Source organism: Gastrolobium bilobum, unplaced genomic scaffold, assembly GCF_033153095.1.
Source record: "Gastrolobium bilobum isolate Gb01-03AN ecotype WA unplaced genomic scaffold, APGP_CSIRO_Gbil_v1 utg14708, whole genome shotgun sequence".
NCBI lineage: Eukaryota > Viridiplantae > Streptophyta > Magnoliopsida > Fabales > Fabaceae > Gastrolobium > Gastrolobium bilobum.
In genome coordinates this window covers 118,236-262,414 of record NW_026898255.1, presented here as the reverse complement: position 1 = coordinate 262,414, position 144,179 = coordinate 118,236, and the positions used below count along the sequence as shown (strand labels likewise).

The 144,179-nt window shown below is 36.8% G+C and overlaps 4 protein-coding genes and 1 pseudogene across 11 annotated transcripts; 2 read left to right on the top strand and 3 right to left on the bottom strand.

Annotated features, from left to right (window-relative positions):
- Positions 1–57,449: 57,449 nt before the first annotated feature.
- Positions 57,450–61,783, top strand: LOC133314235 (5-methyltetrahydropteroyltriglutamate--homocysteine methyltransferase-like). The gene is made up of 11 exons (XM_061515674.1): positions 57,450–57,799; positions 57,915–58,002; positions 58,212–58,339; positions 58,434–58,825; positions 58,936–59,099; positions 59,755–59,835; positions 59,947–60,113; positions 60,199–60,304; positions 60,536–60,786; positions 60,931–61,132; positions 61,415–61,783. The coding sequence occupies exons 1-11, from the start codon at positions 57,450–57,452 to the stop codon at positions 61,781–61,783; spliced, it is 2,298 nt and encodes a 765-aa protein (XP_061371658.1).
- Positions 61,784–68,000: 6,217 nt separating this feature from the next.
- On the top strand, positions 68,001–92,743 carry LOC133314259 (double-stranded RNA-binding protein 1-like). Of its 7 annotated transcripts, none has more exons than XM_061515705.1 (7): positions 68,001–68,556; positions 69,897–70,043; positions 70,860–71,095; positions 71,189–71,414; positions 75,763–75,858; positions 86,452–86,589; positions 92,224–92,743. In XM_061515705.1, the coding sequence occupies exons 1-7, from the start codon at positions 68,196–68,198 to the stop codon at positions 92,487–92,489; spliced, it is 1,470 nt and encodes a 489-aa protein (XP_061371689.1). In that variant the 5' UTR covers positions 68,001–68,195; the 3' UTR covers positions 92,490–92,743. The 7 variants fall into 7 exon arrangements, with proteins under 7 accessions (XP_061371689.1, XP_061371688.1, XP_061371687.1 ...); XM_061515704.1 differs by having other exon boundaries at positions 86,416–86,589; XM_061515703.1 differs by having other exon boundaries at positions 75,685–75,858.
- Positions 92,744–110,777: 18,034 nt separating this feature from the next.
- LOC133314250 (cysteine-rich receptor-like protein kinase 10) lies at positions 110,778–121,111 on the bottom strand. Of its 2 annotated transcripts, XM_061515687.1 has the most exons (8): positions 119,512–119,623; positions 113,420–113,480; positions 112,622–112,759; positions 112,410–112,531; positions 112,130–112,340; positions 111,741–111,978; positions 111,489–111,642; positions 110,788–111,357 (listed from the first exon to the last, which is right to left on the bottom strand). In XM_061515687.1, exons 2-8 carry the CDS (start codon positions 113,457–113,459, stop codon positions 111,025–111,027), a joined length of 1,236 nt encoding a protein of 411 aa, XP_061371671.1. In that variant the 5' UTR covers positions 113,460–113,480; positions 119,512–119,623; the 3' UTR covers positions 110,788–111,024. The 2 variants fall into 2 exon arrangements, with proteins under 2 accessions (XP_061371670.1, XP_061371671.1); XM_061515686.1 differs by lacking the exon at positions 113,420–113,480 and having other exon boundaries at positions 110,778–111,357; positions 119,512–121,111.
- Positions 121,112–122,033: 922 nt separating this feature from the next.
- Positions 122,034–122,681, bottom strand: LOC133314247 (annexin D2-like; annotated as a pseudogene).
- A 2,055-nt stretch (positions 122,682–124,736) lies between these two features.
- Positions 124,737–129,549, bottom strand: LOC133314246 (uncharacterized mitochondrial protein AtMg00810-like). Its single transcript, XM_061515683.1, has 2 exons — positions 129,478–129,549; positions 124,737–125,462 (listed from the first exon to the last, which is right to left on the bottom strand). Exons 1-2 carry the CDS (start codon positions 129,547–129,549, stop codon positions 124,737–124,739), a joined length of 798 nt encoding a protein of 265 aa, XP_061371667.1.
- Positions 129,550–144,179: the final 14,630 nt, after the last annotated feature.

Sequence of the window (144,179 nt, the reverse complement as noted above, 5' to 3'; positions counted from 1 at the left end):
AGCGATCTCTATAATTTCGGGATGAATAAATTTGAAAATCATGTGTATTTCACATGTAGGATACTGTTTAATTCTAGTTAGCATTAGGAATTGGATCTAAGTAATTCCTCATTTCGTGATTCGTGTTATCGATGACATGACATTTTGTTTGACATATCTTGCTTAATAAAAGTATTTGTTGCAAAATGTCTCGTTTTGAAAATGGAGAAAGTGTGTATCATTTTGAAGGATACAAAGTTATTCTCATTTTAAGTGAGAGAAAGAGATAAATCATGAGAGAGAGAATGGGTGGAAATTTTTTTAAAAGTGTGGGTTCTACCTCTTTCTGAGAGTGAAATGATATAAGATGTGTCATTTAAAATGACACACCTTTTTTCCTTTGAAAATAATAAATAAATGGTGTTATGTTATATTTCAGTTATGACGAAGCTCGTGGGGATACCGGAGGGAGCCAACTCATCTCAAAGAGATAATTAGGGTTGGGTAACTCCAAAAAAAGTTATGACGAAATAAAAGTAATAATATTGTCATAAAATATAAATATCAAAGATTGGAGATAATATTGGGAAGATAACAAGTCCTAATATTACCTTTGATTGCATTATTTAAGGAAAGGAATATGCAAATTTTCCCCCAAAATTTGGTTTCTAATGTAACATTTTGGGAAGATAAATGTTTGATATTTTTTTTTGAATTATTTTTATTAAATCATGATAATCTTTAAAGTTATATTCAGTTTTAAAATTTAAGAATTTTTCATATAACTAATTTTGGAAGACAGATTTGATTTTGTTTTTCAAAAGAAAAAAAGCTTTTCAAATCAATATAATTTTGAAAAAGGTATTTAGTGCTGAATTTCAGAGATTTCTCTATAACTGATTTTGAGGAAAAAAATTGATTTGTGGATCCTTTTTCTTCAGGAATTTAAAATAATGTGATAATTGATAGATTTATAGAATTAAAAAAAAAACTTATTAATTAGAAGTTTGTAAAGTATTCTTGAAACAGTTCTTTATGTTTTTGATTGAGTTTTTGGAATAGATAATAGAGGAGTGATAATTGTTTTATTGGAGCAATTGTCTAATTTAACAATCCTTTAATCTTTTGAATTGTTGGAGGAAGGGGGTTAGGGATATGTTTGTTTTCCTCTAGAGATGTAGTATGCTAACTATTCTGGTCGACCCTTTTAGGCCCAATAATAGTCCATTTCTACAATCTTCTAGAGGGTATTCTATGATGAGTCACAGAGCCTCATCACAGGGTATTCCCTTTATCCCTGCACAACTGCCCACTGTGTACTGAGAGTCGGGGCATTCTGTTCTGATCGACCTTTTTAGGCCCAATAAGTTGGGCCAAATATTAATAGCCCACATCTATAATCTTAAAAAGTGCACTCCATGATGAGACATAGAGCCTCATCATGGGGATTCCCTTTATCCCTGCACAACTGCCCATTGTGCATTGACAGTCACGATAGCATGCCTTGTCGTAGTGACAAGGCTTGGCATAGGTGATACAACTCTTGTCTCCCACATTCTCTCTCCCACGCTTGGAGAGTGGCATCTCCTATCTAAATGCCCCCTTCTCCTATTGAAAGGGCATCCTTTGTTCTATTCTTTCTCATGAGCTATTACTCTATTAAAATATAGAGCCACTATAGCTATTTACACACACTCTTCCTTTTTATATACAACACATGAGAAACTCATGTTGAGCCTTAGTCTTTACCATTGGTCAACATCCCCAGCTGATGTAGCAGTGTAGAGAAACCATCCACCATAGTCTGTACATATGAGAGAGTTATTCCTTTTTCCTATCTCACAGTCAAGCAGAAGATTCCTTGCAACCTTAGAACAACATTTGGCAACATCTTCAAACTGAGCCTCATCGTCTCACACAGCTCCAAGGCGATGATTTGTACGAAGTAAAGTGAGCTTAATGAGGAGGTTAGCATTAAGGAGAAGAAGCTCAATGACCAAATCATAGAGACCACCTAAGTAGCTCCTCGTCTCAATGTGGGCCCGCCAACTATCTCTTGGAGCATATATTCTGTCAGGAACAAAGTTCCAGAAGAAAAGAGAAACCAAAAAAATTGAAACCAATCCAATATTTTCCAATGTCACACTACAACCCACTATGGACAATACAAAAAGGATAAAAATATCACCTAATAGAATCCTTACAATGCGCAGCAAGTGCCACGTCCCTTATTACACGTCTAACAGAAAGATTAATAGTAGCCTCAAGTGTCTTCTCTTGACTACACATAACCCTTCATCCAAGTAGGTGCCCTTTTGATACGGTTGGGCCTGGTTATCTCATTGTTGGCTATCTCCTCATTGGGCTTGGCTATCTCCTCATTGGGCTTTGTTTGGTTCACACCCATAACATCCGTTCCCCCTTAAAAGAGGACCTTGTCCTCAAGGTTCAGATTAGGATAAGCCAACTTTAGTGCATTCTCATATTCCCATGTGACATCTTCAGGAAAAGCATTTGACCATTGAACCAGAAATTGGCGTTGAGAAGCTCCACGAACTCGTATCTCTCGAGTCATAAGAACAGATAGAGGAGATTAGACTAAACAATTATCTACAACTTCTGTTGGCAGAGGAACAACTTGCTGATTTGAACCATGGAAAGGTTTAAAGATTGAAACATGGAAGGTGGGATAAATGCGAACACCCTCTGGTAATTGATGTGCCTCTGGCATGTGATATTTTCCAAGCCAAAAATAATAATAATTTAGTCATAGGAGAGCATTTTTTGTATATTAATTTCTTTTATTATTTAGTTTTTTCATTCAGTTTATTTCTCACACTTTTATAATTTTACAGGTTAAAATATGAAGAAATAGGAAATTGAGGAAAAGAAGAAAAAGAGAATCGCGCTACCCGCGCGGAAGTTGGTGCTACCCACGCGGATATGCCTTGCCATATAGATTCCAGAGAGTTGGCACGGTTGCAATGCCAACTCATTGCGACCCGCACGAACTACAGCGGGGAGTCAATTTCTGAACGTTTAAAAGACGTTGCGAGGGAAGGAAAATGAGTTTTACGTCAGAAGGCACAGGTGTTCCAATAGGAGGAGAATTTCAAGGGAGCAGATCATTGTTCGTATTTATCATCGTAATTTTTCTTTTCTTTTCTCTTTTATAATTGTATGTCAGCTATGTCTATGGCTGGCTAAATTTCCTTTATTGTAGTTAGGGTCACAAACCCTATGTGAACCCTTTTCACGATGGATTGATTTATTTTTGTTTGTTTATTTTAATATATTTTATTTTTACCCTGCGCATATTGTTTATTATTTCTGTTAGACTTGATCAACCTAATAGGAGATAATAATTTGGGAATTAGGGCTCGCAATAGGAATATTGAGATTTTGATTCTGAAAGGGGGTAAAGTAACAATTTATGCATGCTCTAGGGATAGACTTGTGTGAATTGCAGTCATTTAATTTATCGTGGTTAATGCTTAATTTCATGCGGGATTGCTAAGGAATTAGGGTTCCAATTGGATTAAAGAGTTAGATTACCAAGGGATTAGGATTTAACTAATTATGTTTAGATGATAATTTGTCTGAGTTATTAAAATGAATGAGCATTGTTAATCAATCCAAAGTTCAAAGCGGGGATCATATGGTGCGTGTACCTTAGCTGCAATGTCTTTTATTATTCTCTCAAAATTCCAAACTTTACCATTGCTTATTAAATTGAAAATTATATTTTTAAACTTTCTGTCTTTATTTTACCATCAATTCACAATTTTCCAAAAACAACCGGATTTTCCAACTTAAGGGGACAAGTTATTGTGGTACTTGGTTTACAATCCCAATGGAGACGATACTTTACTTACTTAGTATATTACTTGTGCGATCGGTACACTTTCCAGTGAGCATCAAGTTTTTGGCGCCGTTGCCGGGGATTGTTAATTCCAATATTATAAATAACCGTTGATCTTTGAGATTGGATTTTTATTTTTATTTTTATTTTATCTTGTTCTATCTTGTTCTGTGTTTTGCAGGTGCTACTAACCATTTTTTCTGAGTTTTATGCGAGGTAGATCTGCTCCTAAAGACTTTGTGATTGATCTTGAAATTGCTAGGACTGAGGAAAGTTGCCAAGTAGATAATTTGGGAAGAATTCAATAGTGTACCTGTACAACCAATACAAGAGATGGCAGATAATAAAAATTCTGGTGGCAGAGGCCACAATACAAATAACCCACCTCCAAGATTGTTGGACACCATTCTGATTTCGGTGTTCAATAGGCCAAATTCAAGTATACTCAGGCCGGCGGTGGAGGCAAACAATTTTGAGCTGAAGCCAGCTCTAATTACTTTGGTGTAGAGGGCTCAGTTTTCTGGTGTTGAGGATGAAAACCCTCATGAGTTCATAGATCGATTTCTGATGATCTGTGACACTACTAAGCACAATGGAGTGTCTGCTGATGCTATCAGGCTCCGATTATTTCCTTTTGCTGTTAAGGGAAAGGCTCTTAGATGGGTGGAAAGGAAGCTAGCTAACAGTATCATGACATGGGAAGATTTGTCAACCAAATTCTTAACCGAGTTCTTTTCTATGGAGAGGTACAACCAGCTGGTGAATGAGATCACCAACTTCTGCTAGCTTGAAGGAGAATCGTTGTGTCCAACCTGGAATAGATTCTAGGAACTTATCAGAAAATGTCCGCACTATGAGGGAGACGATGATAGAAATGTGGCGATCTTCTTTAATGGCATCTCTCCTGAAACAAGGTTGGTACTGAATAGTGCAGCGGGAGGTTCTATTCGGCAGAGTATATCTGAGCAAGCTCTTGATTTAATAAAGAAATTGGCCAGAAATGAGAATGAGAGCTTACCGGTTCAAGCAAGAAGATGAGTGATAAAGTTGGAGAGCAATGATGCTATGCTTGTTGAACAAAAGCTGTTGTTTAAGAAGTTTGATAGCTTAAATGAAAAGTTTGAGAAACTGCAAGTGTCCAAGGTTCAATCAACTTCTGTGGTTTGTGAATATTGTAAAGAAGCTCATGAGTCTAATTAGTGCCATACTCTAATGGATGCTAATCCACAGCAGGTGCAAGTGAATGAGGTTTGGTATGAATAGAAGCCTCAACAATTTTTCAAAGAAATCAGAACTTTGCCTCTGAGCAATTTTCAGAGGAGAGGTCAAGGAGGTGGTCTTGACTATGGTTCCAACAACTATCTGCAACCTCCTCCTATTCCTCAAAAGGAGCCTTCTGAGCTAGAGAAAGCTATGATACACCTTTCTAAGACAACAAATGACCATATTCTGACAACAAATTCTTTTATCAACGAGGCTAGAGCACACAACAAGAATCATGATGCTTCTGTCAAGAACCTGGAGGTTCAAATTGTTCAATTGTCCAAGCAAGTTTCTGAGCGACTTCCAGTAATATTTTCTAGTGACACTATTGTGAATCCCAAGGAGCATTGCAAGGCTATAATGACCAGAAGTGGTAAAGTGCTTCCATCTCCCGAGGTTGAGGAAAAGCTTGATGAGGCAAGTGAGCCTGAAAAAGAAATTGAAAAACCTGCTCATATGGTGAAGCCAGTTGAAAAAGAAAAAGAAAAGGAAAAAGAACAGAATGTGACTGTTGAGAAGAAGCATGAGATGAGTCCTGGTTATGTGAGAGCTATGGCACCTTATCCTGAAAGATTCAAGCAAGATTCTCAGAAGCAGCAATATGCCAGGTTTCATGATATTTTCAAAAAAATGCACATTAATATCCCCTTTGCTGAGGCTCTGGCTAATATGCCCAATTATGCCAAGTTTATGAAAGACCTTTTATCAAGAAAACACAAGTTGCAAGAATGCCAAACTATGACACTCATTGAAGAGTGTAGTGCAATAATACAGAAGAAGTTTCCTCCTAAGCGTCATCATCCAAGGAGCTTCAATATTCCAATTGCTATTGGTAACACTAATGTTGGCAAAACTTTGTATGATCTTGGGGCGAGTATAAATTTGATGCCCTTGTCTGTGTGTAAATCTTTGGGGATCTCTGAGCTTAAGCCTACTATGGTTTCCTTGCAACTTGCTGACAGATCTTTGAGGAAACCTAATGGTATAATTGAAGATGTCCTTGTGGAAGTAGACAAGTTCATTTTTCTAGCTGATTTTGTGGTGTTGGACATGGAAGAGGAAACTGAAATGCCTCTTTTGTTGGGTAGACCTTTCTTGGCTACTGCTCGGGCTATGAATGTTGAACAAGAGAAGCTCGAGTTAAGGATGAATGATGAGACCATTACCATCAATGTCTTTTTTTTTTCTTTTTTTTTTGTAATAACCATCAATGTCTTTGATTCTATGAGAAAATCTTCTGACAAAGGTGATTGTTTCAGGCTTGATGTTTTAGAAGAAGTGGGGAAAGAAGAGAAATCTCCTAGTAAGGAGCTTGAGGAAGAACTTGAGGTGCGTGATATTGTTCCCTTTGAGGAAGAAAAGGGTGTTGTATTTGAGGTTCTTGAGAAGAAAGATTCTGACAAAGAAGATGGTACCCCAAAAGTAGAGTTAAAGGAGCTGCCTGAAACTCTTAAATACATCTTCGTGGGTGATAAGGAGACTTACCCTGTTATCATTAATAAGGGGTTGTCTTATGAGCAGGAAAGGAGGTTGATAGAATTGCTGAAGGAACACAAGACCGCCATAGGGTGGTCCATTTCTGATTTGAAGGGTATAAATCATTCTTTTTGTACTCACAAAATTCTCATGGAGGATGATGTCAACCCTGTGAGGCAACCTCAAAGGAGGCTTAATCCTACAATGAAGGAGGTGGTGAGAAAGGAAGTGGTGAAACTTCTTGATACTGGCATGATTTACCCAATTTCAGATACTTCTTGGGTAAGTCCAGTGCAAACTGTTCCGAAAAGGGAGGCATCACTGTGGTCCACAATGAAAAAAATGAACTAATTCCGACCAGAACTATTACTGGTTGGAGGATGTGTGTGGATTATCAGAGGTAGAATGTTGCCACAAGGAAGGACCATTTTCCACTTCCTTTTGTTGACCAGATGTTAGAAAGATTGGTTGGGCATACTTATTACTGTTTCCTGGATGGATATTCTGGGTACAATCAAATCCCAGTGGCACCGGAGGACCAGGAGAAAACAACCTTCACTTGCCCTTTTGGAGTATTTGCATATAGACGGATGCCGTTTGGTCTATGCAACATGATGGGACGTAAATTCGTACCCATCTAAGCCCATTTTGATGGCAAAATACCATTCGTTCCCTCATCTGATGAGCAACTTCAGCATGAAAATCACTTTTTTGCACATTTGTGACAAAAACACAGTGGGAGAACGGATGATGACGTATTCCTTTGAAAACATATTAAAAGGGGAACGGATTGAGAGCATTTATTACACCTGCTCCCTTCATTTAATGCTTCTATTCATTTTGCAGGAAACGTGGAAACAACGTCTTCTAAAAGCAAAGACGGTGCACCACTTAAGCACCAAGAAACGTGAACAATAGATAATCAAGAGTTCTCATTGGCTAAGAAGAAAGCAAGGCATGGGGGACTGCAAGAAAACGGCTAATCATCAACAAAAACTGTCCCATCAAGCAATTTGCAAGCTTCCAAACACTGTTGCCACCGCCCGGTTCCTTCAATCAAGAAACCAACTCCAAAGGATTTACAGGACTGCCACTCCCTCTTCTGACTATAAATAGGACATTCCAAACACAAAAACATCATCGAATTCTGGAAGGATTGAAGTCCTAAAAGAAGAGATCACCTAGTATTAGTTAGTAGTTTAATTTTGTATAGTTGTAACTGTAGTTAAGTGACAACCTTTCTCCCTTACTCTGTATCATCCATTAAGACTCCTCACGAGCATCAACCAACTTCTTCATTTTATATTTTGTTGTAATCTTTCTTGTTATCTCTGAACTGAATCTCAGGTCTATGGAATTTCAGTTTAGAATAATTATGTTTAAAATATCAGCCATGGGCTGAATTATTTGTGGGACGGATAAGCTGCAAAACTCTTAAAGAATTATTTCCAAAACTCTTGACTGAAGCTTTTTGTATTTCTTTGGCTAAGTAAGCTATATTCATTGTGTATCAATGGAAATTGGACACATACTGAGAAAGGAACTTCCTTAAGGAAGGGATTTCAGATAGCTTAGCCATTGGGAGAAGGTAGTGTTATGGCAAAAACACTATTGGTCACCTTAGGAATAAGGGGCCACTTCGTCCATTTTAAGGTTCTGTACTAAGTACCTATTGGAGTCAAGGGAGCCATAGGAATATAGAAACTCGTGAGCCATCTAGTCCATGAGCTGAGGAATCATAGTTGGCAGATAAGAAATTGGGACAAAGTCAAAAAGTGCTAAGTCTTGAGTAGAGGAAATAACTATTTAAGAATGGAGCAGTGAATCCGTTCCTTCTGTTAAACTATTTTTAAAACCATCCACCTTGTTGTCTCTTGATTATAGTTATTACTTATTTATTTTTACTTTGTTTAATCTTGTATCTATCAAACTCCAATGATTATTATCACACCTTCTTTTAGACAGGAAGGATCACATATATAACGCAGCGAGCAATTGTTTGCCATTATACTGAACTTACTGTTCCTGAGGAACGTTGTCAAGACAGTAGGGAACGTTTGACCATACAGTTCAATCACTAACTTTTCTTTTCATTTTCATTCTTTATAAAATAGTTTAAGACAATATTTAGAGTTCTATCCTCGTGGGAACGATAATATGGGCTTAATACACTCATTATTACTTCATGCGTGCACTTGCGTACTTGGGTTGGAAGTAAGGGAACAACTCTGTTTTCTGCTGCTAATTTAGAACAGAGGAACGTCCCCCATCAGAATATATATTTTTCCACCATCAGCAAACCACCCAACAAAAAGCACCTGCTACATTTCAGAGGTGCATGCTCTTCATATTTTCTGACATGGTGGAGAAAAATCTTGAGGTATTTATGGATGACTTTTCCGTTTTTGGCTCTTGTTTTGATATATGCTTGCATAATCTAACTAATGTTTTAAAAAGATGCCAAGAAACTAATCTTGTACTTAACTGGAAAAAATGTCATTTTATGGTACAAGAGGGGATTGTGTTAGGCCATAAAATATCTGGGAATGGGATTGAGGTTGATGAAGCAAAACTCATGTTGATTGAAAAACTTTCCCATCTTGTTAATGTGACTAGTGTTAGAAGTTTTCTAGGACATGCTGGATTTTATAGAAGATTTATCAAAGAATTTTCTAAGATAGCCAAACCATTAAGTCAACTCTTAGTAAAGGATTCTGAATTTAACTTTGATGATGCATGTCTAAATGCTTTTAATTTGTTGAAAGAAAAGCTCACTACAACTCCTATCCTTGTAGCTCCTTATTGGAGTTTACCTTTTGAGCTTATGTGTGATGCTAGTGCTTATGCCATTGGTGCAGTCCTTGGCCAACGTAAAGATAAATTGTTACATGTCATATACTATGCTAGCAAGATTTTAAATGAGGCACAAGTAAATTATGCCACGACCGAAAAAGAAATGCTAGCAGTAGTGTATGCACTGGACAAATTTAGGTCTTATTTTTTGGGTTCCAAGATAATTGTTTTTACTTACCATTCTGCTATCAAGTATTTGATGACTAAGCAGGATGCTAAGCCTCGTTTGCTAAGGTGGATGCTCTTGTTTCAAGAGTTCGACTTGGAGATCAGAGATAAGTCTGGTGTAGAAAACAAGGTGGTAGATCATTTGTCAAGAATTTAGGAGATGGAATTGCAAGATGGTCCTGAAAAAGACACAAATGACACCTTCTCTGATGAGAGGGAGATGGCTATTTTTGTGCCTCCTTGGTTTGCGGATATTGCCAATTACAAGGTGATAAAAGAGTTTCCTCCTAACCTTACTAGGCAACAATAGAAAAAGTTTCTGCGGGATGCAAGGACATTTCATTGGGATGACCCGTACTTATATTTCCAATGTGCTGATGGGATTATATGGAGGTGTGTGCCAGAGTTTGAAGTGCATAAGATCTTGTGGCATTGCCATGCATCAGATTATGGAGGTCACTTTGGAGGTAATAGAACTGCTCAAAAAGTTTTATAGAGTGGTTAATATTAGCCTACATTGTTTAAAGATGTCAGGGACTATGTTGAGAAGTGTGACAAGTGTCAAAGAGGTGGAAATATTTCCCGCAAGGATGAGATGCCTTTGAATAGCATATTGGAGGTGGAACTTTTCGATGTGTGGGGAATAGATTCTACGGGTCCATTTCCATCATCATATTCTAACCAATATATTCTGGTAGCTGTAGATTATGTGTCTAAATGGGTTGAGGTTGCTGCTCTTCCTACCAATGATGCTAAAGTGGTGGTGAACTTTCTGAGGAAGAACATCATCACTCGGTTTGGTGTTCCTAGAGCTATTATCAGTGATGGGGGGACACACTTTTGCAATAAGCAGCTTGACAATTTGCTTGCGAAGTATGGAGTGAATCATAGGGTGGCTACACCTTACCATCCTCAGACTAGTAGGCAGGTTGAAGTGTCAAATAGAAATTTGAAGCGAATCCTTGAGAAGACTGTTGGGAATTCCTTGAAGGATTGGGCAAGAAAGCTTGATGATGCGCTTTGGGTGTATAGAAAGTCTTGTCATTTTCCTGTGGAGTTAGAACATAAGGCTTTACGGGCTACCAAGTTCTTGAATTTGAACCAACAAAAGCTCTTCAGAAAAGATTGCTGCAACTGAATGAGCTGGATGAGTTTCGATTATCTGCATAAGAGAGTGCCCGAGTTTATAAAAAAAAGACTAAGAAGTGGCATGATAGAAAGATCAGTCCAAAGGAATTTGAGCCAGGCCAACAAGTGTTACTATACAATTCTCGTCTGAGACTGTTTCCAGGCAAGCTCAAGTCTAGGTGGGCTGGTCCGTTTATGGTGAAGAAAGTATTCCCTTATGGAGCAGTTGAGATATCTCCCTTAGATGATGATAGACCTTTCAAAGTTAATGGAGCTAGACTCAAGTTCTATCAACGAGGACTTGTGAGGAGAAACACTGAGGCTCTGTCTTTTAGAGAAAACAATACTTGAAAGAGGTAACCGTCAGGCTCGTGACGTTAAACAAGCGCTCATTGGAAGGCAACCCAATGTAGAGTTTATTATAAAAAAAATTGACTGGCGCGATTGCAGCGCCAAATTTTGTAAAAAAACAGAGAATTGGCGCGAACACCGCGCCATTATGGCGCGATTGCAGCGCCAGAATCTGGGAAAACCAGAGAATTGGCGCGGTTGCAGCGCCAGTGTGGCGCGACCCGCACCAAGGAAGCCAGAAAAAAGAGTCGCGCGACTCGCGCCAACCACCGTGCGAAAGTCGCGCCAGATATATAATGTCGCGTGGTGGTTCCTCTCATTTTGCACTTTTCTCTTTCATTTCTCCTATTTTTCTCTTTCTTTTTCCTCTCAACTTCCTTCAACTGTTAGTCTTCCTTTTTCTTCACATGGCATCACGGGTAAGTCTCCTTTATTTTTTTCTTAGTTATTTTTCTGGTTAGTTATTTGTTTAACTATTTTCTTATTTTATTTTCTAGTTAGTATTATTTTGTTTTGTTACCATTCCCTTGAACCTCTTGCTATGTTGACTATCTAGATTAAAATGCTGAGTTGTATGCTAAGATGCATTGACATCCTATTTTCTGAATTTGATTCCAACTGTTGCTTTGTTCTATTTTATTTTTGAGATAAAGTTGGAATAAAATCTGGGAATGATGGTTTGCTATGAACTTTCGATTTGATTACTTGTGATCTAATTGCTCTATTGTCCTACTCTGTGCATTGGGAAATTTTTCTGGTTTTCAGGGTTCACAAGCTTGAAAGTCTAAGAAAAAACTGGTGGTACCAAAAGGGCTAAGACTTATGCTTCTGCATCTTTTGATGATTTCCGGTTTGTTTCTGCGGAGGCCCAAGAAAGGTATTTTGACAAATATGAGGGAAAGAGATTCATTAGAGAAAGGAACATCATTTTGGGCATGCCTGAGGATAATCTTATGACGAGGACTATAAAAAGTAGGCAATGTGAAGTTTTGGTAACTTATGCTGAGTCTGCTTCCAGTGCCATTATTAAAGAATTTTGTGCTAATGCTAATCTGGAAGACTTGGATCAGACCAGGATGTCCCGAGTTAGAGGGATTGATGTGTCTTTTTCTACTGAGGTTATTGAGAGATTTCTGCAGACTAGTTATGACCATGTTGCTGGTCCTTGTGAATATGTTGACCTGTTCAATAGGATGATGCCTACAGCTGGGCGGCTATTGTATAGAGAGGAGATGCCTATGCTTGCTGACAAGATTAGGAAAGGGATCATCACTCCTTATTCTAAATGGAAGCTTAAGTCTGCTAATGTTCCTGACAAGCTACATATGAAAGAATTGACTGGTGAGTGTAGGTTTTGGCATCAGTTTGTGAACTCTAATGTCCTTCCCTCTTCTAATCTCACTGATGTTAATATGGAGCTGGCTCCACTCTTGTATATTATGACCGGGTTAGAGAGGTTGGATATATCAGCTATTTTATTTGATCGTATTTGCCATATGGTACAGGGTAGCAGGAAGGAGCAACTCCTGGCACATGCTTCTTTGATATCTCATTTGTGTGTCCAGGGGTTTGGAGATCCCTGAAGAGAAGGAGTTAGATGTTGCTCCTGATGCTCTTATGAACTTCATTACTTATTCCAATACTTGTGCTAAGTCTGACCATGAGCTAGTGGCCAAGACTGGCACTATAGGACTTCATGCTACTGCATCTCCTAGAGCACCCCGAGTACCTCTTCCACCCCGTGCTCCTTAGATTCCAGCAGCTGCTGCTTCCTCTGCATCATTTTCCAAAGTACCTATTCCACCACTTGAGCTAGTCTACGAGGACTCACCGAGTTACTTGCGCATGCAGGCGCAGATGGAGTTCATGTCTATTAATCATATTTACCAGACTCGCATCCTTGAGGGATTAGCTCAGGCTGGGGGTGTGGATTATGCATCATTCCAGCGGCAGTACCCGTTCGTGCCCCCAGCTCCGTATTACCCAGCACCGGACGCTGCTCGTGCACCCATGCATCCAGTACCACCAGTTCCTCCATTTGCTGAGTCATCCCATGCTGCTGAGGGAGATGACATGGCGGATTGATTACATCTCCTTGCTGCTGGAGATTGTTTTATTTTCATTATTTTAGTTTATCGTTTTAGTACTTTTTGCTGTTTTATTATGACCGTAGGATGATGTTAGGGTCATTTAGATGATGTGGGTTTGTATATGTCCCATACACTCTGATGTCTTTATTGTGCGGATTATAGTTTATTTTATATACTGCTGTTTGTTCTATGGAGCAGATATTTCGAAAATTCTTGGGTTTAAATATTGCTAGGGACAACAATTCTTTAAATCTTGGAATGGAAGGCATTGAGAAGCACTCTGGAACTGCAATTTTTTCTATCAGGAGAGATATTCTAAACTCTTTACATTTTATTTTTAGTTAGTTGTTAGTTTGTGTTGCTCTAAAAAAAATTGGAAATATATTTCTGAAGCAATTCTCAAGTTTAAATGTGCTTACCCAGTTAACTTGCTTGGTTGAATCTTAGGAAGTATGTTTGTATGACACTCTGGCATGACATTGCATAGGTATAATTGGACTACATGATTGCTCGTTTGTCTGAATTGATGTTGTGAAATTCTGATAATGTCTGAAGTTAATTTTCATGAGTCTATATTGATACCACAACTTGTGAGGTTTGAGCTTAAACACTAAATTTTCTTGTTGAGAGACTTCACTTTTGTAACGCTCTAAAACTTGATTTGTTTCTCTGTGATGCATGCATTGGTTGAGATGATTAAGGCATTTTGTTCTTGTTAGCCTATGGCCAAAATAGCCCACCTGTTTGAAATTTTTCCATTGCTAGCCCCTTGAGCCTGAGCATATGTTGTTGATAAATTACCTGTTGGCCTGATTAATAGTTTAGCTTATATCCATGTGACTTACCCTGATTGAGGTTGAATTACTGATGTGTTGAAAATAAATAAAGAAATTGAGGTAAGCTCCACAAAGGTTAAGTGATTAGGGGATGTATATTTTACTTGTACAAAAAAAAAATTTATTTATATATGCATAAAAGGTGGCTGAAAGGAATTAATTCCCGAAATTCTGTGGGATTGTTAGTGGAGCAAGACCATTGAGTTGAATGTGCTAAATTGTAAGAGTATCAGTTTTACAATCTCATTGTCGTTTTGAGCTACTAACCATATATTCCTACCCTTTAACCTGGCCAAGATATAACCTGTGAAGTCCTTTTGATCAATTGATGCATGTGTCTGATTCTTCATTTTTGAGAATCTTGAGAATATGATCAAGCTTATAGTAGTGTTATAGCTGTGTTGGATAGAGTGTTCATGATACCCTAAAACATTGAGTGTTGAGTGAATATTATTTATCTTTGTGAGGGGTAGTAAATGTAGACTTGTATCCTTAAGAAGCTGATGACATTGTTGAAAATTTGTGATGTTGGATCAGTCATGCTTAGTATATTGTGTCTGAGAGTGCCTGTGTATTGTTATGCTGGATTAATTGTTTGTTGCCTGGGTCGAGTCTTGTTCGTTGCTAGGGACAACAACGTTTAAATTTGGGAATGATTTGATGTGCCTCTGGCATGTGATATTTTCCAAGCCAAAAATAATAAGAATTTAGTCATAGGAGAGCATTTTTTGTATATTAATTGCTTTTATTATTTTGTTTTTCCATTCAATTTATTTCTCACATTTTTATAGTTTTACAGATTAAAATATGAAGAAATAGGAAATTGAGGAAAAGAAGAAAAAGAGAACTGCGCTACCCGCGCGGATATGCCTTGCCATATAGATTCCAGAGAGTTGGCGCGATTACAGCGCCAACTCCGCGCGACCCGCGCGAACTACAACAGGGCGACAATTTCTGAACGTTTAAAGGACATTGCGAGCGGAGGAAAAAGAGTTTTACGATAGAAGGCACAAGAGTTCCAATAGGAGGAGAATTTCAAGGGAGCAGATGATCGTTCGTAGTTATCGTCGTAATTTTATTTCTTTTCTCTTTTATAATTGTATGTAAGCTATGTCTATGACTGGCTAAATTTCCTTTATTGTAGTTAGGGTCACAAACCCTATATGAACCCTTTTCACGATGGATTGATTTATTTTCATTTGTTTATTTTAATATATTTTATTTTTACTCTACGCGTATTGTTTATTATTTCTGTTAGACTTGATCAACCTAATAGGAGATAATAATTTGGGAATTAGGGCTCGCAATAGGAATATTGAGGTTTTGATTCTGAAAGGGGGTAAAGTAACAATTTATGCATGCTCTAGGGATAGACTTGTGTGAATTGCAGTTGTTTAATTTATCATGGTTAATGCTTAATTTCATGCGAGATTGCTAAGGAATTAGGGTTCCAATTGGATTAAAGGGTTAGATTACCAAGGGATTGGGATTTAACTAATTATTTTTAGATGATAATTTGTCTGAGTTATTAAAATGAATGAGCATTGTTAATCAATCCAAAGTTCAAAGCGGGGATCATATGGTGCGTGTACCTTAGCTGCAATGTCTTTTATTATTCTCTCAAAAATCCAAACTTTACCATTGCTTAATAAATTGAAAATTATATTTTTAAACTTTCTGTCTTAAGGGGACATGTTATTGTGGTACTTGGTTTACAATTCCTGTGGAGACGATACTTTACTTACTATATTACTTGTGTGATCGGTACACTTGTCGGTGAGCATCAATAATGTAAGATGATAAAAAAAGAACTAATAACCCGTGCCACAGGAAATGGTCCAAAGTACCTTTTTGATAATTTGTGGTTGTTACATTTCACCACAGAAACTTGACGATAAGGTTGAAGACGCACCCAAACGAGGTCCCCAACTGCAAACGTACGATCGCGACAGTGTTTGTCAGCTTGCATCCTCATGCGATTCTGAGCATGTTGCAGGTTTTTCTTAAGATTTGCAGTGAGCTCATTACGCTGGCACAACAAAGAATCCAAAGACTCCACCTTCAAAGAACCTGGAGAGTAATGAGGAAGCATAGGAGGGGCACGACCATGTAATGCTTCAAAAGGGGACATGGAAATAGCTTAATGAAAGGCAGTGTTGTAATGTATTTTTCCCAACATAAGAACTTGGACCACATTTTATTTTGATCACTGCAAAAGGCCCTTAAATATTGTTCCCTTAAATATTGTTCCAAGTAGCGATTTGTCACTTCAAATAACCCATCGGTTCTGGGGTGATATGAAGAACTTGTGAGCAATTGTGTACCACTAAGCTTGAAAAGGTTACGCCAAAAACTACTGATGAATATAGGGTCCCTATCAGAAACTAATGTGCGAGGAAATCCATGGATTTTGACAACCATTTTGAAAAACAACTAAGCCACCACTGCAGATGTATACGAAGTTGGTAAAGAACCAAAGTGGGCAAACTTCGTTAGACGGTCAACCACAACTAAAATGCAAGTGAACTTATTGGAAGGAGGAAAACCCGTGATGAAATCTAATGAAAGGTCCTCAAAGACACCGTTGGGTATAGGAAGTGGTTGCAAAAGACCATTTGGTGCAGCGTGGACAGGCTTGACAGCTTGGCAGATTTGGCATTGTTCCACAAAAATGCGGACATCCGAACACATTTTCTGCTAATAAAACGAAGAAGATAATTGCAAAAGGGTACGAGTGACTCCAACATGCCCTCTAATTGGAGTACTATGAGCTTTTTACAAAAGCAAAGCTTAAAGTATTGAGGTAGGACCCAAGAGGTATCTAGCACGGTGAAATAATATGCCATCCTTACATGTAATGGCAGAATCCTTACAAGAACCTGAAGCAATAGCTTGATGAATGGTCAACAAGTAGGGATCAGATGCATCCTTCTCACGGATTCTTGAAACAATATCAAATGTTGGTTGAGAAAATAACACGTTAACATGCCCCACATTAGATGCAACCAGATTAATAACTTCTGCAATACTTCCTTCAAACTGACGAGAAATACTATCAACAACCACATTTGAATGCCCCGCATTATACTCAATAGGGAAAGAGTACCCCATAAATTTGCACACATATTTGTGCTGATCCGATGTCAAAACAGTTTGAGTGAATAACTCCTTAATTCTGTGGTGATCTGTGCGAATAATGAAGGACGAACTAAGGAGGTATTGCCTCAATTTCTTTACGGCTTCTATTATAGCAAATAATTCGCGCAAATATGTGGAAGCAGAGGCCATGTGTGAATTTAATTTCTTGCTAAAATAGGACAGCGGTTGACCATGTTGGAGTAAAACAGCCCCCACGCCAGTAATAGATGCATCAGTTTCCAAAACAAAAGGGGATGGGAAGTCTGGTAGTGCAAGAATAGGTGTAAGTCATGATGGTCTTCAACTATTGAAATGCTAACTCTATTGCAGGAGACCAATTAAATTTGCCACCACCCTTCAGAAAGTCTGTCATTGGAGCAGCAATCATAGCATATTGCGAACAAATCGACGATAATACCCTGTAAGGCCAAGAAAGCCACGTAGTTACTTCAGCGTCCCAGGTAGTGGCCAATTAATCAAGGCCTCAATTTTTCCAAGATCTGCACGCACTCCCTTTGCAGATACCAAATGCCCCAAATAATCAATCTCTTCTAAGGCAAAATCACACTTGGGAAACTTAACATAAAAAGCATACAATTAAAGGCACTCTAATACCAACCGAAGGTGACCTGCATGATCAGACAAAGTGGAACTGTAAACAAGTATGCAATCGAAGAATACAATGACGAACCTGCGGAGGAAAAGACGAAAAATATGATTCATGGATGCCTGAAACGTGGAAGGTGTGTTGGTCAAATCAAAGGGCATTACCAATAACTCATAGTGTCCTTCATGAGTACGAAAAGCTATTTTTGGTACATCAGCAGGTAAAACACGAATTTGATGGTAACCCGCACGTAAATCAAGTTTGGAGAAAATCACAGTACCACGCAATTCATCTAACAGTTCATCAATGGTAGGAATCAAAAATCTATCCTTCACGGTAATCCTATTAAGGGCTCGATAATCCACGCACATACGCCATGAACCATCATATTTTTTTACCAAAACAACCGGAGATGAAAATGGGCTCCTAGTAGGTTGGATGAACCCCGTAGCTAAGAGGCCTAAAACCTGTTCTTCGATCTCTGTTTTTTGGTGATGAGCATAGCGAAATGGTTTCGCATTAACCGAAGAAGTTCCCTCAACCAAATGGATTGAATGTTCCCTACCATGAAATGGAGGAAGTCCGTGAGGAATATCAAACACAAAATTAAACTCCACGAGAACAAGCCAAATTACCTTAGGTACCTTAGTTTGAAGCTTATCAAGATCAGTAGAAGGCGAAAGTGTGGGTGCAGAATTCATCCGAACACACAAATTCAGATTAGAAGGATTATAATCAGCTCTACCAATAGCGCTCATATTGCCTTGCAAACATATGCACTGTCCCTTCCACAAAAATTCCATGGAAAGTGTGTTGTAGTCATGGGGGACACGACCTAATTGACTCAACCACTGCATACCCAGAATGATGTTCAACCCAGAAAGATCCACCACATAAAGATCCACACAAAATCTGTGACCCTGTAACAATAGGCTAGTTTTAAGGCATATGCGGTCACAAACTAAGAAATTACCATCTCCTAGGAAAACACGCATTCATTTGCACCGAGATGACTGCAAGCCTAACTTGTTAACCAGTTGACGTTGCACGAAATTGTGTGTGCTACCAGAGTCCACCAAAACAGAAATAGAATGGTTTAGTAGATGAGCATCAAATGAAATGGCTCGAGGATTAAGTGAACCTGACAAGGAGTGTAAGGCAACATCATTCTTCTCAACAACATTGGTATCAATATGCCAAACAATCTCCTCCTCACCATCATCAGGAAAATCACTAGGATCATCATAAAGTAGCAATATAACACCTCACATTTCTAAAATATAATATTTAAAATATTAAATGAGAATTAAAGAGAAGGATTAGTGAAAATCCTGAGTATAAGGCTAAAATACAATGAAAGGGCAAAACGGTAATTAGCCAACACGCAATCCTAGGAAGATAAAAAATTGAGCAGAAGGTCTCCGATGATAAAAATAACCCTGGAAATGGATTCAGAACGAAAAATTGAGTGCACAGGCGAGTTTCAGAAAAATCAGTGAATAGTGTTTTTCGCGGGTAAAAATACCGCGGTACGATTGCGCCGTAAAACGTGCCGATTGAGTTTTGAGCTCTAGGTTTCAAATATGAGTTATAAATGATTTGTTGAGTTAGGAAATATGATTTTGATAAAATTTGATGGAATTAAGTCATTTTGGGAAAAAAAAATTGATGAATAGTGATTTCCGGTGTAAAAATACTGCGGTATAATTGTACCGATAAGCGTGAAAATTTTATCAGTATTTTTAGGAAACAAAAATATGACATGAACAAGAAAAATATGTAGGTCATGAATTTGTGGTTGAAATTAGATGATTGATTAAAGTTAAAACGCGTGTGGGACCCGCCTATGACTTAATGAGTCAAACTCACCTTTTCTTCACACTTTCTCTCTCCTCCCCTCCTTCTTCTTCACGCTGGAACAGCCCTTCACATGGTTATTTCTTCTTGATTTTCTTTTCTTCACAAATCACTCATTTCTCCACCAAATCCAACAAATATTATGTTGAAATTTGTTGGAAAAGACCTTCTAAACATATTGGTACAACTCTTAAGCCTTGAAATCGCCTCTTTGTGGAGCATTTGGCAAAAATCAGATCCAAAAATTTGAAGAAAATTGGATGTTCATGGAGCTTTTTGATCTTCCATTGCTTGGAGGAGTCTTGGGTTAGCTTCTAGCCTTTGTTGTGAGTATGTTTCCATCCCATTTACATGGTTTAATTGTGATTGAATTTTTGGAAACGTAAAGCTTGATTTGATGATGTGTTGTGTTAGGGAGCTCAATTGGAAAATGTCTATTAGATGATAATGCCTTAGAATGATGTATTAATGCTAGAAATGCAATGAAAATTTTAGGTGAAATGTGATGATTTTTAACTTAGTGAATTTGAGGTCATGATTTTGGGACTTTGAAATTTTGTGTTGAGGCATTGTTTGATGAATTGTTGTATGATTATATGATGATATAATGTGGTTGTGTGAGGTGTGCAGTGATTAAAAGTGAATGGAAATCCTAGAATTGCCATAGGTTGCAACTTGGCCTTTAAAGGAAAATTATTGAATTTATGTTGTTGGAAATTGTTTGAGTGATGAATTATGTGTTAAAAAGGTAATTAGATGGGTTGTGTAGTGGTTGGCAAGTGGAAGAATCAATGCAAAAATAATAAGTGGCTTAGTTGGCATAAAGAACCTAGAGTGAAATATTTCGCAAAACGATGCGTAAATGTCGTAAAACGGAAAAACGACGATTGAACTAGCCTCTAAGAAACCCAAGGATGGGTACTAAAATGAGAAAGAAAATTTAGAAAAATAAATCCTCAAATAACACATAGATGGCCGAACCTTCAAGGAGGAAAGGGGAATTTTGCGGTTTTCGCGTTCTGATGTAATTCGACGCGAAAATGATGAACCGGCACTTGAATTGGCCTCTTGACAACCTATTGAGGCGTAATAAAATGAAAAAGAAAATTTAGAAAAATAAAATTGAAAATAAGCCTAGGATGGCCGAACATACCAAGTGTGGGTGAGGTGATTTTGTGATTTTTAGCGTTTTGACGTTATTTGACGCGTACTGATGGTTGTACATCATTGTATAGGTTGTCGTACGTTGACTTGAATCCCGAAACTTGAATCTGGGAGTTGCCCTTGGTCCTGGACCAAGTGGATTGAGGTATGTAATTGGCTCAATGCATGTATAATTGTACATTAGCATGTATTGTTTGAATTATAAGAGATTGAGAATGTCCTCTGTGTAGGCATTCTGTTGTGTACCAAGTTGAGGGATAAGCTGCTGCGGAGCTTGTGAAAACAATATTTAAGGTAACCTCTTGGTACTGGGGCTTGTTCTCCTTTTGTGTTCCACCTTGCCACTTGATGGCAACGGTAGGAAGTGTGTATGAATAGTATAGAACACATGAGCATACATGCATTATTGCTATGGGTACTGCGGTACCGAGTCTCTAGCCAGTAGACAGTTTTATTAGCCTTCGGGGAGTTTCGGACTTCCGCTGGATAGGTCTCCAGGAGGGAGTTCCAGTTGACTGCGTGTCATGGTGTGTGATCCGGGTAAGAGCACACTAGGAATGTCTTTGGCGTTTTGGTTGGTTTGGGCATCATGGTTGTGGTTTCTGTGAACACACCTTGGATGTTACCCATAGGCTTATATATGCCCAGGGCGTACGTGGAATTTTGGGTTACCATCCCGTATCGTCGTAGTTTGTTTCTTTATATTCCCCATTTCTCTAAATCCCTTGCTATATCCCGTTTTCAAAGTGATTGTTTTATTCTATTGATATGCATCGAAGTGAACCATTGGGTGGAGTTTTCTCCAGAACCTCTTGGTTACTGAGATATATTCGTATATCTCACCCCGTCTCGGGGCATTTATTTCAGGAGGTAGCAGTGGAGCAGGAGCAGCGAGCAAGAGGCCCGCATAGTGAGCAGAGGAGTGCTTCATATTTTGCATTTTGTTGGCCGTGTGGCCTAGGCTAGACTTAGGGCATGAACATCTCATATGTATGTAGTATGAGCTTTATTAGCATATTTGTTCATGCCATTTTGCCTAAGTTTAGTAGTTATGTATTTGGTTATGTTGTCATTTGAATTTAAGTTGTAATATTGGAAGAATGTAAGTTGAAGTTTAAGTTTCAAGTTGTAAGTTGTAAAGCAATATTGTAATCGTATTGATGCATGACTATTTATGATGGAAGGGCATTAGGCCTATTTTAGGGTATGATTACATGTATGATGAAAATATGCATGAAAAAAGTGTTAGTGATTGCAACTACTTAAGGATGATTAATATGAATTATATGCCTAATGACTATAAACTGGATTGGGTTGTAAGTGCCCCAAGGCGTTGTTGGTCTTTGTGTGTGCCACCCATTGGATTATTACTGTATTATCATGTGTTTATTAGGTACATTTGAGGTTTAAATGATCGTTTACAATTTTGGGATTATTGGAAAAACAAAGGAAACTCTGACGAAATTTCTGTAGAATTGACAGATTTTAGGCGAACTTCGGCAGAGCATATCTCCCTCCATAGAGGTCCAATAGGGACGTGCCATACGAAATCTTGAAGGTTGAGATGTCCTCTATCTTGTGTCAAAATTTGAAGAAATTCTGGGTTGATCTTCGGCCTGAAAAAAATGGAGAAACACGGACTGCTCATGTGCCACTGCACCTGAGGCAGATTCTGGACCGGATTTGGGAAATTAATTCCCGCTTCGTTTCTCAGTCAAATTAAGCGTGTGATATATCAAAATAAATTTTGAGATGTCTATTTTGTAGGATATAAATTTGAGAGCAAATGGTTGAATGGATTGAGTGCAGTAATTCAAGTAATGTGAGTGGTTTGGAGTCATTTTTGGGGTTGGTTGGCTAATTGCTTATCCAACTTCAAACGGCGATAACCGGAGCTAATGAGCTCCGAATTGAGCTTATGATAGCTTGTTACAAAGGGAATTAAGTAAGACAAAGATTTAATCTGAGAAGAAGGTTTGGTTACGAGCGGTGTGGTCGCAGAAAAATTAAGAGTGAAACATGTCTGAATGGGTAAAAACGTAAAGTTTGGAAATTGGCTAAGTGAGTTTATGGGAACTCCTTAGTAACTTATAATAAGTAATGTCAGTCATAAAAATAGTTTAAATAAGTCTTCCGCAAGAGTTTACGGTTACAGTCACAATTTTTAATTATTACGCTTTTTTATGTTTTAAATACTCGCGTAATAATCGGAAAAAGTTTATTCGCATTTTTATAAATGAATTGCTGTGATTGTAACTGCGCTTAATATCATAATTAATGTTAACAATACCGGTGTACAACGGGCTGTTACATTTTATGGTATCAGAGCAGTTTTGTTAGGGAACTCTGATAATGTATAGTTGTGTTGTGTGTTGCATAGTTGTATGTAGATTCTTATCGATTACTGCATATGTGATTCCTTAGTGTGGGTCTGATCAACTCATTCCTTTGTGTTACATGCGTAGTCATCGTAAGAAGCCTGCGTGGCAACCTTGGAGCACCGAATGTAAGTCCTTAGCCTGATGTTATGGATGCAGTGTTGACTGCTCCATGGACAAGAGATGGCAGTAAGTAAAACATGAATATTATAGGACTTAAGGGAAACAGACTTAAATGTTTTGTCTGACCTTGTAGATGAAATTTATAAAGCTGGATTATAAGTGAAAGTTGTAAACAAATCTATGATATGTACGGTATTGCATGGGTGAACCCTGTAGTACTATGAATAATAAAGATATATAATTGAGATGAGTCCATATTATGGAAACGGTATTGGTGAAGCTTCCAAGTATGTGTGTAGTATAGTGTGTACAATGGACTTGGTGAATAGACTTCATCAAGGTGAGAGATTTAGAACCTGTTGGATTATTGAAAATGGTGAACAGGTATGCTTAAGTATGAGTTGGAATATTCTATGTCTGATTAGAAGTTATAAGTCCCTGATGGATGATGTACACTTAAACAAATTGAGATGGTTCATGCAGAGAAATAAATAGAATAATTGATGATTAATCCTATGAGATTTGACCACTTGAAATTATAATGCTGGACAATTGTTAAATTGAGATATATTGAAATATGGGATTTAAACCCATAAGGAGGTAGTGTTGATTAAACATAGGCGAGATGAATTAATTATGTATTATATGTATAAGGAAGAAGTTGAGAGAATCGCCATGGATGGCATTGAACAAGGTTCATTGAGAGTATGATTGTCCGTAGCGGAATAATGGTCTAGCTTGACCGATATGCCATGAAGGAAACAAATATGATTATATGTGTGCGTTAATGTGTGGAATTCTCCTTGGAAATGGCTACTATGTAGAGATTCAGGTGTTATGAAGCATAAGAGGATTGATCCATGATGGAGGTCTCTTGGAAATCTCAAAGAAGGAATATCGTAATTTAAAATGGCCTAATTACTTGTGGATGTTGTAATGCATTGTGAATAATACCTAATGGCTTGATGGCCAGTATACCTATTTTGATGAATAAACGGATGATAATCCAGTGATGGCCTAAGTGCCAGTATACATATATATGTATGTACACCTTGTGATGGCCTGAGCGCCTAATTACTCGTGTTGAGGTAAATTATTAATTTTTTTTGTAAAAGGACAATAAGGCCGAATGAAATCCCCGATGATGGGAAGCATCTGAAGAGATTGTATGATTAGAGAATGAGCTAATGTACAACCAGATGGGAAATCATGTGATTAGTGTATGAACTAAGTTACAATAAAGTGTGGAATTATGTGTTTAGCAAAAGAGCTAATGTGTAATGTCAAAACAAAAATGATAAGATTAGTTAATGAGTAGAGGTATAAGTGTTAGTGCAAGGATTGATATAATTTTCCAGTGCACGGATTGAGGTGAAATTAGTCCTCTGTGATAGGACGAATATGTTTAGAAGATCTCTGTGTGATGGGAAGTATATGTGAGATGTGTACAGAACTTTGAGAAAATTCTGGATTCACGGAATAGAGATTATGTTATGAACTATGCCAAGTGAATAGTCAAAGTAAAAGAGAAAACAATTTGTGAGAAGAATAAGCAAGGAAGAGATAATGGACTATGGATTTGAACAGTAACATGATAGAAGGAACTATTGAGAGTTAAGAAATGTGTACGAAATTACGAAGAGAATGTGAATTATTATAATAGTGACTTACCTGTATACTATCAGTGAGAAGAATGAAATGAGAGAGTAAAATGAATTGACTTATATATATAACAGGTGTATATTATACCACTATTACTATGGTTATGGGGATAGCCCCATGTGAATATACCAAAGATATTTTGTTGTTATATACAGAGGTGATACAGACACCAAATGGACTGGGTCCATGTGTGATCTGGAGTGTACGGAGTACCAGTTTTTCCGTTATATACAGATATGTTATAAGTATGAACTCCCCTGTGTAATGGGTACACGTTTGTTGTTGTATACAGATGTGATGTATATATGAACTCCTCTGTGCACTGGGTGCACGTTATGAGACTTGATATTGCCATCTCTATGCGGCCTATGTGCCCGGAGTGTGTAGCTATCTCCGTGCGGATTATGTTCTCGGAGACTATTATTATGTTATATGAGTAATATGAGATGAGGAAGTATCCCGCAGTGATGAGACTGCTATTATAGTTGCGTTGATCTATATAAGTGCACAAATAAGAAACGTTGGGAATACAAATAGAACACAATCAGCAGGTGGTAGGCTATCATAACTGCATGGATCATATGGGTGGATTCTCTAATCGGTGGGTCATTACATCTGGGGCCCTGAGGACAGCAAGAGCTCGAGCGGTTAAAACCTATGAATGTTGTTACCCACTGTATTGAGAGAGTTCTTCCATGTGATTAACGCAAAATATGAGGTCAGATGTTTGTAAATGAACAAAATATGTCCGATTTGGATATAAGAGATGAGGTATAGTGGGTAAAAAAAATTTAGTGTGATAGTGAAGCACTATTGTGGGCGTAAAGTAAGTTCGATGAAATAATATCGGCTCCAAGTGAGTTGGTAAGTTTGTTGGAATCCTCGCCTTATGATAAAAGAGATAATAGTGTGATTTAGTGTTGACAGATGGAGTAAGTGTCCTTCTAAGAAGGCTGGTGATGATCAAGAATTCATGTCAAAACAGTGAATTATAAGCCCTTATAAAAGGTAAATTGTGATGGAATCAAGCACGAATGTGTAAATATAGTTGGAAACTGGAACTGTAATTGGTTACCTAAAATTTGATAGCCTGACTTACGGGTGGAGTAGATGGAGGAGTGTTATATATAATCGCATATACCACTTATGGTGGAAAGTGTGTGGAAAATGCACAATGCTGACGTTGTTTTGGTTAGGTACTAATGATATAGGGTCGAGTGCTTGTGGTAACTTCGAATATTTCGAGAGACTGATATACCACCCAATGGTGAATTGTATAAGTAGTGACAATGATGGATTTAGTTTTATGTGACTTGATAATTAAGTTTCAAAGATTTCTATAGGATGAGACTTGCATGTGAGAGACATGGCATCTTAAGGGTCCATCAGTCAATAGTGAAATGGCTTGGTGTGGTTGATTGATTCGAACAACCAAGATGATTGGTGAAAGTTGGAAAAAACTATAAGGTGATATTGTTTTGAGTTTGACATCCAGGATTAAATGACGATGATTACGAAAAAGTAGTATAAATAAGTGGAACAAATAGTTAAGTTGCAACACCGGAGTGGAATGAAAGTTGAAAATAGTTAGTGGGAGAAAATATTAAACATGAGGCCTTGATGTGGAGGTCATTGATGAGTGTTGTGTTTAGACTGTGAGAGGTTCTAAGAATGGAGTTGAGCTGGTTGAGTTGGTAAAATTGAGATGGTTAAGTTAATAAAGAGTTTAACAATGAGAGAAAATTATGAACATGATTTTGTAGATGGAAAAGAAAATTCGGGAGTGTGTTTGTGGTTGAAGGGCCTTATAGGGCTAATCGAAAATATAAACTATGATGAGTATTGTTAGTTTCGTATCACAAAGAGAAAGATATAGTTGTGAGTACCTAAAAAGAGGTGAAGACACGTGACAAGGAAAAATAAAGTATATGAGTATAGAATTTAACATGAGTCGAAATTGTAGGACACGACAAAGTGCCTTTGAAACTAGAGAGTATGTGCTTGGGTGAAAGCCAAGAAAACAACAAAATGATAAGAGTAGTAACAATAATGGAAATAAATAGTTGTGGGGTATTGTTGTAACAGCACGGACAACGAAAATAGTCAAATACTAAAGAAAGTGGGAGCTGGAAATACTCCAGGAATAACTAGTTAGTATACATGAGAACGATTGGGGCCTGTTATGAAAACGATTAGATGCCTTTGAGAATGACCTTGGGTCAGAGAGATAGATAGAGATGAGAATGAGGTGAATTGATACCAATAAATCTGTAATATGGATATGTTATTACCTAAAAAATCAGCGGAAGTGAAACGGTAAACAAGAGAAAGTTTAAAGTATTGTGAATTAAAAGGTCACAGAACCATGAAAGACGAGTAATTGTGAAGGATCGAAGGATAATGATTATCACGAAAAGGAGAATATATCTATGATAAAAGTAAAATGGTAAAGATACACACTTGAGGATGCTACTTGGGAACGGAAGGATGATATTCTCCGACTATGTCCTGAGTTAGCGGATGAGTATGAGTTAATTTTGCGGACAAAATTCTAAAAGTTGGGGTGAGTATAACACCTCACATTTCTAAAATATAATATTTAAAATATTAAGTGAGAATTAAAGAGGAGGATTAGTGAAAATCCTGAGTATAATGCCAAAATACAAAGAAAGGGCAAAACGGTAATTAGCCAACACGCAACCCTAGGAAGATAAAAAATTGAGCAGAAGGTCTCCGATGATAAAAAACCCTGGAAATGGATTCAGAACGAAAAATTGAGTGCACAGGCAAGTTTCAGAAAAATCAGTGAATAATGTTTTTCGCGGGTAAAAATACCGCTGTACGATTGCAACGTAAAACGTGCCGATTGAGTTTTGAGCTCTAGGTTTCAAATATGAGTTATAAATGGTTTGTTGAGTTAGGAAATATGATTTTGATAAAATTTGATGGAATTAAGTCATTTTGGGAAAAAATTGATGAATAGTTTTCCGGTGTAAAAATACTGCGGTATAATTGTACCGATAAGCGTGAAAATTTTATCAGTATTTTTAGGAAACAAAAATATGACATGAACAAGAAAAATATGTAGGTCATGAATTTGTGGTTGAAATTAGATGATTGATTAAAGTTAAAACGCGTGTGGGACCCGCATATGACTTAAGTGAGTCAAACTCACCTTTTCTTCACACTTTCTCTCTCCTCCCCTCCTTCTTCTTCATGCTGGAACAGCCCTTCACATGGTCATTTCTTCTTGATTTTCTTTTCTTCACAAATCACTCATTTCTCCAGCAAATCCAACAAAATTTGTGTTGAAATTTCTTGGAAAAGACCTTCTAAACACATTGGTACCACTCTTTGTGGAGCATTTGGCAAAAATCAGATCCAAAAATTTGAAGAAAATTGGATATTCATGGAGCTTTTTGATCTTCCATTGCTTGGAGGAGTCTTGGGTTAGCTTCTAGCCTTTGTTGTGAGTATGTTTCCATCCCATTTACATGGTTTAATTGTGATTGAATTTTTGGAAACCTAAAGCTTGATTTGATGATGTGTTGTGTTAGGGAGCTCAATTGGAAAATGTCTATTAGATGATAATGCCTTAGAATGATGTATTAATGCTAGAAATGCAATGAAAATTTTAGGTGAAATGTGATGATTTTTAACATAGTGAATTTGAGGTTATGATTTTGGGACTTTGAAATTTTGTGTTGAGGCATTGTTTGATGAATTGTGGTATGATTATATGATGATATAATGTGGTTGTGTGAGGTGTGCAGTGATTAAAAGTGAACGGAAATCCTAGAATTGCCATAGGTTGCAACTTGGCCTTTAAAGGAAAATTATGGAATTTATGTTGTTGGAAATTGTTTGAGTGATGAATTATGTGTTAAAAAGGTAATTAGATGGGTTGTGTAGTGGTTGGCAAGTGGAAGAATCAATGCAAAAATAATAAGTGGCTTAGTTGGCATAAAGAACCTAGAGTGAAATATTTCGCAAAACGATGCGTAAATGTCGTAAAACGGAAAAACGACGATTGAACTAGCTTCTAAGCAACCCTAGGATGGGTACTAAAATGAGAAAGAAAATTTAGAAAAATAAATCCCCAAATAACACATAGATGGCCGAACCTTCAAGGAGGAAAGGGGGATTTTGCGGTTTTCGCGTTCTGATGTAATTCGACGCGAAAATGACGAACCGGCACTTGAATTGGCCTCTTGACAACCTATTGAGGCGTAATAAAATGAAAAAGAAAATTTAGAAAAATAAAATTGAAAATAAGCCTAGGATGGCCGAACCTACCAAGTGTGGGTAAGGTGATTTTGTGATATTTAGCGTTTTGACGTTATTTGACGCGTACTGATGGTTGTACATCATTGTATAGGTTGTCGTACGTTGACTTGAATCCCGAAACTTGAATCTGGGAGTTGCCCTTGGTCCTGGACCAAATGGATTGAGGTATGTAATTGGTTCAATGCATGTATAATTGTAAATTAGCATGTATTGTTTGAATTATAAGAGATTGGGAATGTCCTCTGTGTAGGCATTCTGCTGTGTACCAAGTTGAGGGATAAGCTGCTGCGGAGCTTGTGAAAATAATATTTAAGGTAACCTCTTGGTACTGGGGCTTGTTCCCCTTTTCTGTTCCACCTTGCCAGTTGATGGCAACGGTAGGAAGTGTGTATGAATAGTATAGAACACATGAGCATACATGCATTATTGCTATGGGTACTGCGGTACCGAGTCTCTGGCCAGTAGACAGTTTTATTAGCATTCGGGGAGTTTCGGACTTCCGCTGGATAGGTCTCTAGGAGGGAGTTCCAGTTGACTGCGTGTCTTGGTGTGTGATCCGGGTAGGAGCACACTAGGAATGTCTTTGGCGTTTTGGTTGGTTTGGGCATCATGGTTGTGGTTTCTGTGAACACACCTTGGATGATACCCATAGGCTTATATATGCCTAAGGCGTACGTGGAATTGGGGTTACCATCCCGTATCGTCGTAGTTTGTTTCTTTATATTCCCCATTTCTCTAAATCCCTTGCTATATCCCGTTTTCAAAGTGGTTGTTTTATTCTATTGATATGCATCGAAGTGAACCATTGGGTGGAGTTTTCTCCAGAACCTCTTGGTTACTGAGATATATTCGTATATCTCACCCCGTCTCGAGGCATTTATTTCAGGAGGTAGCAGTGGAGCAGGAGCAGCGGGCAAGAGGCCCGCAGAGTGAGCAGATGAGTGCTTCATATTTTGCATTTTGTTGGCCGTGTGGCCTAGGCTAGACTTAGGGCATGAACATCTCATATGTATGTAGTATGAGCTTCATTAGCATATTTGTTCATGCCATTTTGCCTAAGTCTAGTAGTTATGTATTTGTTTATGTTGTCATTTGAATTTAAGTTGTAATATTGGAAAAATGTAAGTTGAAGTTGAAGTTTCAAGTTGTAAGTTGTAAAGCAATATTGTAATCGTATTGATGCATGACTATTTATGATGGAAGGGCCTTAGGCCTATTTTAGGGTATAATTACATGTATGATGAAAATATGCATGAAAAAGGTGTTAGTGATTGCAACTACTTAAGGATGATTAATATGAATTATATGCCTAATGACTATAAACTAGATTGGGTTGTAAGTGTCACAAGGCATTGTTGGTCCTTGTGTGTGCCACCCATTGGATTATTTCTTTATTATCATGTGTTTATTAGGTACATTTGAGGTTTAAATGATCGTTTACAATTTTGGGATTATTGGAAAAACAAAGGAAACTCTGACGAAATTTCTGTAGAATTGACAGATTTTAGGCGAACTTCGGCAGAGCATATCTCCCTCCATAGAGGTCCAATAGGGACGTGCCATACGACATCTTGAAGGTTGAGATGTCCTCTATCTTGTGTCCAAATTTGAAGAAATTATGGGTTGATCTTCGGCCTGAAAAATATAGAGAAACACGGACTGCTCATGTGCCACTGCACCTGAGGCAGATTCTGGACCGGATTTGGGAAATTAATTCCCGCTTCATTTCTCAGTCGAATTAAGCGTGTGATATATCAAAATAAAGTTTGTGATGTCTAGTTTGTAGAATAAAAATTTGAGAGCAAATGGTTGAATAGATTGAGTGCAGTAATTCGAGTAATGTGAGTGGTTTGGAGTCATTTTTGGGGTTGGTTGGCTAATTGCTTATCCAACTTCAAACGGCGATAACCGGAGCTAATGAGCTCCGAATTGAGCTTATGATAGCTTGTTACAAAGGGAATTAAGTAAGACAAAGATGTATCTGAGAAGAAGGTTTGGTTGCGAGTGGTGTGGTCGCAGAAAAATTAAGAGTGAAACATGTCCGAATGGGTAAAAACGTAAAGTTTGGAAATTGGCTAAGTGAGTTTATGGGAACTCCTTAGTAACTTATAATAAGTAATGTCAGTCATTAAAATAGTTTAAATAAGTCTTCCGCAAGAGTTTACGGTTACGGTCACAGCTTTTAATTATTACGCTTTTTTATGTTTTAAATACTCGCGTAAAAATCGGAAAAAGTTTATTCGCATTTTTATAAATGAATTGCTGTAACTGCGCTTAATATCATAATTAATGTTAACAATACCAGTGTACAATGGGCTGTTACAAGCAACATCTTGGCCTTACACCGGTGACGAGAAGACCACTTTTCATCACATGTAAATCACAATCCTAGGTCACGTTTCCGCTGCATCTCATCAGAAGAAAGTCTCTTCATAGGTATAGAGGATGGTAAGGTCAGCAAGGGAGCGGTACCTGTTACAGCACTTTGCTCAGGTACCTGGGACAAGGGAGAGGCCGAAGAAAATAGTGGAGAATTGGAAGAGTTGTGTTACTTCTTAGAGGAAGAAGTAAATGAAGAACGCAACTCTGAATGATGGGCATAATAAGCAGTAGCAAGCTGCATTGCTTGGTGAAAAGAAGAAGGCCAATGTAATTGAATAGCATAACGCAGTCCAGAGATAAAAAAACTCATAAGCTGATCATCTGAGAACTCTGTGACCTGATTAATAAGGCTTTCAAATTCAAGGACGTAATCAGATAAGGAACCTTGCTGGGATAATTTCGAAAATAAACCCTTCAAATCGCAATAATCGAAGGCATCAAACCGCTCCTTCATTGCAAGGGCAAACTTTGGCCAAGAATTCACACGGTTGCCAAGAAAATCCACTAGTACCATTCTGAAGCAGCCCCCTCCATCCGCAACCCCACCAAAGAGATCTTGCAATGTTCAGGCACCTGTTGGAGGCGAAAATACATTTTCGCTTTAAATAGCTAATTATGAGGATTAGAACCATTGAATGTAGGTATCTCCATTTTTACCCCTTTCAAGAGGTGATGATACTCTGTATTTTCATGCCGGGACGAGGAATAACGACCATTCCCAGCTGGAGAGTGATTCAGTGGTGTTGGAATTGCTGAGAGTTCACGCAAACGAAGATCGATTGCAATCATGCTCTCCGTCAGGTGATCCAAGCGTTGGTTTAAGTCCGATCGCGTGTTGTGAAACACATTGACAAGTTCTTGGACCTTCATCACCACCGGTGAATTTTTTTGTGAGTCCAGAATGAAAGCACCAATTTGCTAGGAACAAAGTTCCAGAAGAAAAGAGAAACCAAAATAATTGAAACCAATCTAGTATTTTCCAATGTCACACTACAACCCACTATGGGCAATATAAAAAGGAAACAGATATTACGTAACAGAATCCCTACAATGCGCAGCAAGTGCCACGTCCTTATTACACGTCTAACAAAAAGATCAACAGTAGCCTCAAGTGTCTTCTCTTGACTACACGTAACCCTTCATCCAGGTAGGTGCCCTTTTATACGGTTGGTCCTGGTTATCTCATTGTTAGCTATCTCCTCATTGGGCTTGGCTATCTCCTCATTGGGCTTTGTTTGGTTCACACCCGTAACATACTCCATCATTGATTTTTGGAAAAAATGCTTTTGTCCCACTGCTACAACTGAACACTGATTAAGGAAAAGCCTTTGATGGGAAGTTGTTGGGATTATAATCCCGTGTGACCAATATACCTCATAAGCTACACCCTTTGATATGCTGCTCGATTTGCTATTACCAATATATACCTGATGAATAATTCTTAACTGGTCATTCTTATCAATTCTGGGCAGCACAAAGGCAGCCTTTGTCTCCACATTCATCCGCCCGACAACCTCTCATCAAGATCTATGCAACTTGCCCGATAGTGGAACATTGCTTCGACATTTGCTCAGCATAATTAAGAATCATCACAAAATCCAAGTGTCGAGCGGTAGTTCGTAATTTTATCATCATAAATACTGGCATACTCTCTTATTTATATTTAATGTTTCCTTTCCCATTTAAATTTTGGTCGTCGAGATGCAAACGTCGGTCTTCATGAATTGTGAAGGAGAGGCAAAGGCGTCTTGCGCTTATGACATATATAAACTGCCATCTTCATCCCAATATGATTGAATATATTTAGCCATTATACTATTTGACATGCATGTTTTTTTTAAAAACATGTGTTCATTGCTTTTGGTAAGGAAGGAAAAACTAGTAGGACTTGCTAGAATTTTATTATTTTAAGTTATATATACTAATGCCACCTACTAAGTTGTTGGATTAATGTTTTTCTGCCTTGTAGATGTATAGTATACAATTCGCTACCAAATACGAAAGACCTATTATATTTGTTGATTTTGCCAATAAAATAATATTGGAACAAAGAATTTACGTATACCTTTAATAGTATCAATTATCTTGTTGAATTTATTGTTGGGTTTGTGCTCTGTTACTAAAGTCCAAATGGGCTAAGAGTATGAGAAGAGCCCAAGAAATCTAGAGCCCAACGAGCTTAGGGCTAGGGTTTTTTGAAATCCTTATAAATACTACCACTTAAGTCATCAGCCTCCTAGGTCATTTTGAACAAAGAGGTAGGCTCAGATCTGAAAAGTGCCCACACACTTCCCCTTCTTCCTCGAGAGATAGTTTGGAAGGTTTACCAGAACAGTAGAGATATGTTCGTGTTGTGACGCAAATGATTCAAGCGTATGGAACATTATCTCAGATTTGCACTAACAAGAGGTAATTGTAAACAATGATGATCCATTACTTCCAAACCGCAATGGTCTAAACACTTTTGCATGATCCAATAACTCCTACAATTGGTATCAGAGCCAAATCGTGAGTTTGGATGTGGATCTAATTTTGATTTACAATTTTCATGTAATTAGTTTTGCTTTATGAAATATGGCACCTAGGGTTTCCATGTTTGATGGTACGAATTTTGCATGAGTATCTTATAAATCTTTTCATTAAAAATCAATTCATTATTTGTTTATGCTTTAATCCATCGTAGATATTTCTTTGTATTTTCTTGGGTTGTAACAAGGAGGCTAATCCCATATGATTAGGTTTCCTCCTTGATTTTTATTTCAATTTTTGTATATTTTCCATGTATTTCAAATAAAATTGTAATAAAAGAAGATCAAGAAGATACAAAAAGAAGGATGTTCATCATTGTTTGGACGTGTTCGTGACTTTTCGGTGGTCAATATGAGAAACCAACCATGTGGAGTGAAAGAGGACAGAAATCCGAGCAAGAAGGAAACCGATTCCAGCCGAGAGGAGGCCGGATGCGCCCTCATGCGCCGCCAAAAGTGGCTGCGCGTGGGCACAACTCGCTCGCAAGGATTAGGCGCGTGTGAGGGCGTGGCAGCTCCGATCGGGCTAGTTCCGGTGGCGGCGACTTCGCCTCTTCAAGGTGGTCCTTCTCTTGGAGTTTCGTGCTGAGATGAATTCGGGTGACAGCGCTGTGGACATGATGGCTAGGGTTCCTAAAAGTTGACCTAGGATTTCTCGTCAAATTTTGCTATTTTGGGCCTTTAGGCCCATGATTACCATAAAGGGGCTTGAAACAGAACCTATGGACCATAAATAAGGAGCAAAACATCTGCAAAGTTTCCTATTTGTTTATTTTGTAATTTTATTTTTTTAGGAAACCATGAATTAAAGTTTTTAATAATTAATTGCTTTATTTGTATGAATGGATGAATTCTATGATTGATAACATATTTTATGTGATAACATGCCATATAGAATAGATGGTGCCATATTGTTGCATAACTTTTAAAATTACATGAGCATAGTAGCTATTATGTCTTCAGCGACTAGTGATATGCCTCCAGCATATATATGATTTTAAGCCAAAAATAGAAAGAATCTTGATCAATCTTGGATAAAAAAAGCTAAAATTGTTATTAAATTGATAAATCTTAATCATATATCTTGTCATTGATTTTCTATAAATTTTGTAGGAAAACGGACCAAAAAGAAGCCCAAATTGGAAGCACAAGTCTGAAGCCCCGCGCTATTAGTGCGGGTGTGGCGCTAGTAGCGCCAGAAGAACTTTTCAATGCAGAGACTCCCACGCTACTACCGTGGCACTGGTGCTAGTAGCTCCAGACAATTTTGCCAACCGCGCTATCAGGCCAACCTGCAGTATGCTGAATAAAACTCCCACGCTATTAGCGCCAAACTGACGCTAGTAGCGCGAGAGGTACGGGAAAAGTTTATTCTATCTCAGACTGAATCAAAGGAAGATTGGACCAAGATACACAATGAAGATTCGATCAAGATTTCTAAGCAAGGTATAAACTCTGTAAATAGAGATTCAGACCTCAGAGACAAGAGATCTTTGGATGGAGAGAATTGAGGGAGCTCTTGGAAACTCACGCTGGAGATCAGGATTCCGGAGAAGCTAAAGACTGAAGACCATTGATCCTTCATCTTCTTCTTCTTCTTCTTCTTCTTCTTTTCTTTTCTTTTTCTTTCATGAACATTTTCTATTTTAATTTGTTTAAGCCAGCTATGTCTGGCTAGTTTCTTTATGTAGTTAGGATCACAGACCCGATGTTAATCCTTTATATTTTCTTTATTTTTTTATAATTTAATTAGTTAGTTTATTTTATTCTACCTGTGTTAATTTTTCCATATCCTGTTTAGAACTGATCACTCTAAATTATAGGGCTTTGAGGATTAGAGCTCACAATAGACATATTGGGGTTTTAATCTGGACAAGGGTAGAATAACAATTTGTGCATGACCTGGACATAGGCTTACATAGATTGCAGACTTTTAATTCATTTGCGTAATGCTTAATTCAAGAGGGATTACTAGGACACTAGGATTCTAATTGGGTTAAAGGGTTGAAATCACTAAAACATTAGGGTTCAACTATTTTACAGGGAAATAATGAATTGTCTGAGCAAACCAATTAGTTAATTATAAAATACAATATAGGAATATAAGGGAGGATCAGAGATGAAGTGCATCCTGGCTACAGTTCTTTTACAATTTTTCATAACTTATATTTTCTTTGTATTCTTGATTAATTCTTGCATGCTTTTTCATATTCTTGTTTTTAAAATTCTATGTTAAAATTCCAACACTCAATTACTTTCACAAATCAAACAAATTTTCTTTTCCAACTTAAAGGGAATAGTTAAATTAGTACTTGGTGCATTAATCCTGGAGGGAACGATATCTTACTTATCACTTTTATTACTTGAAACAAACGGTATACTTGCTGATTTCGCAACAAGTTTTTGGCGCCGTTACCGGGGTTTAATTACGCTAATATTAGTTTTAGCTTTCGATCTTTGAGATTGGAATTTTTTTTTATTTTGTTATTAATTTAACTTCTCTTTTTTATGTGAGGTAAAGCTAACAACAAACCTTTACAGTTTGATCCAGAAATCGAGAAGACTGCAAAGAAGAACCGGAAGCTAACCAAACTATAAAAGTAAGAGGAATCCTCGAGTTCAGAGCCAAAAGCAGAACCCGAGATGGCCGCTCATAATCAACCACCACCAGAGGAGGAATTGATGGAGTCAATCTTGGCTCCACTGTTCACAAGGACAAATTCTAGCATCATCAGACCACCAATCAACGCCAATAATTTTGATATCCAACCAGCATTGATATCTTTAGTGGAGAAAAATCCATTTGGCGGGGAAGATTATGAAGACCCCATGATTTCATAGACAGATTTCTGAGAATCTGTGACACTACCAAGCATAACGGGATGTCAGATGATGCAATTAGACTCCGACTGTTCCCTTTTGCTGTAACAGGGAAAGCTCTCAGATGGTTGGATAGACAAGCTCCCAACAGCATCAGAACGTAGGATGAGCTGGCAGCTAAATTCTTCGCAGAGCACTTCTCCAGGGAGAAATACAACAAGTTGGTGAATGAAATCACTAACTTCACTCAACAACCAGGAGAAACTCTATGTGCAGCTTAGACCAGATTCCAAGAACTGATCAGAAGGTGCCCCGCGTATGATCTGCCAAACGGAAAGAAGGTCAGAGTCTTCTATAATGGAATGACACCAGACTCCAGAATGGTTGTCAATGGTGTAGCCGGTGGGACCATAGCAAAGAAGACAACAGCTCAAACTTTAGAGCTGATCGACTTCATGGCGAGGACTGAGAATGCATCAATGGCAGTTCAACCAGTTCAACCATGAAGGGGAATTCTGCAATTGGGAAATAATGATGCATCGCTAGCAGAACAAAAGATCTTATCTCAACAAATAGCCAGTTTGAATGCTAAGTTGGACAAGATGCAACTTTCTACAGCTCAAGTTAACTCGTTTAACTGTGAGTATTGCAAAGGAGAGCACGGGACCAACGAATGCCCAACACTTGTAGGAGTTGATTCCTTCCAAGTTAATGGAGTCTGGTATGATCCAAGACCACAGCAGAATTTCCAGAGAAACCAGAACAATGCTCCAGGAAACAACTTCTAAAGGAGAATTCAAGGGGAAGGTTTGGATTACAAATCCAATAATTATTTACAATCTCCTCCTATTCCACATAAGGAGCATCTGAATTGGAGAAACTGGTAGAGACCATAGCTTCAACCACCAATGCTTTCATTCAAGAGACAAGATTAAATTTCAAGACTCAAGAAGCATCGATCAAGAATCAGGAGGCTTCAATCCGAAACCTTGAAACTCAGATTGGACAGTTGGCCAAACAATTGAATGAGAGAGCTCCAGGAACATTCCTCAGTGACACCATAATCAACCCAAGGGAGCACTGTAATGCCATCACTACTAAAAGCGAGGATCTAGAAAAAGATGAAGTGGAAGCTCCTACAAGGAAGAATGAGCACACTCAAGAAGACAAGGAAAAAGCAAAGGAGAAACCTCCTGTAGTTCAAAAGAAGCAATGAGATTTCTCACGTTTTGAGAAACCTCCATATCCCATGGGGAACCAACAACATGAGCAAAGGAAGCAAATGTCTAAATGTTTAGATATTTTTAAGAAATTACAAATTAACATTCCTTTTGCAGAAGCTCTGGAAAAAATGCCTTCGTATGCAAAGTTCCTGAAGAAGACATTGTCTAAGAAGAGGAAGCTCACAGAGGACGAACCTGTCACGCTAACAAAGGAGTGCAGTGCAATCCTACAGAAAAACTTGCCTCCGAAGTTGAAGGATCCAGGGAGCTTCAGTATTCCATGCACCATCGGCAAGACGACTATAGAGAAAGTTTTATGCGATCTTAGTGCCAGCATAAATGTGATGCCCCGTACCCTTATGAAAAAGCTAAGAATTAATGAAGTGAAGCCAACGAGGATGAAGGTTCAACTAGCCGACCGCTCAACAAAGCAGGCATATGGTATTGTGGAAAATGTGCTCGTCAAGGTAAACAAATTTCTAATTTCTGTTGATTTTGTTATTCTTGACATTGATGAAGATGCCAGTGTGCCTATGGGAGACCATTCCTAGCAACATCAAGAATGCTGATAGATGTACCTAAGGGTGAGTTGATAATGCGCGTGGATAGAGAACAAGCAACATTCAAGATACTTACAAATGAAACTCCATTGTCTGCATCTCAACCTAAACATCAAGTTAATTACATTGCTGAGAAAAAGGTTGAGAAAGGGAACAAGAAGGAAGTCCATCAGCGGCATAAAGAAAGCAAGCCAAAGGTTAAGATGGAAAAACCCAAGAGCAAGGAAAAACATGTGAAAACTAAGTTTAAAGTTCTTGAGAAACCTCCTCCTCATCCACGTGCATAAAATCATGGAAGGACACAATACTGGATTAAGAAGACTGGGTCATCAATGGTAACATGCTTCCAACCACCATAATCACAAGGAGTACGTTAGGCTCGTGACGTTAAACAAGCGCTAATTGGGAGGCAACCCAATAGTAAAATTTTCTTATTTAATTATTTTATTTGCTTAGGTTAGTTTAATTTTAATAAGTCAAGTAAGTGGTGAATTAGTGACCATATGAAAAAGTTTAAATCTGGGAATTGGCGTTATCAGCGCCAACATGCATGTTAGATACGTTAATCAATTCATAGACAGATTTCTGAGAATCTGTGACACTACCAAGCATAACGGGATGTCAGATGATGCAATTAGACTCCGACTGTTCCCTTTTGCTGTAACAGGGAAAGCTCTCAGATGGTTGGATAGACAAGCTCCCAACAGCATCAGAACGTAGGATGAGCTGGCAGCTAAATTCTTCGCAGAGCACTTCTCCAGGGAGAAATACAACAAGTTGGTGAATGAAATCACTAACTTCACTCAACAACCAGGAGAAACTCTATGTGCAGCTTAGACCAGATTCCAAGAACTGATCAGAAGGTGCCCCGCGTATGATCTGCCAAACGGAAAGAAGGTCAGAGTCTTCTATAATGGAATGACACCAGACTTCAGAATGGTTGTCAATGGTGTAGCCGGTGGGACCATAGCAAAGAAGACAACAGCTCAAACTTTAGAGCTGATCGACTTCATGGCGAGGACTGAGAATGCATCAATGGCAGTTCAACCAGTTCAACCATGAAGGGGAATTCTGCAATTGGGAAATAATGATGCATCGCTAGCAGAACAAAAGATCTTATCTCAACAAATAGCCAGTTTGAATGCTAAGTTGGACAAGATGCAACTTTCTACAGCTCAAGTTAACTCGTTTAACTGTGAGTATTGCAAAGGAGAGCACGGGACCAACGAATGCCCAACACTTGTAGGAGTTGATTCCTTCCAAGTTAATGGAGTCTGGTATGATCCAAGACCACAGCAGAATTTCCAGAGAAACCAGAACAATGCTCCAGGAAACAACTTCTAAAGGAGAATTCAAGGGGAAGGTTTGGATTACAAATCCAATAATTATTTACAATCTCCTCCTATTCCACATAAGGAGCATCTGAATTGGAGAAACTGGTAGAGACCATAGCTTCAACCACCAATGCTTTCATTCAAGAGACAAGATTAAATTTCAAGACTCAAGAAGCATCGATCAAGAATCAGGAGGCTTCAATCCGAAACCTTGAAACTCAGATTAGACAGTTGGCCAAACAATTGAATGAGAGAGCTCCAGGAACATTCCTCAGTGACACCATAATCAACCCAAGGGAGCACTGTAATGCCATCACTACTAAAAGCGAGGATCTAGAAAAAGATGAAGTGGAAGCTCCTACAAGGAAGAATGAGCACACTCAAGAAGACAAGGAAAAAGCAAAGGAGAAACCTCCTGTAGTTCAAAAGAAGCAATGAGATTTCTCACGTTTTGAGAAACCTCCATATCCCATGGGGAACCAACAACATGAGCAAAGGAAGCAAATGTCTAAATGTTTAGATATTGTTAAGAAATTACAAATTAACATTCCTTTTGCAGAAGCTCTGGAAAAAATGCCTTCGTATGCAAAGTTCCTGAAGAAGACATTGTCTAAGAAGAGGAAGCTCACAGAGGACGAACCTGTCACGCTAACAAAGGAGTGTAGTGCAATCCTACAGAAAAACTTGCCTCCGAAGTTGAAGGATCCAGGGAGCTTCAGTATTCCATGCACCATCGGCAAGACGACTATAGAGAAAGTCTTATGCGATCTTAGTGCCAGCATAAATGTGATGCCCCGTACCCTTATGAAAAAGCTAAGAATTAATGAAGTGAAGCCAACGAGGATGAAGGTTCAACTAGCCGACCGCTCAACAAAGCAGGCATATGGTATTGTGGAAAATGTGCTCGTCAAGGTAAACAAATTTCTAATTTCTGTTGATTTTGTTATTCTTGACATTGATGAAGATGTCAGTGTGCCTATGGGAGACCATTCCTAGCAACATCAAGAATGCTGATAGTTGTACCTAAGGGTGAGTTGATAATGCGCGTGGATAGAGAACAAGCAACATTCAAGATACTTACAAATGAAACTCCATTGTCTGCATCTCAACCTAAACATCAAGTTAATTACATTGCTGAGAAAAAGGTTGAGAAAGGGAACAAGAAGGAAGTCCATCAGCGGCATAAAGAAAGCAAGCCAAAGGTTAAGATGGAAAAACCCAAGAGCAAGGAAAAACATGTGAAAACTAAGTTTAAAGTTCTTGAGAAACCTCCTCCTCATCCACGTGCATAAAATCATGGAAGGACACAATACTGGATTAAGAAGACTGGGTCATCAATGGTAACATGCTTCCAACCACCATAATCACAAGGAGTACGTTAGGCTCGTGACGTTAAACAAGCGCTAATTGGGAGGCAACCCAATAGTAAAATTTTCTTATTTAATTATTTTATTTGCTTAGGTTAGTTTAATTTTAATAAGTCAAGTAAGTGGTGAATTAGTGACCATATGAAAAAGTTTAAATCTGGGAATTGGCGTTATCAGCGCCAACATGGCGCTAGTAGTGCCAGCAAATGAAAAAGAGATAGAAGCTCCGTGCTCACAGCATGGAGTTGGCGCTATAAGCGCCATAAATTATGAATAAATCGCGCTAACAACGCGATATCAGCGCTTCCAGTGCCACTGGTCCAAAAATTTCCAGTGAGTTCCGCGCTCAAAGCGTGAACTCCACGCTGTCAGCGCCAGTGTTCTCACCATTTACCTTGACTTTAGTGTTTTCTTTTTGTTGTTTTTAGATTATGGTTTAATTATATCTCCTTTTACATGTTGAGTTATGATTATTCTGTTTAATGTTTAACAAGTGTGTGTGTGTTCCACCTGCGCAAAATTAGCTTCACTCGACTAGTTTAGTTTATTGCTGAGGACAGCAAAATTCTAAATCTGAGAATTGGGCGCATACCATAAGCGATACCTGCTAACTGCAGAATTGCACAACGGAGACGTCTAACAGAAAAATTTTCTTAAAAAGGGGAGATACTTTAACCTTTCTTTTTCTTATTTTCAGCTATTTTTAATTCAATTTTTTTAGAAAAAAAAAAACCAAAAAAACCAAAAAAAGAGTGAATTCCGGAACAAGCAATCCTAGATTTTGCAAAAGCTTACTCAGTAATTAATTAGATTCAATCATAAGAAGCATGATATCTGTGGAGCATTAAATTTTTAGACAATCTGAGAGTGATGATTGCTCGTTTGTATAACTGATTTGGTGAATTATTTTTAGATAATGCTTGATGTGAATTTTGAAATTAGATTCTAGCTTGAATTATATCTGTGAGGATTGAGCTTAAACATAATTTTTTTCATAGAGGCCTCACTGTAGTAGTCTTCTAGAACTTGATCTGTTTCTCTAGCTTGCATGCATTACTGACATGATAAAGACATGTTTATTCTTGTTAACTTAGAGCCAAATAGCCTACCTAAAAGAATTTTCCATCGTTAGCCCTTTTGAGCCTTAGACCAATTTATTCAAAAACCTGATGAAAATTACTTAACCATTTCTCCTTTGACACACCTTGAAAGAGATTGAAATGCTGATCAAAGGAAAAAGTCAAGGTACTTCTCAAAAGAAAAGTTAAGTAAGTTGAAAACGGAAACAGAAGAATGGTCTGCAAAATACTGCAAAAATGCAGCTCAAAAGAGAAAAGAAAGAAAACATCTGCAAATAAGGAAAGAAAAGAAAAAGGTAGTGAAAAAGGGAAAAAAATTCCAAATTGATGAAAAGTGGCAGAATTAAAAGAATGAGAAGAAAGTATTGTCAAAAATCTCAGTATTTCAGTCTCTCAAATTAATCAACCTCTATCCAAAAGATTCTTATCCCCAAGCCAAGCCAATTTATAACCTATCAAAAACCTTTTGATCAGTTTTTGCATCTCAAATGAGTTCCTCAATTTTAGGAAGTTGAGAATATGATCAAGCCTATGGAATCATTAGTACACTGATGGAATGAGTGTCAAACCTTCAAACACTAGAATGATGAGAATTGCATATTTATCCAGTGAGGAACATTCAAGTTACGATCTTAATTTCTTGATAAAACTGAAAAGCACTGTTTAGAGTTTTTCGACAATGAAGTTATACATGCATAGTAGTCTGATCTCTTAAGATATTTGTGTTCCATGTTTTCCCTCCACAGAATTCATCCTTGCTTATATCTTTGATCTAGTACATTGCTGAGGACAACAAAGTTCAAATCTGGGAATTGTTTGATATGCCTCCAGCATATATATGATTTTAAGCCAAAAAGAGAAAGAATCTTGATAAATCTTGGATAAAAAGGGCTAAAATTATTATTAAATTGATAAATCTTAATCAGATATCTTGTCATTGATTTTCTACTAAATTTGTAGGAAAACAGACCAGAAAGAAGCCCAAGTTGGAAGCACAAGTCTGAAGTCCCGCGCTATTAGTGCGGAAGAACTTTTCAATACAGAGACTCCCACGCTACTAGCGTGGCACTGGCGCTAGTAGTGCCAGACAATTTTGCCAACCGCGCTATCAGCGCGGGAACCACGCTAGTAGCGCCAACCTGCAGTATGCTGAATAAAACTCCCACGCTATTAGCGCCAAACTGGCGTTAGTAGCGCGAGAGGTACGAGAAATTTTATTCTATCTTAGACTGAATCAAATGAAGATTGGACCAAGATACACAATGAAGATTCAATCAAGATTCTAAGCAATGCATAAACTCTATAAATATAGACTCAGACCTCAGAGATAAGAAATCTTTGGCTGAAGATAATTGAGGGAGCTCTTGGAGACTCACGCTGGAGATCAGGATTCCGGAGTTGCTGAAGACTGAAGACCATTGATCCTTCTTCTTCTTCTTCTTCTTCTTCTTTTCTTTTTTCTTTCATGAACAATTTCTATATTAATTTGTTTAAGCCAGCTATGTCTGGCTAGTTTCTTTATGTAGTTGGGATCACAGACCCGATATGAATTCTTTATATTTTCTATATTGTTTTCATAATTTAATTAGTTAGTTTATTTTATTCTACCTGTGTTAATTTTTCCATATCATGTTTAGAACTGATCACTCTAAATTATAGGGCTTTGAGGGTTAGAGCTCACAATAGACATATTGGAGTTTTAATCTGGACAAGGGAAGAATAACAATTTGTGCATGACCTGGACATAGGCTTACATAGATTGCAGACTCTTAATTCATTTGCTTAATGCTTAATTCAAGAGGGATTACTAGGACACTAGGATTTTAATTGGGTTAAAGGGTTGAAATCACTAAGACATTAGGGTTCAACTATTTTACAGTAAAATAATGAATTGTCTGAGCAAACCAATTAGTTAATTATAAAATACAATATAGGAATATAAGGGAGGATCGGAGGTGAAGTGCATCCTGGCTACAGTTCTTTTACAATTTTTCATAACTTATATTTTCTTTCCATTCTTGATTAATTCTTGCATGCTTTTTAATATTCTTGTTTTTAAAATTCTATTTTAAAATTCCAACACCCAATTTCTTTCACAAATCAAACAAATTTTCTTTTCCAACTTAAAGGGAATAGTTAAATTAGTACTTGATGCATTAATCCTCGAGGGAACGATATCTTACTTATCATTTTTATTACTTGAAACGAATGGTATACTTGCCAATTTCGCAACAACTAGTATGATAATTGTTATGGGATTATTTTGATTTTATGTTATCATAAAAAAGTAATTAATAATTATTATGATTTTTGTTAAAATCGAGATTAATAATTGAATTAATTAATTATGGATGATTAAAATCAAGATTGCGTATTTTGACCATTTAACCGAAATATTTAAGTTAATCGATTAAAGAGGGGCAGGTTGGTTGATAATTTTGGTAAGGGAAAATGGTTATTAATTAATTAATGAGGGACAAAAGGATAAAAAAACCCATCATAACATCACATCAATTTTTATTTTCAAAGGTTGGATCAATTAAGCCATTAAGATTGATTTATGGGTGAGGAATTGTGATAATCTATTTGAAATATAGGTTCAAACTTTCGCATCATTATTGTATAAAAAAGAAGAAGGTTGGATAAAAAGAAATAGTAAAATGTCGACTTCACCATTCTTAGTAAATTAATAGAAACACGGTTCTGCTAGGGTTTCCACCGTCCATGGCGTCTACGGACAATATTTCGCCGTCAATGGAAGAGACAGACAATCTTCAGCGGTCAACTCGGAAGAAAAAGCGAGGGGAAGGAGAATTCAGTCATGAAGAAACTATGAAAACAAGAGACGAGGACTGGATGCATGAAAACATGTCGTTTAAAGATATGCTTATGCGAAGCAATGGAGAATGGCCACCAGCGGAGGATGTGGACTAAGCAGATGAGGAGAATGACAAAGAAAATCCAGAGGGAGAAGAGCCACAAAAAGGGCCAGAGGTTACTTGTCAAGTGGATGGCAATGGTAGGACTAATTTTCTACTGTCTAACGAATTCAAGCGCCGAGTTTGGAAGCCATGGCATCAATCCGTATATGTAAAATTATTGGGGAAAAAACTTTCTATTGCCTTCATGAAGAAAAAACTGGAAAGCATGTGGGCTAGGGAGGGACAACTGCTGATTACAGATATGGAGAATGGTTTTTTTTTTTTTGGTGAGGTTCTCGGCAAAGAAAGATATGGATCATGCATTAACAGCTGGGCCATGGGTGATAATGGATCACTACTTAGCAATTCGAAGCTGGGAACCAGATTTTCATCCATACCAAGCAGCAATTAGTAAAATAATGGCTTGGGTACGACTTCCACAATTTCCTATTGAATATGTTAAAATGGAGCTGGTGAATCAGGTTGGTAATTGGATAGGAAAGTTCATCAAGCTTGATGCTGCTACTACTTCGCTGGCTAGAGGAAGATTTGCAAGGTTATGTGTGGAATTGGATCTGGGAAATCCGCTTCAGTCAGAATACAAGATTGAAGGAAAATTAAAGCAAATAGAATATGAAGGATTACATATAGTTTGCTATTCTTGTGGTCAATATAGCCATAGGGTCGAAAACTGCCCCAATAACTGTCGATCAGATTCAAATGCAGGTGAAAAAGATAAGGAGGAACAAGATTTTCATAAAAAGGAAAAAAGTACTAGAGTTAATCAACACCAGGAGTCAGAGGGGAAGTACGGCCCCTGGATGCTTGTGAATAGGCAAAGAGGATTCAGGAAAATACAGAGCATTAAAGGAAATGATCATAGAGGTTAGGAGAACAGAGTCCAGAAAAATGCAGGGAACAAATCTTCTAATTTTGAGGTGTTAAGCATCGTGGAACCAGATGATGAAGAATTGGGCAAAGTAGTAATGGTCAGTGAAACTTAGTTGGAGCACGGAAAGGAAAAGGGTGAGACTGTACAAGCAAGAGGAAAAGGGAGTCAAAATGAAGGACCAAAGCTCATTGAAACATCTACAGCTTACAAACTAGTCTGGAAGAACATTCAGGATACAGATGCCTATAATACAGTGGAGAAGGTGGACAATGTAAAAATCTTAGAGGCCAATTCAATGAAAATTCTTACTAAGTTAAGCCATGATGATGGTAACGAGGGGGATATAATGGTTGTTGATCAAACGGAGGAGCTAATCAGTAACAAAAACAAAGATCAGAACACTCTTGAGCTGCCTTTAATCCAAAACAACAATTCAAAAAATGAATTGGAGTTGATCCATTCCACTGACCACCAGATGAAGGACATGGATGTTATTCCTAACCCAAAGCCACCGGATCAAGGGTTAAATATTGATAGGAAGGGGGTTAGTAGCAACAACGCAATTCAGAGCATTAGTCATGAAGACCAGAAGCTAGAGAATCAGGATAGAAGTCCAAATGCACAAGAGGTGGCTAACGACACGCCAATGATGGAGCAGCAGGTACTCCTATATCCTGCTAAACCCAAATTTAGTTTTTAATGACTGTACTCTTTTGGAATTGTAGAGGGGCAGCCAAAAAAGAGTTGGGTCGTTTACTTAATTCACTAGTGGTTAAGCATAGGTTACATATGGTGGTGCTTTTGGAACCTAGAACTCAAAGTAAAAGCTGTGTATCACTTATGAAGAAGATAAAGTTTGATAAATACTGGGTTGAAGAAGCTAATGGGTTTTCAGGGGGAATTTGGATTTTATGGTCTTTTACTTGGGGAAATGTGGATGTCCGAAACCAAACAAACCAAATGATTCATATGAAAATCTCTTTAAGTTCTAATCAATCCTTTCTGTGTACGGCTATTTATGCAAGCCCAAGAGAAGTTGAAAGAAATACTCTGTGGGATGATATGAAGAATCTAAGTAGAAGTATTCAGGAACCATGGCTAGTGGGAGGAGACTTTAATGAAATTGCAACTGTGCAGGAGAAAATTGGGGGTTCTACTCCTAATATATCCAAATCTGATTTGTTTGCTTCTGTTTTGGAAGATTGTAATCTTGGAGACCTGGCTTTTTCTGGTCCTTTATTCACGTGGCAGGGCTGCAAATGGGGAAATCATAGAAGGGTGTATAAGAGACTTGATAGAGTGGTTGCAAACCTACAATGGCGATTGATGTTTGACAATGCCCAGGTTTGTCATCTACCTAGAATTTTATCTGATCATAGTCCTATCTATGTAAATATCAATATCAACTGCAATTCGGGAGGAAAAAAGCCTTTTAGGTTCCTTGCAGCCTGGCAGGAACATAATGACTTTTTAAACCTCATGGATGCATATTGGGATAACAGTTTTGATATTCCTTACATGCTTCAACGACCTCATTCCAAAAATTAGAAGTTGGAATCGGCAGGTCTTTGGTGATATTACTAAAAAGAAGGAGAATCTCTCAAAGAAGATTGTTAGAATTCAACAGCAAAGAGTGCATGGGGATTCTCCCTATCTCAAAAATGAAGAGCAAATGTACAGAGACAGCTGCAAGTGGTCCTTGAAGAGGAGGAATTATTATGGTTCCAGAAATCTCGGCACAAGTGGATAGTTGATGGGGACCGTAATACTAGGTTCTATCATCTAAACACTATTATTAGAAGGAACATAAACAGGATTACAAGGTTGAAGAATAAGTCCAATCAGTGGGTTTCAGATGTGAATGGGATTATTGACCTGATTCATAGGTTCTATAAAGATTTGTTCACTGAAGATAATGTTAATAGGAGGTGGCTAGAGTCATCCAACTGGTGGTCAGGTCTGTCTACACTTGAAAAAAATTGCATGGCCAAAGACCCTAGTTATGAGGAAATTAGACAGTGTGTATTTGATATGCAGCCTCATAAAGATCCAGGTATTGATGGATTCTCTGCTTTATTTTTTCAACGTAACTGGAACAACATGAAGAATCAGGTGGTTACTCTTATCCAACAATTGTGGAAAAATTCAGATATGATTGCTTCTATAAATACTACATTGTTGGTTCTCATTCCTAAGGTTCAGGGTGCAACTCATATCAAACAGTTCAGGCATATTTCTCTCTGTTCTGTTCTGTATAAGGTGTTGTCTAAGCTTGTGGTCCAGAGACTGAAATCGACACTGGAGAAATTAATCTCACCTGCTCAAGCAAGTTTTGTCCCAAAAAGGCACATTCAGGATAATATAGTAATTGTACAAGAGCTGGTCCATAGTATGCACAGAATGAGGGGTAGGAAAGCGTTCATGGCAGTAAAAATAGATCTGGGTAAGGCATATGACAGATTAAATTGGAACTTTATTCACCAGATTCTTCAGGAAGTGCAACTCCCAAGTAATCTGGTTGATGTTATTATGGCTTCTGTCCGGTCTCCTACAATTAATATCTTGTGGAATGGTGGAATGACTCGCGAAATTCTTCCTTCTAGGGGTATTCGACAAGGTGACCCTCTGTCTCCATATTTATTTGTCCTAGGAATGGAGAAACTTACTCATATCATTAACATTGCTGTTAGTGGAAACCTCTGGAAACCTATAAGGGCTGGTAGTAGTGGGCCTCCAATATCCCACACTATGTTTGCAGATGATCTGGTGCTTTTTGCGGAGGAAAGTGAGGAACAGATTCATATAATGCTGAAATGTCTAAATCTGTTTGAACAAGTCTCGGGGCAGAAAATTAGTGGCCAGAAAAGTAGCATATATTTCTCTAAAAACACTGATGAAGCAAGTGTTATCCGTATTGCTGAAATAAGTGGTTTTAAAAGAGTAACAAATATAGGCAAATATTTGGGAGCTTGGATGAAGCATGGAAGGACTACAAAGGACCATTATGGGACTATTCTAGATTGAATGCGTCAAAGACTATCAGGATGGCAGGCAAAGTGTTTATCACAAGCAAGAAAAGTTACTTTGACTCAATCTGTGCTGGCTACCGTTCCTTTTTTCCAAATGCAATGTGGAAAGCTGCCGGTTGGTATTTGTAATGAAATGGAGAAAATGCAGAGACAATTTATTTGGGGTGATACAGAGGATTATAAGAAGCTTCATCTTATTAGCTGGACTATAGTAACCAAGCCCAAGAGTCAAGGAGGATTGGGTCTAAGAAATATAGCTGATTTTAATTATGCTTTTTTAGCTGAAATTGCTTGGAATATTTATTCTAATCTGCAAGATTTGTGGGTGCAACTTCTGAAGGATAAATATGCTCCTCATCATACAGGTACTGATATATTTTCTTATAAAAATAGTGATTCTTCATTTTGGAAACATATTTGTTTAGCTTGGAGAATAATGGATGTACACTCTTATTGGGAGATAGCTAATGGCCGAACAGTAAAGTTCTGGCAGCAAAAATGGGCTGACAGAAATGCAAGGCTGATTGATAAAACAACTCAGCCCATTCCATGAGAAGAAGCTGGAAAAATGGTTGCTGATTATGTCAATGATGCTGGAGAATGGGATAGAGAAAGGCTGTCTAGGTGGTTCCCTGTGGCTGATATTGAAATTATTAGAAGTCATCTCCCTCCCCATCCCCTTGATGGCGTTGACCATCTGAAATGGAATATTGCTAGTGGTAATGGTACCTCGGTGAAAGGTATATATGGGTTGCTCACAAAGAAAACAGAAATGAAATCAACAAGATTTGACAATTGGAAGTTAATTTGGAGCTAGAAAGGTCCTCATAGGATCCAATTTTTCTGGTGGATAGTAGCTCATGGGAGACTGACCACAAAGAAAAGATTGGCCTATATGCAGATGGGGGATCCTTTGTGTGCCTTATGCAATACTGCTGAAGAGTCCTGGATTCATGCCTTACGTGATTGTCCTTGTGTCCATAATCTGTGGATTAATTTAGGAGCTGAAAATTTGTGTCCCGATTTTTTTGTGATGGAAGGTACCGATTGGATTAGTTCCAATCTACGCACAATTACTACTGTTAATATTGTTGTACCTTGGAACTCCATATTTGCTGTTACAGCTTGGCTCTGTTGGAAGTGGAGAAATGATAAGTTGCATGGGGGGCTAAATTCACAATATGCATACAATCACAACTTCATTGTAAATCAGGTAAAGGAATTCTGAACTGTTGCACAGAGGAAGACTCCAGGAACGCCAATTGCAAGAAGAATGCCGATTTCAATTGGTTGGAATTTTCCGGAAGATGATTGGGTCAAAATTAATACAGATGGGGCTGCTAAGGGGAATCGTGGAGTGACAGCTTGTGGGGGTCTGATAAGAGATAATAATGATAAGTGGCTCACTGGTTTTTCATATAGAGTGGGTTTTTGTAGTGCTATCCAAGCAGAATTGTGGGGTATTCTCAAGTGAATACAATTGGCTTGGGAAATAGGTTGGAAAAAAGTAATTATTGAAAGTGACTCGGCAACAGCAGTCACTTGGCTTACTAATTCAAGTGAGCCAGCCTGTGAGCATCATTTGGTGTCTCGTATACGGGCTTGGATGAACAGGGAATGGTCAGTAAAGATGAAGCATACGTATAGAGAGGGTAATTGTTGTGCTGATTGGCTTTCAAATTTACCTCTGGCGAATCAGGATCTTGAAGATTTTTGTGTTTTTCCGTCCCTTCCTTCTGGGATTTTATTATTGTATTTAGCTGATTTAGGGGGTACCGGTAGTACTCGTTGTATTTTTGTTTCTTAGCCTGTTTGGGGTTTTCTTTGCCTAAATAAAATACCAAAAGAAGAAGAAGAAGAAGAAGGTTGGATCAATTAATAATAAATTTGAATTGCGATGACAAGAGAAGGGTTGATAAGTTTCATTTGCCTTAGTTGGCATTAATTAAAAACTGTTTTTTTTAACAATTTATGTTATTTTGTGGGAGAAATCAAGATATTTTTATAATTCTAATTTATTATAGGATTATATTAGTCTTTATCATTATAATTTTTTAATTTTATAATTTTTAAATGATATCATTTTAAATTACTGGAGATAACTTTATATCCACTAATGAAGAAATACTTTTACCTACTTAAATATACTGAATATCGTATTAATCATGTGGCTTTCTAAATCAACCAACCACCTATCCCTGCAAATAGGGGTGTTAACGAGTCGAGCCGAGTCGAGCTTTGGTCTTAAAAGGCTAAGCCTGTTTTTAAATATGTCAGTCTGATCAAGCCTGTTACCTGTTATAAATATAACTATCGGCCTATGACCTGACTTATTTACAAAAAATAAAAGACTTGTTTAGCCTGTTAGTCTGTTTAAAAAAATAAGACAATAAAAATTTATCCAAACAGAATATACAATCAACAAAACTAGTAATTCCATGAATATTCATAAATTCAATTTATAACCAAACAACATAATACGACATCATTTTGGGACAGAAATCATGGTGTTTTTGTAATTTTAATTTATTTCAGGATTATAATATTCTTTATATTTATAAATTTTTAAGATTTCAATACCAAAACAACGTCGTTTTGGGAAAAAATGCAGATAACTTATCTGCAGTGATTGCAGAAACATTTTTCCCTAAAACAAAATCATTCAAAAAGTCTCTTTAACCAATAAAATGGGATGAAATGAATTGAGGAGAAAGAGATGGCTATTACAAGTAGTATAAAAAATATAAAATATAAATAAAAAATACTATACTAGGCCAGCCTGAGAGGCTTTAAGGCCGAGCTTTTAAATTGGAACCCGAGGCCTTTTTATTAAACGAGCTTTTATACAAGTTCAAGCCTGGTGCCAAAACCAATTTTAGACATGTAAGCTCACGAGCCGAGCCAAAGGCCCCTGGTTTATTTAGCACCCCTACCTGCAAATCAACCGCTGCATCGTCGGCATTTTCTGACAATCGAAAGGGTGATATGGACATTTCACAGATAACTACGTATGTTTGATAACAATATAATATTAATAGAAAAAATGTTTGTCATTTTAAATAACATAAAGTTATGCCATTTTAGAAGAGAGATAGACACAAAATTATTTTTTATTTAAAATTTAAATTAAAAACTGGACACCCACTTTCTCCCCCATGATTTTCATTCTTTATGTTTATCTTTTTTCTAAAATAACATAACTTATATCATTTAAAATAACAAACATCAAATCCAATATTAATATAGAAAAATACCTATTTAAAAGTATGAAACATAATCGTGCAAGGAATTGGTGAACCATCACCAGTTTATTCACCAACTTCGATCACCAACCGCCCAGTCACTTACCAAACACACGTTATAATCATAAAGGAAAATTTATTATTAAGTAATAAATATTTTGCGTTATACAATTATTTTTAAATTGAAGTAAAACTAAAAAGAAAAAGAAAAAATAATTAAATATATAATTTATAATTAATTTAAAAAAATTAAATTTAAAATTTTAAAAAAAAATTTAACTACTTAATTAATATTTTAAAATTCGGATTTTATAACTTCTATTATTTCATACGATCTAACAAGTTCATTTATTTGGCGCGTGATGCCACGTGAAAGCGTCGCTTAAAGTAAAGGCGAAGGTATGTCCGGTCAATGGCAAAAGCTGGTAGCGAATCCATGTACGGAAGTAACCTAGTACATGGTACAAGACCAAAGTTTATATATATATATATATAGGGTTTTATAAGAGTTATGTTGTAGGAAAATTGATTGTGTTATGTTATAGAGATTCGTTTTGCGTGCCGAAGTTTTTTTTTTTTTTTTTGCTGCGGGCCCCACAAAATGTTGTGTGTGTAGGAAAATTTTTGTGGTCATGTTAAATGATAGATGATAAACCCATATATATATATATGAAATATTTTTATGTTGTAAGAGAGTGATTATCTCATGTTATAGAAATAAAATTACAAGTGAGACCCATACGTAAAAGGAGAGATAAAAAAAGAGTGGTGGGACCCCGCCCTTTTTGTGTGTGTAGGAAAATTATTTATCTCATGTAAAATGAGATAAACATAACCCTATATATATAGGATTTTATTAATCTCATGTTAAAGGAGATAAGTTATCTCATGTCATAGAGACAAATTTCTGGGCTCTACCACCTGAAAAATAAAAAGAAAAGAAAAAGGTGACACAGTTATCGAAGGGTGTGTAGGAGAGAAACTTATCACATGTAGCATGAGAGTAATTTCTTTCATATATATATATAGGTTTGATGTTTGTCATTTTAAATAACATAAGTTATGTCATTTTAAGATAGAGATAGACACAGAAAAATGGAAATCATGGGAGAGAGAACATGGATGATTTTTTATAATTTAAAATTTAGATAAAAAAAAATTTATGTCTGTCTCTCTCTTAAAATGACATAATTTTATGTAATTTAAAATGACAAACACTTTTACCTATATATATATATAAAGTTTTATTAATCTCATATTAAAGGAGATAAGTTATCTCATGTTATAGAGATAAATTTGTGGGCTCCACCACCTGAAAAATAAAAAGAAAAAAAAAAAAAGGTGCACAATTATCGAAGGATGTGTAGGAGAAAAATTTATCACATGTAGCATAAGAGTAATTTTTCTCATATATACTATTCATCCAACGCTGAAGATTTGTAGTATAAAACAAACTTTTTTACCCCTTCATGACTCTAAAATGTGATAGGCAGGAAGGAAAATGAAAAGAGTATATTTTATACTACAAATCTTCAGCGTTAGATGAGATTACAATGTAATGGTGTTGAAAGAGATAGATAAATTAAGAGTGAGCAGAATAACCTATCATAAACTAAACTTTTTATGATAAAAACATGAGTTTACTAACAAATAATTTTAAATATTTTTTTTGTAAACAATTTTAATATATTTATCTATAAAATTAAAGGGGAAAATATATATGCTTTTACTGCAAAAAATTTTTTTCTATGACACACATAAACATGAATGAAATCCATGACTGAAATCCATTATAAAAAAAGAGAGAGAATAAATTAATGGGATTCACTCCCTTTTATGTGAGTGTAGAGAGAAAAAAAATTTCTTTAACAAAACCCAAAATCAAGTAAAGAAATAAAATTAAAATAAATAAATAAAATACCTAATATATTAAAAAAGGTTTATTTTTATTTAGAAAATTAAAAATATTGAATAGAAATGTTATGTTAAGAAGATATTAGAGCATTAATTACGAAGACTCTAAAAAGAATTACAAAAATGAAAGTGGTAATTTGTATGAAAATATAAAATGAATAAGGCTTCTATAAAATGAACAAGTAGGAAAGAAAAAAAAAAAAAAAACTATCCTTATAGTCTAGCTTAAGAGAAAAACTGACTTTACAAAAGAAAAAAAAATGTATCTGCCATTATAAAATGAATAAGGTTTCTTTTGCTTAGCTCTTCCACGACCATTATTGTAACCATTGTGACCACGTCCTCTACTTCTAGCAATGAAACGTCCCCTTCCTGATTGATGTTCCACTGGACTAAAAAATACTTTTGAACTTCCATCAACTACAGAACCAGGAACCACATTCTCCAAATGTATCTGCCTCTCTTGTTGAGTAATCAGGGAAAAGACTCGATTTATTGAAGGTAAAGGATCCATTAGCATAATTTGGGATTTTACATGAGTAAACTGCTCATTAAGTCCCTTGAGAAATCGGATGGAATAATCTCTATCCTTGATGTTCCTTACTTGAGAGGAAATTGTGCAACAAGGCTTAACACACTTACAAGTAGGTGTTGGTTGCAAGGATTCTAACTCATCCCATAAAATCTTGAGTTGAGTATAGAAGTCCGAAACTGAATTTCCTCCTTGATGCAAACGAAAAATTTCATCATGCAGATCAGAAATCCTAAAAATGTCAGATTGAGAAAACCTCTCCTTGAGGTCCTTCCAAACATCTACGGCTCGATCCATCCATAGGATCGATTGTGAAATAGAATCAGTAATGGATCGATGCAACCATGAAAGAACCATGGTGTTGCATCTCTCCCAAGCAGCATACCTTCGATCTGTCTGATCTGGCATTGAAATAGATCCATTGACAAATTGGAGCTTATTTTTGGAAATCAACGCCATGGTCATTGCTCTGGCCCATCCATGGTAGTTTCTTCCATTCATGAGTGTAGATACTAACACAAGAGACGGATTCTCGTTCGGGTGGAGGTAGTAAGCACTATTTGGATCTGAAAGATTCTCGGATGATGCATGCACAGCACCAGCACCAGGGTTCTCTGTCACATGCGTGGTGTTTGAACTATTCTCTTCTTGATGAGAGCTCTGATTCGCCATTGTTACTTCTCTGTGATTATCAGAAAAGGATCAAGAATCTTTATATGGAATTAATGGAACACGAAGAAGAAAGAGATAACCAAAAAAAATGGCGAATATCAGAGCTCTAAGAGCTCTGATACCATAACAGAATGAGAGAATACTGAATAGGATTTCATTATTTGAGTAATGAAGTGAATACGAAAGTTATGAATAGAAGGTAAAACATCAGCTTATATACAAGCTGTGAACAAAGCAAGTAACTCAAAGACTAACCAAGGTAAAACAAGTAACTCTAAGAACTAACTATAGTAACTAACCGTCTAACTATAGTAACTAACTGTCTAAGTCATGACAGCTATTAGAATGACTAACCTAAGTCTAATTACATGAGAGTCTAATTTAAAAACTAATTACATTTAAATAATGAGGTATAATATTATCCATTGTGGTTCAATCAAAATTAAATCCTTAACTTTTTCTTAGCATATAGAAATGGAAAGTAAAAAATAAAAAATGGGAAAGTAATTTAATTTGTGAATGTGAGATGTGTGGTGGTGTTAATGTTGGTGTAGTTGGACCCCAAAATAACTATAAATACTCCGAAGTACACTCCATTATGGTTGCGCTGCTTCTCATACATAAAAAGAAGCACGAGAGAAAGAACTGGTCTCTATAACCACACGAACTAACGGTTAAAGACCCCTCTCTTCCTCTTCTCACTCTCCTTCATTCATCCAACTTCCCCTTCTCTTCTTATTAAATATACCCTTTTCACATTCTCTTCATCTTCATTAACGTAACTCATTTCTCTCTCAACTTCTCTACTCACATTTTTGTTATTATTATTAGTATTAGTATTCTTTCTCTCATTCTCCATTGAGATCATCATCTACTGGTAAATGCCACAATGCTTTAATGTTCCTGATTTTGATTTTGCAGATTTGTTGTTGTAATGTTTAGATCTAAAGTGGAGTTTTGCTATTTAAAATGGATCTGAATTTTTTATACTTTGATTTCGTGGCCTTTTTGTTTTCCAAAAAATAATAATAATATTAATTCAATGACTTTGTGTATTTCTCATGTGCTCTGTTCTAAAATGTTAATTGATTCTATACTATGCTAATTCAATGACGAGTTATTCTTATGTGCATTAATCATACAAAAGAAAAATGTGATTCTTATGTGTATTAATCCTAAGTGATTAGGATTAATCTCTTAGGATTAATTTTTCCATTTCTTTATATTTTATGATTTGTTTGTGGAGTGCTTATAAAGTATAAATAATGATTGTCTTTTGTATCACGTAATTACTTATGTGTTTCTTATGTACTAAGCCTAAGTGATTAATCTCTTAGGATTAATTTTTCCATTTCTTTATATTTTATGATTTGTTTGTGGAGTCCTTATTAAGTATAAATAATGATTGTCTTGTGTATCACTTAATCACTTCACAACATATTAGTATATAACATTATTCAATTTTTCCCTTATCTTCATTTATGCATAAATCCTTGTAATTCAAGCTCCGATGAGGACTCTCTGGTTGCACCACCCTCTGTATAATGATTGATAACATGTTTCTTTGAGGAACTAACATATTGTGAGTGTTCACCAATTGATACAACATGTTAATGAATAATTTTAGTTATAGTTAAATGGTGTATAGTTGGTTTTGGAATATAACAGAACTGTCTTCAAACATAGACTAGTGATTTTTGCTTACAATTTGATGTGATGATGTAGCAGAAAAATGGCATCTCATATTGTTGGATACCCACGCATGGGCCCCAAGAGAGAGCTCAAGTTTGCTCTGGAGTCATTCTGGGATAAGAAAAGCAGTGCACAGGATTTGCAAAAGGTTGCTTCTGATCTAAGGGCATCAATCTGGAACCAGATGGCTGGTGCAGGAATCAAGTACATCCCCAGCAATACTTTCTCATACTATGATCAGGTGCTCGACGCCACCGCGATGCTCGGCGCTGTTCCATCCAGATATGGATGGAGTGGTGGGGAGATTGGATTTGATACCTACTTCTCCATGGGCAGAGGTAATGCCTCTGTGCCTGCAATGGAAATGACCAAGTGGTTTGACACCAACTAGTAAGTGATTTGGTTCATGTTTTGTATAGTATTGGTTGTTGCTTGCTTGCTTTTAATGACCATGGTTTTAATGATCTGATTACTGAATTAATGTGTATGTTGTGCATTGATCCAGCCACTTTATTGTGCCTGAATTGGGACCTGATGTGAACTTCACTTATGCTTCCCACAAGGCAGTGGATGAATACAAGGAAGCCAAGGCAGTATGTATTTATAGCTATTCTCATTAACTGCTTATTACTTGGAACCACTCTTATGTTAGGTACACTGAGCATAGTTAAGCTGTGACTGTGAGAAGCATTGGTATAAATGAATTGTGTAGTTTTGTTAATTTTTTTTTTTTCATTTGATGATGGTTGTTGGGTGTTTATCTATATCTACATCGTCATTGAATGTTTAATTTCTCTTCCAGCTTGGAGTAGATACAGTTCCAGTCCTTGTTGGCCCTGTGTCATACTTGTTGCTCTCCAAACCCGCCAAGGGTGTTGACAAATCCTTTTGTCTTCTTACTCTCCTCCCAAAAGTCATTGCTGTCTACAAGTAAGGATTTAACTTGTGCACAATTATTGATTATTTGCTCTTTATTATTTACATTTGTGTCATTTCTCTAACTTGATTATAACTGTAAACTCAGGGAAGTAGTTGCTGATCTTAAGGAAGCTGGTGCTTCGTGGATTCAATTTGATGAACCTACCCTTGTGTTGGACCTTGAGCCTCAGAAGTTGCAAGCATTTACTGCAGCATACTCGGAACTTGAATCTTCTTTATCTGGTTTAAATGTTCTTGTTGAGACCTACTTTGCTGACATTCCTGCTGAGGCATACAAGACCCTCACAGGTCTGAATGGAGTCTCAGCTTTCGGATTTGATTTAGTCCGTGGATCTAAGACTCTTGATTTGATCAAGGGTGGATTTCCCAGTGGAAAATACCTGTTTGCTGGAGTGGTTGATGGAAGGAACATTTGGGCTAATGATCTTGCTGCTTCTCTCAGTCAATTAGAGAGTCTTGAAGGCATTGTGGGCAAAGGTATCTATCTGTCAAACATGCATTTCATTAGAAAAATAAAAAAATAAAATTGGGAGACTTACGCAGTTAATATAGTTTCTTGATATATCTATTTACTAAACTGTATGCAGATAAACTTGTTGTGTCCACCTCCTGCTCACTTCTTCACACTGCTGTTGATCTTGTTAATGAGACCAAGTTGGATAATGAGATAAAATCATGGTTGGCTTTTGCTGCCCAAAAAATTGTTGAAGTAAATGCATTGGCTAAGGCATTGTCTGGTGAAAAGGATGAGGTAACCTCCATTCCTTTTAGTTTATCTCACATCAGACAAAATAAGATGTTAAATAAATAGATGATGTTTGTTACCTGATAACAAAGTGGTAATTTACTTAGCGGGGGAAAATATAAATACACAATAAAATATAGTTATCTTTCTTCCAACTTGTTTAGTTTTTGGTTTACCCTCTTTTTTTAGAAAAAGAACTTGTGCTAGGCAATAATTGGGCACAGTGGTGTTTGTGGAGGGTAAATGTATGCATCCTTACCAACGTAAGCAGATAGTTTAAATTATAAAAATAAGATACAAACATCTATTATCATAGTAAGAAATTTTTATTTGTTTTTCAAATAGATTCTTATATAGTTACAAAATCATCATGATTATTTAAATATTAATGTAAGAATTGAAAGAGAAATTACAGAATAAAAGGATCAAAACAACATAAAGGTAAATGAAAAGAAAAAAGTATACACTGAATTAAACTTAAGAAAATTGAGGGAAAGTATAATGTTCCCATAACATTAATAAGTACCATAAAACTAGCCAACTATTTTGTTAGATGTTGATATTGTGGCAGCCAATATATGCATATTCATATATTGTTTTATTCCTGTTTGTTTCACTACATTATTCATTGAATGACTGTTTTTATGGTTTCATTTTTCAGGCCTTCTTCTCTTCTAATGCTTCAGCTCTGGCTTCAAGAAAGTCCTCTCCAAGAGTGACTAATGAGGCTGTTCAGAAGGCTGTGAGTGCTTATTTTTCTGTCATTTCTGTTCAATTGCACTTTTCTGAAGTGCTGCATTTGTAGTGAAATTTATTCTCTTATTCCTTATGACATCTTTTCTGTCCCTCACAGGCTGCTGCATTGAAGGGTTCTGATCATCGCCGTGCTACCAATGTCAGCTCAAGACTGGATGCTCAACAAAAGAAGCTCAACCTTCCAGTCCTCCCAACCACCACCATTGGATCCTTCCCTCAAACTGTTGAACTGAGGAGGGTTCGCCGTGAATACAAGGCTAACAAGTAAGATATGCTGAGAGCTAATAACTAGGCTTGTTTTCTTAACCATTTTCCTTCTCTTATTGACTCTAATCTTGCTTTTATTCAGGATCTCTGAGGAAGAGTATGTTAGTGCAATTAAAGAGGAAATCCGCAAAGTTGTTGAACTCCAAGAACAGCTTGATATTGATGTCTTGGTTCATGGGGAACCTGAGGTCAGCTCTCATCTTCACATAACGACTAAATATTAATATGCTGAAGAACATAATAAAAGTGTTATAGAAATATAATATAAAACTATTAATGCGACTTTCACCTAACAACTTAAGCTTTTGGTTTGAATTAGTTCTTTATAAAAAGAGTTCTGTTACACTTCATTTACGTTCATATGGTTGAGTATACTACTAATTGTGCTTCGTACTAATTGTTGATGCCTTTCATTGCAGAGGAATGATATGGTTGAGTACTTTGGTGAGCAATTGTCAGGCTTTGCTTTTACTGTTAATGGATGGGTGCAATCTTATGGATCTCGTTGTGTGAAGCCACCAATCATCTATGGTGATGTGAGTCGTCCAAAACCAATGACTGTTTTCTGGTCATCTACTGCACAAAGCATGACCAAACGTCCAATGAAGGGAATGCTTACTGGCCCTGTCACCATTCTCAACTGGTCCTTTGTTAGAAATGACCAGCCAAGGTATAATATGAACTCAAGACCCAAAATAATATGGTGGGAAAAAAGAGTAAAAATTAAAGAGAGCCTGAAAAAAGATAAATTAATCAGTATTCACCATATTGTTATTACTTATTTCTAATACGGTGTTGTTATACCTATTCACAGATCTGAGACAACCTATCAGATTGCTTTGGCTATCAAGGATGAAGTAGAAGATCTTGAAAAGGCTGGTATTACTGTTATCCAAATTGATGAGGCTGCTTTGAGAGAAGGGTTACCATTGAGGAAGTCAGAGCAAGCTGACTACTTGGACTGGGCTGTTCATTCCTTCAGGATCACCAATGTTGGTGTGGAGGATACTACTCAGGTATTTCTGGATTACAAATCAATGGGTTATAATTTTTTTCCCCTTTTACATTTACATCTAAAGAGGGCGAGTTTGGAGCAGTGTTAAAATTGTTCCTTTGTGACTGAAAGGTTACAAGTTCGAATCCAAGAAACAGACTCTTTGCAAATATGCAATAATAAGGCCGGTATAAAGATTGCCCTTACCTCTACTCTTATTCGGCGGGGTTTAATAGAGAGTAGTGTTTATATTTACATATAGATATAATAGACTTGTATATTTTGTATCATGAAAAATTGACAGATCCACACCCACATGTGCTACTCTCACTTCAATGACATCATCCACTCAATCATTGATATGGATGCCGATGTGATCACCATTGAGAACTCTCGTTCTGATGAGAAGCTTCTGTCAGTGTTCCGTGAAGGAGTTAAGTATGGAGCTGGAATTGGACCTGGAGTTTATGACATTCACTCCCCAAGAATACCACCAAGTGAAGAAATGGCTGATAGGATCAACAAGATGCTTGCAGTGCTTGAGACAAACATTCTGTGGATCAACCCTGATTGTGGTCTCAAGACACGCAAGTACACTGAGGTGAATCCAGCACTCACAAACATGGTTGCCGCTACAAAAGTCATTCGCAACCAGCTTGCTAGTGGCAATTGAAAAGGGTGTGTTAAGAAAGTAGATTCTAAGTAATCAAGATGGTTATGCTTGATTTACATGGAAAGGAAAGTTGTCTATTTTGGTTGTTGCAAATAACTGTGTTGAATATTTTAGGTGTTTTTAGTATGCTCCTGTGAGCAATTATGTTTTCCAAAGTTTTATGTATTTTTGTGGCATTGCCTCAATCTTATATTGATATGCAAATGCAATTATCGGTTTTGTGCAATTAGCTATGAGTATATTTGTGGTATATTTTCTTCATGCATCAATACGATTTTATTCCTTAATGCCCCGAGCTTAGCTGGATAATGTACACTATTGGCTAACATGTATCCAAGAAACGAAACAACAATTTACAAATAATCTGATGGAACCAATTCACACACAGCAAAATTAAACAAATTAAACAGTAAGCTGATTGGAGAAAATTACAACTGAATAACACTGAATTGTATTGAAGAAAAAGTCCAACAACTCGAGACACATTACAAGAGAAAAATAACAGAATTAAATGGACACGACTGATATGGCTAACATAGCCTGACTCCCTTTCAAGAAGACTTCTCAGTCCCTCTTTTCCACCTTACACCTAATTACCCAATTTTTTGCCTACCTCCTCCCTATACCCATTCACTTCTTATACTAATTTCCTATCTTCTCTCTCCTGTAACAGCCAAAACCATGCCATACCCCACGTTCATTCCACCCACAATCCGTTATGCTGATTGTTGCATGCTATGATATTTGTTGCTTCCGCCTTCTCCCCATTTTGTCCCTGGGCCTTTGTTATACGTATGTACACATTTGGGTCCACTTCCTATTTATTCTCTGGATCTTTCTCTGGATCTGCCCCATTAATGTCAGGATCTGCCCCATTAAGACCACTCCTCTTCTTTTTCCTTGTATATACCTTTGTGAAGGGTCCACCATAATCATTTTGTATTAAGTTCCTTTCACTCCAAGCGTTTTATTTATCAACAAATCCGTCTGTGTTTAAGCCTAACATAACACGGAGAACATGTTAAGAACTTTGGGATACACCACCCCAAACGTTAGCTCAAAGGGTGAGAGTGTTCAAGGCCTTATAAAGGCCACATTAGTTGCCCACTTAATTAATGTGGGACTATATATCTCAACACGCCCCCTCACGCAAGAGCCCTTTGAGCTAGAAGCATGGAATTGCACAGACCCAATTTTTGGTTTACCTTTTTGTGCTTTTTTTTTTTATTTTAATTCCACTTTTTAAAGCGGGAGACGGTGAGGCTCTGATACCATGTTAAGAACCTTGGGATACACCACCCCAAAAGCTAGCTCAAAGGGTGGGAGTGCCCAAGGCCTTATAAAGACCACATTAGTTGCCCACTTAATTAATGTGGGACTATATATCTCAACAGAACAGAAATGAGATTGTGTTAAGAATATTCAAGAGCTATTTTTTGAAAAAAAAAAAAACAAATAAAAAAAAATGCAAAATTTGAACTCAGATAGTTAGATTTATTATATTCCAAGAGAGCCATTTTACCCTTCAGAATCCGCAATCGAAGATATCCTACAATTAGAGGTGTAAATGAGTCAGACGACTTTTAGACTTAACCTGAGTTGGTCTATTTAGTAAATAGAGCAGATTTAGGCTTCCTACCCTTTCATGACATGGATGGAGAGGGTATTATGAATTAGAACCAATACATATTAAGGAAGCCAATGCTCAAATAATTGTCAATTTCAGGTTCCCTCAGTGGTGATAAACTAAGATACTTTTGCTCCCTGATCTCCAAAGGGACATCCTGCATTGCTTGATTGTTAAGGAAGCTAACTCTAGAAAGATTTTTGTCAAACCAGAAGGCTATATTCTCCCCATTCTCAATGATGATCCTAAGTGTGGCACTACCTGGGGCCAAATGCTAGTTTTCCCACGCTACAAGTTAAAAGAATTTTTGTAGGGTCAGGGATTAGGCATCAAATTATCTCACACCTTATATTTGTGCTTCAGCACTCTAGCCTAGAGCACATTAATGTTAGTGAGGAGGTCAGGACTCAACTTTCATGATGAACACCTTATTTGCTTCCTTGATCCTATGTATACCCAGGCCACTAAGATCTTGGGTGGAACAAAATGTATTCCTCTCCACAAGGTGAGGTTTTATATGATTCACCAAAGAACCTTAAAGGAAATTCCTTGTAAGATTTCAATGGCTTCATAAGTTCTTGCTGCCAGGGAATAAATCTTGCTAATGCCAGGCAACCATATAAAGATAGAGTTACATGCTTCAAAGAATTGAGTTTTCTGTCTAGCCAATTAAGGATGTGTTTAAGGTATCCCTTCTAACTTTTTTATGTTGAATAGGTATTCTAAAGTATTTACCTAGATCAACAATTAGAAGGAATCTCATGTGTTGACTGATTTTGATAGCTCTATGATGATTAACATTGAAGGAGAAAAATGTTAGGAATGTGGCTTCTAGGGGGATGGATTGAGTATTTTAAAATTTTCGCAAAAATGGCTTGTTTCTAAATTATAATTTCATGCAAATTTTGGTACTTGAAAAGTTTACTATACATCCAAGCAATCTATAGTACATAATCTATCATAATTATAAAATTGATTCTAACATGTATAAGATAACAAGAAATAAGTAAAGTGCTAGAATATAAAGAGTTGAGGATTAGGAAGAATGTAAACAAATTATTCTGATTCGATCATCACTACTTGTGACATATGTCTAGATTGCAAGCCGCTAAAACAAATCTTCCATTATAGTTCAAGCTTCATGGGTGCATGACAAACCTTTAAAGCCTAGATTCTTCTGGGTGCTTGAAAATCTTACAATCCATTAAGTTTCACAAGTGTTTAGCAACCTTATAATCTCTAAGTTTCACGGGTGCTTAGAAACCTTTTAACCACCAAACTTCTCAAGTGCTTGAGAACCTCACAATATGAATTTACATTAGGAGAACAATAATCAAATGATAACTCTTTCAAAAAACAAGTATACAAGTTGAACCTATGTGTGAGTATATACGATGAATTTGCAAGAATGAGATTAAGATTGATAGATTCGTGTATATCATAATGAATAGTTATGAAGCTCCTTCTACCCTCAAAATACTCTTAGAATCTGTACAAATGATACTCAATATCTTTACGAGCCATTGAAAGTGTATATATATATATATATATATATATATATATATATATATATATATATATATATATATATATATATATAGTGATTTCATCAAAACCAGTCGTGTATAGCCATTATATGTGATCTGGATGCAAGGTATTCATTTGCTTTTCCACCAATATTCAAATACTTGTTTTTCTCCTAGAAAATATTGGAATACATTATGAAGTATTGGAATACTTCCTCGACAGCAAGTGAAAAATTGTCAGAAATGCATTTTTTCACTTCCTTTTACTTTCAATTGGTTTCTATCATTATAAGAACAAATAATTAACTCTTTGAAAAAATATTTCTAAGGTTCAAACATGTTCAAAAACATGTTGATTATTTTTCAAACAACATTCTTGACTCTTGTAAAAATAATTAACACATTTAGCATATGTTGGTAATTTTCTTTATCAGAAAAGCGTGCCAAGAAGATTTGTATAAGAGTCATGCAATTTTTAGAGATTATGCAATATTGAGCTCATGAAAGAAAAAACCATGATACCTTTACAACCTTATATAAGTTTTAAAAGTATATTATAATGGGAAAATGGACTTAACTTGTTGCATTTAATCTTGAATCTTTATGCTCCACATGAAGTTGATGCTTGACATGTTGGATTTAACAATACTTGACACTTTATTGGACTTATTCCTCTCTTATTGTAGTTTGTAACATAAGCTTCTCTTGAATGTTATAATAACCCAAGTAATTAAGTTGCATTAATTAGAAATTAATGTGTAATTAGAGGATAATTAGAAGGCTATTTAAATAAAAAAACACTCAATTTGGGGTTAAGCCTTACCCAAGGGTAAAATCATAATTTAGCGAACACTGCCCGAACTTAGAGTTACTTGCGAGTGATACACTGCATTTGAGCCCAATGGCCAAAAACTACCAGTCATGTGAAATTAGTGATTAAACGAATTAGTGTGATAGAAATTACAAGGAGGACAATATGGTAATCTCATCATGAGATATTTCTAAAATACCATGAGTCCATGACCATCTCTCTCTTCATTTTTTCATTTTTCCCAACTCATACTCTCTCTCTCTTCCACCCATCGTCGCCCCTCCCCTCTCATTCCACCTCCATTGTTGCTTTCTTCCTTCCTCAATCTTGGAGCTTGAAACCACCACTTCTACTTGGTGCCATCATAGAGACCCAAAGTTCCTTCACCCCAAAGCTTAAAATCAAGAAAGAACCCACTCGATCTTGTTAGATGTCTAGTTTAACCTGCTAAAAGATAGAAATATATAGTTATGGCAATCATTCCCAATTTTATGAAATGCGAAGATTGTTCAATGTTAAGCATTAATAAAATGAGATTTAAGCTTTGTTGGTTTACGGAGACCTCTTGACATTTATATAGAAGTAGAGTATGGCCTATTTAAGTATTCCACAAAATGTACAAAATGTTAAAGTTATGATTACAATTTTGAATTGTTTTAAATACGAAAAGAGTATTAATAAGAAAAATAATTATTAACAGAAAAAAAAAGTTTATCATTTTTTAATTCAATTGCTGTGATTATAATTATGCTTAATGCTATGCGCAATATAACAAATCGGATGCATACAAGGTATTACAAATATCATATCCTAAAATTTATTCATGTATTTAATGAATGAGAAAAATGTTTGTCATTTTAAATGACACAACATTGTATCATTTTTAATAAAAATAGGTCATTTTGGTATGTTTTGTCATTTTTTTTTATATAAAATTAGGAAGAAAAAGAAAGTAGAGGAGAGAATGTAAAAACACACCAAAACGATATAATTTCTTTAAAAATGACATAATTTTATATCATTTAAAATAACAAACAGTTTCACTGAGTGAGTAATTTCAAAATGTTAGGCAAATTGTTATTAGAGGTAACTTTTTGAATTGCATAGCCATATTTTCCGAATATTTTAATTATTTATGTCTGAAGATGAATGAGGATGATATGATAATTTTATTTATCTTTTATATTCAAAATTTTCAATTGATAAAATCATTCCATATACATTTACTTTTTCATTTATCAATTACATATTTTTACTTGACAAGACGTGATGATCTTTAAAATAATAAGTCTTATATTTAATTTTAATCGTTGATATATTTATATGTGATAACTCTAATTTAAATTGTTAGATACAAATTAGATTAAAGATTAAAATTGAGAATATAATTTATACCGATATAAATAATGTAATCCATTAATATTGTTTCTTATAACAAACTGTTGAAAAATATAAATACATTATCTATTATAAAATTAGTGATTAATGTTTTTTATGTTATATGAGTTAATTTTAATGCACAGTACACGCACATAAAAATATGTGAGACCTACGTGGGCTATGTAGAAAGAAGAAAAAGAAAATATAAAACCCACACAATGTATATGAGCTAAGATTATCTCTTATAATATGAGAAATACTAATACAATAAAATTAACGTAAAATACAAAAATATTAAATTAAAAGAAAAAAAAAACATTATTTTAAAACTTAACATTATAGATTGTAAATATAATAAAATGTTATTATTTATTCAATTATAATAATATTTTTATTTGTATTAATATTAAATATTCAAAAATAAATAAAAAAAGGTATGATGTTTCATATTGTAGAAAATAAAATTATTTTTTATATATACATAAAAATATATGAAGCTCATATGAGGTTATGTAAAGATAAAAGAGAAAAAAAAAATATTAACACCACACACCTTTAAATGTATATGATTTATTTCCTATAATATAAGAGACATTAAATTTAATAAAAAATTTAAAATATAATCAGGAGCAAGTATCAAGATGCATCCACAATAATTCATTTTCAAGCTAATCAAATACGAAAATTTATAACTCATATATGAGTTTAAACATTCTTATTTTCTAGAAGATAAAATTACACGAACATTATATATGCTTGAGAAAATTTTGTCTCGTAAACCCCTAATATAATCTCTATTATTAAATGCAACTCACAATTTTATGAATATTTTGATACTGCTGCTACGAGCCCACAGCAAAAAAAGAAAAAGAAAAACAGTTCGATATCCTCAAACGCACTGTCACTGTGTTTGAAAGTAACTTTGAGACCCAGTGAGATTCTGAGGGGTGGTTCCACCCAAAGAACAGGGCCAAAACGAGCATAGAGATAGAGTGGTGGTTCCACCCAAAGAACAGGGCCAAAACGAGCATAGAGAGAGAGATAGAGACGAAGTTGAATCAGTGAACAATGTACAAAACGAAGGTGCAAGAGTTGTGCCAGAAAAAGTCATGGAGTTTGCCGGAATACGAAACGACCAGAGAAGGACCCGATCACAACCGTCGCTTCACTTCCACCGTAACCGTTAACGGCGTTCCCTTCCACTCACCTTCCCCTTGCCGCACCGTTAAAGAATCGCAGAACACTGCAGCCATGCTCGCCTTCAACCATTTCTCCCAACCTAATCCGAATCCCAATCCTAATCCCAATCCTATTTCTCTTTGTCCCCTTTATTCTTTTCCTCAACCCTCCCTCTCTGGATTTTCTTCTTTTCCACAACCTTCTCTTTGCGCTCCTTCCACACCATCACCATCATCATCACCATCTTCTGGTACCTCTTATTGTTGCATGACTTATTTATTCAATTATTCTTATATTAATGCATAAAAGTGTCTTATTCTTATATTATTATTTAGATTTAATTTTTGGTTTATTTTAATGGAATGGATAGAAGTGTTTATAAGTATATTCTATTAACTAAGAAGTAAACAGAATAATAATAAGGAGATTACTATATCCTATACCATAAATTGGAGGGAAAAAAAAGTAGAATTGAATAAAATGTACTAGTTTATATGTCATTTCATTCTATTTCAACTTATTTTAAGCAGTTGAAATAATAATAAACTAATGTCATTCCTTTTTCCTTTCACTAAATCCAATGATATCCTTAGATTTCATAGCCATAGTTTTGAATTTATGTGCTGTGTTGCATGTCTTGAAGATATTATTTGCATTTGCTTCCCTATATTAATGAGTAATTCACCTCCTCCCTTGCATGGAATTAATTTTCGACCAGAATGTGCAAAATGAAGGATTTTAGAGTAGTCAAGTGTAGAGTGGAATCCTTAGCTTTTTCAATTGTTGGGAAACTACTTCAGTTATCTGTTGTGAAGTGTGTACTATTTCTATCAATAGTTGAGGGTTTGAGACTCTTAAGATTATTTCTTTTTGTTGTTTGTTTCCATAGAATGTTGAGTTGCAATATAAGGGAACATGTAATGCTGAACTTCTACACAGCTTCAGGTGAAATCATCTTGAAGCGCTCGTGTTATTGCATTAGATTTGCTTCTTTCTGTCTGATTCTTTGTAGAAGTTGTTTTATTTATTGTTTCTTGGGTCAATAAGATTGTATTGGCCCAAACATGACACAAGCAAGAGATCCTGCACACTACTACAATGAAAGTGTATATTATTGTTATGTCCTGAAGTTTGTTTACAATTATCTGTATAAAATGTGACATAATTTGATTGTATTCAATACTGGCCAGCCTAACTGATTTCAGTTTGCACATAATGGTATCCTTGAATGATTTTAGGCATTTTTTGCTCTCTTATTTTCTTGTTGTAAGTGTTTTTTATTTGTTTGTTATAAAATTATTGAGTTTATAAATTGTGTGTCGTTAGCCCGTTACACTATTAGTTTAGGTTAATCCTTCTCTCTTCCTAATTCACTATTCAAAGTAGCGTGTGATCGCATTTTAAAACACTTGAATTGTGCTGTGTTCCTTATTCACTAATCAAATATAAGTACATTTCATCTCTTTCCGGATGCATGTGTAATACTATATAATTGGATCTTAAAATGAACAGCTTCTTGATTTTTGCGAGACTATATTCCAGATTTTGATCTTTACAAAAGATTCATGTTAATTTGTATTGGACCTGCAGGTTTTGCTGCTCCCAGCACTGATGTTGATAACATACTTCCCGCAAGCAGAGAGTTGCAACCGAAATTAGAAGAAGCATGCCAAACTTCTCAGATTAGTAGCCCTGTCTCAGCTGTTAGAGATATCATGACTGCAGGAGATCAGAAAAGTAATATGATTACTCTTTATCTTCTTTTTTTGGTTCATGGTTTAATGTGATAGTGTGTTATTATAATTAGTTGCAGTTGAGTAGGTTAAGGATCTTTCTTTTGTCTGAGAGATGGAGTTTTTTTGGCAGTGGGGGGTGTCTGATTTGCGAGATCTAAAATCAGATGCAGTTTTCCCTCTTACCTGAAGGCAGTGTCTCTTCTGCAATTTCAGTTTTCATTTAAGTTATAAGAAAAAATAATTATGGCATTTGTAATATGCCCTAGCGTAACACATTGGCATTGTATGAGGGATTGCAGGGGATTTCAGGTAGAAAACTTATTGCCACGGGTGCCAGTGATGTTTCACTAGCCTAGGTTCCCCCTCTCACACCGTGCAGTTTTATCTTTTTCCCCTTGTTGAATGTGCTGTAGGAATTTTCTGCCTCCAGCCTAATGATTGCTGCTGCCAACAGACACTATGCTGGGGCAGTAGAAGCTAAAAGGGCCTGATGTCCATTTGGAAATTTTGCTTTTAGATTTTTTTTCTATAGAACATGTAGCTACTCAGCGTCTGTTTTCACAATGCAGATGCGGATTTGTGAAATTTAAAGCATTTAACAACAACAAACATCATTATCCCACCAGATTAGGTTGGCTGCATAGATCAACCAAGCCATAATAGTCGAAAGTATGAAGGAAGTTGATAATAGCAACATAACATATTTAATTCTTTGGTTACTTATCCTTTTCTGTCATGGGATTATATTCTTTAATTAATGATTAATCACAATGTGATAGTATTTCTTATGACTTTTTTACATTCAATTTTGTCATAGATATGTTACATTTGTACAAGAATCAACTGCAAAGCTATGCTCAAAAGAGAAACCTACATCTCCCAGTGTATTCTTCTGAATGGGAGGGCCCTCCTCATGCCATGCGTTTTAAGTGCAAAGTCACAATTGATGGACAAACCTTTGAGAGTCATAAGTTCTTTTCTTCATTGAAGGATGCTCAACATGCTGCAGCTGAAGTTGCTTTAATGTCATTATCACCAGGCGGAGTTCAAGAGGCTAGTCTTAATTTCTTTTAACTATTTAGATAACTTTCTTAGCAACCTTTTAAACACCTTTTCTACTGGTGGTACATTGTCTAAAAATTTCAGGATCATATTGTGTTATACAAGAATCTTTTGCAAGAATTGGTTCAAAAGGAAGGATTTAGTTTACCCATTTATAGTACAAATAAATCTGGTGAGGCTCATATGCCAATATTTCTGTCACAAGTCGAGGTAGAAGGGGAGCTTTTTACTGGACAAGAAGCTAAATCCAAGAAGCAGGCAGAGATGAGTGCAGCCAAGGTTGCTTATATGACATTGAAAGAACGCAAAGGTAATTTTTTAATAGTGTCATAGTTTGTCTTTCTAACTCAATGTCCATCAATATTGGTATTGGATATTATTATTGACTTGGATGCTGTTGAAAATCGTCATTATAAATGAGCTTAATCCTTGAGTCCGGGAGCATGAGTTTCATGAAAATTGCCTTCAATGTATAGATAAGGGGAATGATTTAGTTTGTGTCTCATATACCTAGGGTTTGGGTGAATCATTATTTACCTAACCCTAGCCAAGTGACCAATCACTTAAGCCCACTACTAGACGTGTCAAAATGCGCTGAAGCTCGCGGGTCAGCCCTAACCCTTAAAGCCCTATAATTTAGCAGGCTGGGTTAGGGCTGGCCCACGGGACAAAATAAAAGGAAGAATAAGATAAGAACAAGTACGAGCTCTTGAAGGTAAGAAAATATTATTATATTCTGAATTTACCAAGTACCACTTTTTTCATCTAAGACATGTCCTTATGTAGGACTCTAAACATAATTAGGGGAATAATTACAATTCAACACACCATTTGTGTAATGGTTGTAGAATATATCAAAGGTCATGAAAAATAAAAAGTCACATGTTATGAACCATGTAAAAGGTCATCCACAATATTTTACAACACTCTCCCTTAGATGTATTCTACAATTCAACACACCATTTGTGTGATGGGTATAGAACACATCAAAGGTCATGAAAAACAAAAGTCACATGTTATGAACAATGTGAAAGGTCATCCGTAATTCATGTGAAAGGTCATCCATAATATTTTACAACACTCCCCATTGGATGTATTAAGCTTTTAGTTTTCCACTACAGTTGTAGTATTCTGTTATGACTCCCGGTGAGAAAATCTTTATTTGATGACATCATTTAATAATGAATTTAGTAAAAGTAATAACTAAATTTTCACGTATATTAAAATTTTGTTTACATTTTTCACTTTTATATTTGTATACAAATACAAATATTATTTTATTAAAAAAAGTAAATTATAAAAAATTTATAATTTGTATAAAATATGTTAAGAAAGTGTTAAATGTTTATTTGTTAAAATAATTTTTAATGTATTGAATCAACATCAACATCACTTTTATCCCAAATTAATTGGGGTCGGTGGTAGATGAACCCACATGAAAGGTACAAAACGGTTGTAAAAAAAAAGGAAAAAAAGTAATGATATATATGTATATATATATATATATAGAGGTAGGATCCTTTGACACCGGTGTCAAATTTGAAATTTGACACCTCATCTGAGAGCCATTAGATAAAAAAAGATCAATGGTATCACATGCTTACAAATCAGAGTCGTTGATCTTTTTTTATCTAACGGCTCTCAGATGAGGTGTCAAAGGATCCTGCCTCATATATATATATATAAGTAAAAAAGAAAGGGAAAAGAAGAAGTGGGGGAAATGAAGGGGAAAATGACTAAAAATGGACCATCTGGACCATAGGAATAACAACGGGTCTAACCCTCCACCATACTTATAGCTTTTCTCCATTCCGTTCTAAGACATACCGTCCGCCAATCTATATCCCACTCCATTAAATCTTGTTTTACTACCTTCCCCCAAGTAAGTTTCGGCCTACCTCTGCCTCTTTTTGTGTTGAGCTCTTGGTAACAAACTTCTGTTCTCACAGGAGCATCCAGGGGCCTTCTCATCACGTGCCCAAACCACTTCAATCTATGTTCTCTCATCTTCTCGGCTACTGATACTACTCCTACCTTTCATCGAATATCTTCATTTCTTATCTTATCCATCCTTGTATAACCACACATCCACCTTAACATCCTCATCTCTGCTACTCCCACCTTATGCTCATGTTGCCTATGTGCTGGCCAGCATTCCGCTCCATATAGCATTGCCGGTCTTATTGCTGTTTTATAGAATTTTCCTTTTAACTTAAGGGGGATTTTGCGATCACACAACAATCCAGATGCACTGCGCCATTTCATCCACCCTGCTCTGATTCTATGATTTACATCCTCATCAATCTCTCCACCTTTTTGCAAAATGGAGCCCAAGTATTTAAAAGCATTTTTTTCGGGTACCTCTTGACCACTTAGATGCATGGGATCTTGGTCCCCATCTCGTACCAGAGAAAACTCACACTTCAGATACTCAGTCTTGCTTCGACTTAATGTGAATCCTTTGGATTCCAATGTGCTTCTCCACAATTCAAGTTTTCTATTAACACCATCCTTGCTCTCATCAATAAGCACAATATCATCTGCAAAAAGCATACACCATGGCACTTCCTCTTGAATATCTTTTGTTAGTTCATCCATAACTAAGGCAAAGAGATAAGGACTTAGAGCCGACCCTTGGTGTACACCTACCGTGAGTAGCCCCATCATACATATCCTTGATTGCCTTTACATACTTTGATGGAACCTTTTTCTTCTCCAGAACCCACCATAAAACTTTCCTTGGAACCCTATCGTATGCTTTCTCAAGGTCTATGAACACCATATGTAAGTCCTTCTACTTTTCTCGATATCTTTCCATTAGTTGTCGCATCAAGAAAATGGCTTCCATGGTACATCTTCCTGGCATAAATCTAAATTGATTTACAGAAACCTTGGTATCTCTCCTCAAGCGGTGTTCAATAACCCTCTCCCACAACTTCATAGTATGACTCATTAGCTTAATGCCTCTATAGTTTGAATAATTCTGTATATCTCCCTTGTTTTTGTAGATAGGCACAATCATACTTTTCCTCCATGCATCAGGCATCTTATTTGTCTGGAGAATCTTATTGAAAAGATTGGTCAACCATTTTATTGCCACATCCCCCAGGCCTCTCCACACTTCAATGGGAACTCCATCAGGCCCTAAGGCTTTATTAGTCTTCATCCTCTTTAAAGCCTCCTTAACTTCATGTGCATTAATTCTGCGCACAAATCTTCTATTCATATCATCATAAGCGTCTTCCAAGTCCACCTCGCTTGTATCTCCATCCCCATTAAACAGCTTGTTGAAGTAGTTCAACCATCTTTCATTCACATCTTCATCTCTCACCAAAAGTTTTTGATTTTCATCCTTGATGCATCTAACTTGTGTGAGGTCTTTACTTTTCTTATCCCTTATTTTTGCAAGTTTATAAATACCTCTTTCACCATCCTTGCTCCCAAGATTATTATACAACTCAGCGAAAACCTTGCCTCTAGCTTCTCGCACTGCTTTCTTTGCATTTTTTCTCGCCAATCTAAACTTTTGCAAGTTCTCTTCATTGAGACTTTTATGCAAAGATCTAAAGCACTCCTTCTTATGTTTAATTGCCTCTTGCACCTCTCCATTCCACCACCATGTTTCCTTTGTATGAAATCCATTTCCTTTGCTTTCTCCCAACACCCTCCTTCCCATATTGTGAATACACTTAGCCACCTCATTCCATATTGCATTTACTCCTCCATCAAACTCCTAAGGTCCTTCGTGCAACATTCTTTCATTGAACTCTTTCTCTTTTCCCTCCTTAAGCTTCCACCACCTTATCCTTGGGTTCTGAGTCCTCTTCCGCATTGTAAGTACTTTGTTGAACCGAACATCCAAGACTAATAACTTATGTTGCGTAGCGACACACTCTTCAGGATAGACCTTACAGTCGACACAAGAAGTTCTATCTTCTCTTCTAGCCAGAAAGAAATCAATCTGACTATAATTTTGGCCACTATGATAAGTGATTAGATGTGACTCCCTTTTTTGAAAAAAGGTGTTCACTAGCATCAAATCGTAGGCTAGTGCAACGTTCAAGATATCTTCTCCAGTCTCGTTTCTCGTCCCTTTTTAATGTATTGAATATGATAAAAAAATTATGAAATTATAATTTTGGATGGTCCGTGGGCTAGTCCTAACCCATAGGGCTTTTGGCCCGTGAAGGCCTTTATTATTGAGCTAACCCATATGGGCTATGGCCTAATGAGACGGACTGACCCATTTTTACAGCTCTACAATTGGATTGGAGCGTGATCGAGCCCAACTAATTACACCAAATAAATAAGATTATCGAGAAGATTTGGAAGGACTAAAGTGTAATATTGCCGTTAGAATTCTGCAACTGTAGTTTATATTCTGTTCATCAAGTTGTTTTTCTTTGTTCTGCTATTCCTTGGTAGAATCAAATAATCAAGGCACACTTTTGGATTATAGTGACATCTACCTTCTTTTTTATTACTATCAGTATTATTAAGATGTAAGAGATGTGAGAGCCTAGTATCTTCCTATCTACTGAAAAATGCTGGTCATTGTACTTTTGCTTGATTTTTTTCAGGTAAGTCAGATCAGAGCTCCTTATTTCCTTTGTCAGCTCATCAAGGACGAGCTCCTGATTTCTCACCTGACTTCTCAGAGGCAAATGTCATTCCCAGTCCTCAACTCCATGCTAATCCAAGATCACCTGTAAGCCCTGGATTAATCACTTGCAATCAACCTGACAAGCATAAAGGTGAGTCCTCAAAGCCTTTATCATTTCTACAACATGTCACCACCCCCTTCTGAAACAAAATTATGGACTTTATTTCAAATTCTGCATGTATTATTGTATCAAGTCTAATACCCTAATCTTGAACACATAAATTGTAGAGTAGATTCTTAGATGTTAAAAATAAAGAAATATAGATTCAAGGTACACAATTTGCAAAACTAAATTATGTACACTCCACCATTAGCTGAATTTATTAGCAATAAACTGATAGATTCTTAGTGGTTTTTTACTTGGTTTAACCAAATCCAGTTTAAGGTAATCCAACTCCCTTCTCATAAATCTTGGAAAATGACATAGTGGTTTATAAAACTGCCACTTGTTAGGCACCAAGGTCTTCACGTAGTATTAATTAGCATTTATTGGCATCCATTAATTTTAAGATTAGATTATGTATTAGTATCAATCACCATTAATTGGCTTTGTACCTTTTTTAACATTTCAATTAGTCTTTGGTATCAATTATGAATAACATTTATGAATAATAGTTGTTTTCTTTTCGGTTTTAGTATTTCAAATTGTTATAAAAGGTCAAATGACTGAATGGAATGGACAAGAAGAAAATTACTTCAAAAAATTCTCTGATTCTCTTCTGTCTCTCAATCGATCTCATTCTTGCCTCTTTCTATCTTCTTTTTTGTCTTCTCCCTCTGCAATTTTGCCAACTATAGAATTACACTTAAACTTTTTGGCGCTTTCATTGACTACCTCCCTTAATACCGGTAATCGAGCCACAGGAATAGGAGGAGGCCATCCCGGAGTTGTGCCAATAGATCTCCGAAATTTAGGCATTGACCACCGCCATCCAGAACTGGCAATTGGTGATGGAGACCCTCATGGCACTATGATACAGACCAACCACTAATTAACAGAACTAAAGGAATTAATGCAGTAATTTGGATCTGAATATTATACCTTCATATATTGAAGCACAAACGATTACAAACAGAGACACATTAACAACAACTTTTGCAGGAAATATGAAATTAAAGTGACACTAAGGAAAACACAATGCAGGAAAAAGTAAGATAGTGTGGAACACATATGAGAGGTTCCACTCTCTCCCAATCCCAAAAAGGGCCCAAGCAATTCCCAAAATTCCAGATACCCTCACTCTTCTTCTTCCTTGCTATTTACCATCTCAACCTCCTATCCCACGCCATGAAACTGATTTGCTGATCAGCAAAGGCTGGGCCCACATTATTTTGTAATGCTTTAATAAGAAATCTCTCACCGTTATTTTGTAATGCTTTAATAACAGCTTTAAGAGATGCTGCTGTCTTAGACAAGGCTGGATCCCCCTTTAGGAAACGAGTTTCACCATCTATATCCACCTTGATAGTTAAATCTCTGAAATTGGCTCTTATTTCTCCTAAAACCATTCCATTTCCAGCACCACATCTGCGCCTCCTAACTCAAAAATGTAAAGGTGTTGTTGAATAGGCCACCCTTGAAGCCATAAAAGGACTTCTTTACAGACCCCTTTACAAGTAATTTTTCTTCCATCTCCCACCTCAACTTGATATGGTGGTGTTTCCTGAATTGGCAAACGAAGTTCCTGCACTATGACACGAGCTGTCGAACTCGCACAAATTAAAAATTAATTCTTTAGGGTTCAGAAAATTTTTGTAGTAAAGTGCAAACCCTAAGTCGTCTCTCAAGGAAATTGTTTGGGTAAAAATCGCTTATGATGACAGAAAATAAAAGGGGAGTTTGTTTTGATTTCAGTTTGATAATTTAAAAAGGCAGAATGTAAAATTGTATGTAAAATTCGTAATTAAAAATAACCAACCTAAGGTTTGGGTTCCATGGACGTCTTTCCTCGGATAAGAGGATATCAGAATCGTGATTGATTTGTCAATCGAATCAGAATCCTTATTTCCAATTGACAACCCTCTCTAAGCGATCGCTTAGCATTTGATCAAAGACGATGCTTCTACTCATACAATCGCAGAGTATCAACCCGCTTGATTTAAGGTCATAGGGTCAATCAACCTAATCATCAAATCTGATGATTAATCCCTTTCCATAATCGTAATCGCGAACCTCAGATTGAATATCCACGATCGCACGATATCAATCTGAGTTGGGAGGGGAAACGAAACTGATTTGAAATAAACGCAGACCCTCAAGACTAATCCATGGAATCCATTACCCTTAGGTTGATTAAAAGGTTCTTAGCCTCACATGACTAAGGTAAACATAATTCAAAAAATAAGAAGAAGAAGAAGAAGAACACAATTGAATAAAAACTCAGAGAGAACTTCTCTGTTGTAAAAACTGACTTCCAAGGGTTTCCTAGAGTCCCCTTTAAATAGCCGTCACGCAGGACGGCTAGGGTTTCATCACTTCAGCCCAAACATAAAATAAAAACCGAATAAAATAAAATGAAACAATAAAACTTGGCTTTGGGCCACTTAAGTAATTGGGTTTTAATTTAAATTATAAGCCCAATAGTCAAACAAAACTTCAGCAAAACGTGTCCAACTTGGCATCCGAAATCGACCAGCTTCCAGTCCAAATTGGGCTTCGAGCTCTTCATAAGAATTGTAGCTCTCTGTGTTATCTGAAAAACCCAACAAGAACGGAGTCAATCCGACAACTATGGACCGAGATATGGCCAAAATACTGAAGTAACGTAAAGCTGAAAAATTCTGACGAAAATAAATTAAACCCAATCAAAAACTAAAAACCTAAATTAACTCTAACAATCATTATTTTATTCAAGTAAATCCTAAAAATACTAATCAAGAGTAACAAATAAGTGTAACAAAATATGTGTTATCAAATTCCCCCACACTTATCTTTTTGCACTCTTGGCAAAAACTAAAATTGAAAGCAAATACTAATATCAACCAATCCTTTCTAACAATTACCAAGCATACATAAAATATACAAAGATCACAAGTCTTCTACAGATAAATCAATCAGGACAGAAATTCCCTAATCTCAAATCACAAGACCTGCTAATTTCAGCTGCATATGCCAATTACATAAAATGGTTTCTCACATGATGCTCTCAATATTCTTCTCTCAAGTGTATCAGGTAATCAGTGTATCACTCAAATCTACTCAAGAAAATCATCCTACCATAGGCTTGCTCAAGTTCTACTTCTCCACTGCTCATAACACATGCATGCACAAATCAAGAGGGCTTTATGCAGGGTTGTAATTGGGCTGAGGTAAAGGTATGGATGAATATGGAAGAGAAAGCTAAACACCCCAGAATTTTACAAAGAGCAAAAGTTAAGAACTAAACTAAGAACATAAAACAAAGATACTGAAAAGATAAACACTTTTTTTGTTTTTTTTTGTTTTTTTTGTTTTTTTTTGTTTTTTTTGTTTTTTTTTTTTGTTTTTTTTTGTTTTATAAGTAAAACCACATAGCAGAAATGAATCAGATGGTCACCCCCCACACTTAAACTTTTGTCTGTCTCGGGCAAACCCCCACACTTAAACACAACATCACAATGAAACCAATGCTCAGTAAAACTCCAGGGTGTGGAATTAATTGGTTTTTCACTTAGGCTTGTAATGCGGCTTAAGAAATAAAAGATATAAAGGCTCAAAGGGGCTCACCAAGGGATAATAATATAAGGGATGGCTATCTGGCTAAAGTGGGTACAGAAAAGAAAGAATGCCTCAATCATGTTCATGCATGCAAGTGAAAAATGCAGTTTCAAAAAGAACAAGAGCAAGTTCTAGAGAACAACAATCAAGAGCAGAAACACACAAGAAAGAAAGCATGGCCAGAATATATGCCATGTATGCGGGCTCAAAACCTCCCAAGGGTAAACCAAGTCATGCAATCAACAGGTAGTTGTAATCCAAGAATCGAGATCAAAGCCTAACAGATTATGCTATCAAACACTGTGATCTAAGTCTACTCCATGTACCACTCAATAATTACCAGAAAGAAAAGGAAAATCTACCTATGAAAAATCATAAACTAAAAGAAAGAAAGGAAAAGAAAAATAAAAATGCAAATAACAGAAAGAAAAGAAAAAGAAGGAGGAGAACTCCCTGAACTCCCTAAGGAGAATAAACAGCATCAACTAGCTTGATTTCTTCCTCACTGGTTTAACACTTTCTTCAAGCAAAATGCGGTGCAAGCACATGGAAGGGCTAATGCCAATAATGTCAGCCATTATCCACCCAATTGCCTTCTTATTTGCTTTCAGCAGGGTTAACAGTTTATCTTCCTGCTCAGGTAGAAGGTTCTTTGCCACAATGACTGGTAGTTGCTCATTCTCTTCAAGAAATGCATATTTCAAGTGGTCGGGAAGAACCTTCAACTCCAATTTCGGAGGCTGCTCAATGGATGGAAGAGGTGTAGTTGGTGGTGCAAATTCTGCAGAAAACAAGTCAGCAGCAATGCCTGTAAACAAATTCTCAGAAACAGAATTAGGATCATCAATAATATCAGTAGGCAATTCAGAAAATGCAGATTCACACTCTGAATCAGAATAATCAATCAGTGCATCATTGAAACCAGAAAGATGAGATGCTATTTCAGCACACACAATGCACTCTTGACTATCACCAAAACCACAGAAATCAGAATCAGTAGATGAAAAATCAGAAAAATCTTCAAGGAATTCAGCAGAAACATCCTCAACAACTTCGTCTATCACATCAATGCAGAAAACAGAATGCTCAGATGTATCAGTGCTCTGCTTCTTGGAGCTAGTGTCACTTCCCTTAGATGACTCAGCAGCAGTGTGGTTTGGCTCCTCCATATGTTTTCCAGATCGCAGAGTAATAGCACTCACATTTCCGCTTCCCTTTGGATTTGGAACTGTTTGGGATGGAAGGGAGCTGCCACTTGCTTGTTGATTTTGACTCATTGACGTTGCAAGTTGGCCAATCTGTGTTTGCAGATTCTGGAGGGAAAACTCAGTAATCTGCTGGAACTGCAGATTGTTAGTTGCCATCTGCTTCACTAAATCCTCCAAAGAAGGGCCATTGCTACTAGCTTGCTGCTGCATTAGTGGCTGTTGCATTTGCTGCTGCTGCATTGGTTGTGGAGGTGCAAATTGGTGAAAATTTTGCCTCTGTTGTGAAGGTACAAACTGCTGCCTCTGCTGGAATGGTGCACTTTGCTGATTCTGCTGGAATGGTGCACTTTGCTGATTCTGGCTCCATTTGAGATTGGGATCATTTTTCCAGCCAGGATTATATATATTGTAGAAGGGATTATTTTGCTGCTGGTACTGTGGCTTTCCAGGAAAAACTGCAGCAACAGACTGATCAACTTGGAAACCGCTGTCTGGAAAGGAAGGACAAGCATCTGTAGGGTGAAAAATTGGATACATAGCAAACAGAAGCAAAAATAAATCTACTAAAAATACTAAATGAACTCAGAATGATATGAGACCAACTCTCCTAAACTCTAAATAACCCTACGGACTCAAAAATCAAATAAATTTTTTTCGAAAAATAAAATAAAATAGTAAACGAAGGAGTTTGGCAAAACCAGGGCCTGATTCGTGAGGCAAAGCCTCACGACTTTTGACAGGGATGACCGTCTCCTTCAGCTTACCAATTTTCAGAGCGATCAGAGCAAGTTGAACAAGTTCAGAAATACCCGATACGTCCTGCAACGACTAAGAAACAGCAAAAACGGTTAGTAAACGACAGAATTTTGCAAAAATAAGGGTCACCTCACACCCTTCTAGGGTGTGACTTATGCTCAGAAGGTCGAATTCCTTTGGGGAATAGAACTCCTGGAACCAATCGCTCAAACTGAAGTTTTACCGATTTCCCCAATTTTTTTTTTTTTTTTTCAGAAACGAAAATTAAAGAAAAAGAAGAAGAAGATGAAAAAGAAGATGATCAAGAATCAGAAAACGATTTAGACCGATGCAATTTCCCCGGCAACGGCGCCAAATTTGACACGAGCTGTCAAACTCGCGCAAATTAAAAATTAATTCTTTAGGGTTCAGAATTTTTTTGTAGTAAAGTGCAAACCCTAAGTCGTCTCTCAAGGAAATTGTTTGGGTAAAAATCGCTTATGATGACAGAAAATAAAAGGGGAGTTTGTTTTGATTTCAGTTTGATAATTTAAAAAGGCAGAATGTAAAATTGTATGTAAAATTCGTAATTAAAAATTACCAATCTAAGGTTTGGGTTCCATGGACGTCTTTCCTCGGATAAGAGGATATCAGAATCGTGATTGATTTGTCAATCGAATCAGAATCCTTATTTCCAATTGACAACCCTCTCTAAGCGATCGCTTAGCATTTGATCAAAGACGATGCTTCTACTCATACGATCGCAGAGTATCAACCCGCTTGATTTAAGGTCATAGGGTCAATCAACCTAATCATCAAATCTGATGATTAATCCCTTTCCATAATCGCAATCGCGAACCTCAGATTGAATATCCACGATCGCACGATATCAATCTGAGTTGGGAGGGGAAACGAAACTGATTTGAAATAAACGCAGACCCTCAAGACTAATCCATGGAATCTATTACCCTTAGGTTGATTAAAAGGTTCTTAGCCTCGCATGACTAAGGTAAACATAATTCAAAAAATAAGAGGAAGAAGAAGAAGAAGAACGCAATTGAATAAAAACTCAGAGAGAGCTTCTCTGTTGTAAAAACTGACTTCCAAGGGTTTCCTAGAGTCCCCTTTAAATAGCCGTCACGCAGGACGGCTAGGGTTTCATCGCTTCAGCCCAAACATAAAATAAAAACCGAATAAAATAAAATGAAACAATAAAACTTGGCTTTGGGCCACTTAAGTAATTGGGTTTTGATTTAAATTACAAGCCCAATAGTCAAACAAAACTTCAGCAAAACGCGTCCAACTTGGCGTCCGAAATCGACCAGCTTCCAGTCCGAATTGGGCTTCGAGCTCTTCATAAGAATTGTAGCTCTCTGTGTTATCTGAAAAACCCAACAAGAACGGAGTCAATCCGACAACTATGGACCGAGATATGGCCAAAATACTGAAGTAACGTAAAGCTGAAAAATTCTGACGAAAATAAATTAAATCCAATCAAAAACTAAAAACCTAAATTAACTCTAACAATCATTATTTTATTCAAATAAATCCTAAAAATACTAATCAAGAGTAACAAATAAGTGTAACAAAATATGTGTTATCACACTACCACTGAAAATACAAAATTATGTGAAGCTCCACAATCTATTGACACTACAACATCCTTATCTGCCAACGTGCCCTACAATTTGAGGGACTTCTTAGATGTCAGCCCCATTGCACTGTACATAGTCAATTGCATGGTCTTCAAATGTTCAGCCTCCCAATTCTACAACCTCTTCGTCTCCTTCCGTTCCTTCCCTTTCTTCCATCAACATCAATTGGAGGTTCTTATTTTTACATATGTGGTCAGGGCTATATTTTTCTTCGCACCTGAAACAAAGTCCTTTCCTTAGTTTCTCTTGAAATTGAGCCTCTGGTAATCTCCTAGATCCTCCTGTTCGCCCTCTATTTCCTCCGCTGAACCGGCTAACATTTGATTCTACCACAGAAGCACCACCATTTTTGTTGTTTTGTATGGTAGTTCAAGTTCCACTCTCGTACGTGGCTGTTTTACCCTTGGAAAATTACGGGACCCTTCTCCTTTAGTAACCATCTTATGCTCCTTACTAATCACTTGATCCTTCTCATCAATGATTTGTGCAAAATCCATCAATTTCGGTAACGTAATGGTGGGATGAAGTTTTAATTCAACCCATATTTCCTCTTGTAATCCATTCAAGAAAATGCCTTTTAAATATTCAGATTTTGTGCATTTCAAAGGACCAGCATACAGTTCGAATTCATCCCTATACTCTGTGACAATTGCTGTTTGTTTGAGACTCAAAAGGAGTTCATATGGATTTTGTAACATGGCTGGCTGAGATCTCCAAATCACTGCCTCCTTGAAGTCTACCCATATGGGCTCCGTAACGTCGATCTCCCACCATTGAAACCATGATAATGCCTTCCCCTCCATTGTGACCATCACTGCTTGAAGTTGCTCTCCATTGTTCACCCCTTTCAACTCAAAATACCTTTCGACCCTGTTGACCCAATTATATGCCTCTTCACCCGAAAACAGTGCAATCTCAAGTTTTCTCCACCGTTGTTGCTTCTCTTCTAGTAGAAGATTTCCGTCAGAAGAACCCATCTGTGAATGTTCATTCCCATGCCTCTTTGAATGCTCTGCTAGTAATTCTTCAATTCGTTGCAATCGAGAATCCTGGCTCTCTGCTCGTAACTGGTTCACTTCCTGCATCTTTTGGAGATTTTCCTCCATCAATTTTGCCAGCCGCTTGAGTTTTCTTTCTAAGGAGTCCACTCTTGTTTCCTTCCTTGTACCAACCATGAAAGAACTCCCTGGGAGAGCTCTGATACCCAAGGAAGCACGGACACTTGTAAAAACAGGAAGAGTCGGGTCCGACACGCTCCGACACGGCGACACGCTCCGACACGGTGTCAGACACGCGGTTGACTTTTTCCGACACGTTGACCATTCCGACACGCGAATTTGACCGTGTCCGACACGGTCAAATGACATTTTCGTAATTTTTTTTTTTCAATTTTTTTTAAAAGTTAAAATATATTAATAAAGCTTGTTATATAAAAAAAAAATATATATATATTAATAAAGCTTCCACCTGATCATATCAATTTTATCTTTTTGTTTTTTTCCCTTAAGTAAATAAGAGATCATCTCAGCATCATTGTTGTCAATTCCTATCACGCTCTTGTTGTATCTTCTTCTCTCTGATCTCTCTAATTTGATTTGGTCTCTCTATCTGATATTATATCTCTTTCTCATCTCAGTTCTTATTTTTTATTAAAGCTTCTATCTTTATAACGTGTTGATGGGTATTATTGATTTAGTTTCATTTTTTTGTTAAATTATTAAATATTAAATGAAATATACACTATATAAATTAAAAATATTATTTAATATTAAAACGTGTCCCAACGTGTCGAAATCCATAATTTTTTAGGATTGACGTGTCGGAGTGTAGTGTCGTGTCGTGTCACGTGTCGCGTGTCGTATCGGTGCTACATAGCTGATACCATTTGTAATGTACTGGTTATGGAATTAATAGAAAGTAAAGAGAAATAAATGAAAAGATTGCACTTTATTTAGAAAATCTTCCTTTGTTTGCAAGAAGATTGTTGGTTCTTCTCAACCTCCCTCTCCAGAGGATTCTCTGGCCCACTTCCTTAACAATAAACTCTTGACATAACCATAACTGCTTATTAACTTCCCATTTTATACTCTACCGATTTTATTATTCAGTTATAGAAAGTTACAAATATCCTATAGAATCGTAACTGCCTACTTACTTCCTATTTTATAATCCTATTTATTTTCTTTTTCAGATACACAACATTTAAAAATATCCTAACTATTCCCCTTTTCTAAACTGATGTTATTCTTTTTCTTCTTGGACCACATAGTTTACCCTTTGCTTATTTCTTCTCTTATACGTATGAATTATTGGGGGTTTCTTTACACACTTCTCTTCCAAAAGCTCTGGTTGGTTTGTTTCTCTTCCACATGTAACTAGTATCTTTTTGTAAATTGTGATCATCATCTACTACTAGTATGAATGAGAAATGATCAATGTCTATTTGCAAATGCAAAGAACCACTTCAACTCAAAACCTTAAGGCGTTGAGTGAGGCTACATTAATGATTTTTATATCTCTCTAACACACCTCCTCACGCAAGAGCCCTTTAAGCTTGAAGTGTGGATATTGCACAGGCCCATTTTTTGGTCTACCTTATGTTGCACAGGCCCGTTTTTGGTTTACCTTGTGCTTACTTTATTCCACCACAAAGTGGGGGTGGTGAGAAACGAACTCGTGACCACATGGTTACTTTAGTTCTGATACCAAATAAAAAATCAATTCAATCCAATAGCTTAAGTTGATGGGTGAGACTACATTAATTATTTTATATATCTCTAACACGTCCCCTCACATATGATGTGAATGGTGGATAATGCACAAGCCCATCTACCTGTGCTAAGAAACTCCACAAGGCTTAATTGTTTATTAATTAAATGGAGGCGGTAAGGATCGAACCTGTGATACCATGTAAAGAACCAATTCAATCTAAAAGCTTAAGCTGTTAGTTGAAGGTCTTTTTAGTGGTTTATATTATTCTTTAATAGCAAAAATTGTGCATCTATACAAAATATAGATTTTTCTTTTTTAATACGTATTAACATATCTAGACCATTTCTTATCTTGCATTTTTAAGAATTCCCTTTATCCGTGTTGTACTAAGTATATAGGCTTTATAGTTAATTACAATTTACAAGATTTGAATATACTAATAAAATAGGTAACTATCAACAACAATCTTTAAATTATGAATTTGGGTCAAACTCAGTACAAAGTACACTTTTTGGATTCCAGTAACATCTACTTTCTTTTATTACTATTATTATTATTTTTATGAAGATGTAAGAGCCTGGTATCTTCCTATGTACTCAGAAATGCTTGTCACTGTATTTTTGCTTGCTTTTTCTGTTCAGGCAAGTCAGATCAGAGCTCTTCATTTCCTTTTTCAGCTCATCAAGGACAAGCTCCTGAGTTCTCATCTGACCAGTCAGAGTCAAATATCATAACTGGTCTGGAACACCAAGCTAAATCAAAATCACTTGTAAGCCCTGGATTACTCACCTGGAATCAAACCGACAAAGATAAGCGCAAGTCCTCAAAACCCATATCATTTCTACCCCTGCCCCTTCTGAAACAATTTTATGGATTATATCTCAAAAATGTTCCTGCATTTTGTAGATTATCTACTATATCAAGTCTAATTTCCTAATCTAGAGCACATAAACTGGGGATTAGATTCTTATATGTTAAAAATAAAGAAATGCAGATTCACGTACACAGTTTGCGAAAACTAAACTCTGTTCTTTCCACCATTAGCTGACTTTATTAGGCTTGCAATGAATTAGTTGGTTCTTAATGGTTTTTGACTTGGTTTAACCATCCAGTTTAAGGTAGTCCAACTCCCCGCATATAAACTTTGGAAGATGACATGGCAGTTTATATAATCTGCTACTTGAAATTAAGATCATGTATACATCATAAACCAGTATCAGGTTGATTGGTTGGCAGTAAACCTAGTAGTCTAGTGGTTTTAGGTTGTAAACTGTATCAGTATAATAGTAGGTCCCTATTTAACCATTTGAAGCTGTAGGTTCGACCTAGTTTTATATGTTAGCTTGAACTAGTTCCATAAGCATATGATTTGAGGGAAACAGATTTATTATAGGTTGCGAAAAAGAACTTCAGATAATTATTATCTACTTATTCCGTTTTGGCATTCATCTTATTCTTCTGTGTTTTATTTAGCTCCCAGAAAAAACCATGTATTATTACATCTCGAAAAAGGATCTGTGACATTTATCTATTTCTTGTTTGTTTGTTTTGTGGAATGAGAGCAATAACTGTTGTAAATATTAGGTCTTTTATTATTATTAGTATTTGTTGTATTAGGCCAAGCCCATTAGGTCAAGAATTATGTTTTTTAGTCTCTATAAATAGAGACCTCTTTGTATCAGATTAATACACAATTCAATAATATCTCAAATACCCTTTTCTTTCAAGTTGGTATCAAAGCTCTCGATCCTGAGGGCTCTGCTTCCGCGCCTACGAAACCTTGTTTAGTCTTTTTTTCGTCTCTCGCTGCCATCAGCCGTCACCGGAATTTTTTTTCCGGGGACCTCTTGGACCGAGAAGATCACTTTTTCTCTTCTTTTTCCTCTTCACACAACATAAGGTCACTGTTTGTGTGGCAAAACAAACGTTCTTCACACTGTTCATCGCTGGTCATCACGTTTCAAGACTAACAACACTGTTCATCGCGATTTTTGGACGTTTTTCGGTGACCGTTCAACTTCGATCAGCCCTAGATAGGTTCGCAACCCTTGGACGACCTTCGCCTGAAAAGCCCAGCCCGATCTGACTTCAGACGCGCCTCCACGAGCCGCTCCTTTCCCTGTGCGTGAAGCCCACGCGCCGCCAGCTTCACTGGCGCGTGACGGCGGTCGGGCCACTGCAGTTCTGATCGACTCTCCAAGCTCGTTCTGGATCTGTTCTCAAATCTTTGATCGGACTTCGTTTGGTATTTTTTCCGAATTTTTTGGCTTCTTGGAGCTTTTTCGTTGACTGTTTTTGTGCAGTATGGCCTCTTCTCAAAGGATTTCCTTTACAAAGTTTTATGGTGGTGCATCTTCTAGACCTAAGAGAGATGATTGATGGTGTTCTTATTGTAAAAGAACAAGTCATATCAAGGATTTATGCTTTCGCCTCCATGAAAAGCAAATTGTCTTAGAAAAGATGGCAAGGATGCGTGGTCAAGCGCATTTTACTTCCTCTGAAATAACCCCTGCACCTAATGAGACCCAACCTGCATTTCGTCCAGATGAATTGGAACGGTTCCGAACCATCCTTGATTATCTGAGTAAGCCATCTGATACTAGTGCTTTGGCTATGACTGGTATGAGCTCCAAAACTCATTCTTTTCTTTCTTCATGTAATGATTTTAAACATTCTTGGGTTGTTGATTCTGGTGCTACTGATCATATGGCTTGTTGTGCTGACTCCTTTACTTCTTATCATCCTACCATTGGAACCCATACAATAGCCATAGCTGATGGCTCACATACATCAGTTGCGGGTTCTGGTGACATAAACTTACAGCAGTCCTTACATCTTAAAGATGCTCTTCATGTTCCTAAACTCTCCACGAATCTTCTTTCTATTCATAAAATTACAAAAGATTTGAATTGTACTGTAACCTTCTTCCCTACCCATTGTGTTTTTCAGAATCTCGCCACGGGGAAGATGATTGGTAGTGTTAAAGAGCAAGGTGGGATGTACTATCTGGTGTCACAATCTGCCGCAAATAAAGTAACAGATCACATCTTCATGTCTCATGGTCAATCAACTGCTGATTCTTTGATTTGGCTTCATCATAAGCGTTTGGGACATCCTCCTTTTAGTTTACTCAAGTCTTTATTTCCATCATTGTTTTTATCTAAGTCTGTTGAGTCTTTTCATTGTGATGTTTGTGAGTTTGCTAAGTATCATCGTGTGTCTTTTCCTTCTAGTATTACTAAGAGTGTTGAACCTTTTGATTTTATTCATTCTGATGTTTGAGGTCCTTCTAAAGTCCCTCATGCTTTTGGAAATAGATGGTTTGTTTCTTTTATTGATGATTGCATTCGTGTAACTTGGGTTTACTTAATGCGTGAAAAGTCTGAGGTACCACATCTGTACTTTCAATTTTATAAAATGGTTGAGACCCAATTTGGTAAAAAAATCAAGAGACTAAGAACAGATAATGGTACTGAATATGTTAATCACAGTTTTTCCCAATTTATACGAAATAACGGTATGATTCATGAACTTGTGTTGACACCCCTCAACATAATGGGGTTGCTGAAAGAAAAAATCGTCACCTTGAAGTGGCTCGTGCATTAATGTTTCAGACACATGTACCCAAATACTATTGGGGAGATGCTATTCTTACTGCAGCATTCTTGATCAACCGTTTACCCACTCGGGTACTTGACCATGTAAGTCTTATTCACTCTATAACTTCTTTTTTCCCTTTTATTCCAACTATGAGTCTTCCTCCACGAGTGTTTAGGTGTGTTGCTTTTGTTCATGTTCATAAACATCATCGCAGTAAGTTGGACCCCAGGGCTATTAAATGTGTTTTTCTTGGTTATGTTCCCGATAAGAAGGGCTACAAGTGCTATCACCCTGGTAGTAGGAAATTTTTTGTTTCTATGGATGTTACATTTCAGGAATCTGAGTCCTTTTTCCAAGGTCCTCATCTTCAGGGGGAGAATCCTTCACCAGAAAGCTCATCACCTCCCTTCTTTGAGTCTTCAGTGTCTACTCATTTGCCTGTGTCAGTGTATCCTCCTCTTGTCCCTATTGTTCCTGTTCCTTCTGTGTCTGATCCTCCTGTGACTGATACATCAAGTTCACCAGAGATACGGAAGATTATGACACCTGAGTTGGTATATCAAAGAAGGAAACAACCCACATTGCCTAAGCAGCAACCTCAATCGTCTGAACCACTGGTAAGTCCTGAATCTCATATTTCTGATAATGATGTTAATACTTCTGATGACTTACCCATTACTACTGATTCTGATGATTTACCCATTGCTCTTAGAAAAGGAAAAAGATCTTGTCCCAAGAAATCTTGTTCCTCCTGTCCCTCTTGTACTCAATACCCTATCTCCCATTTAGTTTCCTCTGCTAATCTTTCTGTGCAGCACAAAAGCTTTGTTTCAGCACTAGACTCTATTGCAATCCCAAAATCAGTACATAAAGCCTTGAAAGATGGGAATTGGGCTCAAGCCATGCAAGAGGAGATGAATGTGTTGGAAAAAAATAAAACATGGGAGGTTATTGATAGACCTAATGGAAAGAAAGCAGTAGGGTGCAAATGGGTTTATGCCCTGAAATATAATTCTGATGGAACTCTTGAGAGATACAAAGCTCGATTAGTTGCCAAAGGTTACACTCAAACCTATGGCATTGATTATGAAGAAACATTTGCTCCAGTTGCAAAGATGAATATGGTGAGAGTCTTGTTGTCCCTTGCTGCCCATTACTATTGGAATATAAATCAATTTGATGTGAAAAATGCTTTCCTCAATGGTGAGTTAGAAGAAGTCTACATGGAAATCCCGCCTGGTTTTGATTCTGTGAAAGGAGAAAATAAAGTTTGTAGATTAAAAAAGACCTTGTATGGATTGAAGCAGTCACCTCGTGCCTGGTTTGGAAGGTTTACTAAGGTTATGATGACCTTAGGATACAGACAACAGAGTCAAGGAGATCACACTCTTTTCTTCAAGCAATCCCATAATGGGAAGCTTACTGTGCTCCTTGTATATGTTGATGATATTATTATCACAGGTGGTGATTTTGTGGAGAAACAGATTCTGCAAACACGGCTTGCCTCTGAGTTTGAAGTCAAAAATCTTGGGAAACTGAGATATTTCCTAGGGATAGAAGTAGCTCATTCAAGGAAAGGAATTTTTATCAGCCAGAGAAAATATGTTCTTGATCTTCTCAAAGAAGCAGGAAAGATCGGGTGTAAACCCTCTAATAATCCTATTGAGCAGAATCACAAGATAGGCTATGAAGAGGAGAGTCCTCCAGTTGATAAAGGACAATATCAACGGCTAGTTGGGAAATTGATATATCTGGCTCATACTAGACCAGACCTAGCTTATGCTGTTAGTGTTGTCAGTCAGTTTATGCACGATCCAAAGGAGAAACACATGCAGATAGTAGAGAGAATTCTTCAGTATCTTAAAGCTACTCCTGGTAAATGATTGTTATTCCAACGTGATGACAATCTCTCTTTAGAAGTCTACACTGATGCTGATTATGCTAGATCCGTGACTGACCGTCGATCTACCACTGGTTATTGCATGTTTCTTTGCGGTAACTTAGTGACATGGAAAAGTAAGAAACAAGATGTGGTTGCCAGGTCAAGTGCAGAAGCTGAATTTCGAGCTATGGCTCAAGGCATTTGTGAGTTACTATGACTGAAAATTATACTTGATGATCTCAAAATAAAATGTGAGGGACCTATGAAGCTGCTATGTGACAATAAGTCCGCTATTTGTATAGCGCATAATCCGGTTCAACATGGTCGGACTAAACATATTGAGGTCGACCACCATTTCATCAAAGAGAAACTTGATAGCGGATTGATTACCACTCCATACATTCCCACTGGGCGTCAATTAGCTGATCTATTGACAAAGGGACTTCCTTCAGACAGATTTCAAGAACTTACTAGCAAGCTGAGAATGATAAATATCTATTCCTCAGCTTGAGGGGGAGTGTTGTAAATATTAGGTCTTTTATTATTATTAGTATTTGTTGTATTGGGCCAAGCCCATTAGGTCAAGAATTAGGTTTTTTAGTCTCTATAAATAGAGACCTCTTTGTATCAGATTAATACACAATTCAATAATATTTCAAATATCCTTTTCTTTCAAGTGTAACCAACCAAATAGGAAACTATGTAATTATTTTTTTGTACCTTGTATCATCAATAAACTCTAATGAAAAATTTAAGTGACATGTTCAGATAAATACTGTTAAACTGTTACTTTCAATAGCATTAGCCTCCGAGGTGAGACTGAGATATCTTTTCAATAATCATGGTCTGCAATGCATTGATAACTTCATGTCTCCCTAACATTATTAATCTGAATGTAAGTAAATTATGTAATAAAGTAAGAACACGACATAGTGAAATTTCTCCTGATCATGTTATTGTTATACAGTGAAGAAAGGATTGTCTTCGTGTGGAAATACGAATGGCTGCATAGAGGATTCTTCCTTGTCAAATGGCCAGTGTGCACCTTCACCCTCTGACAGTACCAATGTGGTTTCTGACACAAGTAATGAGCCTTCAAATGCATTAGCCACCCCATCGCACAGAAGAAAGGTCGTTGTTTACTCACGCAAGACAAATGTGGAAGTTGAAGGCGGTGGTACTTTAATGCCTATTAGTGATGACAATTGGGTTGTTTACTCATATTCTCAGTGAGTTAATTGGCTCATTTGTATCATATTTTTATTCTCTCAAATGAATTTATATAGAAAGGAAACTGAAGTAGATTGAGTAAACCCATACATTTGCTCCTCACAAATTTGGAGGTAGACAAATTAGTCATGAGAATGCAAAAATCCCACCATGATGTCACAACTATAAATTATCATATTAATCTTTAGACATTGTATAATATGACTTGACACTTGAGCTTCTTAAGAATTATGAGGTTTTTGCATAGGAACTATTGTGTCCGTCAAATAAATTTCTTTTTGTAATTATTTTTTGCTTCAAAGGTGAAATGCTAGCAGGCTGACTCAGGGTTATGTTAAATTTAATGTCATAAAAAACCCACCTCAGAATAACTTTGAACCTTAAATAATTTCCCGTTAGTTTAATTCAAGCCACTGACCATTACGAATGTTCAATAAAATTATCCGATTTTCTCTTTCTTTCTTTTTTGAATATGCTTAGCACAATAATGTATGCTTCTATTTTGATTTATCATATAACTAATTTTATATCTAGTCAATAATATTCTTTGCAAAAAAAATTTGGCTAATGCTTTTCGAATTAGTTTAGTTTCAATTAAAATGACATTCTAATCTTTTTTTTGCAGGGATATTTAAAAAAAATCCAAAGAAAATTAAAGTGCCAAATAGGAAAAAAAAATGGTTTAGGTGAAATATTTTAAAAATAATTAAAAAAATATTCTGTGTTCATACATATGAATGTGGTGTGGGTTTCTCTAAAACTATTATGTCAATCTATCGATACAAACAACTTTAAATTGTCCAAGACACATTAAGCCCCGTATGTTGGTTACTACTTGTATAGTTGGAGGAATTTAATCAGTGACTTGGTTGAATGAATATTTGACAAGAAATTTCTTATTTTAAAAGTTATATAACATGTATCATATATAAGTATTTTTTTGCTCACGGATTTTGTTGTGTTAAGCTTCTTACGAAGCAAGAAATTGATATTGAAAAATTGAATGAATCAAATACAAATATATATATATATATGTATATATATATATATATATATGTATATATATATATATATATATATGTATATATATATATATATATGTAGGATCCTTTGACACCGGTGTTAAATTTTAAAATTTGACACCAAATCCAACTTTATTTATGTCAATCAACGGTTATCATTTATTGAAAATTAATATTAATTAAAAAGTTTGATTCCCAATAAATGATCATCGTTGATTGACGGAAATCAAAGGTTAAGATTTAGTGTCAAACTTCAAAATTTGACACCGATGTCAAAAGATCTTATATATATATATATATATATATATATATATTCAGAAGTGAACATGATCAATGTCTAGCAGGATAGCTAGTATTTGTATATATGGAGCTTATGGTATAGATGATATGCAATGAAAAGTTCTGCATCTTAGGCCAAAGTCCGATGGTATTAACAATGGGTGTGTGTGTGTGAATCACCTGCTTAGTGGAAAGGATGTGCTCTGAACACAAATGTGAAGGTTGTAGCCATGGTGGCAAGTCTTGTGAATACTAAGATAAGTTATCAGATGATATCCCCCTTTGTTAGCTATAAGGGGTCATATATAGATGAAATGAACTAGGAAATTGCGCCTCAAGTGGGTAGTTTTTTGGTGACTTAATGATATAATGCAATACCTAGTGGGTGGTTATTTGTAGTGGATGAAAGTTAGGGAAGAGTGGTGGAGTGAGATGTTCTATGTAGTGGGGATGAGAAGTGGGAACCACTTAAGTGGTCTATTACATAAGCCCCCCAACCTGGCATTGTGCATAGTTGGAATGCTAGGGTGAAAACAAAGCACATGTGCCTATCAAATAGTGTTTAGTGTTGTGAAAAAACATATGAATGCCGGGAACATCCAGTCTCTGACTGCTTTCGGGCTCCAGGTTGCTTTATCGTGTTGCCGTTGGTTGTAGTTGTCTCCGGGTTTGTAATCACTTCGGATTTTAAAGCTGGACATGATTTCTTGGATTGTTATCCTAGATCTGCAATAAATAAAAATAATAATTATTTATTGCGTACCTGAGTAAGGTATGAGAACCCTATACGAGAAGTCTTGTGCGCTGATTAGGATCATTCTAAATCAAAAGTTCAACAATTTTCCCGCTTCCGATTGGGAAAAGGACGGGTGCCCAAGGGGCCATAGCTGGCGACAAGGGACTTTATTTTCCCGCTTCCGACTTGGAAAGGACAGGTGCACAAGAGTCCATCTTCTGGTGGCAAGGGACTTTTAATTTGCCCGCTTCCGCGTAGGAATTGAACGAGTGCTCAAGAGTCCATCTCTGGCGTCAAAGGACTTTTACTTTTCCCGCTTCCGAGTAAGAATTGAACGAGTGCCCAAGAGTCCATCTCTAGCGTCAAGGGACTTTTTATTTGTCCGTTTCCGAGTAGGAATTGAACGGGTGCCCAAGAGTCTATCTCTGGCGTCAAGGGACTTTTTATTTGCCCGCTTCTGAGTAGGAATTGAACAGGTGCCCAAGAGTGCATCTCTGGCGTCAAAGGACTTTCTATTTGTCTGCTTCTGAGTAGGAATTGAACGGGTTATCAAGAGTCCATCTCTGGCTTCAAGGGACTTTTTATTTGCCCGCTTCTGAGTAGGAATTGAACGGGTGCCCAAGAGTCCATCTCTGGCATCAAGGGACTTAATGCTTCTAGCCGGATTGTGATTGCTTCATCACTGAATTATGAACGCAATAGATGTCTTGCACCCTAAAAAACATAAAACATCCAAGTTTTGCATTATCTGTGTTGTCTGTTGCCCGTTGGTTGTGTTATGGCAAAATATCTTGCTACACGGAGGTCCATTATTGCTATAAGCTTCTTCGTATAACCTGCCATTCGAATTCTACATGTTATCTTACCTAAAAGCATGGCTGTACAGTTTCCTTTCTCCACATGTGCAGTTTCAACTATAGAACTTCTTAATTATTCAGAAGTAGCCTGCACGTTGATTAGATTATCAATATCTGTAGTCATTTTTATACCACTTCACTGAGTAGCCAAATTCAAATTCAAATTCAAATTTATAAATACAACAAAATTAAAACTTGTTCGAAAATGAACATTTATGTCTAGCAGGATAGCTAGTATTTGTATCTACGGAGCTTATGGTAAAGATGACAGGCAATGAGAAATCCTGCACCTAAGGCAAAAGTCCGATGGTATTAACAATAGGTGCGTGAGTCACCTGCTTAGTGGATAGGATGTGTTCTGAACACAAATGTGAAGATTATAGCCATGGTGGCAAGTCTTGTGAATACTGAGATAAGTTATCAGATGAGATCCCCTCTAGTTAGCTATAGGGAGTTATATATAGATGAAATGCACTAGGAGATTGTGCCACTAGTGGGTAGTTTACTGGTGACTTAATAGAATGATGCAATACCTAGTGGGGGATTGTTGTAGTGGATGGAAGTTAGGGAAGAGTGGTGGAGTGAGATGCTCTATATAATGGGGATAAGAAGTGGGAACCACTTAAGTAGTCCATAACATAAGCCGCCCAGCCTGGTATTGCACATAGTTGAAATGCCGGGGTGAAAACAAAGCTCACGTGCTTATCAGATAGTGTTTAGTGTTGTGAAAAATGATAGAAATGCCGGGAAAATCCAGTTTATGACTACTTCCAGGTTCCAGGTTTCTTTATCGTGTTGCTCGTTGGTCGTAGTCGTCTCTGGGTTTGTAATTGCTTCCGAGTTTGAAGCTGGAAGTGATTTCTTGGATTATTCAGCCTAGACCTGAAATAAATAAAAATAATAATTGTTTATTGCGTACCTGAGTAAATAAATAAACGACAGCTATATGTGGGATTTAGTACGAACAATTAGATCATAAATAAATAAATAAAAAATAAAAATAGAAGCATAAAATATTCAAACCCCCAATGCTATGTTTGTGGACCTTTGCCCCAAAGAGATAAATCTTTGGTACTACTGTTGTATTCAAGTTCACTTTTGAAAAAAAATTTAACACTTTTCGAAAAAATTTCTCGCCTCATAGCATTTTTTTTTCAAAAATGATAAAATGTTGTATTCACTTGAATATAACAATGGTACCAAAGATTTATCCGCCCCAAAGTAGCTGAGAATCGTTCCTCAGACCTGAAACATGAATAGCTAATCCAAGCACTGCCAAAGCTTAATATTATAAGTAGTTATCATAACAGAAGGAAAGTAGTAGAGATAATCAGTCAAAGCCACAAGAAGAAAAAGACGAGCTTGTCGACACCTGTTGGTAGAAGTAACTTGTCATTACTAAGTTGGGCAAAATATAAGTGATCGAGATATAGAAAGGATATATCACAGTTCACATTTACCTTAAAAAACAGAGGACCGAAGTCAGAATGAAAAAGAAAACCAGAAACTTAAAAAGTGAGCAAGTTAAAAAACTGTTAAAGGAAGTGAAAATATAATATGTTCTTCCACAGTTTCACTTAAAAGTAAAGCCTAAAATTATTCAGAAATTACTATAGATAATGAATATGTAAGCTTCACAAGGATACAAAAATTGTGTGTATGCATACAAATAGTTATAAATGCATATCTATCTAAATGTATCAAAATACATGTATCCACTACCGCACGCGAGTATCCATTTAATAGTTCATGTTATGCAGTATAACTGATTTGAATTATAAAATATCACTTGTATACATATGTTGTTTGAACCTTTAAATTGTATTATAAAGCAGAGATGTTAGATAAAATATTTCTAGACATATGCTAATGATAACAAATTCACTACCGTATAAAAGTCAAGAAGAATTAAGACTTGTTTCGTCAAATATGACACTTACTGCTAGTTGGATAATCTTAATAAATTCATAATCTCCAAAGAAAGGACAAGAGCAATATATCTTAATCCAATCATCAAATCAAATGGGTTTAGTTTAGTGCTAGCTTGTTTGTCGTATGATGATGTTGAGTAGAATCTCATTTTTCAGATAAAAATTTATGAGAGGAGATTATAGTGTTTTATATAGGAAAAATAATTAATATTGTAGGTCATTAAGGGATTCTAATGTTATTAATTATTCCTTATTTTAAAAAAGACAATGCAATTGTGAAATTAGCATAACAGTATTGACAATCAAGGCAATAATAACTTGGAATTTCCACACCTGGCGGATTGCCCAACAACTTTCATTTTCTGACGTTGGAGTAGTGGTGCACTTGGTTGGTGTTCCAAGTTTCCCTATGTATGGAGCTTTCCTGTAACCACATCGGGTATACCAATAAGTTGCCCAACGATCATCATTTGTAAATGGTTGGAGCAACAGCTAGGAATAGCCTCCCTGCTTCATTGCTCCTTAGTTATGCTGAGTATAAGTAAGCATGGTTTCATCGATGAATGAATATGTTGTTTCATCCTTAAATAAGTGTCTTTTCAATTGGGACCCTACATTTTCTATAAATATTAGAGAATCAGAGTTTTAAGGAGAGTTTTCTCTTTGCAATTGCATTCCATTATTCTAGTGTGATTGGTCAGGCATAGGTTGAGTTCGATGGGACTATTCTACGTGGAAGTGCCATCACGAGAATAGAAAAAATTTGTTCTATCCTGGGAGACAGTTATCGACGAATCTTAGGCACCACCATAGAGATGGTAATATTGTCTTAGGATACATTGTCTAATATTGGGCCCAAATTTTTCCTTGTCATATTCGTATATTTTTCTACGGTACATTTTAATTCTGTGTTGTTGCAAATTTTAATTTCTTGAGTGCATTTTACTGAACTGTGAATATTATCAAAATAATTTCTCTATATCCTCTTAATGATTTTAAAATCATTTTGTTCAACAATCTTAAGAAAATATTGAAAAATTTATCTGTTTTTATAGAAATTTATTATTAAGAAAATTTCAATCTTTTGATTCTTTGGTCATAGTTATTTGCACTTCCATGAGCTTTGATTGATAACGTTAAGTATCCCTGCAATATGAATAATTGGGAAATTACGCAATCGAAAGTCGTGTGTGGTTTTGCATATCCATTTGCATATTTTTGTGGAAGGGTATCGTGCCGTTGAATATATTGATAGTTTCGTCTGAATACATGTACAGTTTTATTTGGAAGTGATAACCCACATAACTTTTGTTAATGTATATGGTAAGAAAAACCTTTATCTTTCAAATATTGAAAAGTTGCTTTAAAATTTTGCATTGCAATATGCAGAATGGAAAATTACGTTGAATGTATTTTATAGATATATTTTTCTTGCTGATCGAGAATACTTAAAAAAGCATATCCATATAAACATTGTATGTGTTGGGTATGGCTCATACTTCCCATGTTGATGAGGGTCTTTGTTGTCGGGGTCAGCAGAAAGGCAACTGGGGTCCCGCTTCCAGGTGAGCGGGCGGGGCTAGGTACTGTTGTGGGCCTCTGATTTATTATAATTTTCTTAGCAGTTTGGGCTTGGGCCCATGAATAGCCGATGTTAGGGTTTTCTAATCCTATTTATATTTTTCTTGTAAACCAAGTGACTTGTGACGAGTGGTGAGGTGAATATAGTACATACAAGCTAGACGTAGCCTATATTGGGTGAACCAGGAAAAATCACTCTGTCAATCTCTCTTCTCTTTTCTCTTTTCTGTTTTTTGTCGATTTTGTGTTATTGTCGATTCCGGATACTAAAAGTGTCACTTACAGCATAGACGTTATATTCAGGGAATCTAAGTTGAATCAAATTTTTCTTAAAGCTCCTGAAAAGCCACAGACAGTGGAGTTAAATGTGGGTTTGAAAGATAATACAATAAACTCACAGGTTGGATTGGAAATTTTGAATTCTGAAGCTGCTGAGTATAACGAGGTAGAGGATGAAGTTTCTGAAACTGAGGCTGAGGTTGAAGCACCAATGCTGAGGAGATCTACGAGGGAAAGAGGACCATCTGAGAGGTATACACCTGAAAATTATATCATGTGTGCTAGTGATGATGTTTGTGCATTTAGTATTGCAGATGATGATTCGAGCACTGTAAAACAAGCTAGGAGCTCAGAGGATGCCAAACAGTGGGAGGAAGCTATGAAAGAAAAGATGAAGTCTCTGATGAAAAATCAAACTTGAAGTTTGGTGAATCTACCTGCAGACTGAAAAACAATTGGTTGCAAGTGGGTGTTCAAGAAGAAGGTTGGTGCCAATGGGGAGATTGAGTCCTACAAGGCTCGGTTGGTTGCAAAGGGATATTCACAGACAGAAGGGGTTGATTATGGTGAGGTTTTTTCACCTGTTGCAAAGTTAAATTCCATAAGGCTGGTTTTGTCTATAGCAGCTGCATATGACTTATAGGTGGAGCAGCTGGATGTGAAGACAGCTTTCCTTCATGGTGATTTGGAGGAGGTTATTTTCATGAAGCAACTAGAGGGGTTCATAGCAAGAGGCAAATGGGAGCTAGTCTGCAAGCTAAATAAATATTTGTATGGCCGGAAGCAGTCCCCGAGGATGTGGTACATGAAGTTCGACACTTATGTGGTGAAGCTTGACTTTGACCGCTGTGATGCTTATCACTATGTTTATGTGAAAAGGTTAGAAGGTGACTTTGTTATTGTAACTTTGTATGTTGATGACATGTTACTAGTTGAAAACAGTTTGAAGATGATCAGCAATGTTAAAGGACTTCTAGCAAAGCAGTTTGAAATTAAAGATCTAGGCGTTGTAAATGTGATCTTGGGTATGCAGATTAAGAGGAAGCGTGACAAAGGAAGATTATGGTTAAGTCAGTGGAAGTATATAGAGGATGTTTTGAAGAAATTCAAGATGACTGACTACAAGCCTATGTTGACTCCCATGTCTACTGGTTCTAAGTTATCAGTTGACCAGTGTCCCAAGACTGAAGAAGAAAAAAAGGAGATGGCGTCAGTTCCTTATGCTCGTGCAGTTGGGAGTTTGATGTATGCCATGATTTGTACTCGACCTGATATTTCTCAAGAAGTGGGAGTATTGAGCAGGTATATGTCCAAGCAAGGAAAGGAGCAATGGACGGCTGAGAAGCGTGTGTTCCGTTATCTTCGTGGTACGTCTGACCTTGGGTTATGCTATGAAGGCGTGAAGGGCTCAAGGGGACAGACATTATTAGAGCTGAGATGCTTTGTGGATGCTGATTGGGGAGGTGACATTGATAGTAGAAGGTCTATAAGTGGATATGTTGTTTCTTCATTTGGCGGAGCTATCAGTGGGATGAGTAAGAGGCAGAGCATTGTTGCTTTATCTACTACAGAGGCTGAGTACATGGCCTTGACACATGTTGTTAAGGAATCTATTTGGTTACGAAGGTTGTGCAAAGAGTTTGGCTTTGCACAAGGAGAGATGATCGTTGGGTGTGATAGTTAGAGTGCCATTTTCTTGGCTAAGAACCCAGGTTTCCATGCGAGGACCAAGCATATCGGCATACAGTATCACTTCATCAGAGAGAAGATTGAAGACGAGGTTGTATTGCTGGAGAAGGTTGACACAAAGGTGAACAATGCTGATTTTCTGACCAAGACAGTAACTTCATAGAAGTTTGAATGGTGTACAGCTGCATTGGGATTGAAGAAACATGCGAAGCATTCACCAAGTGGGTGAATGTTGGGTATGGCTCATACTTCACATGCTGATAAGGGCCCTTGTTGTGGGGGTCAGCAGAAAGGCAACTGGGGTCCCGCTTCTAGGTGAGCGGGCCCGTAGAGGCTAGGTACTGTTGTGGGTCTCTGATTTATTGTAATTTTCTTAGTAGTTTGGGCTTGAGCCTATGAATAGCTGTTGTTAGGGTTTTCTAATCCTATTTATATTTTTCTTGTAAACCGAGTGACTTGTAATGAGTGGCGGTGAGGTGAATATAGTACAGACAAGCTGGACGTAACCTATATTGGATGAACAAGATAAATCATTGTGTCAATCTCTCTTCTCTTTTTTCTTTTATGTTTTTTTGTCGATTTCATGTGATTATTGATTTCTAAGAGTATGATTGTCGGATGCATGGCAATCGTTTTATGCATATGCATATATGGCCTGTTTTCAATACTTTAAAAGTCATGGTTTGTTCTTTCCATTTGAATTCCATGAATTATCACTAGAACCGCTATATTTGAAGTTACTGCTCATATGTGTTTATGCATATCTTGGTTTTCGTATTTGAATATTACTTCGTTGATTGTCTTCGATGTATATTACAATTTCTTGATTCTCAATTTTTGTGATTTGGTAACCGAACTTTGTTGCAGTATCCATTCATATAAGTTAGGAAAAAAGTGGTTGTGATTTTAAATCACATAATTTATATCATTTCACTCTCATCAAGAGATAGGACTCACACCTTTATATTTTTTTGTCCACTCTCTCTTCTCCTTTATCTATCTTTTTCTCTTACTTAAAATGACACAACTCTACATCTTTTAATATGATACACATATTTTTTCTATGTAAGTTAATTTGTTTGTGCCTGCAAGTTACGTCTCGGTTGTCGTGTTTATGTTTGTGTTTTGTATCTATATTACATTATTATAATATTCAACTGTGCTTACTCACAAACTCATTTGCGTCTTTTTCGTGTGATGAAATTTGCTTATAATACTTGGATTGAACCGGTGAATGCATATGATTTTAGTGAGCCTCGATTTTAGTGTTTGAAATCTTCAATTTCAAGGGTTTTTGACCCTTTTGCCCCTAATTAAATAATTAATAACCAATTTGCCCCTCCCCCAGAACTATCCACCATCCTGCCCCCATTTAGTCGATTATGTTGCACTTTTAATCGACTAAATGGGCTAAACTCAGAAATTATGAAACGCGAATTTTAGTCGACTAAAAACTCATCTTAATCGACTAAATTGTTTGCACTTTTAGTCGACTAAACACATTATTTAGTCGACTAAAGATCGCAGATCAGGTTTTTTAAAAACCCCCCATTTCGCAAAGGGGGTTATTTTCAAACCCTAATCGACTAAAAGGCTGCATTCCGTCCCCTCTCTCCAACCAAGTCCGAATCTCAACCCTTGAAGGTGCGATTGAAGCTTCCTTGGTTCACACTTGCGAAATCGACATTTAGGTAACATATTCTGACTTGCATTTGGTTTTAAGTTTAGTTTTTATTTTGGTTTTCTTCATGCATTTGATTTATGTTTGCGGTTTTGTGGATTTAGGTTAGGGGTAGGGTGCTAAGTGTGTTGTGAAGGTGAGGGTTAGGGTTGATGTGGTGCCTTAGGCGTAGGGTTAGGGTTATGTTAGGGTTAGGGTTAGGGTTAGGGTTAGGGTTAGGGTTTACGTTGCTGTTTTGGTTAGGTTGTAGTGTTTAGGGTTAGGAATGGGTTTTTGTGTTTTGTTTTAGGGTGTAGGGTTAGGGTTAGGGTTGAGGGTTAGGGTTTCTGTTTCTGTTTTAGGGTTAGGGATTGGGTTTCTGATTTCTGTTTTATTTCAGGATTAGGTTTTGTTTTTTATATTGAATTTTAAATTTTTTTATATTGTTATTGTTCATTGATTTTTGTTTCCACTTGCATTGTAGGTACAGTTGTTCCCATGGCTGGCTGTAGAAGATCGTCTAGCACTGGAAATGAGAGACGACAAAAGCTACGACAAGACCATCCGTCTTCGTCAAGGCCACAAGAGGAAGACCCCGCTACTGTGGACCTCCCATTCGGATACTTGTTCGAGAATGACCCGGTGGTTCATGAATCTTTTGTCCGTGACTTTGTTAACCGACCGATTTGTGGGGCCAAATCACTTGATACAGCCTTTTTTGAACAAGAAGGTTTTAACATTGTGAGGTGGTTGGAGGAATCACATCTTAGGACCTTGGCTGAACTGTCGTGTTCATACTCTGAGCTGCATGTACGGGCCTTCTACCATAATCTCAGCTACCATCACGGTGAGCTGAGGTCTAGGGTCTGCGGGGTGGACATCATCATGACGGCTCCGGTATGGTTGGAGTTACTGGGGTATGACTTTGATTCTGCGCAGACTGTGGAATATGACGCAGACAGCGGGACCATACTTCCAGGATATACACGCGGTGATGCCGTGCAGGAGCAGAGGAGAGTCCGTGGGCAACACATTGCCTATACGGTGGGGTTGCTTACTGTGGAGTCCCGCATACTACACTATGTCATCACCCAAATTTTGTTTCCGCGAGCGTTCAATCATTCCAGGGTGTTGGAGCATGACATTCCCATCATGTGGGCTATCCGACATGGTACTTCGGTGAACTGGAGGCACTACGTGTGTTGGATGATGTATAAGGCCAAACACAAGGGTGCACTTCCATTTGCTTGTCTTGTTCAGAGGATATTGGAGCATTTTGATGTTCCCATGGGTAATGTGACCTTGAAGAAGACCACAGGGTATAATCATAAGTTTGGAAAACGTCTACTGGAGTAGTGCAAGATGACAAAGAACCCCCAAACAGGAGTGTGGCAGTTCACAGGTGCGGCTGATGTTGAGGTTCCTGATGTTGCTCCAGTTGTAGACATGGTTGACCCCGAGGTGGAGGATGATGATGACGATGATGATGAGGGTGACCAGCAGGAGATAGCTGAGCCTGAGGGTGGGTTTTCATTACGTGATGTCATGAAGGGCATAAACGCCACGCTGAAGAAAATAGGAAAAATGGCGCTGAAACACAAAAAATGGAGGAAGAGTCACGTGCAGAAGGGAAATGAAAGATTTAGACATATACAGGGACGGTTCAAGGGTGTTGAAGATAGGCTTGCTCGTCTAGAGCTTGGACGAGGACAGCAGATTGAGGATGTTGCAGGGCAGGGGGCTGATGTGTCAGATGAGGATGACGAGGAGACGGCATCCGAGGAGGATGAGGATTAGATTTAGGGTTTATGTTTCTATTTTACGTTTCTAGTGTATGTTATAATGTAATTGACTTCGGTCTTCCTATTTTACATTTGTAGCTTATGTAATATTATGGTTATGAAATGAACTATTTGATGTTCCCATCATGTTGTGAACCGTTTACGTAATTATTGTTGTTTTCTTGTTTACCTATTAAATGACAAATATCTTTTACCTTCATGTTTTCAATTTGTGTCTAATCACAGTCCAACGGGTCTAAACTGTCCAATGAAATTCAGAACAGGTGACCTTAACAGAGTTAAAATAAGAACACAAGTTTCGGATACCCTTAATTATTGCATTTTTGCAGTACATGCACATTCGTGGTTTATAACCTGTACAATACTATTTTGTACCTGAAAGTGTGTTCCCCAAGTCATTATATGCGTGTACATTGATATTCGATCGGTTCCGTGCCAAAAAAAATCGTGCAAAACAGAATGGGGTGTCAAAACCAGTTATTTAGTCGAGCAACCCGTACTGGTTTAGTCGACTAAACTGTGTAGTCGACTAAACCAGTACGGGTTGCTCGACTAAATAACTGGTTTTGACACCCCATTCTGTTTTGTACGATTTTTTTGGCACGGAACCGATCGAATATCAATGTACACGCATATAATGACTTGGGGAACACACTTTCAGGTACAAAATAGTATTGTACAGGATTCGTATGCGATTGGGTACGTATTACCCCAAACCGTTTGTTTACGCTCCCCGAAACTTGGTGATTTCATTTTTTGGTAATACTAGTATTAGTTATGAGTTTCAATCTATCAATATGGACCAATGTTAGATAATGGAGTTAGAAATGAAATGTCAAATTACATAATTACTTAAACAGTAACACAAAGTAACATCACAATGTCTTACAAAAAATACATGAACTCTTACAAAAGACCTTAAATACATGCACAACATTGCTTCAGCTAGGATTAATCCTCATAGGACATGTACGTTTATTGTGACCAATTTGCTTGCAGGTGCTGCATCTAGTTTGACTGCTTGTGGGTTGGGACTCAACCCAATCCATTTCATTCTGTATCCTTGAAGACTTCGGTCTTCCTTGTGCACGAACCAAAGATGCATTTGGGATTAATGTTGGACCATCTATTTCTGGGATCAACAACTCATTACCCATTGGAAACCAATGTGCAGCATAGACCTTCTCAATTTGTGTAATTGAGAACACAGGATCGACATAGTCATAGTGGTTCAATTTTTCAACCTTGCACACCGCTAGCACATGACTGCGATGAAATCGTCTAGCTGTGAACCGTCCACATTGACATTTACGATTTAGCAAGTCAACCCTCATAATGTCGCCGGCATCATGCGTAGATTGATTGTAGGCATCCTCAACTTCAAACAACTGCAAGTCTCTATCAAAAACACGGACACGGAGACTGACAGTTAACTGATCATTCTTTTGTAAGAAGTCCTCAACCTTTTTTGCAATTCTCCAGCCTTTGTCCTTTACTTTTTGGATCTTTTCACGCCTCTTCACAAAATACTCAACAAGTCTACTTTGCGTCATCTTGACCAATGTCGTTACTGGCAAATTACGTGCACCCCGTAGGACCACAATTGCATCTATGACACAATCCACATCTTCATCGTCACATATATCATTACCAATGTAGAATATAGCATCCTTACCAACTGTAGACTCTACCCTGGCGATCATCCGTTGAACGCCATGGCTCCCGTGTAGCCCCAATTTTTGGTTAATCCTCCCCTTCAACTCATTGTACGTAGTGCCCCGTTTGATTTTCAACATTTTCGTTTTTCCTTCAAATTGAACACCGTTAGGGCCTTCATAATGCTTTCCATCATAGTAAATCATGGTAACATACATGTTTGGACTTGAGCTCATCTTTCACACGAATTTTGGGGGTAGGAATCAGATTTTAGGGGTTAGGGTTCGGATTTAGGGGAAACAATTGAGAAATAAAGGAAAATGACAATGATTTCACAATTACTATGTCTTAGAGGTGGTGGGATGAAATGGAAGGGTGATTGGAAGGTTCCCAGCTGACAAACAAGAGAAAGAGACCAAGAGAGAAGTTTTGATTTCGAATATTTTGAAAATGAGCCCAAGAGAGGTCTGGATATAGGGTTTTTCGCGATCTTTAGTCGACTAAATAATGTGCTTAGTCGACTAAAAGTGCAAACAATTTAGTCGATTAAAATGAGTTTTTAGTCGACTAAAATTCGCGTTTCATAATTTCTGAGTTTAGCCCATTTAGTCGATTAAAAGTGCAACATAATCGACTAAATGGGGGCAGGATGGTGGATAGTTCTGGGGGAGGGGCAAATTGGTTATTAATTATTTAATTAGGGGCAAAAGGGTCAAAAAACCTCAATTTCAAACTCATTTAATTTACTGTGATCTGTTTAAGTTTTGGTTTGTAAATCACTAATATTTTTTTAAAGGTTTGTTTTACATTTACTCTCCATTAACGTGCCATTACATTCTTGATTCCTTTTTGTCTACTGTGATTAAAATTTCAGATCACATTGCTTTAAAATTAAAATTAGCAATGATAGCTCCTTATGCTTCACAATCCAATGAAATTGCTGAGAGAAAGAACTGGATATTGAATAAAATGATTAATGTTATGTTGTTGACGTCTGGTTTACCACAAGGATTTGTGGGGGAAGTTATTTTAATGGTAAACTATATATTTAATAAAGTACCTTACAAGAAAACTAAGAACATCCCCTATGAAATGTGAAAAGGTAAAAAGTCTCTTTGAATTATCTTAAAGTGTGAGGGTGTTTGGCAAAAGTCATGATTCCAAAACCGAAAAGGGTTAAGATCGGACCAAGACAGTGAGGTATGTGTTCATTGGATATGCACATAATAATGGTGTATATTGATTTTGATGCAAATTGAAACATCGACTCCAGTGACACCAGGTCCACAAGTGCGTATGTGTATACACTTGGTGGGGGTGTTGTGTCTTGAAAATCATCCAAGCAAGCATGTATTACTAGGTCGACCATGAAAGCAAAAAATTATTGCCTCGAATAGAGTTTGTGGGGTAGCCGAGTGGCTGAGTAACTTCCTTGGGGATATTCTGAATTGTCAAAGCCAGTGCCTACAGTGCGCATACACTGTGACAGTCAGTCAGTGATCAGGAGGGCAAGCAATGTTATTTGTGATGGTAAGTCTCGATATATATATATATATATATATATATATATATATATATATATATATATATATATATATATATATATATGGAAAAAATGAAAATTCAGTGATTGGACCGTCTAGTGCACTAAGTTCTCCCGGGAGAACATAGTGCACTGGACCAAATTTTATATCCAGTTACTGTACACTCACTAAATCCTATATATATAGTGAATGTACAGTAACTGGATATAAAATTTGGTCCAGTACACTATGTTCTCCCGGGAGAACTTAGTGCATTGGACGGTCCAATCACTGAATTTTCATTTTTTCCATATATATATACTAGAGACATGATACCGTGAGACAATTACTCTCCAGTGGTATTATTACGAATCTGTTAACTAAAGGTGTAACTAGAGAGTTGATGTATAATTTATCGAAAGGAATGAGTTTAAGGCCATTAATTGTTGATCATTGTGGATACTCTACTTAGAAGAGTAGAGATCCCACGAACTAGGTTCAAAGAGAAAACCAAGCGATGATCGGCGGATAAGCACTGTGTATTTTTTTCAAAAATCATACTCACTCCTAGACAAGGCAGTGCATAAGTAAAGGGTAAGCAAGTAGACTTTTAATGATTTCTAATTCTGATATGTTTAGAAGATGTATGTTGAGATGCATCGCCAGAAATCACCTATGTGGATGTGAAGTGAGGGCCGCTTCTAGGAGAATATCACAAGGTACACCTGTAGAACCAGGGGGTGTCCACGGCAAAAAATGGACACAAACAGAGGACCAACCATGTCCGACGAACAATTGTGTGTTTCCTATTGTCTTGGTTTACACACAAGGTCGACAGTTACAAGGCGTTGAGTCCACCGATTGACCAAGTAAATTCGATAAGCCTCACTAGGGACGGGTACAAGGCACTGCGTCCACCGATCCCGATGCAGTTATTTCTCACTAATCAATTGCACATTGCATTCGAGTCTCACATGCATACGGTCTCGATAGTTGAACTTCTTATTCATGTGGGGATTGTTGGAATTAATTTTAAATTAATTATTTTACGAATAAAAAGTTTGATTTGAAAATACGTGTTATTCCGTCGATGAACGGATGTGTCGTTTCATCAATGAATGGATCAATTGTTTCATCCTTGAATGAGTGTGTCTTTTCAATCGTGACCCTATGCTTTCTATAAATATTAGAGAATTAGAATTTTAAGGAGATATTTTTCTTTGCATTTGCATTCCATTATTCTAGTGAGATTGGCTAGGCATAGGTTGAGTTCGAAGGGGCTATTCTATGTGGAAGTGCCATCACGAGAATATAGGTAATCTGTTCTATCCTGGGAGACAGTTGTTCACGAATCTTAGACACCACACAGAGGGCAATATTGTTTTTAGGACACAGTGTCTACAAGAAAAAATCTTATTAGTGACAAAATTTTATGAAATTTCGTCACAAATTCTTGCGTCGCAAGTAAATTTCGTCACAAATTCCTGAGTCGCAAGTTTATTTGTGACGAAATTTGATTAGTTGTGTCAAAAATTTTCATTTGTGACAAAATTTATGACAAAATTTTTGGTCACAAGTGAACTTTTTTCTTGTAGTTCACATTTGTATATTTTTGTACGGTACCCTTTAACTGTGTATTATTGCATATTTTAATTTCTTGTGTGCATTTTACGGAACTATGAATATTATCAAAATAATTTCTCTAACACATATTATTCCCTCCTAATGATTTTAAAATCATTTTGTTCAACACTCTCTCATTGGAAGGATCCACAAGCTAATGGAGAAAGGTTGGTGTATTAAAATATCCCATCTTCATAGGGAGGGTAATGAGGTGGCTGGCTTCGATGGCTATAGATTCTGATTAGGCTTTACACACCTTAGACAATTTCCCTCCCATTTGTGTGGAGACTGTTAGGAAGGATTTTCAGGGAGTTTGTACCGCCAGAATGATCCATGTGTAGGCGTAGGCCTCTGTTTGTATTGTTTGATTTCCTTTTTAATCCAAAAAATAATAAATATCATTTTATTTTGTTTTCAGTGAACTAGATTGTTACAATCGAACCATCATCAATCTTATAATCGTAATAGATAGCAACTTGATTGATATCATATAGCGATGGATATATAGGAAAAAGAAAGTAATAATTAAGTAGAAGGAATAAATGGAAAGGCCTCATTGCAAAGGAAACAAGGAGCTCAGATAGTGTGTGAACAAAGCATGACGATGAGGGGGTTTGAAATAAATATGCTTTCTTTGTAATCTTTACCTTTAGATCAATTGAATAATGTTAAAAATGAAGTATAGTTAACATCTATGATATTAGCATACGCACTTGGTGCATAATAATTCACTCCCCTTGATTCATTCCGAAACTAACTAATTTTATTTTGTTTGTATATATACTTGTCACTAGGGGTGAAACTGGGCTGGGCCGGGCCGGCCCACAGGGGCCTCAGCCCAGCCCATTAGTGGTCTGGCCTAGCTCGGCCTTTTTACTTGACATGTTGGGCTTGAGCTGGTGTAAAAGTTTGATTACATAATTGGGCCAGAATGTTAATTATTAAGCCTGGCCCATGAGCCTCCAGGTTGGCCCAATTATTCACCTTCATATTTTTTTATCACAGCTACTTCCGTGTTTCCTTGAGTGAAGAGTGAAGACTTAAGATAACTGAAGAGGGACTCTTCTCCAATTGTTAGTGCAGCTCTCTCCCTCACCTCGAATCTTGTGCACGTGCAGCTCCAGTCCTCCAGCCTCCAGGGGAGAGAAGATGAAGATAAGTTTGTGGCTACTCTTGTAGTCATTATGATGTGTTTGTTGTATTCATGTAATTATTTTAATTTATATAGTATGGATTGACTTGTTAGATCTGATGAAATATATGTTATTTAGTTTGAGCATTTTGCTTTTGACAGTGACTTAAATGCAGATTGTGAAGAGTTATTGTTGTGATTCATGGTTCTGTTTGAACGTTAAAATTGTCATTTTTGTTTTAACAATAGAATTTGAGTATTTTGTGGAGTTGATTCATGGTCTGCTTGGAAGTTAAAAATTAATAGGCCAACGGGCTGGGCCGGGCCATTTCTTTTTTTATAAATGGGCCAAGACAGACTAACAGTTAGACTCATACTATGGTATCGGGCCAGGCCAAATTGAAATTTTTTGACATAGACTTGGGTTGTACGGGGCAAAGCTCGACCCAGCCCAGCCCACTTTCACCCCTACTTGTCACGTTCACATAATAATTTTATACACAACACCTCCAAAAATCTAATATTACAGCAACAAGTGATAACTTACTTTGTTTACATACTAAGATGATGGAAAGATATCTTTGCTACTTTTGTTTGAAATTCTCACCTAGAACATAACAATAGAGCTCCTATACATAAAAAGATTAATGAATAAAATAAAAAAAGAGCTCACAATTCAATATCTACCAATAAAAGTTTCAAGTGAGATTTAATTGCCATAAAATAAAAAATTAAGTAGATAATGGTATCGAAAGTAAAATTAATTTACTATCGAGGAAGAAATTCGGTTATAGACATTTCATTGATAGAGAATAGTGTGGGATCGTTGATAGATTGACTGGAACATGATTCATCTGCAGATGATTTTGGACCCATTTTATTGTGAAACAAAAATGCAGGTTCTTGTGGAGTTGGCAATTCAATAAATTCAGTGCTAAGATATGAAACAATTGTTGCCATTCCAGGTCTAGCATCAGGGTCCTGTTGAACACTTAATAAACCAATTTGAATGCACTTAATGACTTCAATTTCAGAAATTTTTTCCTTAATATTGGGGTCCAATATACTTAGCGGTGTTTGATGCTTCCACTCTCTCCAAACCTGTTACAATTTGGAAGATAAAATAACAAAATCATTATATACAATTATGTTTGAATCAACCCAATGTACATTGGATATATGGCATACAAGCATTAATGCAAGGAAACAAATTGTTAGATTATTATACTCACATAACTCAAGAGACCACCAGCAACATGGAGCGATTCAGATGAACCTAGATTCTTTTTTCCAGCAATAATCTCTAAAACCATGACTCCAAAGCTAAAAACATCTGATTTCTCTGAAAATTGCCCAAGCATTGCGTATTCTGGAGACATATAACCACTATAAAATAAAAGAAAAAAATCAATAAATTTTGTTAAAACATACCTTATGAATAGGAGAGAAAGAAGAAGAAGTGGATGAACAATATCAAAACTTACTACGTTCCGATAATTTTATTTGTACTTGCATGGTCTTCATTTATTTCAACAATTCTAGCCAAACCGAAATCAGAGATTTTTGGAATCATATTGCCATCTAATAGAACATTACTAGGTTTTAGGTCACGATGGATAACTTTGAGTCGAGAATGTTCATGTAAATAATGAATTCCTCGAGCAATTCCTTGTATAATATTATAACGTTCAAGCCAGCTTAACAACTTTTTCCTCTGAGAATCTACAAAAAAATTTAGGTGAAAAATGTAAGAGTTAAACAAGTTTTGTAATCAATAAATTGAATTGAATCAAGTTCTTATAAAAGCACATATACATAATGCAAGAATCGAAATATTAATTAATTGAAGAGGTTAAGGTGAAAAGTGTCAAACCAAATAAAAAGTAGTCAAGGCTGTTGTTGGGCACATATTCGTAAATAAGCATTTTCTCTCGTTCATCAACACAAAAGCCAATGAATTCCACTATATTTCTATGTTGAAGCTTCGCTATCAATAAAGCTTCATTCTTGAACTCATTAACACCCTGCTTAGAACTTCTTGAGAGTCTCTTTACAGCTATTTGTCGTCCATCAAGAAGAATGCCCTAAAAGTATAAATTTTTATTTAAGTGAAAAATAAGAATATAAACACAAATTTGATCACATTTTCTAACCTTGTAAACTTCTCCAAATCCACCTTTGCCAATCTTATTCTCTTCTGAAAAGTTGTTGGTTGCTGCTTCAATCACAGCCAAATCGAATTGCAACTGCTCCAGAGTGGCACTTTCATGACCAACTAGATCAAACATGATTCAATTGTTAAACTATGTTTTCACACTTCTTGGAGCTTAAGAAGCATAGGTTTAAAAAAAATTGTAATACATACAGTTTTCTCTAAGAATAGTCTCATGCCTCTTTCTTGCTTTTCTCTTTAGCACATACCAGCCAAACAAGAAGAAGAACATTGAAACAAATGTGGCCACAACAATGAATATAATTGTTCGCGACCGGCCCTTTATTTTTTCTGCACAAAACAATCAACACACATCTTACATTGAGTAGTATAATTTATGGCAAGTCGTGAAATGTTGATAACAACATGAATAATCAAACAACAGCAATTTGCTTAACCATTCTAAATTTTATGGTGGAATGAAGAAGAACATCAATTTGCTCGATCATTATAAATTTTAACAATATCTTCTATTTATAAATTAATGAAAACATATACAAAAATAAACAATTATAACTAAAAGATGTAGTGAAGTTGACAAACTTTCTATATAGACAAAACTTATTAATGACAAATTTACTAAAGATATATTCTGATTAGGAGCAAATGAATCATAATTTAATGTCGCCATGTCATAATCTTTCTTGCTCAAACCAATTTGATTTTTTTAATTATGAAATTAAATATATTGATATACTATATGCAATTATGCATGCAAGGTGTACTGGTGGGTCGTTAAAGTTGATATATTTGTCCAATTGACACGTCAAAAGTAACCAACGTTGACTTGTAGATTCCTAGCTATTCATGTCAGGATTGCTAATTGGACTCTCTAGAAAGCACATTATAATCCACGGGGTTGAGTTAAGTGGTAAGGTATTTGGATTCGCTTAAGCAAAAATTTGACTTCAAGACTTTGTGTATGCAGAAAATTATCGCTGAAAGACTCACCTGTCAATGCTAGGTAATCTACCCGGGTCGGACTGGACATAGTAGGGGCGTAACCCAGAAACTAGTGGAGCAATAATAAAAAAAAAAAAAAAAGCACATTATATGAAATTTAGAAGAGATGAAAAAGAATGTGCGTGCTTTATTTATCTCAAAGTATTAATTTAATTGTTAAATAAAATAAAATAATATCAATTCTTTAAAAATAAATTAATATTAAAGCTTTTTTTTAATATATAAAAAGAAAATCTTATTATTTAAAATCTAATTCATGGCGTAAACTTAATTTTTCTAACTAGTAATTTTCCTGTTTTAAATAAAATCATTGATGGATACTTTAAAAAAATGGATTTTTGTCTTATTTAAGGTGTGTATGACAACCTTCACATAATCAGCTTTTCTTCATTTTTTATTTCTGGGAACAGAAATATATAGAAATAATGTTTTGACAAAATCGATATATATTTTTTGTTCCCGATAATAAGCTGATTCAATTTCTGTACTGGAAAATAGAAAAAAGAATTATTTTTTTTTTGCATTTTTGTTCTCGGGCACAAAATAAAAAATATTGTCTCTCTTAATCACTCTCTGCCACTACCATCATCACCACCACCACCGCCGTCATCAATCATCACCACCATTGTTGCAGCCACTGCCGTCACCACCACTACCATTCCACCACTATGCCGCCACCATTACCACCATCACGCAATCGGCACTACCACCACAACTACCACCACCTCCATGCAACCATTACCACCTCTGCCACCACCATCGCTACCAATACAACCATCGTTGCAGCCACTTCCATCACCAATACCACCGCAGTCGCCACCATTACCACTACCACGCCACCACCACCATTGGCATTACTACCATCACCACGCCACTGCCGCCACTACCATTACCATGTCACCGCCACCACAACCACTACACCACCACCGGCATTACTATCATCACCACGCAACTGCCGCCACTACCATTACCATGCCACCGCCACCACAACCATTATACCACCACAATCGCCACCATTATAATGACCTTCACCGGTAATTTTTATTATAGATATTTTAATTTGAGGATTTAGATGTCAAATATGTGTTTAGAATGTGATTTTATATAGTTTGACACTTTTCGCGAAAATCTCGTGAATAGTGATTTCTACCGGGTATTTTGTATTGCTATTTAAGCAACCAGTAGAGTCCAGAAAAGAATAAATGATGTGATAAGTATATGGAAGTCCAATATATGCCAACTAAATCATTTTAGACCAAAAATGATAAGTTAGAAGTTTACAGTTTTGCGTGCACAGTTAGTGATTCACAGTGCATTTTGTCAAAAACAGTGTAGAAATCCAACTGTGAATTGTTTATACTGTTCCTTAGGGAATAAAAGTAAATGTAAATGAGCTCAGAAAAATAAAATTATATCCATAGCTTTGAGTTAATACCGGGTCAAGTTAAGTGAGATTAAATGTGAGAAACTACCATATTATTTCCTAAGAAATTAAGTAACTAAGTGATGTGTCATTTGCCACTATTCATCAAACTCTCAACCTCTCTTCTCTCTCTTCAAGGCCGCAGCAGCCATAGTTCGGGGGGCTAGGGTTTGTTTTCTTTCTCCTCTCATTCTCACTCAATAATTCACCAAAATATCAAGTGTCTTCCATGAAATTTTAAGTAGAAAACCTAGTGAATCCAACCATCTACTCCATTTTCCTTGAAATTTTTTTTGTTGAGAGATATTTCCTCCCCTAATTTTGTGACCGTATTCATCAAGAGGAGAAATTTAGAGTTTTTGATTAAGCTTTGCTTGGAGGTTGTTCATTGGATCTTCTAGGAATTGTTTGTGGTAAGGAATCTCTTCTCCATGAGTTTAATTTTTGGATTTGAAGCTTTGAATTTTAAGAGCATTTGGGTGGAAAAAATGTTGGATTTGAATTTGCGTTGGATTATTGATGAATATGATGTAGTAATGAGAGGTGAACATGTATATGAATGTAAAGTTTGGAAAATTCCATTGAATACTTCCACCCTTGTTCGATTTACATTCGTTACGTTGTCCGATTTTAGACTTCGTTGGACTGACACTTGTTGTCATATTCGGATGGTCACAAGCCACTGCTTAAGGTCACTAAGAAAAGATTAATACTTAGAAAAAGAATTATGATTGATAAGAAATAAGGGATGTAAAGCTATATATCATGTGAAATGAAATAAAGAAAATGAAAAAGTTAGCTTGTATTTTTGTAAGCTAATGTAAGATTATAAGTTAAGTCTTCCGCTCATGCATATTTTAGTATCATATGTATGTTAATTGAACCGGCTCGCGAAGGGGATATTACAACCATTACCACCATCATCTCTGCAGCCACTACCATCCCCATCACCACCATGCCATTACCACCAGTACCACCACCACCACTACCGCCGCAACCACCACAGCCACCATTACAACCACCATCGCCACTAGTACCACCACCACCACTACCGCCGCAACCACCATCGCCACCATTACAACCACTATCACCACGCCGCCACCATTGCTACAGCCACCACCACCACTACCATCACTACGCCACCGCCACCACCACCATCGCCATCATTACTGCCACCATTATCACCACTATCTCCGCAGCCACTACCGTCACCACCACCACCACTATTGTTGCAATCATTGTCGTCACCACTACCGTCACTATGCCACTGCCACCATCGCCACCATTACCACCACCATCTCCGCAGCCACCACCGCCGCAGCCACTGCCGTCACCACTATCACCACCATGCTACCGCCACCGCCACCGCCACCATCGCCATCGCCACCGCCACTATTGTCACCACCATCTTCGCAGCCACTATCGTTACCACCACCACCATGTCATCACCACCACTGCTATCGCCGCAGCCACTGTCGTCACCACTACCATCACATGCCACCGCCACGTCACCACCAGCACATCATATGAAAAGGAAAGTGATGATCCGAAATAATTTTACGCTTAATAGGAATATTTTTTATTCTATTATTTGTTGTGTTATCAAACACAATTTTCATTCTCCAAATAAAAATAGAATATGTTATCGAACATATTTTTTTTCTCAGAAATTATTCCAAGGCACAAAAATAAAAAAGAATTATTTCTTTTCAACACAATGTCAGGTAACAGAATAGTTGCCATGCACATCCTTAATGAAAAAAGAGAATTTTTTGATGTATTGATTCAAAATTCAAATAATATTGTAAATTGCGCATTCAAATCGAGGATGAAAAAAAAATGTTGTTTATGTATCGATAAGTCTCACATGGGTGAAATACGTGACTTAGATGCATATATACTATATGCGACTTGCAACACCACCACATAGTTGATGCATCTTCAGCCATGCATAAATCTTACCTTTTCCCACACATAACTTAAATATATACATCCCCTCATACGTATATTAAAATATTATTTTATTAAAATATTTTAATTTTAAATCAATCCAATAAAAAGTTGCCCTTTATGCATCAGCATGGTGATAAGCAATGAAGCACCGACATCTGATTTTTTTAAAAATGCGGGTTGGAAATATTTCAAACACCGACATGTTTCAAACTTGCAATTAATATTTGAGAGAGGATATTTTTACTATCAAAATTTTTTACTGCTAACTTACTATCTATCTATCTAATCACCATTGAATCAAAGAGAGAGAATGCTACAAAGTTTTTGAAAAAAAGAGAAAATATTGATCCAATGATAATTAGATAAGTAGTAAATTGGTAGTAAAAAATTTTGGTGATAAGAATATCTCTCCTCTTAATATTTTGGGATATATAAAATTGGTTAAATTTTTGGAACCGTAGCTAGCTGCTTCTTGTGCATGAGGTGTTGTCGGAGAATGAAAAGAAGAAAGGGGAAGCTCTTATTGGTTCAGTGGCGATGGAGATCTCGTCACAGATTTGAGGTTGGAGAAGAAAAAAGAATTGATGGAGGAGATAAAAGAAAATTCACATGACTCCCTAGAGGCCCACAATCCTCTTCACTCTAGTCTACTCACAGGTAGGGGTGTAAATGGGCTGGGCTTTGGCCTGGCCTGCTGGCCTATTAAAGAATTTATTTGTAGGTCAAATCCGTCCTATTTTTAAAAATAAGAAAGCCTGACATGGCCTACAGGCCTTGTAGGCCTACCACTGTAGATACTAAGCAAAGAAAATAATTGTATAGAGCAAAGAAAGTTTCATTCATAAATGCCCTAGTACTTCTCATAAGAAAAAAATAACAAACAAGAAAGAATCAACATAATACCCCAGCTTTAGAATGTATATCATAGAGGAATAGAGTCAAAGAAATGGGGAAAGTAAGAAAAATACAATTATTGAGTGCTGAAATAAAGTCCACAAGAGAATGTCATTCATCTAAAAATTAGGGTTGGTATTGGTACTTTGCCATGCCACATAAAATAAATATTATTTTATTATTTTATTTTTAATAAATTAAATAGGCCAGCCTATAAGGCTTTGGGTCAGGCTTGACAAAATTGGCCTACGACCTATTTGTTAAAAAAGTTTTCTTAAAAGCCTAAGCCTACTCTACTTTTCTAAAAGGTCAGGCCAAGCCAAACTTAATGTAGACCCGGCTGTAGGCTGGGCTGGACCAGCCTGACCCATTTACACCCCTACTCAGAGATAGGGGTGTTCGCGGTCTGGATTGGATCGGTTTTGGAAGCAAAAATCATCCGATCCAATCCCTTCGGTTTGATCATATAATCATCCATTCGGTTTTGATTTTTTTTCAAATCCGATCCGATCCAATCCAATTTTTTTCGGTTTGGATTGGATCAGTTATGGAAGCAAAAATCATCCGATTCAATCCCTTCGGTTTGATCATATAATCATCCATTCGGTTTTGATTTTTTTTCAAATCCGATCCGATCCAATCCAATTTTTTTCGGTTTGGATTGGATCGATTATCGGTTTTTTGAAAATCCTAAAATTTATTTCATGATTATTGTGCAAATAACATCTTTTGTATATATTGGCTTTGATAAAAAAAAAATTTGAAATATGAAAGCATTAGTAAACTATAATATAATTTTTTTAATTTTGGCAATGAGATATGAAGCTCTATAAAGATAAAATTTTGTGGATGAGATATGACTAGATTTTTTCTTGGGTTTAGTTGATGGGATAAGGGGTCTTGGGTTTAGAAATTTTTAGGCTATGATTAGGGAAATACCCAAGTAGGTAGAGAAAAATTAATATATTTGATCGGTTTGGATTGGATCGGTTTTCATCAACCGATCCAATCCAATTAAAATTTGCGGTTTTTAATCGGTTTTCGATTTTTCGGTTTTCAGTTTATTCGGTTATCGATTTTTCGGTTCAGTTACCGCGGTTTGAATCGGTTTGGATCGGTTGACGAACACCCCTGCTCAGAGGTACACTTTACCAGGATGCTATGCCCAATGCGTGTTAGAAGAATCACATGGATAACACGTATCTTGTTCCAACCAATCAAGAAGCAGCTATTGGATTTTCGCCCAACCGATAACACGTATCTTGTTTCTAGCCTTGATTCCCAATCAAATATTGGGCCAGACCTTGACAAGATATTTCTCCATGGGTCAGCAAATGTAACGGGCCCAAATTTCCAAGAAACAAAAGATAAAGCAAGAGGCCACTATACTTGGCTGAAAGGAATGAAAACTATATTATTCAAGATATTTACTGGTTATATAATTTTCCACGAGGTGTTATACGAATTAAATATAAATTATATTATATATATTAAAAATATTATTTAATATCAAAATATGTTTTAATATGTTAAAATTTAATAATTTTTAAAAAGGTTTTATAAGAATTATGTGGTAAGAAAAGTGATTATGTAATGTTATAGAAATTCGTTTTGCGTACCTTAGTTTCTTTTGCTTCAAAAAGTGCGGACTCCACAAAATATTACATGTGTAAAAAATAATTTTGTGTTACGGTCACATAATAGATACAAACCCTTTTTGAAATTAATGTGTCACGTGTGGTGTCGGTGTAATGCAACACACGTGATAAAGCCTTGAAAAAGCAAAATATTGCTATAGTAAGGAATTTACCTGTGCGTCTTGACTGAGAAGAACTACTACCTGGCGTGGGTGGCTGAGCTTGGTCACCGCCCATGTAAAATTGGAGCAATTCAAACCTGAGATTGCAGCTAGGATACAGAACTCTTCCGCCTACGCTTCCCAAACGAGACCATGGAATTGATGTTCCAATCACATCTCCCAGACACCCTCCGCAATCAGCACTTGACAAATCCGGTGTACATTGAGCAAGACTATAAAGCGTTTGTAAGCCATTCAATTTTACTGATTTTGTCAGGAATCTCTGAACACTGTCCCCCGTCTCGTTAGCCAGTGTAGCTAACATATTTGATAATATTGAAGTGAAATAGTCTTGCTCTGGTATGGGACTGAAGGCACTGGTGATATTCAATTGAGAAAATTGAGGACTTTTATCTATTTGGGAGAAGAAATTGCGAGATGAATAGCGAAGCAAGCATTGGCTGTACCAAATTATAGCTTCTTGGAACAAATGGCACTCTGAGAATATTCGATTCGAAGCGTTTAATACGCAATGTCCACATAGGCTAAAGGGCATGTCACCTCGGCACATGAAGAGGCCATACACAGTCTCGGCCGCCACAGTAGTCTTATGGAAAAACTCCTTGCCACCGGTGGCGTTGGAAGATAAGTAACGGAGAAGGATCCTGAGGTCTGCTTGGAAATCGTTGTCGGTAGTTTTGTTACTCGAGCAATTGTGGGAAAGATAAATAGGATGTTCTGTGAATCTTGAATCTGCTTCGAAAGTATTTGTTGCAGGAATGAACGCTGGAGCATCAGTTGTTGAAGTGAGATAAAAAGGGTACAATTCATACCTAATATTACAGCTTGGATATAAAACTCTCCCTCCCTGCTTTCCTTCACAGCACCATGGAAGGTCTCCTATAACTCCACTGAGACAGGTTATGCAATCGTGAGGTGACAGGTCCGGGGTGCACTGAGCTAGACAGTAAAGAGATTGAAATTCAGTGATTGATGCTTTCTTTGTGGCATACTTCTTACCTATAGGATGATTGGCTGCTTCATCTGCAGTTTCATTCATCGTGGAAAACAATAAACGCATGAAACTTTCCTGGCTGGAGACATTGGCGGTGTTCAACAGGCCAACTCTAGGCCTAGTGTCCACGGTGGAGAAAAAAGAGCGGTTGGAAAACCGAACCATGCACTCATCGTACCAAATCACAGCTTTTTTGGACAAGGAGCAATCCGAGGATAGTCGCTCGTTTGCATTCACGATGCATTGTTGACAAAGCTGAGAGGGGACGTCACCCCTGCACAAGAACAGTGCATAGACTGATTCAGATGAGTTATTGACCGTCACCGTGTTATTATAGAATTGGGTGTCACCCTTGGCGTTAGATGACAAGGAAGAGAGGAGTGTCCTGAGCTCGAATTGAAAGGCGCTATCGGTGGTTGTTCCGTTAGTAGTGCAACTTTGGTATATATAAACAGGGCTATCCTGTGCCCCACTAGTTGAAAAACTGAGGAACGTAACAAGGATAAAGATGAAGGGAATCTTATGGAGAGACATGGATGTGTTACTTTTTGGAAGCTTTACCATGGCTGCCAATGTTGCAGTTTAGGGTTGGTGAACATTATTTAATGGCAGAGGGATAGATGCAAGCAAGTCAAGTCAATGATGAGATAAGTCAAGCAAGAATAATTGCACAGACGGATGGACGGCTAAGCTTGTGGAGCAAAACATAGGATTGATGACCAAAAGTTCCCTCAAAACGTGGTGGGTGTTTAGGTTGGCCCCATTCTGGGCAGAAAAATGATCATTTGATGGTGAATCTTGAATTATTGTCAAATGTAACTGTTACGAAAATTTAATATAATTAAATGAGAATATCACTTCAAAATATTAATCCTAATACAATAACTTTAAATTTGGGTTTAGACTTTCAGGAGGGCCACAAAAGATAAGAGCATAAAATATATATCTTAACTGTATACTTAATAGAATTAAAGTTTATCTATCTTAGGTAATTATATATCTTAATAATTGTTAATTGGGAGTTACTAAACTGATGTTGCTTGAGATATATCTCATGTATGTGAGATAAATATGTAGGGTCCACACTGTAAAACAAAAGAAAAAAAAATTAAAAAAAGTTTGCACTAAATTCGATGAGTGTATAACGTGAGAGAGCTATCTCCAATGAAATGAGAAAAGTTTTTCCCTTGTTAATTTGTCACTTTGGAATCTTTTTATACATATAATTTGATATAAGATTTTATGATTCTCATTCAGCATGTAAATTGAAATTTTTTTACACACCCTTTGATTTGTGTGGTGACGTGAGTTCTACACATAATTTTTCTAATATATGGTCCCGCATATTTTTTGTCTCAACATTGTCACGTAACTTCAAAATTATAAAACCCTTTGATATATAGTATAGGAAATTCTTTAGCCTCTTGAATCAGTTTAACTATAGTGATCGATGTGATTTTGATAACCTCTTAATCTATTTAAATTGTTCATGTTTGTGGGGGGAACGATGTTATAATGCTCAAGAGAATATTGAAATAGTAAAACGAACTAAGTCTCGCCCAATGTTTATGGGGGGAACGATGTTAGATATATGCTGACTAACATGTAATTTTAGAGCTCTATGTGATACAGCCAATGCCACAAGAATCTGCATAATCAAACCCATTTTTTTAAATTTACTAGCAACTGAAAATTTCCATGAACCGTTTGAATGTTTCCCAATAATCCCCCCCTTTGAAATGGATATAGGGTCCAAATTGATAATATCTTGGTTCAACAGCCTTCCGAGCCTTTTCTGGTTGGCTTGTGTGATGAGAAAAACAAAACTTGATTTTCTACTCACAAAAATTTCACAAGAGCATTGAAATTGATCTCATTTTGTTGAATGGCTTCTCTAACCACAACAGCGTCCCTATCAGGTGGGTCAAGCATCCACAAGGACAAAGCAGTGCAGTTCATGGATGAAAATCCATCTTCGTATCTTTGAAGTTGACTTATCAAGTCTTCTCCTTACACTGCCTTGTAGGTCTCCCTGAGTTCATTTTTCAAGCTGGGTTAGGCAAGCCAGAGATGGAATTAGTTGGCTGAAACCCCAAAAAGAATCGTGAATTTTCTTGCAATCAAGTTCAAAATTGTGGTTTGCCATGATTATAATATTGGTAGCCATATGAGGAAAACAGTGGAATGGTTGCTTCATTCATGTAGATAGTTCAGCCTGACATGTATTCAATCAGCCATTACTTGAAGGGTAAGGCAGGAATCCTACATTTTGTGCATTCGATGGAAAGGAAAATGGTATATGGTGGAATCATCATTCACTAAATGTTATAGGGTGAGCTTCAAAGTTCAAAAAGCTGAGGGCAAGTGCATTTGAGTTGATGGTGATGTGTAACGCAGGTTGTACTGGTTTATGCATGCCATGTGAAGTTTATTTTTTAGCTGAAATTTTTGTTGGCGTCCAAGTAAGACTATGGGTGCAGTTTGCTTCTTGTTGTCAATAAAGACGTATACTTTGTCTGATTCAATATTTGTTCTGCGGTTCTGTTATCTCTAACAAGGGCCTAAAGGGATTTCTTAGGCTTAAAATGGACCCTTCCAGGGTAGTGATGGGGCCTGTCTTGATGCAAAAGAGGCACCTCATTGAATTTCTTAGCTGAATTTTCAGATTCTGCTAAGGCTTACCAGTGTGTGGAAGGAAGCTCAAAGCTACAGTGTTTTCAGGTCAAGAATGACGCCATTTTCTTCTAGAACATTGTTTTGTAATAGGAACAGATCAAGGGCGTCTCAAGTACTTAACTGAGGACAGATTGATTGCTGAGGACTTGGGAGGATGTGGAAGCCTTCATTCAAAGAGCAATTTCCTTCATTTCATTTTCACCTCGATGGCAAAGTGAATCTTAATGGGAGAGTGATAGGGTCCCTCGGAATTGGGAGGCAAAATTAGTTAGGACTTAGGAGGATCATTATATGTAGAAGGGAGGAAAACGAGAGAGGCAAACAAGTTGTAGGCTATGTTGGGGCACCAATGGATGTTTGGGAGAAAGCTGGCTTCTCCAATTGCAAGTATTGTATCTGTTCAATTTGATGCACATTATCTATGATTATTTTGTTATGCCTTGTATCATCTATAAACTGTAATGAATATTTTAAGTGACATGTTCAGAAAATATTGTAAGGTGGGACTGAGATGTCTTTTCAGTAATAATGGTCTGCGATGCATTGATAAATTCATGTTTCACTAACATTATCAAGATGAAAGTAAGTAAAATATGTGATAAATTTACAACACGACATAGTGTAATTTTTCCATCAGATCTTGTTATTGTTACAATGAAGAAAGAATGTCTTCGTCGCGAAATACAAATGGCTGCATAGAAGCTTCTTACTTGTCAAATGGCGAGTGTGCACCTTCACTCTCTTACGTGGTTGTTTACTCATTCTCAGCGAGGTAATCGGCAAGCTGCAGGCTCACTTATAATATTTTGTGTCTCTCTCAAATGAATTTATAAAGAAAGGGAACTGTAGTAGATTGAGTAAACCCCTACATTTGCTCCTCACAAATTTGGAAGCAGACAAATTAGTCATGAGCATGCAAAAATCCCACCTTGGTATGTCATAACCATAGATGTCAATCATATTACTTTTAGACTTTGTATAAAATATGACTTGACCCTTGTGCTTCTTAAGAATTAAGATGAGATGTGTGTAAGGAGATCGATGAAAAGAGAGAGAATTATGAAAAACTGAATGTATGTTAACTTTACAAGATTCAGTGCTCTATTTATATTACAATACTACATTAGCCAATATTGAAAATTGATATGAAGAAGTTGCAACTAACTAACTAACTGACACATGATTAGTTGCTGAGTTGGCATGTGTGCTAACTTGAGCTGGTAGTATGTTATTGTTCATTACCCCCCACCCAAGAAGCGGGATGATGAATATCAAAGAGACCCAGCTTCTTGACATTTAAATTGAAAGGCTGAGGATGTAATGCTTTTGTAAAGATGTCTGCGACTTGAGCTTCAGAGGAAACTGGAAGCAAATGTAGAAGAACTGCGTTATTCTTTTCACGGGTAATATGGAAATCTAGCTCTATGTGTTTGGACCGCTCATGGAAAGCTGGATTATGTGCAAGATAAATGGTTGATCTGTTATCACAAAAGACAGAAGCAGGTTTTGTAGGAACAAGATAGCGATCCTTGAGAAGAAAGTGAAGTCATTGGAGCTCATATGTCAGGCTTGCTAAAGATCGATATTCAGCCTCCGTGGAAGAACGAGAAACAGTGCTTTGTTTCTTCAATTTCCATGAGACTAGAGCAGATCCAATGAATATGCAGAAGCCAGTGATGGAGCGTCTAGTGTCCAAACAACATGCCCAATCTGCGTCAGCAAAAGCAGAAACATGGGTGTTGTTATTTGCAGGGAAGAGTAATCTTTTCCCTGTAGAACATTTTAAGTAACGTAGTATTCTGAGTGTTGTGATATGGTGGGACTGCATAGGATTAACAACGTATTGGTTTAATTGTTGTACAGAGAAGGCAATATCTGGTCTTGTGGTCGTCAAATAGAGAAGACGACCAATAAGACGTTTGTAGGATGTAGCATCTTGAGAAGGTTCTCCTTGTATACGTTGCATTTTCTGAGAAGGATCAAAAGGTGTAGTTGCAGGTTTGGCAGCCAACAATCCGCCATCTTGAAGTAACTCAAGACAATATTTACGTTGATTCACAGCAATTCCTTTAAAAGAACGAGAAAGTTCCAAGCCCAAAAAATAACAAGCTGGTTCAAGATTCTTTATTTTGAATTTGTTATCCAAGAAGTTCTTAACACGAAGTATCTCATTTGAATCATTTCCCGCAAGCAAAACATCATCCACATAAACTAACAGTGGTGTGAATGACGAATTAGCTTTGCGAACAAATAGAGAATGATCTGCTGATGACTGCTTGTAACCAAGAGATATCAATGAGGAAGACAATTTAGCATATCATTGGCGACTTGCTTGTTTCAAACCATATAATGATTTTTGGAGTTTGCAAAACTTGTTGGGAAGTGGAGAAATGAATCCAGGTGGAATACTCATATAGACATCTTCATGAAGATCTCCGTAGAGAAAAGCATTGTTGACATCAAGTTGTTGAAATATCCAACCATGGGCAGTAGCCAAAGAGAGAAGAACATTGTTGACCTAGGGTCGTGGTGTGTCATCCGGGTAGGAGCACACTAGGAAGTCTCGGGTGTATATGGATGGAAGGGGTACCTTGATTGTGGTTCTTGGAACACGCCTTGGATGAGACCCGTAGGCTTATATGCCGATGACGTTGCATGGTATTGGTAGCTACCATTCCAACTTCGTCGTATTTTATATCCCGATATTCCCCAGTTTCTCTAAATCCCTTGCTATATCCCGTTTTGAAAGTGGTTGTTTTATATTATTTATATGTATCGAAGCGAACCATTGAGCGGAGTTTTCTTCAGAACCTCTGGGTTACTGAAATATATCCGTATATCTCACCCCGTCTTGGGGCACTATTTCAGGAGGTAGCAGTGGCAGTGGAGCGGCGGGCAAGAAGCCCGCAGGATGACTAGTGGGAGCACCTTTACCATTTTGCATTTTGTTGGCCATGTGGCCTAGGCTAGACTTAGGGCATGAACATCTCATATGTATGTAGGATGAGTTTCATTAGCATATTTGTTCATGTCGTTTTGCCTAAGTCTAGTAGTCATGTCGTTTAAGCTTATGTTTCGAATTGTAGTGAAAGTTGTAATAATTGTAAGTTGTAATTTAAAGTTGAAGTTGTAAGTTGTAACATGTAAGTTAAATGTTGTAATTGTACCTTGGATGCATGATGTATTACGATGGAAGGGCCTTAGGCCTATTTTAGGTTATGATTATTTATATGTCGAGAATTTGCATGAAAATGGATCTTGGTGATTGAAACAAGTTAAGGATTATAAAGTGAGCTATATTGTGTAATAAATATAAACTGAGTTGGGTTGTAAGTGTCTCAAGGCATTGTTGGTCCTTGTGTGTGTCACCCATTGGATTATTAGGTATACTTGAGGTACTAGAGAGCTTATGCAAATTTGGAGATTTTAGGAAAAACAAAGGAAACTTTGGCGAAATTTCGGTAGAATTGGCAGATTTTAGACGAATTTTGGGAGAGCATATCTCCCTCCACAGAGGTCCAATAGGGACGTGCCATATGCCATTTTAACCCTTGAGATGTCCCCTACATTGTGTCAAAATATGAGAATATTATGGGTTCCACGAAGCCCTGTAGAAGCCAGTGAAAACCGACTGTCCAGAACCCTCTTATGTAGGGGCTGTTTCTGGCAGTTTTTGGGAAATTAATTCCCGCTTCGTTTCTCAGTCAAATTAAGCATATGATATATCAAATTGAAGTTTGAGGTGTCTAGTTTGTAAAATAAAAATTTAAGAGCAATTGGATGAGTGGATTCTCTGCAGTAATTCGTGGAGTGAGTGTGGTTTTGAGCTGTTTTGGGGTTGGTTGGCAGTTTTGTTTGTCCAACTTCAAACGGTGATAAGCGGAGCAAATGAGCTCCGATTAAAGTGTGTGATAGATTTTTAGAAAGGGAATTAAATAAGAAAAAAAGATAACTAGAGAGGAAGGTCTGATTTTGTCCGGTGTGTTCGCAGAAAAATAATTAGTGAACCATGTTCGGATAGGTAAAAACGTAAGATTGACAAATTGGCTAAGTGGGTTTATGGGAACCCCATAGTGACTTATAATAAGTAAAGTAAGATGTAAAAATAGTTTAAATAAGTATTCCGCAAGAGTTTACAGTTATGGTCACAACTTTTAATTATTACGCTTATATTGTTTTAAATGCTCGCGTAATAATCGGAAAAAGTTTATTCGCATTTTTATAAATGAATTGTTTTGATTGTAACTGCGCTTAATATTATAATTAATGTTAACAATACCGGTGTACAACGGGCTGTTACAGGTTCTGTTTTTGGAAATGGAAAATAAGTTTCAAAAAATATGACATGGCGGGATATGAATATTGTGTGAGCTAAAAGATCATAGAGTATATAACCTTTTGTGTTTGGTTGAAATCCAAGAAATGCACATTTTATGGCTCGGGGATCAAACTTTGAACGAACCTTTAGGTGGATAAGGATGGGAGGTAGATTGTATAGCTTTTGAAAGGGACTTTTGTTTTGAAGAACAGGTGATGTAATTCGGATGATTAGGTGGGTTGCATGGGTTACAACATAGCACCAAAGTTTAGGGGGTAGGTTGGCTTGAAATGTCAAAGCTCTAGCAACATTTAATATGTGACGACGCTTTCTTTTCACTATTCCATTTTGCTGTGGAGTTTCAACACATGTACGTTGATGAATAATTCCCTTGTCATTGTAGAATTCAGTCATGATAAATTCTGGTCAATTATCTAACCGTATGGTTTTAACTCTGTGTTGAAATTGATTTTCTACATAATTGACAAAATTTTGTAAAGAACTCCTCGTTTTTTATTTTGTTTTCATCAGAATGAGCCATGTATAACGGTTGCAATCATTTACTAGTGTGAGGAAGTATTTGTGACCATGTAATGATGGGGTTGAGTAAGGACCCCATATGTCTGCCTGTAAGATTTGGAAGGGGTTTTCAGTAGCTGTGGAGCTTAAAGGGAAAGGGAGTTTGGACTGTTTTGCAAATTGGCGTATTTTTTTGAAACTTATTGTTTCATTAGTGTGCGTCACCTGAATTTCTTCTTGTACTTTTTTTTTTGCTTAAAGACGAAAAGCTAGCAGGCTGACTCAGGGCTATATAAAGATTAATGTCATAATAAACCCACCTCAGTGTAGCTTTGAACCTTAAATAATTTTCCGTTAGTTTAATTCAAGCCAGTGACCCTTACGAATATTCAATGAAATTATCTAATTTTCTCTTTTTAAAAATATATATTTAGAACCACAATGTATGCTTCTAGTTTTATTTCTTGTCCGACTAATATATATCTTGTCGACAATACTCTTCGCAAAATAAATAAATAAATAAATGAAATAAAAATAAAAATTGGCTAATGCTTTTGGAATTAGTTTAGTTTCAATTAAACTGATATTGTATCCTTTTGGAGTTGGCTAATGCTTCTGGAGGTGGTGAACCTAATTGGAGAGCCTTGCAAGATTTCTATTCTATATAGATATGATTTATTTCCTAAACAAATGTAACTCTTTGTTCACCTTACTAAGCTTTCATTGGGCTGATCCTTGTTTTGACTACTGGTTATTTTATAACTATAAGCCAAATGTGAATGTGTGAGGCCCATTGTGATTTTGCCACTCAGCTGAAGATGAATCTTTTATACACTAAGCAACACATCAAAACATCAGCGTTTTGTGTGATGGCTTAAGTGTATACTTGTTCCCTTTTGTCCGTGTGTTGATCATTAGAAAATTCATTATGATATTTTTGCTCTCTCTCCTGAAAAAGAAAATGCTCTCTGTTAGGGTTTGTGAGCGTGAGTGTTTTGTGCAAACACTGAGTGAATCTTTGTGAATCTGGTTATGCTACTTTGGAGAACCTTGTTCATCTCGACAAGATGGTTCGATTGATCGGTGGATTTTTCTGTTTGGTGTACAAACTGGTGAAGAGGGAAATCTGCAAGGAAGAACGGAGAAGCTCGTGGTGTGTAGCTTGGGTGTTCTTTAAAGGAACAACGTTTCCTTGGTGTCTTGTGAAGATTGGGAAGTTCTCTTCATCCTTTTGTATTCTTATCTTACCGGTTATGGGTTCTGTCTCTTGAGTTCTTTAATTCATGATTCTTTGTCCTGTTAATTTCTTGCAATTAGTTTCTCCATGTTTTGATTATGTATAGCTGTTACTGTATGCTTCAAACTCTGGTTCTTATTTTCTGATCTTGAATAAAGTTCGTAATCAGAGGGCGTTTAACCATCTTTAGGCCCCAGGACGTAGGAAACTCACTGACACTGAGTTTCTGAACCTGTAAAATACTGGTGTATCATTCTTTATGCTTTCTTTATTCTGTCTTGCCATGTTCTTTGCGTTACTGTTTGCGAAAAGTATTCCCAAAATTACTACAAGTGGTATCAGGAGCTTAGGTTCCATTTCTCTTTCTGTCTTTTTCTTTGGTCTGTCGTACTCCCCCCCCCCCCCCTCTTCCATTCGGTTTGCTTGCTCAGCTGTGGAGGTTCGGCAAGATGGGCATCACTAAGCTGGAGGTGGAGAAATTTGATGGGAGAAGTGATTTCAATATGTGGAAAATTAAAATGAAGGCTGTGTTGGTCCAGCAAAAATGTGAGGATGCAATTGAAGCTGAAAAGGACCTGCCTGAAAACTTGACACCAAAAGAAAAGAAGGACCTGCTATCTTTAGCCCATAGTCTTATAGTTATCAATATCTTTGATAGTGTACTGCGTAGGATTAGCAAGATCACTGACCCTCATGAGCTCTGGCTGAAGTTAGAGAGTCTGTATCAAACCAAGTCAGCCCCCAACAAAATGTTCTTGAAGGAAAGATTTTTTTCCTTCAAGATGGACCCTGGTAAGTGTCTAGAGGACAACCTAGATGAGTTTAATAGGTTAACTCTACAGCTTGAGAATGCAGGGGTTGTTGTCTCTGAAGAGGATCAAATATTGATCCTCTTGAATTCTCTTCCTAACTCCTACAGAGGGGTTAAGGATGCTATAAAATACAGTAAGGGGGATATGACCATTGATGAAATTACTGAGGCCTTGAGGGCTAGAGAAGTTGAAATAATTTCTCATAAAAAGCCTACTGCTGAGGCCTCTATGTTAAAGGGAAGGGAAATAAAAAGGGAAAGTCAAACAGTAAGAAGAAGGGGAACAACAATACTGTTCCCCAAGGTAATCAAAGTGTCCAGGGAAACCAAGATAAGAGTCAAGGTCAACCACAAGCCAAGCTTGTGTGCTGGCACTATCATAAAGAGGGCCACCTGAAAAGGCATTGCCCTGAAAACCCAAAGAGTGTCCCCAAACAGCAAGGTAAAACTGAGTATGCAAATGTACTCACTAAGTTTGACAGTGTTGAAACACTGGTTCTGTCTGATAAAACTTTTGAAGATGAATGGGTGATGGATTCTGGGTGTACATATCATATGACACCCAGAAAAAAGTGGCTTAGTGGGCTGGAGTCTCAAAGGGGTGGCAAAGTCTTAACGGGGAATGACCAAGTGTGTGAAATAAAAGGTGTGGGGTCTGTCATGTTCAAGATGGGTGATGGGAGCTGTAAAATTCTAAAGGAAGTTAGATTTGTTCCCACATTAAGGAGAAACTTGATCTCCTTAGGGATGCTTGACTCTAGTGGCCTTGAGTTTAAAAGTAAGCAAGGACTACTTGATATTTTCAAGGGATCACAAGTCCTCATGAGAGGAAAACTTGTGAATGGCCTCTATATATTAGAAGGCCAAGCTGTCACACAAAAAGCCTATGTGGCAGCTGCCAAAGTTGATGAATCCATTCTCTGGCATAGGAGACTTGGACACATCAGCAACCAGGGGCTGTCTGAGCTGTATAAGCAAGGTATTATTAGCTCAAAAGAGGCAACTTGTGTGGAGTTTTGTGAAAACTGTATTTTGAGAAAAACTCACAAGCTCCCCTTTGCTGCTGCTAGCAATACCTCTAAGGCAGTGCTTGAATATGTCCATTCAGACCTGTGGGGATCTCCAAATATCCCTAGTTCATTATCTGGATGTCACTATTTCTTTTCAATAGTTGACTCATATTCCAGAAGGGTCTGGACCTATTTTCTAAAACATAAGGATCAAACTTTTGTTAGTTTCAAGGATTGGAAAATCCTGGTTGAGAATAAAACTGGAAAAAGGGTTAAAGTCCTTAGGACTGACAATGGCTTAAAATTTTGCAACAATCAGTTTGCTTATTTTTGCAAGGAGCATGGGATCCAAAGGCATAGGACCTGTGCTGAAACACCCCAACAAAATGGGGTGGCTGAGAGGATGAATAGGATAATTTTGAATAAGGTGAGGTGCATGCTTGCTGAATCTGGTCTTGGCAAAATATTTTGGGCAGAGGCTGTTGCTACAGCCACCTATGTTATAAATAGGTGTCCCTCCTCCACCATAGACTTTAAGACCCCAATGGAACTTTGGTCCAATAAGCCACCCAATTTAAGTCACCTAAAACCCTTCGGGTGTCTTGCCTATATGCACATTAGGCAAGATAAATTGAGTTCTAGAGCCTTAAAGTCTGTCTTTATAGGGTACCCCCTTGGTGTAAAAGGTTACAAGCTTTGGCTTATAGCTGAAAGGAAGTGTGTGGTCAGTAGGGATGTCATTTTCAAAGAAAATATTTTCTACAAGGACATAACTAGTGAGTCGAGTTCTTCCCAACCTTCTGAAACTTTGCAGTTTCAAGTGGAGCAAGCTGCCATACCTGTACAGCATGCTGATAGGGAAGAATGGATGGAACAACCAGCTGTTCCTGGTCAACCAGAGCTAGAAACTGGTCCCCTTGATGAAGGTGGACAGGTTGAAGAGGGAAATGGTGGTCTTGATGACTACTTGCTGTCACGAGACAGAGTTAGGAGGAATATTAGACCTCCAAGTAGGTTTGCACATGTTGATGTGGTTGCATATGCCTTACAAGTAGGGGATGTGCTTGAATTAGATGAACATGCTACTTTTAAAGAGGCTATGAGACTGGAATCCAAGAGTAATTGGGTAAAAGCCGTGGATGAGGAAATGGATTCTTTAAAAAAGAATAACACATGGGTTCTGGTGGAGAGACCAAAGAAAAAGAGAGTAATTGGCTGTAAGTGGATTTATAAAAGAAAACCTGAAATACCAGGAGTGAAACCAGCAAGGTTCAAAGCTCGGGTAGTGGCAAAAGGGTACTCCCAGGTTGAAGGGATTGACTACAATGAGATCTTCTCACCTGTGGTCAAACATGTATCCACAAGGCTGATGTTATCTGCTGTTGCTATCTATGATTTAGAACTGGAGCAGCTTGATGTCAAGACTGCCTTCCTCCATGGCAATATTGATGAGCAAATCTATATGGAACAGCCTGAAGGCTTTGTAAAGAGGGGGACAGAAAACATGGTGTGCCTGCTGAAGAGATCATTATATGGTCTCAAACAGGCACCCAGACAATGGTATAAACGTTTTGATGATTTTGTTTTATCAAAAGGTTTTGTAGAAGTATTTTTGATCATTGTGTCTATTTTAAAAATTTACATGATGAATGTTACATTTATCTGTTAATATATGTGGATGATATGTTGATTGCATCTAAAAATTTAAGTGAAACAAATTCTGTTAAGAATATGCTGAAAAAGGAATTTGAAATGAAATTTCTTGGACTAGCCAAGAGGATCTTGGCATGGAAATTACAAGGACAAGGGAAGATAGACATCTATCTCTATCCCAGTCTGAGTATGTGAAAAAGGTTCTAAGAATCTTTGAGATGCATCAGTCCAAGCCTGTTAGCACTCCATTAGGTGCTCATTTTAGGTTGAAAGCTGTTTCTGGAGAATTATCTCCTGAAGAGACACAGTATATGTCATTTGTTCCCTATTCTAATGTTGTTGGTTGTTTAATGTATGCTATGATTGGCACAAGGCCAGACATAGCATATGGAGTTAGCATGATAAGCAGGTTTATGAGTAAACCTTGCAAAGAGCACTGGAGTGCAGTTAAATGGTTACTTAGATACTTAAATGGATCTATGAATTGCTGTTTAAATTTTTCTGCACTTGATTCTAATGATTTTAATATTGTTGGATATTGTGATTCTGATTATGCTGCTGATCTTGATAAACGTAGATCACTAACTGGTTTTGTGTTTACTGTGGGAGGTAATGTGGTGAGCTGGAAATGCAATCTCCAGCACATAGTTGCATTGTCAACAACAGAAGCTGAATATGTGACATTGACTGAAGCTGTCAAGGAAGCCATATGGTTAAAAGGTATAGTGTGTGAGTTGGGTTTTGGTAAGAACCCACCAAAGGTAAATTGTGACTCACAAAGTGCTATTCATCTTTCTAAAAATTCTGCATTTCATGAAAGAACAAAACATATTGATGTTAGGCTTAATTTTATTAGGGAGATAATAGCTAGTGAACAAGTATCTGTTGAAAAGATTTCTGGTATTATTAACCCTGCTGATATTTTTACGAAACCTGTACCTGTTAGCAAATTTAGACATGCTCTAGGTTTGCTAAAAATTGAATCACCATGATCATGCATTGCATATGGGCCTATTGGTTAAATGCCCACACCAAATCTGGTTTGTTGTTTTTTATTCTGATTTGTGTTTAGAAAATAGGTGGAGTTTTGTTGTATATAGATATATTTTATTTCCTAAACAAATTTACCTCTTTGTTCACCTTACTATGCTTTCATTGGGCTGATCCTTGTTTTGACTATTGGTTATTTTATAACTGTGGGCCAAATGTGAATGTGTGAGGCCCATTGTGATTTTGCCACTCAGCTGAAGATGGATCTTTTATACATTAAGAAACACATCAAAACGTCAGCGTTTTGTGTGATGGCTTAAGAGTATACTTGTTCCCTTTTGTCCGTGTGTTGATCATTAGAAAATTCATTCTGATATTTTGCTCTCTCTCCTGAAAAAGAAAATGCTCTTTGTTAGGGTTTGTGAGAGTGAGTTTTTTGTGCAAACACTGAGTGAATCTTTGTGAATCTGGCTATGCTACTTTGGAGAACCTTGTTCATCTCGACAAGACAGTTCGATTGATCGGTGGATTTTTCTGTTTGGTGTACAAACTGGTGAAGAGGGAAATCTGCAAGGAAGAACGGAGAAGCTCGTGGTGTGTAGCTTGGGTGTTCTTTAAAGGAACAACGTTTCCTTGGTGTCTTATGAAGATTAGGAAGTTCTCTTCACCCTTTTGTATTCTTATCTTACCGGTTATGGGTTCTGTCTCTTGAGTTCTTTAATTCATGATTCTTTGTCTTGTTAATTTCTTGCAATTAGTTTCTCCATATTTTGATTATGTATAGCTGTTACTATATGCTTCAAACTCTGGTTCGTATTTTCTGATCTTGAATAAAGTTCGTAATCAGAGGGCGTTTAACCCTCTTTAGGCCCCAGGACGTAGGAAACTCACTGACACTGAGTTTTTGAACCTATAAAATACTGGTGTATCATTCTTTATGCTTTCTTTATTCTGTCTTGCCATGTTCTTTGCGTTACTGTTTGCGAAAAGTATTCCCAAAATTACAACAATTTCCATGACTGCATGCATGGGTGCATGTACACTATCTGATCGTTGTGTTAGTTTTCATCCGGATATTCCTTAATCTGTGACAAAAGGAATTCGGCTTGACCTCTATAAGAGGGAAGAGCTCACATGGTTTTGGCGTTCCCGTGCCAAGTGGCTGGCTTTTGGTGACCAGAACAAACAAGCCTTTGTTCAATTCTATGTTTCTAATTTACTAATGTAGTTGCTTCTGACTGTGTTTGAGTTGTATGTGTAAATGCCAACTCGACTTTTATTTTTTTCAATATATTTTTTCTGTTCTTGAATTCAATATTTTTTTTCTGTTCTTGATTTCTTATCATCTATATTCGAGTACAAGCGTGCAGATTATGTAGATTTATTTAGTTCCTCCAACATTATGTTATCTTCGAAACTTGCTAGTGGTGAGGTGATGAAATGGACGAGATGATAGTTTAATTGCTCTTTAAGGGGGTATTTGGTAGGAGGTGAAAATTTATTTTCCTAGGAAAATGGGATAGAGAAAATTATTTGCCAATGTTTATTAGAAGATGAAGTAAAAGCAGTGTTTTAAAACCCCACCCCGTCTCCCGGGTTGACCCGGGTCAACCCTGACCCCTCCCCTCTGAGGGTTGGGGTCACAAGTTGGACCCTGTACGCATATCAACTCCTCCGACCCCTAAAACTCGGCCGGGTTTTAGTGACTCCCGGGTCAGAGGGGTCAAAGGGGGTTACTGCATGTTTTTTCTTTTTTTATAAATTCTATGAAACAACATCGTTTTATTAAAAAAAATAAAATAAAAATGCTTGCAAACCTAAATCTAATCGTTCTCTTCTCTCCCAACGACCTCGACATCTTCAATCTTCACCTTGTTGCCGTGAATCTTCTTGAAAATGTAAGAATTTTACTCATTCAAATGAAATCCTTACGGTCGTCGATGGAAAACAAAAACTCATTCTTACTTCCTTTAAATTTTCTTTTGTCATGGACCTTCTCAAAAGAAGAAGAACTGGGAAAGCGTAGTGACCCCATTAAAATATGAGTTTTATACTTTGGTATCTCTATACTTTAATTAGGTTGTGTAGTATTGATTTGTGGTTGTACTTGGTGAATTATGTTAATTATATTTTGAATTTTTGATGATTGGTGGTTTGTTTTTTAATATTTTCATATATGATATATATATATATATATTTTTTAATATATAAAACCGGGTCAGCGTAGTGACCCCATGACTCCTCGGTTGAACCCGTGACTCCATGGCTCCTGACCTCGGCCAGGTCGATGGTCGGGCCGGGTTTTTAAACACTGAGTAAAAATATGGTTGGGAAAAATAAAATTCCAAAATCATTTACTTTTCCTTATAAAATGGCTATAGAAGATTACTATTGATGGGGTGAAGTTATTTTTTTTCTATGTGGTGAAAAAATTAACACACAACATCAGTAAATTTAACTCAACATTCTTGAAAAAAATTTGGCCTAACAAACACCTTTTAGTAACTTATCTAGGACAAAAAAATTTCCATCATATTCTCGAAATTTTTTTTTTTTTTCTGGTAAAAAAAGTTTCTCCTCTACCAAACACCCCCTAATAGCCAAGCAGGAATTCATAATCACATAGTTTTAAACTAGATAGAGAACAAGGGGAAGTGGTGACTCTAGTAGTTTGTATTCCAATAAAGTAACAAAAATGGGGCATGAATTTACACAAAGGTGTTTCTTCAATGGAGAATGTAGAGGCCCCTTCATTCGAGTCATATAGAGGGATTTTTTCAATATGGTCCCGGACCATGATAAATTTGGTGGTACTTTTTCAAAAAAGGAAATATTTTTTTCTATTTATACTTCTGTTTTTCTTTTAAATTCTCTCACAATCTTTTTTTTCCTCCTATTTTTGGAAAAAGAGCACAAGCTTCTGGTCCACGGAAAACAAGCTCCATATAGAGCCAAATAATTTGTACTTGTGGGTCCCATTATCAGTGAGGCAAGGCGCCCTCACCCGCGTGTGTGAGGCACTTGCACATGTGAAAAGAATTAGGGGTAGTGAAAGAGTATTTGTTTTACTTTAAAAGTGTAGAAGTTGAACCCCTATAGGGGGCCTTCGTGATTGACTCAATAAATTGAGCCTACGAGACCTTTCCAAAAAACAAAATCCATATAGAATAGCAACTTTTCGTACCTTCAACTTATATTTGTTTTCTTTGGAAGAGACCAAACATTTTTTAAATATGACATTAGACTTGGCCATTGCACAATATTGTCTATATTTTTGTTAAAAAGCATAGAATCTTCCAACTGATATTGTAACTCTTACTCTTGTGGATTGTGGTTGCCAATTGAAGGATCATGAATTTAGGAAATTTGAGTTGTCTGGTGATCAAGAGAATGGTATAGATCAAGGTCCTTATGGAGCTTTTCAGGTGCAGTGTGACAAAAAAAAGGTGGAAGTGTTTATCGACTATGATGGCTCTCTAAACGAATAGAATAACAACTCATGAAATAATAGAATAATGTATGTGTCTTTGTGGAAAGTAGGGGATATTTATAGGTGAGTAGGAGTTTCCTTGGGAGGAAGACAAGATGGGAGGATGGGACCTAGCCACCATAGCTTGTCTTGCTTGGGCAAGACGTATAGCAGTTATTGTCAATGTACAATGGCTGCATGTGTATGGAAGAGAGAGGTACCTGGAATGGGTACGTTACTTGCACTTCAAAGGAAGAGGTCTTTAGTCAGCCCTTAATGTGGGCTTTTATGTAGGGTTTGGCTATTGGGCTGGCCGAACAAAATTGTTTACATGAATATCAATAACCAAATTTTCCAATACGTGACCAATATATTTGTCATTATAAGTAATTGGTCATGTTGCTTGATTCCAAGAATTTAGAAATGATTATAATTTGAGGCTTTGCTAGAGGATTTTCTTACTATTTAGAAGTTTGTGTTTGTCATAAAGTTTCCACTCACTAACTCATAAGAAAAAGGTTTGATGATATGAATAAATTCCATTGTTCCACATTCTTAAAAAAAAAATACATTGATAGTGTTCGGTCTTAGTAAACCGTAGATCTATATCGTAAAGGTATGCACTCAGAGATATCTATGAAAGCCAATACACCAATCACTGCGCAAAGACAAAAGGCGTATAGCCAAAATGTGGGTGTATGCACAGTGTTGGCAGCAATAGTAAATAGATCAAAAGTGTGTACCTGGGGTCTTTAGCCTCTTATTTATAGGGTTTGCCTTTGGGTTTCAAATTTCCCTTGATTGGCATGATAATTGCCTTATTTGTTAGGGATATGGATTTTATTCCTTGATCCTCCTTGGATTATGTTATTGTGATAAGACTCAGATAAATTCTGATCTCTTATTAGATATGTGGTTGAGATATGGATCCAGTCCATAACAGTCGCTCCCCATCCCGACAGTTCGGAAGCTTGGATTGTCGGGGTGTGGAAGCTTAATTAACACGTCGGTCATGCCGAGGTATAATCTTGAGTTCGTACTGGGTTATGGGGCAATTTTCTCTTCCTATCTCGGCTTTGTATTTGGCCTAGATGATCATTTCTCTCTATATTTCCTTTTACCCGGGATATATCCGTGCTTAAGCCATTAGAGGTGTGAGTTTGGATGAGGTAGAGATTTTGAGGCGTGTGTCAAGGTTTGATGTTACACTCTATTGTTGATTATGAGCTCGGTGTTTGGTCAAGGCCAATTTTATTTGTGATATTGAGTGACCGGTGTTCGTTGTTGAGTCATCTTTGTCTTAGACCTTGGTTTTAATTCGTGGCTTCATTCCTGAGTTCTTTTTATGACCGTCCTTATGAAGGCACCGAGGTTGACTTAATGTTGAGGTCACAGCCTGTTACATCTACCTGACTCTTCACCTATTCCGATTATTTGACGATTACGCTTTTCCATGTGTCATTCATCGATTAGTAGTTCGTGCGTTGTGGAGCATAAGCCGCCCTGGATCTTTGTAGGTCATGATGACATGCATTTAATGTTTTACCTACAAAATGACTCTTTTACCCCTGGCGTTTCAATTTTCGCGCCCATCGATTTAGCTTCACACATTTGTTCCTTTTAAGTTTTCCCTGCTTTTTGGGTTTTTTGAAGCATTTCCTGCGTTCTTTTCTTGCTCGAAGACTCATCCAGTTTTTGCATGTTCAAATCGCTCTTTAGTCATAAACAGGTATCTCTTAAACACTTTCTTCCTTTAAGACTTTCCTGCTTTTGGCATTTTATATTGAAATATTTTTAAGATTCAAGCCATTCTGGCACTTTAGACTTCTTTGAGGGATTTTGTTTTTGGTGGTCCTGGCGATCTTTTTCCTTGAGAGCTCCTTCTCCTCCCCCTTTTAGATGAACTGTGAAGAGCTTCTGTTTAGCCTCTAATTTTTAGGGGTAGAAATGAGTGTTCCTTAGCAAGGTTCTAGCTTAAATGGAGATAATAAGGAAGTCCAAGAGGAAAACGCCTTGATCTAGAAAATGCCTAGGGCAGTTTGTTATTGGTTTTATGGTGAAAAGTATACCAAGGAAGAGAAACTACAATTGCTTGTACGTAGCCATCGGTTGAAGCAGCAAGCGGAGATCAGTTCCCTCTGAATGAAGATAAGGTCGAACAACATCGACGAGTGTAACGCCCCAGTTTATCTAACCAGGTTGTTACACAATTACAGTACAGATGAGCACTTAAATGATTTAAAATAGCAGAAGACATATAGAAATATCATAGTAATTCTCTTGAAACTAGATGACAAGTAAAAACTTTTCCTTTATATTCACAACATGATAATAAACTATACAGTCTCATGACTGCATAAAATTCAAAACTTAACATCAAATTATAATAGCTACCGTTTAAATAAAAACGGACAACATATCCTCTGTTTATTAGACTATCCAAAATCCTTAAACCTGTAATCCAACAGATGTTCAATACAGAAATATTCCATATCAATAAATTCAGAATCTATGCATAGATTCCTACTCACTTTCAACACACTTGAAACATGTAGACATACTTGCTTTACTTTACATATCCAAATATTTAACTACATGATCTCATCTCAAAATATATGCAGATGTACCCACTACATCTATGCCTCAATATATATAATATCTAAAATATAGACATACACGTATAGTCCCAAATGTCAGTTAACCAAACTGATCCTGCTGTGTTTGCTAGCCATCCTTTTCGCGTCACTTATTCCTTGAAGACTAATCGTCCATGATGGCACTTGAAATATGTCTCCAAAATGCGGGGTGAGAATACAACATCTTAGTAAGCTCGAGGTTTATAGAGTTTTCTCCACCCTCGAGTACACTTCCTACATAATTGGTCAGCACACATAGAATAGTAGAAACATACAGTTCATTACATACGAATTTACATACATCATGCGTTATACAACATATAGAATTCTTTACAGATTTTTCTAGTTGAATTACAACCTAAGGTGAATTGCATACAATCATAGTAATTAATCCAAGCAACTTATTGTATTTAAATCAATAAACATAATTACAAATATTAATCATGAAATCATATATTCTACTTTCAAATAAATGTACCTGATCAATACAAACAACTCATAATTTCTTAACTCAATCTTTATTATAATCTTCCGATCACCAAAGTTCTTACGGAAGTTACACATATTACTAACGCTGCAATTATCCCAAAAACTCTCATATGTCTTCCAATAATATGACACTCTTAGAGTAATATCTGCAATTATCATAGCATTATCCACTCTTTTCATAATAAGTTATCATATCTCTTTCAAAAAATCACTGATAACTTTCCACTTTACACATCAAATTAAATACAAATAATAATCATAATAGCATTACAAAACTTGCAACATAATTAAAATAAATAGATAACAGCAAGTACCAGACAACACCAAAAATTTACACATAATGATTTTACCAAACAAGACAAGTATAACAAACACAACAAATACAATAAATTCAACAACATAAATCATACAATACAATTCACACAAACACACCACAGAAACACAATATTCATAATATATACTAAGTCATCTCTGATCTGCAAAGTAGCCGGAATCAACTGAAGACTGGATGCGCTCACGTTCACAATAATCACTAATAATAATATTCCACTAGAGTCACCCATTGTCCGGATGCACTCAACTTGTATGACCAGATTACTCATTGTCCTCATATTGGAATATATATATATCATCAAATACCATTTAACATCCCAGGCACTGACGAGGGCGAGGAGTGATCGCCGGTGCGAAAGGGCATGAACAAGGAGCGGCTCCCGATAGGCTTCTAGCGGCGGAGGTACATGAATGAATCGAATCAACACCCGAAAGAGAAGGATTCCGGAAATTATGCCAGTATAGGATGGTACAATTGAGGATAGCTTATAAGAATTAATTGGTACTACCTATGCTAACAAGATGCATCTACTTTTTGGTAGCCCAGAATAGAAGAACTCCATAGTTAAGCGTGCTAGACTTATAGTAATTCTGATATAGGTGACCTCCTGGAAATTTTTCCTAAGAAGTGTGCGAGTGAGGACAAAGCACACTGAAAAGTCTCGTGTTAGTGCGTGGGGATAGTCATTGGAGTGGCCAGACGTTACATTCTTTATAATCACATTACCGGAATATGCACTTTAATCTAGACACAATTAGTGTACCCCTTTTTAATTAGGATTTTTGCATAATCTGTAATATATATATATATATATATATATATATATATATATATATATATATATATATCACAACACTTTTCACTATACAACAAATACATTGTTTCTTCACCACATCATTACACACATCAGAATTCTTCACCACACTGTACTTATCACTACATCAAACAATCAGACTTGTCAGAAATATCAAATCACTAGAATTTCATACTTATCAGTCTGTCTCAAAATTATCAGACATGATGTTGTTTTGGTTCCATCTGATGGTGGATGGGTTTCTCGTTATGGACGAGTTTATGGAAGAGTGGTGGAAGATAACAAGGTTAATTTTGTCATTTTTAAGTGTGATATTTTTCAATGTCCCAGGAATCTAGGAATACATCCCCTGGTGGTATTCTTGGAAGGCATTTTGCCTCATAATTTGTTCACAAATCAAAATCTTGGGAAAATTAGATTTTTGGGAAAAATTTCACAAACCTTATACCAAATGTGGGTAAATGAGATTTTCAATATCAGTCTTCCGGGAATCTAAAAAAAAATCCCTCCACCCAACGTCCTGTATAGTGATCAAGTTCACGTGTAGGTGTACTTGTTTTCAAATTACGATTCATCGTGTATGCCGTGTAGTTAATTTGTTTTGTTTTATTTTCAACCTCACAAGGGCTGCACCACCATTTTTTATATTTTCATCCCAATTCCCATGCCAACCCCACCAGCCAGTATTGTTAAATTCGACCCAGGCATATGAACGCCTGAGTCACTGAGTCACTGATCGGACCGGTTGACTCGGATATAATATATATAAATATGAACGCATAAATTTAAAATATTCTCCATATCTAAAATGGGATAAACAGGGTTCACTAAATAAGCTCAAAAATTACCCAATCATACTATAATAAGTTCATAATTAATCAGTAAATTGCACAAAATAAACACAAATAAATAAAATGTCATTTCACCCATCTTTGATTATCAGTTACTTAGTTAGTAATCTCCATATGCAGTTTCTATTTTGCATAAACAGAGGAGAGGTTGGCAGATGATAAGCAAAGGAAATCTCTTGATTGTGCTTTTTGGCAAATATCATGTGTAAGATGAGTAAAAATTACACTAGAAAGATTATTCACATTTTGCTCAAATGGTGCACTTAATTGAATTTTGCTCAGGAAAAAATTAAAAAATTATCACCCTATCATGTTGAAATTGAACAATTGTCTATCAATCCCATCACAGTTTAAACAAAATTCAACAAACGAAGAACTAGTAAGAAACAATGATGGTTTGATGACCCATTTTTATTCAAAAAGTTGAAGAGTCAAGAAACCATAATGGAGGCATGGTTCAATGAAAATAGGAAAAGAACACAAGAAAAAGGGTTACAGTTAGGAAATGGAAAACATCTTATGAACACAAGAGCCTTTCTAGTTTAGAAAGGAATCAAAACTATTGTAATTTACAACCACTATACACAATTAGGGAGCGGCCATGGACTCAATAGAAACCTATTTTCAGCAAATGATAAATGATCATACACGTTATGAATTAAAAACATATCCTAAAAACACCAATTGAGTTATCATTTGTATCTTCACAAGACAAGTTTAAAAATAGATATTAGGAAAGCAAGAAAGATACCTCCTTTTCCACAACAAGAGAAACTACCAGGAAGTGATGAAGCAGGCTGGACTTTCAACACAGACCGACCAAAAAACTGAAAAAAATGCAGAATGGGATTCAGACTTCACTTTTAACTTCAACCCGTAGATTCAGACAAACAAACTCAAATTGCAAACACATCGAACAAAGTGGGGGAGGCAATCTCATCCTCTGCCTCGCCAATTTTCATACGTTTACTACTAGAACAAGCAAATCACAATAGAGAAAGAGAGAGATAGAGAGAGGTTGTGGAAGCGAAAGAAAATAATAAAAAAAAAATTGGCAGTATTACCTACATGGAAGAAGAAGAAAAGCTTAGAATCAAGAGTTACCTGACTCACTGAGCAAACACTGTGTTTGCTGTTGAAATGGAAAGGGCATCACTACAATACCCGTGTTTTGTAAAAGGGAGACAACAAGCAAATGCTGCTTCGACCAAACAAATCTATCAGAGAAACTGAAATGGGGATCTCAAATCCAAAATGGAAACGAACGGTTCTGTGGAAAGTGAAAGAGGGAGACTCACCGGGAGCGACAGACGGCGACAACAAATACCACCATCTACGGCGACGAGATATGGGGAATCCACCACCACCCATAGTGTTTTTTTTGTGTTTTTTTGCTGATGAAAGGGAAATAGAGATTTCACTGCCTTTTGTGTTTTATTAATAATATGATTTTTTTTAATTTGACCTGAACCGGTTCACAAGCCCCGATTGGTCAACGAGACTCAGTCAAAATTGGGTGAGTCATGCAAGTCATACTGGATTGATTGCATCACCGGTCAAAAGTGTGACCTAAATCGATTACCCCACTGGTCACGGGGACTCGGGTCGACCTGGCTGGGTCAGGACAGGTTTAACAACACTACCACCTGCACCTTGCCTCTCTCATAATAATTGTTTCTGCGTGAGCAAATGCTTTTATTCTCTCATTTAAGTTTATCATTAATTATTATTTCAAATTAATTGTACTTAATTTTAGTTGAGCAAAGTGACTCTTTGAATATAAATTCTAAGTCGGATTTCCAAATGGCATAAAGGAAAAAAAAACATGTACAAAAGAGCAAAATGTTTTTCAAAATAT

What these genes read in the sequence shown, in the direction of transcription:
- LOC133314235 (XM_061515674.1), top strand. Translation starts at nt 57,450, where the DNA reads ATGGCATCTCATATTGTTGGATACCCACGCATGGGCCCCAAGAGAGAG. An exon ending in ATGAGGCTGTTCAGAAGGCT is followed by an intron (nt 59,836 to 59,946) that starts GTGAGTGCTTAT and finishes TGTCCCTCACAG; the next exon opens with GCTGCTGCATTGAAGGGTTC. An exon ending in CGTGAATACAAGGCTAACAA is followed by an intron (nt 60,114 to 60,198) that starts GTAAGATATGCT and finishes GCTTTTATTCAG; the next exon opens with GATCTCTGAGGAAGAGTATG.
- LOC133314259 (XM_061515702.1), top strand. Translation starts at nt 68,196, where the DNA reads ATGTACAAAACGAAGGTGCAAGAGTTGTGCCAGAAAAAGTCATGGAGT. An exon ending in GACTGCAGGAGATCAGAAAA is followed by an intron (nt 70,044 to 70,859) that starts GTAATATGATTA and finishes ATTTTGTCATAG; the next exon opens with ATATGTTACATTTGTACAAG. An exon ending in TCAACCTGACAAGCATAAAG is followed by an intron (nt 75,859 to 86,415) that starts GTGAGTCCTCAA and finishes TTTTCTGTTCAG; the next exon opens with GCAAGTCAGATCAGAGCTCT.
- LOC133314250 (XM_061515686.1), bottom strand. Translation starts at nt 121,078, where the DNA reads ATGGTAAAGCTTCCAAAAAGTAACACATCCATGTCTCTCCATAAGATT. An exon ending in TTCTCAGTCAAGACGCACAG is followed by an intron (nt 112,760 to 119,511) that starts GTAAATTCCTTA and finishes TGTTTTGTGCAG; the next exon opens with AAAAAATAAAGGGCCGGTCG. An exon ending in GATTTGGAGAAGTTTACAAG is followed by an intron (nt 112,341 to 112,409) that starts GTTAGAAAATGT and finishes TTATACTTTTAG; the next exon opens with GGCATTCTTCTTGATGGACG.
- LOC133314246 (XM_061515683.1), bottom strand. Translation starts at nt 129,549, where the DNA reads ATGGCAAGACAGAATAAAGAAAGCATAAAGAATGATACACCAGTATTT. An exon ending in GGTTCAGAAACTCAGTGTCA is followed by an intron (nt 125,463 to 129,477) that starts GTGAGTTTCCTA and finishes GGTTACAAGCAG; the next exon opens with TCATCAGCAGATCATTCTCT.